This window comes from Pseudopipra pipra, chromosome 1, assembly GCF_036250125.1.
Source record: "Pseudopipra pipra isolate bDixPip1 chromosome 1, bDixPip1.hap1, whole genome shotgun sequence".
Taxonomy (NCBI): domain Eukaryota; kingdom Metazoa; phylum Chordata; class Aves; order Passeriformes; family Pipridae; genus Pseudopipra; species Pseudopipra pipra.
In genome coordinates this window covers 52,012,019-52,156,197 of record NC_087549.1, presented here as the reverse complement: position 1 = coordinate 52,156,197, position 144,179 = coordinate 52,012,019, and the positions used below count along the sequence as shown (strand labels likewise).

Here is a 144,179-nt window from a genome sequence, read left to right as displayed (position 1 = left end):
TATTATATCTATGGTATCTTATTTACATCTAATAAGTGTGTGTACATGAAAAAATGGTAATTTCATAATACATTCATTTAACTGCATTAAATGCAGAGTTGGTCTGAATTTATGTCAGAGATCAAAATCTCTTGTCCAGAAAGATACAATGAGAGTTATCCTGGAAAACCTGTAAGCAATTAAGAACATAGCAGAGGGACAGCTTAGGTGCAGATAGAACAGAGAAATAAGAGTCATCATCTATAAAAATGTGACCTAGTTGGCCGTATTCACTAGGTCAAAACCAGCCTTTTGGCCGAATGAGATTTTTAAAGGTAATGAATATGGCATGCTTATGTGTGGCACAGGAAAAGTGGAGACAAAAGCAGGATAATATTTACTTTCAGAAGTTAACACTATATTTCTTTTAGTTACTGAGGTCAAATTTCTCTTTTCTGAAACATGAATGGACTGGAGTTGGATACTAAAGTCCAACAGCTAACAACAACCTTACTCCATGGAGATCTTACAGCAGTGTTGCCAAGTTGCAGCTGTCTAGAATTATATGCAAAGCGTAACACACACACAGCCTGGATTAATGAAAAGGCAACTGTTTAAATCTGCTGACAGTGGCAAAGAAGCCACTACCAGTCCCTGTGTGCTGCCAGGAGGGAGGGATGGGTTGGAGCTAGGGTGGGGACAGATAGAGGGGAAAGGAAAGAGGAGGCAGCAAACTTGGGTACAGCATATAAGTGAGGTGAGCCCACAGCTGTGCATCTCAGAGAAGTAACAAAATGAGGATGTGGCAGGGAGAGGAGAGGAGAGAGGAGACTAACCAGAGCAGGGTTGCAGCAGCTCCTGCATGCTCTCCGGACCCCAGAAATTTCAGATGGGGGCTTTGTTTTCCATAGTTCAGGAATGCTAATCCAATGCACATTTCAAAGCGGCATTTCATATCTCACAATACAAGTGGAATTCCACATGAATACTCTAATCTTCATTTGTCATCTCAGAGATAAGTATATCCTGCTTCTCTAACCTCTAGCATGACAAGAAAAACGCAGACTAAGGATAGTCGAACTGCAGCTTTTATCCCTGTGACTGATTTCTCTTCTGCCTTTGTTTCAGATTTCAGGGAACCAAGGTAAATTTGTCCACATTTGAGCCATACTGGTTCTTGTTTCCCTGGCATGAAATGGATTCCCTGTTCATTTTCTCCTGGAGAGAAATGATTTTGCTCTAGGAGGCATGCTTGTTTTTTTGTCTCATTTGCAAAACATGTCTCTGTTTTACAGAACAAAAATAACTGATGTATGCAGGAATCAGACACACTAGATTTAGGGCTGGTCTACGGGTTCAGAGACAGCACCTTGATAGCCTGGACATCTTGAGCATCAGATGGGTTATTTTTGGTCTCATACCAGTGTTGCTTAGTGTGTAATTCCATCAAGTCTCACTCACAGTCTCAGCTATGAGCATGTTCAACAAACTGTTGCACCTCAGCCACTCATGCCATAAGATGTGGTGTTACCTCCTGTGTTAGAACAGGAACTACAAATGAAGGGCAAAGTCCAGCTTCCCATCATATCCCTTGGGAGTTGGGTTAAGTGCTGTCTGTCCTTGGAAAATGGAGCACAACAAGTTCTGTCTCTGTGAGAGGCTCTGCTTTAGATCAGGGGTGGTGTTCTTGCTGTGCTCCTGACACAACCCTTGCTGAGGGGAGGAACTGAAGTGAATCCCCCACCTCTCTTTAGGTTTGCAGAGAAACTTGGTTTGTGCCAAACATTTGAGGACTAAGTTAAAGAGTTGCTGAGTTAAGAGTTTTGGTTTGCAGACATACTGAGAGAATCCTACCTCTGGGTAATCAGAGAAGGTATGTTTAAAATTCATGGGCCATAGCTGGACTGTTTGGTGACACAAGGTTGTAACTAAATGATGGGAGGTTAGCATGCGCCAGACATCTGGCATGCAAAAGAAAAAAGGAAACAGCAGGTTAAATCCAAAGTTTGTTTTAAAATGCAGATGTAGTCAAATTCTCTTGAAATTCCAGTTTGTCTGTTTCTATTAAGGGAGTGATGCATAGCAATGTTTTCCATACATTACATACACTTATTTCCTTTGTAAAAAAAATTAAAAATTAGAAAAAAGAATGGTGTATACTAAAGGGAATTGTATATAACATAGCTGCCTAAATGGGTTTACCGGCTCCCATATAGCAAATAAAGTCACCTAGCACTCAGCCATTACAAAGCACTGGACAGAGAATGTGTCATGCTTGTGCATTCTATTTTAGAAATGAAACAACGGGCTTTTATGTTTAGAGTCATTTTTTCTTAAGGAATTCCAAGGACATAGTAAATGGGATAGAAAGGAGAAAGGAGATGTTCAGGAAGAACATTCTTTTGATCGCAGTTTGCTACAGGGTTTAAAATGATATCCAGGATTTCCAATATTCTGTCAGACCTTCCAGGAGAAAGAAACCTCATATTTTAGAATGAATTTCTGTTTTTGTATATAAATACATATTTCAGAAAAATACCCTTAGTTGTGGCCAATATGTAAGGTGCACAAAAGCAATTTCAGTATGAATTTAGAATGTTAATCTCCAATAAATTAACAATTATTATTTCTTGATTTATGGAGATATTAACTGACGTTAGTAGTACGTGCTAGACTTTTAGGTAAGACACATGATGGAAGTGTTAATTACTTCATAAAAACAGGTAAAGCTTAGTCAGGGGCAGGCAGATGAGGTGCTTCCCTTTACCCTGCTGAGGATCCTCAAGGGCGGTGTAACATCTTTATCGTAGTGTGATGGCCCCACATCTTTGTGCCAAACAGAACAAGGAATACTTTCAGTGAAATTGAAATTAATTTTATTTAATGTATTTTACCTCAGGTAGTACCAAGTAGAGGACCAATAAGAATGAGAAATTAAGCCATTCTTTGTCTATCACATTTTAGGAGGAAACAGAGCCTTGTGTATTCCCAACTGCCTATCTTGAGGACTATCAGCATTCAAATAGTTTAGATTCATGAACCTAATGATTCAACTTTGAAATCAACAATTGTAACTGCAACAGGAAAAGCTCCAGGAAACTTGTCTCTTTTTCTTTCTGCTGTATGTCATGCTTGATCCCATAAAAGGACATAAATAAATTTATACAGTTAGTTGTGCACACAAATATTGTGAGGGCAGAGAAACATCTATCCATCAAGATTTAATCACAACTTTTGCATGTTCTGTCTCTTCCATAAGGGGAATGGTTTGCTTCTGTGTTATTAACCTGACTCAGCTTATGATGAAACCTATGATGGAAGGCCATGTTCTGCTAGGATTCTACTTCTCCTGGTGTTCAACAGACGAGTCCATTCTCCTAACTGCTACAAAAGTCAATGGCATTTGGAAAAAAAAAGTGTTTGGTTTAAAATCCTGACGTTCTTCAGGTACAAGCTCATTCTTGTACTACTATGTTACTTTTCTGTAAATTGCATGCCAAGATGAATTTGCTATGTGAGTGTGAAAACTAAGAGGATGTGTCATTAGGCCTTGTGGAGAGCCTTGTACTGGAGATAACAGAGCCACGGGAACAGCCTAATATCAGCTGTCAGGCCCGAGGGTCATAGTCACATCCTCTTATCATCCACAATTTGCATGTCTTCCTAGCCTTTTCATCTTCTGAAGAGAGAACTGACAACATCTGGCAATTGCTGGGGAACACGGATTTTGTCACATCAGATAAGACGGTTTATCTGTTTGTGACCAGCCAGTCTCTCTGCAGCACATATGTCAGCTCTTGAACTGCATCCCAGACCTCACGCATCAGGGGTTGGAAGGCTCCTATAAGGCCTCTGTGGGATCTGATGAAATTGTGAGATCTTTACTGGCACTGCTGAGCAGTGACTGACTTGCACAAATCATCCCAGTGATTTCAGCTGTTGAATAGCTGCCCACTGTTTTCAGAAAAGGCTTTCCACTTTCACATTTTTTTGCTGGTTGCTGCTTGTTAAATCTTCCAGGTGAGTTTGGTATAGCGGTAGTGTTACAACAGCTCTCCATGGAACAAGACAGAAAGGAGAAAATGAACAATCCTGAGGTGTATGAGCATTTTTAGATTTTTTGATCAAGGGCTTACAGTGGCGGTTCCTTTTAATTCTGCCAAGTCACTCAAAAGATGGGAATGGTAAACTGAATGAGAGGTTATTTAGTCACAGTCTGCATCTGCAGAAGATGCTTTTAGGATGACTGCTCTTTTCAATGAGTAGGTGTGATGCTAGAGCCTGAAGGTACAGCAAGAATTTAAAACCACAACAATGAGTCCAAGAGGAGAAAAAAATCTAATTGGAAGAATAAGGCAGGAGGTTTCATTTCTGCCATGCCAAGGGCTTTCTTCTACACAGAGAGTGGGAAGCTAGAATGAGGCAAAGGATTGTCTAGTCTCAGTACCTCCGTGTGGACTGTCCCTACCTCTAGTCTTTTCCATACTTCTGTTCAGTGAAACAACAGTTCGATGAATTAATGAGGCAGCATTTACCTTTTGGTCCGCTTTTCATTCTGTCAGCAAAGTAGGAATGAATGTGAGGCCAGCTGAGACAAAAGCTGACATGAAAGTGAGACTTGGCTAAGAGAAGGATGCAGGGAAGTAAGGACATTTTATCAGCTCTTTTTCATTAAATAAACTTGATCATTGTCTTTTGCAGTTTAGAAGTTTTGCTAAAATGTCTGTCCTTGGTGAATACTTGGTGAAATGCAGCCTTAGATGGAGCTATTCCTGAAGACTGTGAATGTAGTTCTGCAACCTGCTAACCTACCAGAAAGAACTAAAAAAGGAGGAGCTATATGCTTTTATATGGAATTGGAGAGGAGTAACCCAGGAGAACCATGGCATAACCTATCTTTGCTGGTCACCATCTGATTTCCAGTTGATAGTTTTTAGGTATAATGATCTATTAATTATTTCTCCTTCTAGCTGACCCAGAGAACATTCTCTCCTTCCATAATTCCACCAAAGTACTTGGAGTGCTTCATCGTTCTAATGCAAGGCACATATTTCTTTTCAAAGTTTCCTATGTTCTTATCTTCAACTAAATTTGGTACTCGCCAGTCATGCCAATTACTTCTGTCATTTCCAAGGAAATTGGTTTAAAGACCAAAGTAGGTCAATTTGAGAGTAGTTTGCAAAACAGAGTTTTTAACAATAGCTTGAGAATATGATAGTCTCTTAAATTGCACATGTGCCCTTCAGCAAGAAACTAGATTTTTAAAGCACTGAAAGTAGACAAATCTGAAAACTTGAAAGCACCCAAGATGTGTACAGCTACAGTCTGATGACTTATTAACAAATAATTAATCATAGAATCAAATCAAGTAACTTTTTCTGCTAAAGAAATTTTTCTTTTCAGTGTATTTATATTGAAGATAGATTATCCATAAATTCTAGCTAGATGAAACAGAAATGGGATCTTTCAAATTAATAACTCTCAAACTGGAAATACATACTATATTTGTTCAGTTCAATTGCTCCTCTATTATTGTGGCTATCTCTTCACTACGTAAATACTATGCATCCATGAATCTTGGATTAAACATAGTTTAGAATTCATAATTATAATTAATTTCTTTAATGGCTACCATTTTAATTCCAGAGAGCAATCAGACACTGTTCAAGTATTTGTGTCAAGACTTACAAGATATCAAGACTCTTGTACAAGAGGAGACACTCAAAAAGTTAAGTAAAAAAAAATTGTATAGCTTTTCCCCTCCCACTTCTTTACCTCGATATACTAAAAAAAAAAAATAAAAATATATATATATATTCTGAATTTGAAAAAGATGTATTTGAGAATCATAGAATCATTTAGGTAGGAAAAAACCTTCAAGATCATCAACTGTTAACCCAGCACTGCCAAGTCTATGGGACTAAGCCATGTCCCCAGGTGCCACATCTACACGTCTTTTAAATACCTCCAGGATGGTGACTCCACCACTTCCTGGGCAGCCTGTTCCACTGCCTGATAAGTCTTTTGGTGAAGAAATTTTTCTAATGTCCAATATAAACCTCCACTGGAAGAAGAGCCTAAAATAAATGTGAAATTGGATTGGAACTACCCCTAAGAATTTCTCTTGGAAATAAATCTTTACAGGACAGTTGAATCTTCAAAGAAAGTTTGCTTGTCCCTCTGATCCCAACCACTTTTGCCCAAGAGATCATGAGAGTGAATGAAGGTAATCTTAGGTAACAGTACCCATCAGTTTAGTATAGCTTCTTTCTAAATAGTTAATGGGGAAGGCCAGGCTCTTCTGCAGCCCAGTCCAGAGCATGGTAAACACATCACCTGAAAAGAAAGGAGAAGAAATAGCACAGCTTAGCCTGAGTCATCCAGGCTGCAAACCACATAGAGTAAAAGGGAAAGAGAAAGATCCTCCCTTGTTTCTCACAGGGGAGAAGTGCACTGAGAAATCAGTGATGATTAATAAACATTATTCAGACATGAGGTAGGAAGACAAGCAGCTTTCCAAGTAACTCCCTTTACTGCAGTAGCCAAGTGGAAAGCAAGCCAAGTCCTTTAATTAGGACATGATATCTTTCTTGCTTGTTACCTCATCATCCAGCTGCAACTTATCACAACCTAGTTTATGAGGTCCCAAGGATGGAGAGCATATTTTACAGAAGTACTTACTGCCCCAGAACCTGCTCTATAACTGACATTGAAACACTATTACTGCCACTAAACCCAACAGAATAGTATGGGTTGGGGACAATATTACCTCCAGGAAAACACGGATACAAAAAGCTAACAAATTAGCCTGGTTATATATGAACTTAATAATAAATCCTAATAAAGACAGGATCAGAAAGAAAATTTCTTTTCTTTTAACTTGTGTATTAGATGTGAGAATTGTCCTACAATGTATGAAAAAGCCCCCAGGCTCATGCAAGGTCATGCTCACCCACAGAGTTAATGTTTAGAAAAAACTATTAAAACAAAAATAAAAATGACTTCTGGAATAGAAATGTTGTGTGCATTGCAGATTGCACTTCCCTAATCTTTGAGACACATTATATATTATTTATTGTCCATGAATAATTTGCTAGAGCATTCCCTACGCACCTTCTGTTACACAGGCAGCACTGCTGCCACAAACATTTCACCACATAATGTTCACCTCCTGGGATATTTCTAGAAATGAGCAGGTCCCCAATCTGTTAGAGAGCTGGCGATTTTTTTCTTCCTCTTTCAACAAAGTAAAATTGAAGGAACTCAAAATTATGTTTAATCGAAAATAAATATAGCCTGTGCACAAATTTGCTAGTCTTTTGAGGTGATCTCTTCGGTATGTGTGTCAAGTCTACAATTCTTGCCTCATCTTCCCTTCTCCCTGTTCCAGAGATTTTACTTTCAAGCTTGCAGGAGAGGACCTTGACACATTGAATCATTTGGGCATTCATGATCACTCATAAAGACCACCTGTCTTCATTCTGCAGGAAATAAGTAGATCAAGTAAACATTTTTTTAGCTCTTGACAACTCATCAAGGTACCTCTTTCTAGGGCTGAATCCATCCTTCCTCCGTTTCTTTCCTTCTTAAATTTTTCAAGTCAGGGACTTGAAATTCCCAGGGCTTCTGCATCATTCAGTTACCCATGCTTTTCTCAGATGAGTGCTATCTGGGTCTCTGGTGTGGTGGCTACAAGCTCTCCTAACCCCATTTTGAACAATTAATAATTTCTTATCCTCCTTGCAGATCCAGGAGATCAGAGCTTTCTAACCTGTATCCAAAACAGAAACAGCTTCATGAACTGTTTCCATGGGTAGAAAATGAATGGCTGACCCATCTGAGCATGGATTTTATCACTGCAACTATTACGGAGTGATTTTCACCACACAGGCTTTGAGACATTTTACAGGATCCATTTGTTTTTCAATAATGTCAGATATTCAGTACTGTTTTGATAAACAGCTAATAATGCAGATGGTAAGCTGAGATTATTTCCAAAAGACCAATTTGTCCTTTGTGGCTGTCACCAGATCTCAACATCTCTGCAAGTACCATTTAATTTGACTGATTTAACAAAATTTAGAGGCTCAACCGTGCCCCAAAACCACTCAGGAAAAAAGTGACCCAATATAGCACCTTTCGGAAACAAAACTCTGCTTAACATACAGGCTAAGGCTTGAAAAAAGCATGCCTGGACGTGCATGAAGTTCTCAGCAACACATAGGCAAAAAATTTAAGATGACCAGTAAGCACTTACTATATCAGAATCTTCGATAATTGCACCATAGGGAATCAATTGCACCATAGAGAATGCTGCATCTAAATCATTGTAGTGAATCTTGAGAAGACAATCAGAAGGGAGAGACTTGAAGTGAAAATCAGCCAGTGGCAGGTTTCCCTGTGCAGGTTCCTGGACCTGAAGAGAGCATGGCAGAGGGAGCACAATAAACGTTTTTAGAAGTAGGACTTACAAGCATACTATGTATTTATTTTCTACGTATATATGACATGCGTATCTTTTCTGGAAGTAGAGCATAATTTTATTTAGTTCTAGCTGCCTGTCTGTTGGAAAGATGACCTTAGGAAGGTCCTACTAAACTCCATTAAAAACACCGTCTTCTGTTCCAGCTGTAAAGAGGAAGCTATTAAAAAATATTCTGGGGATGACTGTGCATGAAAATCTTGGTGGATGGTGCAGGCATAATAAGTAATTAAAAAAAAAAAAGTGCTCTGAGTAACTCTGAAATCCTGAACTGCAAGGCAAAGGTCCAGACATTGTTAATTAACAGCTGCATAGTGTTGACGTCTGCCTGGTGAGCTGGGCCGTCTTTGCCTCTTATGCTTAACAAGCCTTGAACTGAGTAACTTGAAATGGATGTAGACCATATGAATATTGCTATTTCCACTTCAGCTCTTTGCTTTCAGGTCTTTGGTAAGTTAGGAATTCCCTGTATGGTATGGACACCAATGAAGATATCTCATGTTGGCACTATTAAGACATGCTTTTCCTAGAAAATGGTAGAAACAGTGCTAGATTTAAGTTGTCACAAGGCAAATCATCTCATCTCTACTGAAAGTGTTACCCTTCAATCAGAGTTGTTTGGGGTTTTTGTGGTTTGTTTATTTGTTTATTTTTTGAGTGTAGTTTTTTGTTTGTTTTTTGGGTTTTTTTGCAACTATTATGAAGATGTAAGTTCCAAGGGTCTACTTTCTTAGGAGGTTACTGAATAAAACATATTAGTCCAACAACTTACCACAAGCTAATATGTGGATCCTATACATTTAAAGCGAGATCAACTACAAACATGTTGTTTTGTCAGAGAAAGAACAAAATTATATTTAAGGTTGATACTGTAACAACATTTATACTTCAACCAAACACAAAAAGAAGTTTGTGATTCCTTATGAGAGTTGGGAGAAGGAACATAAGCTGTGCAGCCTCAGGCCGCTTGGAGTTTCTACGAAAAACACATTATGAGAAGGAGGAAGAGTGTCCTGGTGGAGTTGTGTACTTCATCATGGGTATCCAAAAATGCAGTACAGGAAAGAACAAACACGAATCTGTTATGCTCTGAAACTCATGAGTTCTGCTAAAGAAAGCAGCAGAAATATAGGCAAGCATTTGCTTCTTGAGATAATGTTCCCAAGAAGCCATCATTTTTAGTGAGCCTGGTGTTGTTTTTCTGGGAACTTCCTCAGTGATGTTGTAAACAAGAGAAGAAAAATATCAACAAACAGATTGCAGAGTGAGCAATCACACAAGAAGGCAAAATGTCTCTAAGGGATAAAAAAACCTCCTTTATTTGAAAAATATTTTTCCTTCACTTCTGAACCCTTATTGATCTTGGAGGAGAAACACAAGAGCAAGAGCAAGAGCAGTCATGAAGTCACGCAATACACGAAGTTCAGCATCACAACAGCAAAAATTGCCAAGCTAAAGGTACAACATATTGATACCAGGTGTTCAATCTGAGAAGTAAACTTGGCTGAGAGATTGGTTACAAGTCCTGCAAACAAAAGATTCTCCTCAAAGTATGGACACATCCCTGCACTGAACTCATGCAGAGGGACTTGTGAGATCTTGTCTTTGTTAATCACACTTAAGGCAGGAGGAGGTAGGGAAATTTCTTGCCCCCACCTATGGCTCTTGCTCATGCTTTACGTAAGCCATGTCTTAAACCTTGCAAGAAGCCCTCCTTAGGGTCCAGTGAGGGCTATCTTCACAGAGTACCAGCCCTCTTTGCACTAAGACAGCTTGGAGATGGCAGATGTCATACCCAGTAGTTTGGCATCTAACAGACAAATTTGCTTTTCATTTCCACCAGAGCCAATATTATGGATTCAGTGCCTTTGGGTTCCATCTTTATAGATTCCTTTTAGAAGTGCTTCAGGAGGGAAAGCTTTGCCATTGTGGGATTTTACGCATAGCTGTAAGGTATCTCTACCAGCTGTCACTTGCAAGAATGATTGGGGTCCCTGCTTGTTCACATGAATACCTCTTACCTGGCAGTCCAAACCCCCATTATTCTTTTCTGTCCAGGCTCTATCATCTTTGTCCATGTTCTGGGATGCCCATTCCTCATTTTTGCCTGGGCGTACTGCAGCACTAGGGTGGCTGCCTCAGGAAGACACTGAGTTTCTTTCTCATTCATCTCTCCCCTCACACCACACTTTCTGTGCAAATGAAAACTTCATTTAACAGGACCTGGAGAACAGGTTACAAGTGAAATTGGTGTTAGATGTCATCCAGACCTGCTCACAGCAGAAATTCTTCCTGGCTTCTTTGATGTTTCTCACTCGGAGGCCCTAAGGCATCTTTTAGCATTGTATAGTCAAAATGTCAAGGTCATTACAGTTGTTTTCTTGTATTGCTACACAGGCCAGCTGGAGCTACCAAGACATTCCTATTATTTTTTTAGATAACTGTTGAACATATATTCTGTACAGCTTTAATTCTCAGTTGGTTTTGCCAGCTTTCTATAGACCACAGAAGATGTTATTAACTAGAGAATGGGTTGTGCTACTTTTCTGTGTTACAAGTTTATTAATGATGGCTGAGATGAGGTCTCTTCTGGGATGGTACTTACCTTTTCCACAATAGTTGAGACAGCACAAATAGTTTTAGGATCAAAAGAGATAAGCTGAAACTGTTGAGGGACTGGAGCATGACTGTAATTACATAAAGCAGAGCAATCCACATGTAAACAAACATTCAGGCTGTCAAACCTCTCTTTCTAAAAATTTGGAATAAACTCATTTATTGTCTCGTATATGAGTCAAACATTTACAGATTTCATGTTGTATACTAAGGATTTGAAGCAAAGCCTAAAGAAAGCAGCTACACAATAAACAATTCATTTTATACATGGGGCTGGCACTTACTTTTGTGAGAGCATATGGTGAATATTTAGAAGACAAATCTGTGCAATTCAATTTCACCTCCAATATGCATATTTTCCAGTGACTGGCTTAAGGCCAAACAGGATAATACCCCTTGTGGGATCTCCCACACCACTCTCAATTGATTCAAGACAACAAATTTAGTGCTGGCTGCCAGTCATTTGTAGATTCTATAAGTTGAATGCTTTCCCAGACATTAACCTATGTGGGACTAAGCACTCTCCTCTCTCCGGTACACCGGGGAAAGCTCCTAGGATAGCTAGATGTATTATTTTTGATATAATGGTAATTTATGGGTTTCATATTCTCAGCTTGTGGACCCTCTGCGGCATCTTAATATTTGAAAAAATCCTTTCTTTTGCATCAGGAAACTGATAACATATTGACTTTTAGCAAGTGTTAACAAAAATCAAACCATTTTTATTTATAATGGCATTTCCCCCCTGTAATTCTGCCTATTTCTCTTGATTTGAATGCACAATGCTGTAACAGGATCAGTATGAGTGGGTGCCCATGAAAACCTTAACTTGGAAAAGCTGATTGCAAAACCAGGATTGATATTTACTGTGGCTTAAGAGGTTTAGAGTCGATACTGCTCTTCAAAGCATTTTCTCAATTTTCCTTGATGGCAAGAACAGTTTGAACCATTTTTTTTCCAGTGGAAGTTAAAATTCATCACTCTTTTAATATAAAGAAAAGGAAAATCAGGTGCCTTACAGAACACCTTCCACTCCCAAGGCAGCAAATATTTATTGGGCTCATAGCCCAACCATACAAAAACTGTTGCTGTCACAGTGTATTCTTGTGTATCCTCTTCATTATTTTTATTGTTAACTTTGGTATAACGTGGCTGAAATAATGCAAGGCTGCTAGGCACGGAGCAGCATAGGAGACAGAAACAAAAATCTTTACAAGTCAGAAAAGTTAATTCTGACTCTAAAATACCTCTCACCAAAATATAACATTTTAAATATGATGAAAATCAGGGGAAGAATTGTATCTCTGCGTACATTTTGAAATGGAGTGGAAGGAAAGAGGTCCTTAGACAACCTCTGCTCTCTGTAAGAGGGCTCCTGCAGATGTGGCTGGCAGTGCTCTGGTCTCTGCGCCTTCCTTTCCCCCTGTGCATGGAGCACAGAAGTGGTACAGAATCAAAGAATCTGGGCTGGACTCTGTGTCTGAGTCACTTTGTTGATTCTCAGTGCAACTAGTAGAGTAATTTATGCAAAGAAATTAATCTATAGGCTTTTTACATAGATGTGAATGGCTTCAGAAGTTGCCAGGAGGACCAAGCCCTGCAATATATCTTTTTGCCAAAGTTTTAAAATCAGTAAAAATGTCTGCCATGAGCCAGGGGCTTAGGCTGGATCTGAAACATTTGTGCTATGGTAAAGAACGAACTGGAGCAACAATGGAAACTTGGACTGGAAAAAAGAAACTGTTTGGGCCGAAAGTCGTGGATCTTTTGTCAGAATGCAAGAGATGTCCATGATGGATAGAGGATGGCATCTGGGAGGAAGAATGGGTGCAGGTGAAGGTAACAGCTGAGTTCTTAGCTTCATCAGCTGTCTGCACTGCCTGTGAAAGCAGAGATAATCCTCCACCACTGTAATACCTGTGAAGCTCATCTTTATCATTAATGTCAGTTAAGCTACAGGCTTCAGATGCACCCACACATAGGACAGTTCGGTTTCTGTTTTATCTGGACACTCAGTCGAGCTTATAAAGTCTTTCTTATTTTCAAATGTGATGCAAAACAGAGTGTGACACCTTTGATGAGTAGTTTGGATGTAAGTCTCAAAGGCATCGTGAAGGGCCATCCTTCAGGACCAAGCAGCTTTGTGTCCTGCCCTTGCACTGCAGCTCGACAGGAGCAGGGAGTGGGTTCTGTTTCTGGGCTCTGGCACAGAGATCAATTTGCTGCGAGAAGCCGGAGATCTGCCATAAATGCTGCCAGCTGGGGCCCAGCAGGAGCAAGTTTCTTTATACTTTGCAAACTGCCAGGGCCTGATCCCATATTCCCTTCCTTGTTAAATCCCTTGGGTGCTTTATGTACGTGAGGAATGGAGAATCAGGGCCCAAGACCAAGGAAGAAAGGGAAGCCAAATTCTGTGAAGAAATTACAGAATTACCAGTACTTTTAGGGCCCAAGCAGAGTAACTGGCCAAAGTTACTGAATCACGTGAGGAGAGAAAAAGGCAATCTTATAATACTCCATATGTGCCTTTGTTTGTATCTATAATTTGAATGTTTAAAGTTTCAGTGAAGAACTGTAAAGAAACAGGAGGGTGACATTTGATAGGACCAAGGAAAAATCAACTATTAATAAACTAAGCAAAATTATATATAATGATAAACAGTGCTCTAAAACTAGGATCTTTCTGTCCTCTTCAACTTCAAGGCAGAAAATAGGCTCCTTTTGCTGATGCTAAAGGTTACAATGGCATAGTTTTTCAGTCATAAATATATAAGGATTATTTAGAAAGCTTTGTCTTTTAAAGTTGTGCCCTGACTTTGAAATCTGACCTTATCGAGAATCTGTGAAGGAATCATTTGACACTTTGATTCTGCTACAGCAAACTTTCCTCATTTCCAAGAACAGCACTGGATTTCCAAGAATGGTTTTGCCACATTATCCCTGGAGGAATCCAGTGCCCAGACAGTCGATGCTGGAGCAGTTTCACAGTGTTCAGCAAACAAGAGGCACTACACAAATCCTCCATTTGTATGCCAGGCTCTAGTGTATTGAGTAAGGATGGGGCTGAGAACAAGGAGGGCTCTGCAGGTGCTGAGGTCTCTTTCAGCCTGTCCCAGCTGCTTTGCTATACTGGTTCTCATCACAAAAGAATATACCCAAAGCTTCTGGGCATAGACAGGCAGGCACAGACAAAAACTTGGTGCCGTCCACAGAGCTAAATGTGACACTGAACAAAACTGACATTTTATTTTGTTTCTCCTTTTTGTTTTAAACTCAGACCTAGTCCCACCCACAGAGAAGAAAGCATAAGGAAATGGCTTAAGGTGGTACTTGATTTCATTTTCCCAATCTGCAGCACCATATTTGCTGTACAAACAGCTCCACACAATGTCCCCTCTACTTGCCAAGTTGGCCTTTAGAAGTGCTGGGTGGTGGAAGGAGGCCAGCACCACCTTTGAGACTGATGTCATTGCCAGCCTGTGACATGCCTGCAAGCAACATATTTTCATAAGGATCCATGCTCCTCATTCACCACTGAGACCACTTCTTATTTGTGTTTAAATCCCTATATATGGCAGAGTGCCACCTGCAACTCCCAGGAAATCCTCAAAGATGCCAGCCTGAACTGAAAGGTATTTTCCATGGTAGCAGTTAAGGTACATGTGCATTTCACACTCCCAGTGCTTGGAAATCAGCTAAAATTTGGTTTTTATGATGCTATTGTTTTCTGCTGTCCTTCTTGAAAAAATCAGGAAATATAAATGGAGGTAGATCTGTGAGCACACGTATTCCAGCTGCCCTGCTCATCCCGCTCCACTCTCCCTTATGTGCTGACTATGCAGTGCAGCAGCCTGGTGGAAAGTAGGTTCTCTCCTCTGGATTCTGGGGAGCTATGAGTGAGGTAGCAGTAGAAAGCCCATGGCCAGGATCCTTGCAGACTGAGCTGCTCTCTTACAGCCCATGGCTGTAATATCTTGTCTGCTGTCACTAGTGAAACTTTAGGCAGCATAAGATGTGGCTCAGTAACTTCCTTAAGGAACTTATCAGCCTAAATGTTTGGCAATGCTAAGAGACCAGCTCCATATCACCAGAGGAATGCTCTCCTCCTGCAGGCTCACCTTCTCTAGCCTGATGGTACTTCTTTCTTTCATGGAAAAATGCACAGGATTTGGAAGCTTTTATCAAACCTTGCCATTGATCCACTGTAAGTGCAAATGCAGGCTAGTGTACGCAATGCAGACAAGTAAGGAGCAGGATGTTTTCCAAGCCCTGCTGTACCTCATTACATAAATTATTTAACTTTGAAACACCTCAGTTTCCCAGCTGGCAAAACAGCAACTGTCACAGGAGAGAAAGAAGATTTCCACATTTTCCCAAGAAGCAACTGTCTGTGTAAGCATTATCTGGGCTCATATAGGATCCAAGCAGGGAAACCAGTGTCAAAATTCAGATGGGCACTTAGAAAAGAAGCTGACAGTCAGACGCAGTCTTGCCGGGTTCCTCACCTTGGCCCCCGGAAATTGGATGAGTAGTTGTGGTTTCTTATGTTACCTGCCACTTATTTTTGCTGTGAAGCTGACTGACCCCTCCTGCTCAAACTTCCTGAACTCTCTGGATTAGTAACTTTTCCACTGCTGGATTTCCCATGCAGGTTAAAAAAATACAAACTCATCTTCACAGAGAGCACACACGGCTAGAAAAATGGACAAGAGCACTCCTGTCTTCAATCATGTGACACAGTCAACTAAAGGGCATCCAGCCTGCATTATGAAAATAACTAGAAGCTGATCATTTCTTGCATAGCACTGCTACTGCCTAATGTATTTCCTGAATGGCTATGGATTTTCCCTATTCAAAGAGGCGAAGTTCCAAAAAACTCCCTGTAAATATGTTTCTCTCACTGCCAAACCCAGAGAGACAAAGAAATTCCTTCCTCCTGCCTCTACTTGCTCAAATTTAATTAGTACCACAATTTCTTCCTGTACTAAGGAAATAGCTTCTTCTGCAGATCACTCCAGCACAACAGATGCTAATATAAAAACAAGTTCTGGGTAAAATGCTATAATATAGAGAAAACTCTTCAAATCTCTCTGAAGAAATCCTAGTATATCATTACTGGTCAAGTTCTTTGGCCCCACATTACCATTATGTAGCAGCTACATCTAAAACTCATGTAAGACTCCAAATTTTCTGTAACCACTCTGTCACTGGTCACCAGGAGTGTCCAGTCATTTGTGCTGCTAAAGACGATGAACGCCTTCCCAACACAGCCATGCTGTATCCAGGAGAAGAATGAGGTGTGTCTGGGCAGCACCTTTTGGGGGCTCATCTAAGCCCTGCCCTCCTCCTTCTTGCAGAGCAAACCTCAGCACTCCCTGCCCTAGGTACAAGGCACCTTTGCTTTCATTCTGCCCTCTCTGACTAACTCACATGGACATGTGTGTGCTTGTGTAATTAGGTATTTTTTGGTGTTTATACATAATAAGAACAGTCTGCACTGCACACAGGTCTTTCCCGAGGGAGACGACGAGCATATAAATTATGAGACAGATGTTAGTCATGCTGCTTATTAAACCAAGAGATGGTAGCATTCAAGTACTGAAGAGGTAAGTGTGGCAGGATGGAATAGAAGACGAAAAAATATTTTTAGGTGTCTGTTTCTTCTAACCGCATTTTCAGAGGGGGTGAGCACAAAAAGTCTGTTTGATTTCATTTGAGATATAATGTTCCATTTCCATTTCTCATTCGGAAAATACTGGATTAACTGAGAGCAGATCTACCTCAAGTGATGCCTCCCTGTACAATGCAGTTGCTCCAATCAGGCGGCCCTTGAACTTCCCAAAACTTCTCAATGAATACTAGTGCCTTTTTAATATCACTTTTATCTTGCTGCTAAAACCAATTACCAGCAAGTCCGTCAATGACCTAAACTCCAGTTAACTTTCTAATCCGGTGTAGAGCAGTGGGAGGACTAATTGCTGTTTCTTACAGCTTTTGAATATACAGCTGAGGGTATAGGTGCACCAGAGAAGGTTTTAGCAAACATATACTCTGTTAATGTAGTGCCTGGTTGTTTTTAACAGCCTGGTTGTTTTTAACGTGCTGTAGCTCTTCGAAATTTGTTAGATGTTTTACATTTTTACAATCCAGTGGCATACTATAAACCAGGTCTTTGGTGGGGAAGGATTTGCATGCTGTTTGATGTATGTGCCAGCTCGTGGCCTGCTGCTCCCTAGAGCAAAGGCTCATTTGCATAAAACATGCATCAAAAGGAGGTTTACTTGCGTGGTAGCACACTCAGATGCCTGCTGGATAAAGGAAACGCGCCGTGACGGAGGTTGAAAGCCTGTGTATGCATCTTTTGATAGTGTCTGTGTGCTTCATCTGATGACACCCATACAGAAAAGAAGTCAAAATTTATCAGAGTAAATGATTTAGAGAGAAAAGAGACAACAACAAAACCGGCCATGGCTTATATGCTATTCCCTAGACATTTCTTCAGTCACCATCTTGCCTAGTCCTTCATTAGCACAAGAAAATGTGAGACTTTAATCACAAAGGCTTCTTAAGTATATTATGGGCCAATTTTCACTGTCCATTTAACTTATCTTTAAAGGTCTGTATTGTATTTCTCTTCTTATTCTGAGCTGAGCTTTTACACAAAAATACTGTTTAAAAACAGCAGACAAAATAACTATGCAGTGACTCAGCACCTCTATTTCCAAAGGCCAGCTTTGCTGCAGTCTGAGATTAAAAGTTGTGTGATGCTGATAGGGGATAGAAAACAATATTAAGAGATGTGGAAAAGTCCATCTGGTCTGAAGGACAACTCCATCCTGTTATGGAAAAGGCCATTTTATAGACCAAGGTGTCTGTTATTAAGGTTCTGTTTTTACCCCTGTATACATACATATGCATAGCTAGATATAAAAAGATAAAATAGTCTTTCTGTTTTAAAGATGGAAAAACAGATATATATATATATATATATATATCTGAGAGACAGACAGACGGATAGATGCTTCTTTATCCATCTTTCTTTAGGACACGGTTTTCAATATATACATTTAATTTTGTTGTCTTCTGTGACTACATTAGCTGTTTATAAGTGGTTGCTCTTTAGCTGATGTATTTTAGAAAGATTTAGTGCCTAATGTGCTGCCTGATGAGTTTTATTTCTATATAGTAGCTATGGAGGTGCTGCCTCTAGGCAGCTGGCAATGAACTTCCTGCATGCAATACACTATTTTCTGTTTAAATGATTGTTTCTAGGCTGTAATTACTATGTCTGCACTGCAGTATGCACCAAGCCTAATCAGTTCATCTGTCAGCATTGTCTGCTATCCTGACAAGAGACAAAAACCTTTGCAGGCCTGACCTAATAGATGTCAAAGTTAAAAATGTCTCACTGCTTCTTCAGACTGGCTGTTCTCTGCTGTAAGACCGTGGAGACTTCAGAAAAGTGTGTGGATTTTTAAACTAGATTTTACTGAGTGACCTGACTTCTGCAGAGAGAAGCCTTTCCACATATCCAAAGCTTTCTGGTATGTAGGTCACAGTAAATTTAGTTAACTTGCTAAGTAGCTCAAATCATAATTTAATTTTGGTGTAGGGTGATGTGTTTTTTTTTTTTTTTTCCATTCAGGTCAGGAGTGGCCTCAGGTAACAGTGGGCTAGTTCTTTACTCCATTCTCCGTCCTGGCTCCATGTGAGTTTCAGAGGTGCTTCTGCCTAACCTGAAGAACCAGCACGAGAGGGATCTTCTGTTCTGGCATTGGTATGATTTCAGGGTAACTAACTCCAGTGGGAGAAACTAGAAAGCCTTGTAGTGGGACTGGCTAAGTAAACCAGTTCTGGTTTGGAAGCCAACAGTGGCTGAGCAGTGCTCATAGGACAGGGTCCACAGTGAGTGGAGGTTCCCTCAGTTCTTCAGGAAGGATTAATGTAGATCAGGAGTGCTGTTGGTCACCTAACCCAGACCTACTGGCCAGGAGTACAGACAGACTCTTCTAAGTGTGGCCATGTTTCTATTGAACTATTTAGCTCTGTGCTAGGAAGATGCAATAATTATTTTCTGAGTAAAAGTAATTCACATACATGAGGAGGTGTTATCCCACAGCAGCTTCTGAATAAATAATTTTGCGTCTGTTCTTAATGTGAAAAAGGTTGTGTAATTCAGGGAATAGCGTCCCACCATGTCTCCTCCACTTTGTGTCACAGTATTCTTCAGTACTCACGGCTTGGCAAGTCAGTATTTCCTGCTGAAGACTCAAAGGCTTGTTGGAAAAACACAGCACAAAACAGCTCCAACAGCTCGGGCTTTCTCTGTCAGTCAAACGTGGACTGATTTTGAGAGACGCTCTCAGAGTCACAGACAGGCAAGATCTGTCATTTCGTGTGGCCTCCCATCCAGTGGCACAACTCAGGGTTTACTACAACCAAGCCACAAATCCAGGGCTTCTCCCCTTGAAATCAAAATGAGACTTGTTGTTTACCAAACACAGCTCAGAGTGCTGGTTTCCAGGGTCTCTGTCTTTCCTGTCTTCTCATTGCTGTTTTCCTCCCAATTATTTCATGGTCCTATCCTTTATTTAAAAAAAAATTTAAAATAATATGGCTACACGTTAGTTCCTACTTGTAAAACATTTAGGATGCCTATACAACACATTTAACTTCCATTTTTATGTGTATGTAGTGAAGTGATGGTGTCAAGCATCACAGACTGAGGGGAACACAGATAATTTGTGAAGCCAGGGCTTTGATTTTTGTCTGAGATGTGATTTCCATGACAAACCACAGTGACATTTTAGTAAGAAAACACCCTCTCAAAAGTCTTTGGTTTTGTCATGGAAATAGCTGCGACAAAATCATGGTCTTTATTGTTCTTCCTCTCATTCATATATGCAAAGTGGATTGTTTTTTTTCTGTCCTGCCAATGCAGTGTGCAGAAAATCAAGCAAGGAACAACACATGTCCTCTTTTAGACAACATCAGCAGTCAAGGCCATATTTTAAAGACAAACATGCTGAAGCTGTAGTCTGAGATTTGTGATAAAAGTTCCCAAAATGTCCTAGTTACTTAAGTTTCCTCTCTGAGTAGAAAATCAATGAGATTTCTCTTCTTAACTGTTAAGCATTTAACATTGCAATTCTTAATAGATAAAATGTATGGACTGCTTCTCTCCTATGTAAAGTGGGAACTTTTTCCAGAAAACTTTTCCCCCAAATTGTGTCTCACTGCATGTTACTGCAGAGCTTAGTATTTTGGAGCCAAGTTGGTTTCAACCAACTGAGGGAGAAAGAGGTGCCTGCTGAGCAACTTCTATGGGATGAGCCTGTTAATTTGCATTCTCTCCTCTGCAGCCTAATCCAGAGGCATCACAGTGGGGAAGAGAGGCAGGAGGAGGATGGGTAAAGTACCTGGGTCCATGACATTTTTGTGTGTAAACCTGTTATAAAGTCTTACTGTAGGAATTAAAAAATCCAATTAAGGTATATAAAAAAACCCTAAAACCCAAGCAGCCCAGGGATTTAAAAGGACAAAACAAAATTTGCTATTGTTGGCATTTAATAGGATTCATATTGCATAGCCTACCAGCACTCTTCCCTTTTAGTACAGTGTCTGCTTACATTGCTCAGCCAGGCTTGTTGCCATCAAGAGACATAAAAATTCAATATCCAAACCACCTTCTTTCTTCTCCTCATTCAGATATCCTGCAGCTGCCAAGTATACTGATTTTTAACTTTTTTTTCTATGACCTTCTCTGCTCAGATCTCAGTCCATCACTCTGAGCAAGACTAACCCAGGCACATGGGTGTCCTGTCCCCAGCAGGGAAGTGTTTCTGCCACCCATCTTTTGACCTTCTGGAGCTCTAACCTGCAACTGATGGCTGCCAAACCAGGGGCTTCTGAGAAGCTGCTTTGGGCCTGTGTAGCACCACTCCCACTTTTGCCTTCAAAGAGTCGCTCCATAGGAAGCATCACTTTTTTTCAGGCCAGCTTCAGGATGAGAGGCTGCATCGGCCTTGCTGAAAAGCCCATTGACCCCTCCTTCACTGGCAAGACGCTGCTGAGATCACCAAGTGCTCCCAGGATTTCTCACTTTTTTTTTTTTTTTTTTTTCAGAGGATGCCAAGAGTGGCACCCAAAAATTGTTGGTACACCAAGAAAAAACTCAACAATGAAAGAAGTCCTAAATCTGCCCTGAGAGCAAAAAAAGAAAAAGGTGTTTTTTCAGAAACAAATGCTAGTGTTTTATTCTAGAGACATGTCTCACCCAAACCTGAGGGCAGAATGTCTTATATCCTGCAAGGTGGATAAGAAGATGATATGAAGGGAAGGGAAGCAGACTTTGCTTAAAGCCATTAAACCTCTCTGCAAAGCAGGCTGGGCTCTGTGGGGACTGAAAACATTACCTGTCATTTGTATGAAAATTATATGTACTCAGCAGCCAAATAATACTCTAGCATGTTGCAGTGATTTACATAAAGAGAAGTCAAAACAGGGGAAGAGGGAGTGAGCAAGAAATGGGGCACCTCCAAAGAAAGCGTAGGGGAGCTTGATGGTTCAGGTACTCAGGAAAGGAAGGGATTGGGAAAAGATGCATGTCTTGGGGTAGCCTATATTTACAGAGAATTCCTCTGTGCAGAGAGGAACATGAGGGGAACATATGGGAAAGGGTGGGGAAGGATGGTCCAAGCCTGGTCCTTGTCCAGGCACTGAAACACAACACAGACGTAGTGTTGCCATGTTGTCCTATTTTGGGTGTTCCCTTGTGGGCTTGGATAGGTGAGTTAAGAGGCTGTATACCATTACCAGTGGTATTTATCCATGTCCCTCTGTTGTGTAAAGGAGAGGACAGCGTGTTGGGGTCAAATGACTGTGGAGAGACATGAAGTAAAGTCAGAGAAAGGGCTGAAATGGGAAAAAGAGGTGACTTTTCCTCCTCATAGTGCCCTCAGTGTTGTGGCAAGAGGGGCACCCCAATACCCTGGGATGCTCCCTAAAAGCTATCTGGAGTGGGATGGACGCCACAGGTCACAGTTCTGCTCCTGATCCCCTCTGTGTTGCAGGAGCAGGTAATATCCCAAGGCTGTTGTCTCCAGCACCACAAACCTCCGGGTGAAATCCAGCTATCTATTTCAGTCTTATCAGATGAGGCTGTGACAGATGTATTCATATCCCCTTACACTAACTTGTGTGGTAATCTGTGAGGCTTCCCCTGCCCTGATTATTCATGAGGCAATAATTCAGATACCCCACAGACACTGAGTGAGCTGCAGATCTTCTAAAAAGGCTTTTCATTTTCTCTCAGAAGCTTTTAAAAGAACCTTAGATAGACCAGAGACTTGTAATTTATTTTATAATTTAGATAAGTAATTATGGAGCACGATGGAATAACGTGAGCGTCGGCAGGATTCTCCCAACCCCAACAGAAGCTATACCAGAAGAGAAAAGCCCTGTTGTTTCCAAGGAGCCAGTGATATTTCTTGATGTCACTATATTTACTAATTAGACTAGAAAGGAGATTATGTTTAATTAATGTGATTCTTTTTAAGGTCATCCACAGAATTTCTATTTGTGCTTAACCTTCTTCTTGCTATTGCTAGCTCTCTTGCTTTTATTTCAGTGATTCTTGCTGTTTCAGAAGCACTTTACCTGTCAAGTCGCACACAGCTGCTTATCCTCACAGAGCTTCATATTTCAGGATGACCAGCAGCTAAGTCTGCAAACTGACGTGTCCTTGACTTGAAAGGCAAATACCATTTCCTGGTATCAAAGCAACAGATTAGTCCCCTGAATTTTCTTCTGCATCATTAAAAAAAAAATTATAGCTGCCACAAGAAAGAGAATATAATTTTTACTTGCCTGTCTTCAATATTTCTCATTCCTTTGCGACTTTAAATTGTTTTATCTAGGAGAAAAAGCTTTTAAGGAAGCAGCAACCTCCTCCTATCCCTGAAAAGCTACTACTGGTAATTTTTGAAAACAAGGATTTTTCCGTTGTGGCCTAGTCTTTCTCAATAACCATTGTGACTCTTGTTTAACCTTCAAAATGCTTCTTGCATGTGCTACTCCTTCCACTTCCAAAATGAGATTAGTGCAACAATTCAGCAAAGTGTTGCAGAAGCAAGGTTTTCAAGTGTGCAGGGTGGGCACCATAGATAATTTTAAGCGTTCAGACTTTGGGATTATACTTAACTCTCATGTAAAACGCTATCAGTGAGGCTTTGAGGCAGCTGGGAAAGCAGTTATCACTAATATGACTGTTGCTGGTCAGGACTGGCACTGAACAGCCCTTGTTTTGGCTGAGGCACCAGAGAGCCATTACAGTGCTTTTCAGTCACTGCCTGTCTTGGTAAGTGCTCATTTTTGTAATGATGACCCACAGGTAGACATTTTGACACCAGGTCATAAACCACAGCCCTCACTGATACGGTAGAAATCAGATCTCAATTGGCTGCTATTTGGGAGCTAGGGAGTTTGTTCTTATCCAAGTGCTGAATTACACTTCCTAGAAAGCCAGCCTGATGCAGCAGGATGGGATATGAGGGGCTTATCCCTTGACAGAACTAACCAGGAAGGCTTCTAGGTATCCCAGATGGTGCTCTTCAACCAGTGAGCCTCAGGAAGCTTCAGTAAAGGAAATGGAACAGGAATGAGCCAGCTCAGCAATGGGATAACATGTCAGAGCAGTTCTGGGGCTCCAGAGAAAGCATGTGGCCAAACAGATGGTCCCAGGCAAAATAGCTTGAGAGGTTTCCACCTCTTGGAAGCAAAAATTTATGGTTGCATTTTTTTCTCAGTGATAGCCACCGGTTTTACAGAAGTCCTGGTTTTATTGGTCTCTGTGTGTAATGCAGATGATCCATAAGCTTGGATTAATACTGGACATGCAATATTTTTGGTATTATGTTTAGCCAGCTGGTTTTCACTCCCATAAGCGACTGAAAGCAACAAGCCATACGGCCTCAGAGAAACTCAGGAGATGGGTCTCACTATCTGCGCGAGCAGATATTTTGTGGAGTTCAGTGAGGGAATTTAGAAAACTTCTCATGGCCTTATCCAGTGTTCACAGATGTATGTAGAGCACAGCATAATATTTGGTTTGCCATGACTTATTTCATACAAGGAAGCATTCTGCTTCCCTTACGAGTAAGGGAGGGCTTTTTTTTCCTCCCAGTTAAATGAACCTGGGAAGTACCATCATAAAAAAACATCACAAAGCACTCAAGCAGCTTGTAAATACTGAGGGTTTTATTTTCACTTCACATGGTCTCCAGCAGACGCTTAAATAAGACCAGTTACAATTTAGTATGCCCATGGTTTTCCCAAAACAAAGGAAGTTCTCAGTAAACACTGTACATAGCCAGTTGAACTGCTAACAATAATTTAAAAACTCTTTTTGTATAGTCAATGCAAGAATACCAACAATAAAAGTACAGTACAGGTAAATTCACAACAATATTACAGTGAAACAGATTGACTCACATTTATGTGATGGTACAGTAGCAGTATGTACATGCACTAAAGTGCGAGGACCCAGAGGCATGCAAGTCAAGTATTGTAGGTGTATTTTACAGCTAACTCCGTAAGACTTTCTGAGGCATTCTTTTTTTTTTTTTTAACACATTTTTTTGTGTTTACCTGTATTCCGCTCCGTCTCAATTGATCACAAGTCTAGTGAACGAGCTTAATGGCTTTCTTCACTACTTAAAAGGTATCGCTTCAGACACTTGAAGCATCTTAAAGACCCTTACCTTTAAAAACTGATAACACTGACATTAAAATATAATAAAATTAACTTAAGACCCTAGTTTTACACGAAATTAAAAAAACCCCAACCCAAAAAAAACCCCAAACCAAAACTGAAAATATAACAGTGCAAATGTAACCAAAAGGCAGTCAGTATTTGGAGAGAGCGCGAGCATGTATTCAAATTCCCTTAAAACTTATTTTACATTTTATTTTAAATCTTACTTTATATCATTTTAACCTTTTTTTTTGTTTTTGTTAATATACTGTATGTAGAAAAGATGGAGACAAAAATAGTTTTCTCAGCTATGAAAAAATTAAGTTATTACAGGCACATTAACTGTTTCATTCTAGAAACACCTCTGTTTCCCGGGTCGGACATTCAGCAGCTGTTTCTGAGAACATTCTTTGACCTTTCCAAGCGGATCTCCCTCCTTCGTGGCAGAGACGGCTGGCGGGTGACCTGGTGGAGGCGAGTTGCGGCCCCCCGTTCCCACGCGGAGTTAGGCCGGCTCTCCTCCCTGGCTGGGGGTCTCTGCCAGAAGCTCCTTGCTTCCGCACTCCTCTGAGGAAGTCAGGTCTCCGGTGGACTGCGACTGTGAGGCAGTAGGGGAATGTGAAGCCCATCGTGATGGTGGGCGCCGGTTCGCTGGTCTTTCTGGCCGGGAGAAGCAGGGTTGGAGGGACGGGGCTAGTGCAGAACAAGGTAGTTCCTTGGCAGCCAAGAGAGCAAAATAGCGGTTAGTGACTTGCATTAGAGGCTGTCTGGACGCGCAAAGAATTAAGGAACAAAAACTTCAAACTAAAGCTAAGCATCTGTCATGTGGCAGGACAAAAGCAAGCAGCAAACATCTGGCTGTGTGTGGGCTCCAGGAATCTGCATGTGTGTTCATGATTTATGGAACAGGTAAAGGAGAGAATGAAAGAGGTCTGAGATGAGTTGAAGCAGCTGACAAACTTCCATTTGCTAATTCTCCTTGTGCTAGAAAGAGAAGAGCTGAAAAGTACATTTGCATGATAATTCAGGAAAATCCACTATTCATTCATTTTACTCTAAGTGCTGACCTGGCATAAAAGGGCTGGGTTCGGCATTTGCAAGAGGGGTGAAAATCAATGGCTGACTCCTTTTGTCTGCTTCAGAGTTCAGAGTGACATGCAGGAGACTTCTAAGCAGTGGAATAATGACTGTAGGAGTAGTTATGATCTCCAGCTGGGTTAAAGATGAGGCTTACCTACAGATTTTGTCTTCTGGAACATCACTTCTTACTGCCAGCTGCTGAAGCCTGAATTACAGGATTCAGAGGTACTGAATGTTGAAGAGAATATTCACAGAAATGGAAGAAAATGGAAATTTTATTACTCCACCAACTTTCTACTGTTCAGGCTTGGTTAGCTTGCATTTGCAATTAGAAACTACAGTTGTGATTTTTCACCCTAGCACTAAGTTGGTAATGCCTCTAATATTTATGGACTTTGCTCATAGCGCAGCTGGGCTTCCTGTCTCACTCTGAATGCTCCTTACACCAAGGTGAGTGACTGTGGGAGCAAGTCTCTCATAGTGCCAAAGCCAAACTTCTGAATTTCACTGCATACTTTGTGATTTATAAAAGCAAATCAGAGGAGTTTGTCAACCTATAGCAATGTGTACACTAAGCAGCAGTCACTGGAAGGGACAGAAGAGTTCAATAAAAAGAAGTCTCAAAGTCAGAATGCAAACTGGCAATAAATGAAGAGAGAGACCAAAAACAATACAGTGCAAAGGAAAAGCTCTGGTACAGTAAGGCACAGGGAAACAAAGGCAGCAGTAGAACAATGCAGTGGAGATACAAGGATTCAGCACACTGTTTCACATGGAGAAAGAGAAACACGACTAGGGATGGAGAATATTGGAGTAGGTAACATGATGTGATTGGCAGTGAACAAACAAGGTGATATGCCATTGAACCTCTCCATTGGAGTGGGAAGACCAAACACGAAGACAAAAACATGACAGAAAGATCAATTTTGAAGACACAGAGCTGAGGTATGAGAAACGGAGCTGGTGAGACGTTGTGGGGAGAGAGTGCATTTTCAGACTTGAGGAAGCCTCAGTGAAGGGTCAACCTTGGTGCCTTTGGGGCAATGCGCAGCCAACAGGGAACTGTGCACCAGTGCTTGAGCCAGACCTATGCCCACCTGCTCTCAGCACTCACAGAGAGCGAGGCCAGTGAACTATCGCAGGAGATGGTCAGGGGGCTGTGAGTCCTCAGCCTGAACCACTTCCTACCTCTCTGTGTCCTCACCCCCCACTCCATCCCTGCGCCATAAACTTCACGACCCTTGCTAAAACAAGAGTAAGGCTGAAATATAAATCGGTGCTAACAAAAAGATTGACTGTGTGTCCTTACTTCACCTTATCCCACTGTGCCTAGGGCGACATATGGTCTGTGAAAGCTACCAGTAGACTCAGATTTGTTAAGAGAAATCTATCTGCACAGCAACACTCATGGGCAGCAGAACACGGAGAATTGAGGCTATGAGATTTGCCTGGTTTTGTCTTAGCCTCTTTCTAAACAGAGGCTTAAAATGATATCTTTACAGCATTGCTTGCTTCTGGCTGCTTTATCCTAGTTTTAGAACAGTAAATCAGAGTTAGCATGGCGATAATGAAATTTATTTCCACTGCTGCCTCCCAGTTCAAAAGCCTCTCTCCAGCACACCCGCCGATGTTGGTCAGCTTTTACCGAACAGCAGGGTTAAGCTCATCTTATCTGTGATGTACACATGCCCAGCACCACACAAGGCTGTGCTGGTGGTGGCTCCAGGGCCAAAAGTGACTGGCAGCGTAATCTTATAATGTGCTGGCTGCTGAGTCAGTCACCCCCACCTGCTGTGTGGAAATCCAGCCATGACAAGGAAACTGCAGAATGGTTTGTGAAAACCCTTCCTCACCTTCCAAACGTAGCTGCCATAGCTGGAAATGTTTTAAAAAAAATTATCCCGTGGGTAATTTAGCTTGGTTGTTGCTTGGAGGTGTGGGTGGACAGGCAGCACTTCTTAGTCTGAACACTGAAAATGGGAAAGATTATTTCAGCTTGTTTCCAGCTATTTCCTAAGCCAAGCTGTCAGCTACTGTGGTTATGCCTATACTAATAAAAAAACCCAAACAACAGTTTTCTCTTTTCTCTGAGGCGGAGTGAATGGTCACAGCTCATGTCTGCACAGTGTCATCCCTTCACTGTGGCACCTGCAGCCACTGGCCAAAACTAGGCCTGGAATAACTTAATGAGCAAAAGTGACTATTAGCCACAGGATGCTGGAGCGCCCTTCCCAGCCCTCTCCACCTGCTGCTGTAGCCAGGGCTGGAGGGGAGGCACCCTGGGGCAGCCAGAAGCCCTGTGCAGTGCTGTGTATTTGTCAAAAAAAAAAAAAAAAAGTTTGATATAATTCTGAATCCCTTCCCAACCCCTTCGCGTACCCTTTTATTGGTTTTAAATTTTGCCTTAAGTGTGACCTCTTCATAGCCCGTGCTGCTGCAGGACACAGCAGATGAGCTCCTATCCTGAGCGCTTCCTGACTGTGACATACAAAGGACCCCACAGGGATATTGGGTGGGCACTGATACCTCTGGAGCTGTGATCATTTATTTCCCTTTGTTAACCCACATGTTCAAAGATGACCGCTTTCGGAAAGCTCTGGAAACAAGGTAGAAAGGACTTACAGCAGTGAGGCAGGCAGGGTTAGAGTCCCCAGGGGGCAGTTAATAAGACAGTTTGGTTCTGGACAGAACAGACAGAAAAGAAAAAGAAAGCAAGTAGTTGGAAAGAACTGTTTTAATCGATTATTTTTTTTAAAGTGAAGATTTCATGTCAGCAAGAAAGAAGTCTCCAGATGTTACTACTCATTCAGATCATGTTACCACTGTTATCACAGGGAAACTAATAATCAAAAATAAAAGATAAGCCACTAGCAGAAAAAGATTCAGAAAGGAAGGAAGCAAACAAACCAATCTTTTACAATCCCAGCACAGTCTCAGAAGAGGAATAGCAATAAACAAAACAAACATTTCAACTCAGCAGAAAGTTATCCTTTGCCAACCTTGATTAAGATAAGGGAAAACCACATTACTATGAAAGAGGAATAAAGCTGTATTTTTTCCCTTTGTTTAATTTCAAGAGAGAATTTCTGTTTATGAAATCTTTAACAATTGAAAAAGTGTCCAATATTTTGTGTTGCTCATGCTTGTGTTGCTCAGGTTTCATGACAGCCCATTGCCTAACCATTTTCCCTTGTTTCTCTTTAACAGTGATGCTGGATGGAAGACTCAAACTAAAGCAAAAGTCCTTTAATTCTGACAACACCTTCTGTAATTTTTCACATTTCTCCTTCCATGCTGAGCAGTTCAGTGGCAAACATGCAGCAACTTGGCAAGCAGAGGATGCAGCACCTGCCCTCTCCTCTGTGGGTTTGTGTGGATGGTCCTTTCACAGTGCTGTCTCCAGAAATGAGTCTGACCCTCAGTCCAGGACTGTTGTGTAACCTCCATGATCTACACCCCTGCTAGTCATGGAAGTAAAATGTTCATACAGCTCTTACGTTGTTACTTAGGCAATGTTAATCTGCATTTTTAATAATATAAATCCTATGATATGCAAGTAAGATAGTGGTTTAGTGAATTAGCAGGATAAGACACTAATAGGCCACACTAGGTGGAATAAATTTACTTGTAGGCAGCTCTGGGCGAGTTAGAAAATACAAAGTTATTGCTACTCTGTATGCATATACACTCCCATGCTCACATACTTATGTACGTAAATACATGAATATATATATGAACTAGTTTTCGTATTTGCAGCAGGAATATAAAAGGATATTATGTAACTAAACAACTCAGAAGCTCAAATTAAAGAAAAGTCACCAAGAGGTGCTGCATGCAAGTTTAAAAGTCATTTAATATACTGTGCCACGACTGCAGAAACCAGAAGGCCAGAAGGTGGTAAGAAGGTCACTTATCTTGGCCAGAAATCAACAGGTGAGGAGGAAGCAGAGCAGGGATCTACAGGAAGGTGGCAGCGTCTTGTCAATGCTTCCTCAAGAACAAACCTGCCTCCTTCATGATCATCATTCGCTGAACTGCTGCGTCTGGCTTTGTACAAAATGTACCAAATGGAATTTGTACAAAGTGTAGTTTATGTGGTAGGTGTAATCCACAAATAATCCAAGGCATCTGCAGAGTATAAACTTATTTGTGGTTTTGTTTTCAGCAGCAAACCCATGCTCCATTGAGTATATCTTTCACAGCACCACCCCACCTAGGAAAAGCTAAGCTTATCCTGTGAACACCCACCACCTTCCTTTTCAATGCACAGTCCTGAGAAATGACAGAATCACCTAAAGAACATAACGTGTTCATCTAGACAGCAGTCATAACAGCCAAGTAGGAGCTGCAAGGCAAAACAAGTCTTAGCTCTGAAGATCAGAACTCAAAAAAATTAGCAGAAGATACTGAGAATTCACAAAAAGGAGCAATTTTCTGCCAATTTGATAGTCAATGAGTTTTTGCTAAATAGCATTGACCCAAATCTCTCTGTGCATCAAACTCAGGTACTGACACTAGTTGCATTTTGCCAACAACAATTTATAATGATGCAGGATGACATCCGTTGATATATTCAAAATCTCCTGAGACATTTAGAAGATACAGGAGGGAATCAAGAGTTTCCAGGGATGCCTTGAAGGCAAAGCTGAGTTGAACCTGCTAGAGTTCAACACACTTTCTAAAAAGGACCAGTAATGTATTCTCAATATTTCAAACTAAGGAAAAAATACAGAGATAACTAGAAGAAGTCAAATAAATGAGGCTACTTTCCACTTTTATTCACTCTGACGTATGTGCAAAAAGACCAGTTTCACTCACTAATATTTATAATGTGCATGTGGTTTCTTTTTTTTTCTAATGTAAAAACTTCCCTACTTATATCTGTTTAAACTGCATATAGGGAATTTACCCTCAGCTTTGGATCCTCTGTTAAGCAAAAAAGATCACACCCTCAGAGCAGTACCTACAAAAGAGGAACTGACTGCATATTGACACTAGCACAAGGCAAACTGCAGACCAAAGTTTCCAGCACTCAGGTCCCCACAAATCCTTCAAGCCAAATGTTGAGTTAGGAAACAGGCTTTGAACCTTCCCTTCTGTGGCTATCTGAGACAGGAGGGCTAGGAGTCTGCCCAGTGAAGGCAAGGTGGGATGTCTGGGGTGTACAGGGATCAAGAAGGAGCTGCTGCCCTGCAGCCAGGGCTCACCAAAATCATCAGGATGTCAAAGGGGCAGCGGAGGGCAGAGAGGATGACAAGTGCCTGTTCCTGCTCTGGGCAATATAACCAACCAGCAGGGCACATGCCATTTCAGCGCTGCACCAGAAAGGCAACATATAGTGGTAAGAGCTGGGCATAATTCAGCTTTTCCAGGCCTTCTCAGAGTTACACTCTCAAGGGCATGTGGGTTCACCAGAAACAGGATGTTTATACACTCATAACTGAAAGCTTTCATCCATCATGACACACTCTTATTTGTTGATTGCTCTAGCGCATAACTGTACCTGAGACTGACCCCTAACATCTGGGTACACTTGCTGAGACAGATGATGACTGTTACACTATTGATGACAAAATATCAATAAGGAGTTCTTAAACACTAAGTAGGTACGTGCTTAGACTAGTTGATTATATGTATATATTTTTTTCTTTTTCTTATTTTTGTAAGGCAGCAACAGTTAGTAGCAAATTTCATGCCATTTAATCACATTCACAGACCTGAGTCAAACTTAATCAGATACATTCAGAAAACGTATGCTGAAGGCCCTGAAGCTTTGGTTCAGGGTATCGTAGAGACTGTTACTCACACAAACTTGTTAACACCTGTTCTTGTGTAGGAGAAAGCTACCTTTCCATCCAGCATAAAAGAGAAATTTACTCCAACCTGAAGTCCCTAGAGCATCTGTACCATGTGGTGTGTTTTGTGACAAAAAATCCTTACCCCAGTCATTCAGAGAAGAACCATTTTTATCCTAGAAAGATAAAACTCTTCTGATGCTTTCAGGCCAAATAAGCTGCCAGGGTAGAAACTCAATTCTTTAGTGAGTCCTTCAGTGACTAATCCAATAGTTTCATGACTGGAACTCACTGGTGGTACCATGACAGAACTAAGATATTTATTGTAAATACTCACTAGGACTGCAAGAGATCTCATAATGCATTTGTTCAAAGAAGAGTGCACTTAGCTATAGGAGGAAAAACAAGCAAACTCATTACCTCTATGGACCCTGGATCTACTTTGACAATTTCTCCTGTGCTGTTGTCATTGCTAAGATTTGGTGGGCTGTGTGAAGGTAGCCTTCTGTCTTCCTTTAAGGCATGCTCCAAAAGTTTCTTATTCAAGATCCTGGCAGCATTTTCTGCAAGCGTGTACCCTGGAGGAGCAGATAAGTCCTGCCTGATACTTGTCACCTCAGTCCCTTCTTCCTTTTGCATCTCTGTCCCCAACCGGAGAGGACTGGGTGATCTGCCACGGGCATTTGTACATGGCTCCTGCAATGGGCCCAGTTCTGGTCTGGGTTCTGCAGACCTGGACCGGCTGCTGGATCTGGGGCATTTTTGGAAGGTCTCATGAAATATGGGGCTGTGGTCAATAATGTTGAACAAACTGGAGAGTCCATCATTGATAGTGGTGTGGACAGGACTCTCCCGTGTAGTAGTTGATCTTGCCCAGGCGGACTCACTGAATCCTTTCTGAGGTGTGCCAGGTGTAGTCCGGTTATTTGGCTGGTCTGATTTGGGAAGGATTTTCCTTTGCAGCTTTGGAGAGCCATATTTGGGGGAACAGCACGTGCGTTCAAACTTAGCCTGGACCTTTTCAATGACGGGGGTCACTTGCCTGCTTCTTAGGCTCCTGGATGGTGAAGAAACAGGTGTGGACCCCCCCTTTGGTGTCAGACACTTGTGTGGGCTGCTGGTGATATTGCGCAGGGTTTCTGTTTGCAAGCCAACGCTGATGGTCTGGGTGGTCTGTGTCCCTGTCGTTCTCATACCATTGGTTTGACACGCAGTGTCCTTAAATTGAGGCTCCGTGGAGTTGGAGCGTATTGCGTTTCGGACAGAGAAAGCAACCTCCTTCATATCATCACTCATGTTTTTTGACATCTCCAAGCTGTGCAAGGGTGAGGCAAAGCCCACAGTAGTGCAAATAGGACGTTCAATGGGATGAAGGCCATTCTCCAGAAAATCTTTATGTTTGGCCAGGTCACAAGACCATCTTCCAAACATATCTGAGGAAGCACCTTTTGTCTCAGTGACGTTCCCCATAGCTTTGGTCACAGAAAACAGGAAGTCTGGCTCAACCTGGTTTTTCCCTTCGCTCCCAGCTATCACTGAGTTATCAAACCTACGGACAACCGGTGGGCTGTGAAACACCCGAACTCCCATTTTTTCGGTTACTCCGTGATTCCTAGTTGGCTGCTTTTGGCAGTGCTCTGGGCTGGTCATGGTGTTAGTTGTCATAGTGACACTGGTGGTGAGGTACCATGATGATGCCTGGAATGGATCTGAAGCAGGATCATTCCCAGCTTTCCCAATTTCTGTCCTTTCTGCCCAGCCTTCTGTAGGCTTCTCAGTGGCCCCGCCATGGTTCCTAGTGCTATTGTAATCCCAGTTTTTGTTGAACTCCTCGATGTATTTCAGATCATCGGGAGACAGGGGAGGGGTTATATCGTCTTTGCTGCTGGATGAAGGCAGGTTTTTTTCTGGTAGAAATGGAGAAATATCCATCAGGCGCTGAAATTCTGACATGGAAGAAACGGACATCGCCCTGGAGAGGGGAACACAAGAGAGTCACTCATAGGCTTGGAAATTGTCACAGACTGACTTATTTTCACCAGCAAATTAACTCTGGAAACCCAACTTTCACTATCTGCTTACATATAAAACCACTTCAATCATAGAATCATAGATTAACCTGACTTGGAAGGGACCCACAAGGAACCTCAAAGTCCAACTCCTGTCCTTGCACAGGATAACCTCAAAAATCACACCATGCATATAAGAACATTGACCAAACGCTTCTTGAAATCTAGCAGGCTTGGTACTATGACCACTTCCCTGGGGAGCCAGCTCCAGTGCCCAATCACCCCCCAGGTGAAAAAGCTTTTCCTAATTTTCCTTCCTTTGCCCTTTCTTTTATTAAAGTCCCCTTTTATTATCTTTAAAATAGCTGTGAATGCAAACATTGCTGATGTGTCAGTAAAGGTACCGAATGGTTTGTTAATGGTTCTTAATTTACTGCTTTCTCATGGATTACTGCTTGGCAAATGTCTGAAATACGGAACAGTAGGATGCATTTAAGAATTATACCATTCATAGAAAATGAGTGTTAGTGACAATGCAAGGCAGACTTTTCAAACAAGTGTGGAGTATTTCTGACTTGCTGGGAAATCAGCAAATCCACTCCCACTTCTGAGACTGCCCAGGCTGCACAGCTGGGGCGCAGTGATGTGGGACCTCCAGCTGAGATGCTGTTACATTGAACTGGCTTGGTGAGTTGAGCTCATGCTGAAATTCAACCCAAGGGAATCTCCAAGTGATAATGCTGAATTCTTGGCTTTCCCTCATTTCACTCACTCGTACAAATCACAGGCATTCAGCTGAGTTCCCCTACTGCTTTGTTTAAAAAAAAAAAAAAATCACACAAAAAACCCCCCTATCTGAACAGGACTACATAAAAATGCAAGTAAGTGTAGTTATCAGAATCATCTCAATGAGGTAACTCAAGCTATGTGAGAACTCAGCAAGTAGTAGTTTTCATGTATTAGTGATCTGGAGGACAGAGTAAAGTCACACTGTGAGTTTTTAATCAAGAGCTCCAGCTGCAGTTGGGGTGTTTCTGTTAGGCAGTCAGGTGAATAGTTTTTAAGTGGATCTCCAAGTCAGATCCTCTGGTTTGCATCGGTGGCAATCTCAGAGAGCAGGAGTTGGGTTTCAGTATCTACAGTTTTGCACTACTCACTAAGGTAGGCGTAGCCTTCCCTGTAAGCTGCAGCTTCATGTACTTTCCTACAGTGTGATCTTTGTGCCCAAGTTATTCAGAGTAGAACAGAAGCATATTGAGATAAATTAATCCCTGGGTAAATCCATTAATCTGGCTAGTAGGCCACTTAGGAGGCGGCACAGCTATGCCCCAGGTCTGCGTTTTGGGTGCAGAGAGCTATAGTTCTGGCACCTGAATATTTGCTGGGTTTTTCCCTGCAAGTTTTACTCACCTTTGAAGATTTCCTTTGTGTGTTTCTTCCTCCTGATTAAAAACAGAAACAAAATAGAATAAGTTATTTCTGAACCATTAACTTATTCGCTTCCCATTAGTTGCACCAGGTATGTTTATCTCTAAAAAGTATCTGATTTTCTCTCTCATAAATAATTTTAAATTGCCAGTGAAAATATTCTTCACTTTATACATAGGCAGTAGAATGGGCAATCCCATCGGGATAACACATTGCACAGGTAAAACCCATGTGGCAAATCTACAACAGCCTTGAACTTTTATATGCCCATGCAATCATAAATGGAGGTAGCCTCCAAATGGCTTTTTTCCACGATGTAGTGTTTTGGACCATATATTTGTGAGTGAAAGTGTTCTGTGGAGGTAATCTATATTATATGAGAGACCTAGCTGTGCTGCAGTAAGAGATAAACCGAGGTTCTTTGACATAATATTTCATTATATGTTTCTCTAGGAATCAACAACTGGCACCAGTCGATACTCATTAAACTCATCAAATCAAATGCTTAGGAAGACTGTAGCTTCTTTCACAGGGGGAATACCTGCAGCTTGCTAATGGCATTAAGATGTTTTTATGGCAGTTATTTCCCTGTGACAATTCCCATCATGAGTTGAGGTTTTAAATAGATGCTTCTGAAGCAATTGCTTTACAGTGATTTTAACTGTTTGCTTATATTTCTAATAATCTATAGGGATTACAAAATACGATCAGGATAAAAAGAGTATTAATACCTCTCACTTTTATTTGATCTCATGAAAGCAAGCACATTACCAGCACAGAAGTGCATTTCAAATTGGGACTATTCAGAAACAGCACTGCTTAACTCAGCAAATACCTTCTGGTATTTATCCAGAGTCAGGAAAAAAAACAGTAGTAAACTGATCCTCCTTGCATTCACTGTGGTATAATTCTGGAATAACACTGGTGTCTTCAGTGGAATTACTGCAGAGTAAATCTGATCTAAGTGAATGCATGATCAGGGTGAAGGCTGGATTGACTTCTGCAGTTAGTACCAAAGAGAAAATACAGTGGAGAGGTAGAGCCAGCTGCAGCTGTCTCTGTGCATCCTCAGTTAAGCTGTTCATTAAACTCCAATCAGTCTCACTTGAACAAACCCTCTGAGGGAAAATTACTTTGCCCAGGTTGCCCTAAAACATGCTTTGAAGGAAAGAAGTTATGCAAATATCACTAAAGACCAAATTTTGCTGCCCACATTTTTGTTAATGACAGTAATGTCTGAAAAACAGAAAAGGGAAGAGAGAGGTCCCTTGTCTAAATATCAGACTTAATCTGAAAGAAAGGAAACAGCAACGAAAATTAAACACAAAACTTAGTTCCCTGACACTAGTACTGACATTCTTCACTGAGCACTTGGACATGCATGAAATAAAAGCTAAGAAATAAATATGGGATCCCACACTGCCAGCCATACATTTATGGCACTGAGGGAAGAAAATTTGGAATACATAGGTACCTACAGCTACTTAAAATGTAAGAAGGGCAGTCACATTTCTTGCCTCTCTTAGTATTTTTTGCTTTGCTTCCTCTCAAAAGACTTGATTTTGCAATCCTTTAGCTTTGTACAGCATATGGGAATGGGAAACCTGGGTTTCATTCAGCAGCAATATAAACAGAGGACCTGGAAGTGGTGAAAATAAGCCTCCTGTGGTGCAGATTTTTGCAGGACACAGACTACATTCACTATGTACCAATGGCATCTTTTAGTGCTGTGTTATACATGTTTATAGCTTCCTGGTATGATTTCAGGGTAGATATTCTTCTGATGAATAACTTTATTTTTTTAACATCTCATCTCACTTACTTATGCTAATCTGGTTAAAAGGCAACCACAGAAGAACAACAAGAAAGTGCCTCTCTACAGCACTTACTGCTTTACTGACAAAATAAAAGCCTGTGTTTCTTCATAAATACATACCTACTTACAACTGGAAGTGATTTAATGTTGTGTCAAATATAGTTATCATACATAATATGATGACAAAGTAATCTTGGGACCTTTAGGCTGGCTCCCACTTTCTTAGGTGATTGACATTGGTGTAATTGGCTCATAACAAGGAATGAAAACTTGTTCCCACTAAATCCACTACTGGGTAACTATAAGCAGTGCCTGTGACACAATATCTCATTTCCTACAGCAGGGATGCTGTACCAATTTTGACACGAGAGATAACACGCCAGCATGATAAAATGTAGATGAGTGCATACTTCCGTTAATCCAGTCAAGAATTTCTCCCGCTCCAGCTGCCGAGGCCGATGCTCATCAGATTCGTCGGGGGAATCAAGAGACAGAGATTCCAGAAAGAGGTTTTCTGTGCCACTGCACCGATCACTCTCCTTCAGCTTCGACAGCGACCGATCGTCAAACTGAATGGTGTCTGAATCAGAGTAGGATCTGGATCCCATTGGACGAGGCATGTGAAGGTTCCCCTGGGTCGTAAATGGACGACGGCTACCCTCGTTCTGCTCACACAGCAAACCACCTCCTCTTCGTGGGCTCGCTTCTTTCTGAAGCTGGAGACAAGGCAAGTTAAAAGGAGCAGCAATTACTTCTGTAGTGTACGGCGTTTGGCAGAACTCATCCTTCCCCAGGAACAAGGCACCCACACCCTGGGGAGGCACCTGGAGGTTGCTGCCTGGCGCCAGGAGTGCACCTCTGAGGGACACAGGCCTTGCTTTACTGGTCCTTCCACAAAGGGAGATGTCTCTAGAACTTTGATGCTATTACTCATGGGATTTTGAGTGACTAGATGTGTGTATGTATAGTTTTGGTTGTTTACATGTATATGTATACATATATACACACTGTTTGTATATATACACAAAATAATGCATCTGTCTGTAATTTGATTTTAAAGGAAACAAATCAACACAGACTGTTATTTAAAAGCAATCCTGATAGCAATACAAGTAGAGGCTCAAGGAAGGGTGAGTGATTTGGAGTCTCATCAAAACAAACACTTTTTTTTTCCCTGGTCAGCAGTACAAAGGTTGGGCTTTTATGTACCTCATTCGTTTCCACAGGTGGATATTATGCTTAACAAAACCCAAAAATTTTGTTTTATAAATGGTCTAGCCTTAATGCATGGCTAGAGAGTTGACTATTTGTACAGAACAGCATCGTCAAAGGGATTAATTGTGCATGGAAAACATCTTCGAAGAAAATGTGTATTTGTAGAAGGATCATCAAGGCTATTAACCCTACACTTTGCAAAAGCTCGATGAAGAGAGGATGATCCATCAATGAAACTGCCAATATTAAAATTAGATTATCAACTTCTGATTTTTCTAAATTAGATGTTCAATTTTGCTTTTAATTGTAAACACAACAGGATGGCTAAAATAAGTGATATTTTCAATCATGATGAATGACAGCAGGAATCTGATAAGAACTCTGATGTTTTGCTAGAGCAGCATGCTAAGATTAGTGACAATAACCTAAAAATGCAAGTCATTCTCTAGAACTCTGGAGATTGATAACCTACAAAACATATTAATCTTGTTACACAGGTTTGGAAAAATAAACAGACATTATGCTGCCTAATTTACATCAAACCATTTGAGGTCCCAAACAATTAAATTTGCACTTGAGCTAAAAACAGTGAGATTTTTTTATTGATTCAGGTCTACAAAAACACGAATGCATCTTCAGTGTTTTGCTCATGATATATAAAATCTGAAACAGTTTTATTAAAAGGAACTAAATTAGGGTGTCCTATAAAGGCAGGGTCTGGAAGGTATATCTCAAGAGATCCTGGAGTCCATTCTCCAGTATATGGGCAAGACCCAAAACAAGGAGAAATGGTAATTACATGCTTTCTCTATAGATAGCTCTGATTGCGAGCCCTTCAGATTTTCAGAGATCCTGTAAGAATAATGATCTAGAAACCTTTGTGAGAAAACAGTATGGATGCTGGCTCACTCTCTGAATAATAGACAGCTGACAGAAGAATTAAAGAGAGAAATACTGCCCTAACTTTTCAAGAGAAACTAATGATTTTGAGTCCCCATGTGTTTACACATTCAAACACACTTTTCATGCAGGTAATCTTGTGGGTTTAAGTATTTGTCAATGTGCTCTGTGTGCAATTAACTTTAGGAGCACGGGGGAGAGATATTCTCTAAGGGAAAACAAAATGACAGAGTACTTAAAAGGAAAAAACAACAACTCTGAGCTCTGAAAAAAGTAGGTCATCATGGTTTTTATATGTGAGCAGTATTCCCATAACAATTCAGAGTAAAGTATTTTATATATTTTATACATTGGAGTGAGCTTTCCCCTTATCATACATGTATTATTCAGGAGCTGTGTGAAAGTGGACAGGCATAGAGCATTAGTATGAAATTTGACAAGCACGCTTCTGCTATCTCTTAGACTCTTGTTTTTCAAACATACACACTGGTGTAGTCTCCTCATCCTCTACATATTGCCATACATGGAATACACACAGAAAACCCCGTGGGAGAAGGACTTCAAAGATATACTAATTGTTTCCATATAAAGCAGGGCATGACTGCAATCTGAGAGGATATTCAACTAAACGCCTGCAAATATTTGGAAGCTTCCTGTCACAGAGGGAAATGTTTGATTATAAGCAAAGATGCAGTTATGAAGTTTTGTAGGCAGGTAGCCAAGATTTCAAATGTTATTTCTGATCATCTAGTCCTCTGAAATTAGCTTGATATAATATTTTTTATTTCCCTTATTCGTTGCTAATTCTGTGTACAACTCAGTTGCACAGTAAATATATAGTTAAAGCCTAGAGGTTTCAGAATAGTAACAAAGAAATCAGTTCCAGGACTAGTTAAGAGCTATTTTGTAGGCTATCCCAAGATGACACTGAGAGGTTATGTCAGGTTTTAAGAGAATAAAAGGCTAGGTAACATTAACGGGGATTTCTCTGTGAGTCTTTAACCAGGTTAAGTCCCTCAAACTACGGAGGATGCATCAAAGAGATAATATTGAAAAAATACAATTTATAAGGATGGGAACATAAACCAAAGAGGTACCAGTGACTGTCCAAAGAAAAGTTTCTGTCTACATCCCTAGTACATTGGAAAATTTTCTGAGGGTTACTTAATTCCCATTGTGCAAGAAGAATCTATAGCCATAGCTCAAAACCAAGGTTTAGTCTTGCACACATAATATTTGCGGCCTGTTTTCTTTAACTTCTTTTTGCAGCCCCAACACGGGAACATAAGACACAGACAATGAACCCTTTTCAAAAACTGATTATGAAGCTACACAGGGTTTTCATCAATTTAACCTGTGAAGCTACTCTCAAGTGTAGTGCTTCCCTCAAGTGTAATGCTCCCCAGACCGTGTGCAGGCATCTGGTGCGGTTCCATTTCTGATGTCCTAAGGACAGGAAGTATTCAGTTAATTGAGGACCCACAATTTCAGTTGTTTTTATTACTTTTCCTGGAATGTGTGACTCAGAGATGAACAATGTTCAGTCAAAAACTGTGTATTAACTCTCCCTCATTAAACTCTTTGTTTTTTGTGTGGCTTTCAGACAGGTAATAAATGAAGCATAATTTGTCTCTACTACTAAGTAGATGAAAGTATGGATAAGCATGAAAAACAAGGGGATAGGTATGCACTTCTCAGATTTGCAAATGACAGCAGAGTGTGCACAAAATTCATGTGACCGATACTCTTCTGAATATTTAGTATTGATAACTGTGCTATCAGTTAGGGCTCTTCATGTTAATTCCTGTGTTCTTTTGCTAGAGAAAAAAAATTGTGTTGAGACTGAATAGTTGCAGCAGCTGCATCTTTGGTGGCTAATTCACAGATGAACAGGTTCTTTGGCAGGAAGCTGTATACCAAATCTTGAACAACCCTGCATGTAGGCTGAGTGTTTTAGCACAAAGAGATGCACAAAAGCTTTCAAACAGAATGTGACCAAGACTGTTCAGGTTAATTGAAATGAGGCAGGAAATGGCCTTTAACCTGGAGTTGATTTCTCATAAGTGGTCTTTTATAGGGATTATGAGCATTTTCCTTTTACTCCCTTGTGTATGTAAATAGATTTGTAGCATGAGAAACACTGATGTAGCCAAGGAACTCTAACTGTTCCTGTGCTGCTTTTTAATGCAGCCTCTTGACCTTGGCCTGAGCGCAATAATGGTGCAATGTCTCATGCTTTCAAACAGCCACTGCTCACCAAAGATGACTCCTTACCTGCTCTATCCGCCTGAGCAGCTCCTTCTTTTGACGCTCCCATTCTCGCCGGTCTCTATCAAGCCTGTCCAAGAGCTCCACCTTTTCCCGATTCCAGTTCTTCTCACTGTGCTGGATTTGCCAGCGAAGGTCCATCACCACACTGTGACTGTCAGCCAAAAGCTTCTTGTGCTCCTCTCTTTCCCTTTTAAAAGCTCCCTTTGCATCAGAAGCGAGGCCTTTTTCTCCAGAGGTGTTCTCGCTCTTCCCTTCCAGCTGGCATTAAAGTCAAATGTTAGTAGGATGTTAAACTTTCTGATGGTAAAAGCCTGTGTCTGACAATGGATTTGAGTTAAAGACCTAACTCCACAAAGGAAATGGCAGAATTATGTCAATTCTTGGATCTTATGATCTCAGTAAATTATCAGATACGTTCAATGTGAGAAAAGTTTTAAAACCAAGACAGTGAAAACTACAGAGAATAATTTCCCAAGCTCTAAGAGTTCATGTTATTAAGGCATCATTTGTGGTCTTTCTGATGGGAATATGGGTACCACTGAAGAGACTTTTCCCAGAACGACCCTCAGCAATGGTCTTATTGTACAGCTCCTCCCACCTTCCAACAAGGGAGGGTGTTAGCAGCAGAAGGAGATGTACGAAGATCATCCCCCCGTCTCTGCAGGTTATGGTGCCTGAACTGATTTCAAGGGCCACCTGATGCCACCTTTCCCTCCCTTCTTCAACTTCATGCTCAAGGGTGAGTTCAATCAAAACAGAAGAGCTGGCCAAAGGTAATAGATCCATAGGAAAACATAGGCTCGTTCGGGTGTCAGAAGGTCTCTAGTCCAACCCCCTGCTTCCAGCAGGGTAAGTTCTGAGGTCAGACCAGGTTGTACAGGACTTTGTTCAGTTGGATCCTGACAAACCTCCAAGGACAGAGATTGCACAACCTCTCAGGTCAACCTGGGCCAGTGCTGGACTGTTGTTTGGGGGGAAAAAGTGCTCAAAGGTTTTGTGTAAGTTCAAGTAAGTGAAGAATTTATCTCTGGAGCCAGACCTCTTGTTGACAACTCACTAGATATGTGAGTGACTCAGAATGGGATGCATCTCCATTCCCTGGCTCTGCAAGTGAACTGGAGTGAAAAGAAGCGAAAATTCATTTCCTCCTCTGGAGTTAAAGTTGTCCTCAAAAAGGTGAGGCAGCAGGTTTGCTGGGAAACATATTCCTTTAGCAAGAGAGAAGGACAACACCTTCACCTTGCCCTATGTGAAAAATAAGCTCAAACTTTCTGAGCAAAGGGAAGTTCAGATTGGATTCAGGAGTGATACTAGTCTCTGGAACAGCCTCCCCAAATAAATGACCAAGAGGTCATTGCTTGAGTCATTTAAAATTGTATTGAGCTGCAGAGAACATCCTGTTATAGCCACTTGCAATGATAGGGAAATCTTAAAACAGCTGCATCCTCTACCACTAATATCCAAAGCCCAGTTGTTTTCAAATAACCGACCACAAAAAAAAAAAAAAAAATCAGTTCTAAAGGAGCAGCACCCTATTTTAACAAAATCGACATGACACTACTTTTCTCACACTTTCCTATTTCTTCAGTGCAAATCTGTGGCACCCACAGCAGTGTGTGACAGGCTGTCCTGCACACAACTTCTTGGCTTGATGGCAGACCGGAGGTGCTATGGGGCGAAAACACAGAACATTCCAGGAGAGGCAGCTCTGTGCTGAAGATCCATGATGGGAGACACCATCCTGGAATTGTAGCTCCTCAGGAAGCTAGAAAGCTTTGCTGCCTTTCTACACACTGCTCACATGTTAGTTCAGCAATATGTAAAAATATCACTGCTAGTTTCCAAACTCACCGCTATCTTGAGGTAATGGCCTCTTGCTCCTTGCTACATCTTTCCTCTGCCTGTTCACAAGTTCTCAACTCCATTTCATGGGGCTGCAGGAGCCAAAGTTGGCGCTGGAGCCAGGGTCAGCAACGTTGCCACCCACCCTTTTGTGTGCTTGTTTTAATTTTACTGTTCTGTGTGGCTCACCCCCTGTTGCTCTTGCAAGTTCCTGCTGGGTTTACGAAGTAACTGTGACAGTAAATAATCATGAATTTCAGGAGTGTCACTGCAGAGCTGAGATCAGCCAAAATAATAAGGGACTAATGAAGTAAACTCTACAGTTTCCTTACACCTAAGCCTGACAGAGGGCTGTTTAGGATTTGTTCTTTGTGATACATGTAAATCTTCTTTCAAGGACCTTTAATGCCCTTGCAGACTTCTCATCTTGCAAAAGGAGCTCTTAAGGGAGGTTGCTGGAGTGTCTGGGGTAAATACAAGCAGCCTGGAGTGCAGATGCAACCTTACCACTCTGCTACCCCCTGGAGAATGCTGACACGTGCAGTAGTAGCTCTGGCTAGCGTGCTAAGTAGTGAAGACACACCAATGCCTGTGATAAATTCTTTAGCTGGTATGAAACATGAAAATGCTAAAAGCAACCTATAAGGCAAACAAATGCTCAGTTGCAATAAATAGTGTGTATGATTATTCTATAAAACAAATTCCTTCCATTTTTTTTGAATCTCAAAAAAATAGCAAAATCTTTGACCTCAACAAGACTCATTCTCTCTCTCCCCTTACATCACTGAGTTCTTCACTACCACTGGGCAAATTCTTAGCCTTTCAGTCAGCAAACAAAACCAGTGGTGGTGCTGCAAAAGGCAGGAAAACTGAGAGATGCAGTGGGAAGCAAGAACAGAATAGTGATATCCCAAGAATGTATGGCTGCCCTTCGAGGGTCATGCCCAAGCTGCCAAAATATGCTAAGTCATCCTGTGCTGGACCACAGGCTCACCCACACCAGAGTGCTGGACTGGGCCCCATTTAAGAAGTCTGTAAGTATAAAGATGATTTCAAAACCAAGGCAAGTATACAATGATACAGAGTAATTTCCTGGTGTTCAGTGATTTGGGACCTAAAACCCTTTCCAGTCAGAGGTGGTGTCTTTATACTCAGGAGGCGGTTCCTGGTGTCTATGAAAAGAAGAACCACGCTTCTGCCTGTTTTGACAAAACAGTTCAAATCATGGAGGAAAGGTCATTTGATGGTTCCTTAGCATGAAAGTTTAGATGTGACTTTCTTAAACCCGATAATGGTGACCAGATGCCTTTCCATGTGTACCACAGCTTATATTCCCCCCAGACATCCTGAAGCTGGACAAGTCTTCCAAACTTTTCTCATCTTCCAATTCCCAGAATATGGGGATTTTTCACTTGTCCAGCTGGAGGCTGAGGATTACTGTGATTCTTTATTGCCTCAGCATTATCACAATTCCATATTTTGGGAGAAATCTAATTATTTCTTATCTTAAAAACAATGTCTATGGATCCTTCTGCCAAATAAGATGTACATGCATTTCTGACATACAAGATTTTATTTTTAATGATCTTTGCAGTGCCAAAACACCAAAGCAGCAGGCAACAGTACACTGTCACCTCCGATATGCAGTGCTTTCATATCAAAAGAGTTTTCTTTCCTTTTTTTCCCTTTTTTTCCTATACAGAGAGAGTTGAGTCATCAAAATGCAAAACCATTGCCAGTGATTATTAACAAGGAGTTGACTCTCTTGAAGAAAAGGCTCTTATTAATTGACCTCCTGCTTCATATAAGAGGTGGAAAACAGCAGCAGTGAAGACAACAGTGAAGACTAGACACACCTTGATCCTCTGTAGGCTTGTCAGGATGTTGGCAGCTCTACGCGAAACCTGTGGCAGGAGGTGGGTTCATCACCACCAATCAACACAACAAAATGGCATCATGAGAAGTCCTCCTACACACACAAACCTGACAGACTTGACTATTATTTGGTTAAAGGTGTGCTATCTTTTTGCTACTGCATTAGAGACCTGCTTTTACTGTGAAATAGAAATTGTGGGGAATTGGCTAAAGAAGACAGTTTCATGTCTGAAATATTGACCAGTTTCATTCTTTTCATTTGCTTGGAAAAATGTAAAAAGCAAAAGCTCAGTAGTTACCATATGTTATATTATTATGACTAGTGGAGCAGTAGAGGTAGCAAAGAGCCTGGTAAAATCCCCAGAAAGAAGAGTTCAAATCTTCCTTCTCCCTGAGTTGTCCTGGTGCCAAACACCAGCCAAAGCAGCAGCCTGGAAGTTTATTGCCCATACAAAGGCAAAGCACACTAGCTCTAAATCAGCAGTTCATGGTCAGACTTTCCCTAAGTTTTGTTCTTTGTTGCCATCTCGAGCTTAAGGTAAATCTATCATCGAGATATTTTGAAAGGAGTGAAAATGGGAACTGATTTTGTTTCCTTTCTCAAGTGATGCGTTGTTTGGAAACGTGTGTGCATTGAGAAGCAGCAGAACTGAGCATCTGAATCTGTTGAGAGGAGACTGCTAAAAATGAAAGCTTCTTCCTTCATTCCAGGAAAGCAGCCCACAGTACCTGAGCAGGAAAAGCAGCACTCACATCTCAATCCTGTGCGTCATAGTGAGCCTCTAACGTTCAGTAAATCCTTCTAAATGCTAAATGTACCACCCTCCCAACAGTGAATATTTTTATTATATTTTTCCTTCTGCTGAGAAGCTCTACAATTTTTCTCAAGATCTGAATGTACTAATTCTCCCACCCCTCCACTCTTCAATGTGGAAAATAAGAGCTTTTATGTCATCAGCTTTGGAAATTAATTCTTGTGGGTTTTTTGCTGATTTGCTTTCATGCTGCTTCAGAAACAGTACATCTTCTGTGAACTGCTGTACGTGACATTGAAGCACCTGGTACCAGGTTTTATAGAAACACTTCTAACAGTATCCCAATGGCAAGTAGCTAGAGTTCTCTCTTCAGTGGGGTACCATCCATCTCTAACCAGGAGCTTTGAATAGCTAGTTTAATATTAATATATTGATCTATCACTTCAATATTACTAAATCACTCTGTTCTTTCCTATGCGTTACATATCACAGCTGTTATGTGCCAAGGCACAGTGACAAGCTAATTGTTAGCATGCCAACATCAAGACATTTTTCTCTTCAATAGATACAGGCCTCTCTGCATGTCTCATTACCACAGCTGATACATTACCAGCCAACTCTTCTGAGAAAATACAGCAAAAGATTCAGTTCCTTTGTCCTCAGTGACATTACACAGTACCTACTACATGGGCACTTGTACTGGGACAACTGGAAATCCAAGAGGCAACTCAAGAGGCAAAGGTTTGCTCAGGCTTTGGGAGCAGGGAGCTTTCAGGCACCAGGGTAAAATGCAAAAATATAGTCTCTTTCCTGTCTGTCACAGATTTCCTTATTCATTAGGCACTTCAGGCATTCTTCACAGGTGTGGGGCATAGGGGGTGTTACCTGTTCGAGGCGACACTTCAGTTCGGTCATTTCCACCTCCCAGGCTGCCTTGTGCAGGGCATACTGCTGCTGGAGCCCCTGGCGCTCGCGCTCCTCATCCCGCAACTCCGAGCGGAAGTCATCCAGCAAACCTTTCAGAGCATTCAGGAGCTTCCGATTTTCGCTTGCCTGCCACAACAAAGCAAACAAAATGCTGTCATTGGATGGCTTTAATCTCTAGTTTCATTTTTAGGAGGAAAAATGAGTGTGTGTCCACTGCATAGAAGAGAAAGTGCCTGGGCTAATTTTGCATGAGAAAACTAAGAATAGCAACGCCCTCTCTGTCTACAGGCAGCTCAGGGAAGTGGTTGAGTCACCATCACTGGAGGTGTTTAAAAGATGTGTGGGTGTGACACTTTGGGACATGGTTTGGTGAGCAGTGTTGGGTTTAGGGTTGGACTCCATGATCTTAAGAGTCTTTTCCAACCTAAATGATTCTATGATTCTGCGATTCTGTGATTCTAGTTCTTGTTAGTCCTAGTCCTGATGCTTCATGAAAGTCAAAGATACTTAAGCCACCCTGAAAAAAGCACTAAGCATCTGTCTAGACCGAGGACATCTGTAATAATTTCTTTTTTAATACTGTAAATGAAAGCTAGAGTGTCATTCTTGAGGGTTTTTGGATAGCTAAATGTCTCATACATGCGGTCATTGCTCAGTATCAAATCCCAAATATTTGTAAACCACATATAAAGAAAAGGCATTAATTTTCAGTGCTTTTGCATTATAAGATAAAATCTTCTGGGAAATGAAGTGAGGTTTTGAGTATCTCTGCTAAGGTGTTTCATTAGTCTGTACTTCATACTTCTGCTCCACCCCAGGCAGTTGCACCCAGGTTAGCTTTGCAGCAGCACCCTTCTTGGTACCAAAGGCACAAATGCCAGGCAGGTCACTTTTCCTCTTGTAGATGGGATCAAAGAACAAACCCCTATCCATGTCTTGTTGAGAGTTTCATGGTCATACTGAAAATGTTGTCTGTGCTCTTGTACTAGCAAGAAGCCAAGAATGGAGTTAAATTAGAAGTCTAGCCCAGAGGTGACACTATGTATACTTATTCAAATCTCTAATTTCTTTTCTTAGTTTTGGCATTTACTTTCTGCACATTCTCTGAAGACTTGCAAAACCTGCCATTTTTATGTTAAATATAAAAAAATGTTTTCTGCATCTTCATTCTAGATGAGTAAAAGAAAAGGTTCTCCATCATTTTTTGCAGTCATTGAATCAGGAAACAGAACATATAACATGATTTATTTATCCAAAATTTAAATCAAATCTTCCCAAAGAGCCTCTGAAAGACCAGAGGAGTAGCCAGAGATTGTATTTGACAAGTTATTCTGAATAGAAAATACTTTAAAGAAAATTATATTTGATTAGCAGACACAGCATAAGCAGAAAAGTGGGAAAGTTTACTCAACAAATTCAGCATTTAATCACCTGATTCTCATAAATGTGTTAACTTCCCTGGGAAGGCCTAACTCAAATTAGCTGTCTTGATTCTTGGATGATAGTCTAATTGATTTTATTTTTTATTTGTTTTCCCAAGTAAGGGCTTCCTGCAATTCCTCTTATCTGGTGTTTCACAAAGTAACTACACAGGGAACTTCTTTGAAGACAAGTCAAGTAAGCAGATGTATGCAAAGATCTAATAATTTTCTTGTGCTTTTTCCAATGACAATAATTACAAAATTTTATGTAGGCAACTAAGATGGTTTCATATGTTCATCAGATTTTTGGCATCACTGAGCCCACCTCACCCACTTTTTGTAATTACTAATCATACATACCATGGTGCCTTTTTTCTTTAAAAAATAAAAAAATGTGGTCTACTATTTCCAAGCTATTTGATACATCAGCAAAAATATGCTAGGTGAAGGGAAATAACTGCAGGTGCTCATTGACCGATGTATAATCTGTTTGGGCTAATGAAATGTGATGGCGTACAACATAGGGTTTTGTAAGAAACACACCCACAGAAGCAGAATTAATTCCATTAACATTTAATGCCAATTAGCAGCTTCCTACTATACAGCAGCAGTATCCATCATGCATATAAGATCACCTACTATTCAATATGCAATGAGATTTTATGTTTCCATCATGAATTTTCATTCTAATACCTAATTAAAGCTAAATTCTCCAAACATCTCAAGCCCCTTGTGTAATAATCAGAATAAGAACTCCTTTGAAGATTTGCCCTTAGTGTCACAACAGGAGCTGCTGGGTATTGAACACATCAAAATCTGGTCTCATCCTCTTTGAAAACCCCGACCCCAAATATCTGTGAAGTACTTTCATTCAAGAGCCATGTTCTCGGTTTTCTGGTGTGCTGCATAAACCTTTCTCTGGCAAAACAGTCTAAAGGCTCTACGAGGGAAATGAGGCAGAAGAAAAATAAAACCAAATGACACTAAAGCAAGCTACATCTCTCATTCCTTTGCACACATTTGATAATTTTAGAGTCCTATAAAATTTGCTTTGCAAAGAAAGGAGTTCTGGGCTAGTACATAAAGGAACCAAACGAGCCTCATTGCAGGTTTATAGCCTACTGGGATGAGGGCATGTCTTATTTCTAGAGGCATTACATCAATGTCACTGTTATGAGACAAGTACACCAGGTGCTCCCAGGCTTGCTGGGATTTTAAGTACCTTGCCAATATAAATCCAATTTTGGTTACATACTTTTTATTCCTGTGGAGAAGTCTCTTTTGCACAACTTTGTATTTACAGTCTGAAGTCGGAGAGGCCTGTGAGATTAATTTTTTGCTGTTTTACCAAACTGGAGGGGTTTTGGAGAATAGACAAAGTACTTTTAAGAGAATATGCTCTGAAACACAAGATTAACATCTAGACGTGCTTTAGATTTCTGTTGGTAAAATGGACAAACAGCTTCTGCATAAGAATAAGTCCTGTAAATACACAACAAATATTGTTATAATCTTTCCCTTCCTTTCAGGTATGTTGTACAGCAGAAGAAATTTGGCATGTCTGTGATTCCCTGGACAGTCTCCCATGCAAGGAGATGGCTCTTTAGTACCTTAACAGTTTCTAAAATTTAAAGCTTGGAGAAATATGACTGATTCACAACTGATCCAAGACAAGAGAATTACAAAAGCTTCTCAAAAGTTTAAAGTCTTGTTGTATCCACAGCTCCGCAGCTGACAACAAGCCAAAACTTTGTGTAGTAAATCGCAATTAAATTCCAGGACTTTGGAGTATTTACTAAGTTGAGTTAATCACAGAAATGGGAGTCTCCAGCTCTAGAAAAGTTTTGGACCAGAGTAACTGCTTGCAGCTTGGTTATGCTTTTAATCACAATTGTTTTTTCTCTGAGAATTTCACTTGAGTATTTCACTTAAGAATTTAGCCACAGCCTGGTATTACAAGCAGTTTAATAGAGCAGTCAATTAAAAACACAAGGTCAGGAGCCTAAACAGCAAATGATACTGTGTATTTTCTCTGTCCAATCACAAATCTGGGCAAAAGGGAAGCTGGATCTTGGTGCAACTCATTGTAGTATATTTAGGGCTTAATGACTATTCCTTTGGGCTTTTCTCTTAGCTAAACTTTGAAAACAAACACTGTATGATCACAAAGAGGTCTAATTGGGGATTTTCTTGACAGTTCTCCCAGCAACTACACTACTGTATTGTTTTTTAATGCTTTTTCCACTGGACAACAGATGTGTAAACTCTTTTATTCTTACTCCCCTGATCTTACACCATGCAACAAGCATTTCATCCTTTCTATTCAACTGAACCAAAGCTCGTCCTTTTTCCACAGGCTGTTCTCTCTGATCTCTTACTGTACACATAGGAGAACTGACTTAACAGCAAGCCCTTCTCTGCTGTGCCACCAGCCCAATTTACCTGTTTATCTCCTGCCCATGACCAGACTTCCAGCTTGGCTCTTAACCTTACTAGTTCCTTGCCTGACCCTTTCTGCCATGTGCTCCAGCTACCAGCCAAGGGACAATGTCATGCAGAGAAAGATGAATTGACCCTTCTCAGAGACTCCATCTACTCTGCCTCTCATCAGCTAATCTTTTTTCTCACCTTTCCACTTTGCCATGACTTCATCCCTCCACACCCTGGCCACATAAAAATCCTAGACAAGTCAGATGTGTACTTTCCATCCAGTTGAGTATCTCAAATCATAATAATATAAAATTAAAGGTTGCTTGTTGAAATTAAGGCCTCTAGGCTTATAATTTTTCTCATAACAATTCCACTTTCCAGTCAGTGTAAGAAAGTCAGCAGCAAGAGTGCTGGCTGAAAATACAAACCATTAAATATTAAAAGTAAATGTTAAAAATAAATGTGGGTAACCTCAAGTTACCATAAGCCCTTTCTTTTTTCTGACCTAGTTATCCCAGCCACTCCTAGACTATCTCAAAATTTCATTCCTGGTGTGAAACAAGTGCTGATGCATTTCATCTTGGAGCTTATAAGACAGAACCAGTAACTTTGGGTTCTCCTGGGCAGGTGCAAACCTTGGAGACTTTCAGCTGCACCACTCACTCCAAATTCCCAGTATAAGTGGTTTTTTTCCAGCTGTGGGCTTAAGGAACCTGCAGAAGATCCCCAAAACTCTGTGTGTTTTTCAGCACAGCAGTGCTTGTTAGAAGATGTACTTGCATGAGCAGGCAAAACAAAAAATAGTGCTTAAAATGAGAAATATTTAGCAAACTCACTCATTCTTGCAGTGTTGAAATAACACTTTTTCCTGGTTGGAAAGCAAGACACGTATTTTACCTTCACAAGTTCATTTGTATATCATGCACTATTCACTGTGATGAGGTGTACTAAGATGTGGTCTGGTCCTATGGATCATTTCTTTAAGCAAGATTAGCTGGAACTGCTACAATGTATATCAAAATGAATTATAAGCAATCTATTGCCCATTTCTGCTACCTTAATTGAGATTAATGCCTAAGCACCGATTAATTCCAAGAGGACATAATTTTTCTGAATATTCTTGGTCATTTTAAGAGATCTATATGGAAAGTAAGTACACGACAGAGTTTGTAAAGAGATAGCATTTTGGTTTATACTTATTTTACTAATCCTGGATTAAATCAGTCTACAGATGGAATGCAAATAAATGATATGTTTTAAGAGTATCTCTTCCATGGCCTTCTACAGCCTTTACAAAAGAAGAGCTTCCTGAGAGGAAGACAGCGATGGGGTCTGTGTGACCAGCAAGACAGAACCTTTCCAAACGCCAAACTGATCAAATGAATACTAACTTGGTAGCACACTTCACAGAAACTAATAGCTAGAGAATGGAGTTGTCAGCTAGCACAATGAAAAATGAAAGCAAAAATGTATATATATTTAAAATAGAATATGAAGCAGCATAAAGACCACAGGTCTCTACTGTTTTTATTCAAACAAAAATTCTAACTGAAGCTACATCTTAAACTATAGAGGTGGGTTGCAAAACAGCCTGTGCATCTCCCAGCCTCACCTTATTATAGGACAGAGACTGTTGCCTGCTACAACATACAGAAAATAAACAAACAGATTGTACATAATCATGAGAGTCTGCGGAATTCAAGGTTAAGCACTGAAATGCAAAGACACACACAATCCCCAGGTCCTGCAGCAACTCCAGCAAAGTACTGGGGTCATGGAGAGTACATATTTGGCTGAGACCTGTCACTGTGGATCAGGCTCCCAAGCCAATGGCCCAAATAGAGATGGGACACAAGGCATAAAGATTCAAGACTTTTTTTCATTGAATTTGTGTTTTACATAGAATTCTCACTCCATTCTATTTATTGTTGCAAATAATTCCATGTAACAGAATAATTTCATATGAACAGTTTCCATTTCAAAAATATAAGAGGTCTTTCTCTGAATATTTGCTATTACTATTGGTAGGACTGCTAGTATATTAAATGCACAAAGGAAAAAGCTAGGATATATGGCAGTGCTCTGACACGCAGTCAGGGCACAGGAGATGCCAGGGAAAAGCTAGCGTGATTTTCTTTCAAGCTTTTAAAACCAAGCCCAGTGAGAGGAAGCAACTTTTACATTGTTTTCCCATCATCTCTAAGGGAAACATTAAATGCATGTGCTAGTTTCTTAAATTGTTTAAAGGAAATAAAACACATCTTCTTGCTAAAAGCTTGACAGTAGAATACAATAGATATGTTCAGACAAGATGAGCATGTAAATTCTGCAAACCATCACATACTGATAGATGTTTCTGGGCAAACAGCCACAAGAGGAAATAGGATTTTTCACTGATAGCATCTGCCAACAGAACAGTAACCACGTGGCTTTTGATTAAATTTAAATATCAATATAATGGATGAAATCCACTGTAATTGCTGTGTACCTAGAAGTATTTTTACAAGTATGATTTTAGGTGGTTTAACACAGAAGCACAGAAAAATGATCTCCCTTGGAAAATCTACAATATCCATTCCCAGGGCAAGATATATAAATGGTGTATTACCTGCTTCTGCTGCTGCAGTAATTCTGCAGTCTGCAGCTGTGGTCCACGATCAGTGCTCTCCATGGTGGGACGCTGGGAGAAATCTGTCAGTGGAAACACAACATCTTCTTCCTCCTCCTCTCGCTCTGCATCATTCACCTTCTGCTCAGACTGAATGCCAAAGTCTGGAAGGGCCTCAGGGTGCTCAACCTAAAATGCAAGAGAGGGGACACGTGAACATTCTTTTGCCATTTACCTTTGGGGACATAAATCTACTGAAGGACTAAGGGAAGGAACTCTCTTCCCGTGCATCTCCATGGTGGGATATATTGACTTCAACTCTATAAGCTACAGAATTAATCTTTGGGTGATATGATCAAAGAAATGATCTTTGGGTGATATATGACATGTTGCATATGTGAACACAATGCTATGCAGGCCTGCTAAATAGGAGATCTATGCAGCTGAGAAGATGGGTCTTATGTAGCATGATGGATATAATCCATCACACATTAATGAAAAACTATACAAGACGTTGGTGTATTTTCTGATGAAGATATGGAGATCAGGGGGTATCCAAATCTATCACTTTATTTTCTGTAGTAGTGTGTTAGCAAAACACAACTCCAATAATGACTAGAGCTGGACTGATTATAAATTTACCAGTCAAAAAATCCAAACAGCCAAAAAAGGAAAGCTCTTTTTGTATTAGAAGACAAGCTAGTTTACATAGAAACAAATTAGTACTGCAGAAGTAAAGTAGAAGCAAATTATTTCTAAATAGCTACTCATCTCTTGTTTCTGACTCATATTAACAACAGACAAATGCAAAGATATTCATCTACCCTTACCTAAGAATACAAAATATTGAGTATTCAACTTAAGCATACTCCTACCAGACCTGAAAGGTTACTTGTACTGCCAAATGCAGCAAACACTGAAAACCAGTAGATACAAAAGGATCAGAGATACTGAGTAAAACTACTTAGTTGCTTAGCAAATGGTTTCAGAATTGTATGAACCTGCAAAACAGATCTATTGTTCTCAAGAATTTGTATAAAATGTCAGAATGGGCAAACACTTCTAACATACTTTTTTTTCTTTGGGTAAGATTTCCAAATCAAATGGATTTGGAACTCAACACATTTGAGCAGCACCTTTCTTCACAGTGCAGGTTGGAGGGCAATCACACCTCTGCTAAGGTATGTCAGCCTGGGAATTCCAGGTTGTTAAGTACTTCTGAAATTCCTGATCTTGATTTAGTCTCTACTTGGAAAATCATCATGATGGCAACTGGTGTACTGCTGCTGACAGTGATAGACGTGTATGAAGAAGAGGAACAAATAAGAATGATTCATTCTAAGTTCCCACAAGAAGCTGCATAATTCTCCTGCCAACATGAAAACAGAGTTTCCCTCCATCTGTATTGCTGAATGCTTTGTAAGGAACACACTGTGCACATGATGAGAAAAACAACAGCACTCAACCCATCTAAACAGATTTGACTCCCTCAGCTTGCTAACGTTTTTCTTTTTTCCAAAAAATTATTCAGGATTCATATCTTTGAGATCCAATTGAATTTTCATTTACTATGAGAGAGTTTCAGGGCCACATGTTTGTACCAGTTAAGGGTTTCAATTTAAAGATGGGTGATCTGTAACATCTCATGCAGGATACACTTTAGCACAAGCCAGCTTAAGAAAAGCTTTGTGTTTAACTTGAATCCCCTTTCAATCTATGTGCAATTATGAAGTTGCTGATGCCACCTCATATTTAAAGTCTACACTTAAAGAAGGGTCATCCCAGTACTCCACCGGTTGTAATTCATTTGGGTTATTCAGGTGGGACAGTTACCTCTAATGTGTCCTCCCCTTCCTCCTCCATCCGCTTGCCTCGCCGCCAGTGTTTCAGCAGCCACTTCAGTTTGACATACAAGAGAAAGGTGTCCTGCTTGAAATGCCTGAGTTCTTGCTGCAGTAGACTTTTCTCCTGACTCCAGGTCTTCTCTTCCAGTTTGTTCTGCAAAGTCAAGCTCTGCACTTCCAAGTCTTTCCTCCGCAGGGTCTGCATGTGCTCCTCCTCCAGCTTTAATGGAATGACAGACACCACGTCAATGGGGTGGTGTCCCAGGGCAGTCTCCAGGACTTCATTGGGTGAGACTGAAATCTCTAATTTTATCAGTAGTGAGTAGCTATTGAGTTTGGCTCAATAAGTTCCTCAGCAGTTAGGACTGCTGAGGAAATTAAGACGATAACAGATGATAAAACTTTGCTTAGACAACCGTATGCAAATAACCTGCTGTGAAATTGGATATTTACTTTAAAGATGCACAATAGCTCTGATGCTGGTTAAAAAGTTTATACCACTCGTATTTTCCTCCCTCTCTTGACTGTATCTCTGTAGTAGGTTCCCAGCATAGCCACCACCCCACATTGCTGCACATACCACACCTACTAAATGCATTTGCAGACATTCATTGGAGGTGGGACCACAGCTGCCCTTCAGACAACCTGAAATATTAGTTTGCCTCTTCCCTCTCAGCCACAGACTGGTCCTCTCCTCTGTGGCTACATGTCCCTCTCCTTCTAGAAGAGCAAAACTTCTGAAATAATCATATCCAGTATCTCTCATACAACTATTGGCTCCTCACTTCTCACAATTCATGCTTGAAGGCATCTGAATGATACTATAGTAAACAGTTTCTCATTCTGATATTACTGTATCTTGGACACACACAGAACTGAAGAGACAGGAATAGGTTGCAGCTCAGCGTTCAACATGTCTCAGCTTCAGTACATCAAAACACCAAGAAAAGCTCTTTAGAGGACACATAACTACACCTGTTCCAACGCAAGGCCACCTGAAACATTATTCTTTAAATGTGACTTCTCCATTAATAGTTCAAAATCAAACCATGGCATGACCTGCACCCAACAACACTTGTACAAGTTAGTTGTACAACATCTCATGTTCTGCATGGATGAGATAATGTTTCCACTTCAATCAAGCTGTGGTTCACATTAATGAAGAAAAGGCAGATGGAAAATGAGTACAGAGTCACTGCTTACAGATGCCAGTTTCCACTATTTTCCATTCTGTACAACAACAGACTCTCCCTTTCCTGACCAGCTCCATAGATGAAATCTATGAAAGCCACAGTACACTAATGACCACAACAATTCAAACCATTGGAACACACCCTTGCAACAAACAATGTTCACACAGGAACAAAGAATACTTCAGGAACAAGGACTCCCTAGCAATAAATACTGCTAGGAAATACATGTTTGATTTTCATAGCAATATTCAGATGCTTCTGACACAGGCTATTAGTCCATACTAGATGGTTTACTGTGGACTTGCCTGCCATCTAAATGATGTGCTCCGGCATAATACAAATTTTTAGCATCTACGCTACTATGTCTTAAAAAGTTCCTGATTAAATTAAAATTATTTACAGTAGTTGCTGACTTAACCATGTTTTAAATGAAGCTTAAAAGTAGCCTGGAACAAGATTAGCTATAATGGCCTGAAAAGCATACATGCAACTCCTAATAACACTTGGAGACTGTACACTGCTATCACACATTAACTTCATATCATTAAACATTCCTAAAAATGAAATAGTAAAAAAGGAGCTAATTTTAAATTTAATTTTTACAGGAAGAAATAAATAGATTTGATGCTGATGCATGTTCTTCCTCCAAATGAAGTTATGGTTAAACACAGCAAAGATCTGATTCATTTCCATCAGAAATCCTGGTAGGTGATAAAAAACGAACACTATCAACCGGATGGATATAGTCTGGAAAAAAAATGAAGAATCCAGAGGACATTTTTATTCTTCTGTTTCTACTGGCTGTCAACATAAACAGCTAGCTTTGATTTTGCTGCATTTTTCATTGTTTTTTACAAGCTGTTAGGATCTAATTCCCTGTGGACACAAATTCTTGCAAAGACTCTAGTGGAGGCAAATTCATAGAGTATTATGCTTTTTCAAAGGATAGCAATTGCAAAAAAAAAAAAAAAAAAAAAGAACTTTAGGAGGCAGGCATAGCTTCCAAAAAGCTTTCATGGCCAAGGCAACTAGGAAGGAAATCAATTAACTGGTTGCCTTCAAACTGGTTGCTCCAGTGGACATCAACTGGAAATTAAAGCTAGTTATGAAAAAACAGAGAGATACCACTTGGGCCTAAAGAGATTAGTTGGCACAAGGAAGAATGTTTTACACTATGCAACAATTTTGCTGAGTTTAGTCTATGAAGTAAATTTAAAAAGAAAACTTCAGTTAAGAGCCAAACAGCCTGCAAAAGTTAGCAACAGATTTTTTCACTCTAGGAGCTAGAGACCACAAAACGATTGACTAATCTGTTCCAGCCTTCAAAAGAGCAGGGGGAGCCCATGTAAAAAATATGATTTATTCACCAGATATTAACAAGAAGGTTGGAAGAATGGGGTACAAGAAATACAAGAAAGTCCTGATCTGTGTCTCAGTTACGTGTGTGTGATGACTCCTCTGACTTTGGAGAAGTGTTCGATTTTCTTTGGGCTAGGAGGAGTCAGAATAGGGCATAGTGCCAAACTGCACACCTAGAGATCAAAAGCATCCTTCTCCCCAGCTCACGGCGAGCTGAAGGGGCTGATATAATTCTTCATGCGGTATTTCATGTCTCTACCATGACTTCCTCCACAGAGGGAAGAAAGCAGAGAAGCCAGATTCACAGTGGTAAAATAGGCTTGAGTTTGCATTTCCTCAAATTCCAGATTCTTCATTTACTGGAATGAGGTCAAACAGGCACAGCCATCAGGACACACATTCCCAAGTCCTGACAAACAAGGTCCACGTCACACGCCATGGTCATGCGTCTCTCCCAGCAGGTGGGTTTTGTATTTACCTGAATGATCCTTTCAGTAAACTTTTCTTGCTCCTCTCGGTGAAGTCTTGTCTCCTGCTCAAGCTGAGCCTGAAGCTCCTGTATCGATACATTCTGTACAGGTAAAACAGGGGAATCCCTGAGCTGATCAGCAGGACAAAGGAATAGGTTTAGCAGAAAATGTGTCTCCGTGGTTTAAGAAAAAGGAAAAAAGAAAAGAACTGCAGGACAGACATCTGCACAACTCACGGTTATCAATAGTTAAAACCAAAGCACAGTGTGCAAATAAATAGCAATGCCCTAAATATGCGTGGGAATTTCCTGTGTGGCTTCTTCTGAAAGCTAAGCTGGGATGCTGGTGTTACATACTGGATATTCCCTTCAGGCCTCTGCTCTGGGTTTACACTTGAATAGCTGAGAGAGTGCACTATGAATGATGTTTGCCAGATGAACTCCTATTTACAGGATTACCTATATTTGGTGGTGCATTTCTTTATGATAATTACAAGCTGTAAAATTTTAACACCTCTGCAAAAGATTAATCTAATGCACATAACTGAATCAAATTATTCATTTGCAACACTTCTGATTGGGCAGTTTGTGGGATAGCATTTATTAAACCAACTAAGCATAGAAGGTCCCTTTCTTCAGATACAAGAGAGCTCTCTGCACAAGTTGACTTCATTCTGTGATTTCTGCTCAAAATAATTATTATGAAAATCTCACTGTGATAAGCTATGTGAGCCTGAGGTCTGGTCAAGTATCCCCACTTTCAGGTCCAATACTGTTTTAATCTTAATACTTTCTATGTTTTGTTCTCATTAAGTTTGACAGGAAATGTTCTCATTAAGTTTCAGGAAACTTGGGAGCTAGGATTATGTGACAGTTGTTGGAATTACAAGATTAAATTTACCATAAAGAGAGATCGACTATTACATGCACACTAAGTGCAAATCATTTCACAGCTGCTTTGCCTCTTTAAGGACAATACATTTTTGTACGTGCTACAGCAAACATGTTGAAAAGTCACTATGAATGCAGAGCTGCACACTTCGTTCCTTCTAGGCCAACCTGAGGACTCTTCATAGTCTATAATTATATATAATGTCATTTCAACTAGAAGCATTGGGATTTGCACTGCTCATATGAGAGATAAGGTTGCTTAAGTGCCTAATACATTGCTGGATTGTGAATGAAGAATATATAGAAATGTATCATGTGATATTTGTGTATGCAGTACAAAATGTACCTGATGCTGCACTGATGGATGTTTGTATGTTTGTACGTGGAAATCAGTCCCCTATCATACAATCTGTAGGGTAGCACAACTGTGGTTTTGTTTTATTGTGGAAAGTAACACTGCTACAAAATGGACACAAAAGTTGATAACCTGTTAACTTCCATTCTTTGTTTCCTTTGTTCTAATTTAGGAATGCACTACACGATGAACGGAAAACACCCCGAATGCCACGGTCACCACATGAAGTACTGACACCACAGACACAAACTCACTACAACGAGACATACAAACACAGTATAATGTGAACTACAAGCTACTCTACCACAGGACCACAGAGACAGTTGCACTTCATCCAGAGCTCAACACCAACTAACATTTTCCCATCTATCTCAGTTATGGCATTACCAGATACACTTCCACTCCTGGCCTCTTGGACAGCCACTGCCAAATCCTTCTGCTCAGTACTTTTATCTCAGCTGTTATCACTCCAGAACAAGGTAATACATGTTGAAGTCTTTACCTCACGAGGATATGCAGAGAAAAATCATCCACACCTGGGGAACTTCACCATTGCTCTCTCACTGCACTGACCCCTTTCTGCCCCTCTCAGAATGCTGACAGCTTTTCAGATTACTTACCAGCTCACACAATCCCATATTTCTGCCATGACTTGTTTTTACATGATTCCCATCCACCAGGTATGACTGGGTTTTACTTGACTGTTTTCTCCATTTTACCATAGCTAATTACAATCTCAAGTTGCCTGCAAACTTAATCAATTTATACGCAACAACTGTGAACATCAAATTTCATGGAATCTTTCTTTTTAATATTTCTCTTTTGCTGTTTTGTTTTTTTTTTTTCAGGAGGGATCAAACAAAATAGGCCAGAGGAGGAAGGGTAAAATGATAGTCTCCAGCATTTGTGTGCAATTCCAAGGAAGTAAAAAGATTAATATTTTATGTTGCTCCTCTAATGCTATGTTATAATGCTTTGATATTTGGACCTTACATTTGACCACACAGTTTAGAAACTGATACTTTTTCTGATAATTGCACGCACCAACCAATCAGGTCAGAAAAAAACTTTCAGAGCCCTTTGTAATACTTTTTACATGCAATACACATCTAATTGAATTCTCAGAGGCTGCTTCTGAAGATGTACTCTTCTCCTCGCCCCTTGAAAACAGATGACACATATTCCATTTGCTAGTGTACAATAGGCAGCTGTGCAGTTATTTGTCTGTTGCTTATATGGAAAGTCTATGAGATTGGGAAAACACAGAACACTTTGCTCCAAGTCTTTAAAAATCCATCTAATTGTATGGATAGTATACAAAGTCTCACTGAGTTCAGTTAGGACTCAAATATCCAGATTTACATCATAAAGGGTCTTCTAAGCCATTATATTGTCAACCTTTACAGAATCTTACATAGCAAGAAAGAATACAATACATCAAAGTAAGTTATTCTTGCTGCTCCTAATCTTGGTGGGAACAGCATCAGTTTGTCTTCCTTCTTCCCACAATTTTGCACTGGAGGAATAGTGGATATAAGACACACTACTTTCTATGTAGTCCTCACTGGTTGTTGTTGGACTGTTGGGGTTTTTTTCCCAGAAGAAAGAAAAGTCACAATATGTAAAACATTCACTGTTTCCTTTCTAGGAAAACAAAATCTTCAACCAGAGAAATGGATGTGCAAATTTTCTGCACATGGCTAGAAGCTGCTGCAAAAGCCACCCAGCTGAAAAGCATGAAATTAGGAAAACTGAACAGAAGCATCAGTTAAAAAATAGAACATTCAAAATATAGATCAAAATTCTCCAACTATGTCCAAAATGGATCCATACAGAGGTTTTGATTCAAAGCAGGTGGTAAAGTGAGTTGGGTTGGTGCACACAACTCAGGTATTAACTTAATGGAGATGTTTTACATTTCTTATTGGCATAATAAGAAAGGAAAATTGATAAATAGGTAAAAAATGGCCTAGAAAAAACTATTCTTCAGTGTGAGCTATTCCTATTTTATTACTGGACCTTATGGAAAACTTGTTTTTTAAGATGTGCTCTCACTTTCTCTAGCTTATCTGCTTTTGATTTCGTTCTCTTCTGGTGACATGTCATTCCTTTTAAGTAAATTCACTTCGGTGGGTTTTTTGCCATAACCTGGGAGTGTCAAAGATTTTGTGGCATTTTTCTGTAGAAAAATAAATGTGTAAGTCTTTAAAAGCCAGGTATGAAAATAACACAAATCCGAAATGCAAAGATGAGTGCTTTTGCCTTTGGTGCTACACACTTACTAACGTGAAGGCAGAATTATCTTTTGAAGGAATGGAGCTAGGAGATACAGCTCCAATTTAGAGCATCAGGGATCAAATACTGTAACAAACCATATTTGGTCATTTGAAAGAATGAAATTTTTCTTCTTCAGAATGTCTTTTTGTTTCTGAATAAATAGGAGCAGACTACTTAAGGAAGCTGCTTTTCGTTTATGGATATTCCATTGGTAAAATTCACCAGAATTGGATATTCCATTGGTAAAATTCACCAGAATTATTTACCATTTTCCCCAGTGGTTTCATAGTATGTTTGCTCCATGAAACATTACCTTTTTTAGTTCTTCTGTTTGCTTTAGTCAAGGCAATTCTTATTAGTTCACCTGCTTTTTCTTTGGATGGTAAAGAATTATTTCCCCTTCCCACCATAATGCAGCTCTGCTAAAATCATGAATAATGGATTGAATATCCACCCCAATGGGCTTGAGCCTCCCACAACAGCAGCTGAATGGCTTGTTTCAGCAAGAAAACAAAGCCCTGCTCTTAAGGCAATTTCAAGATGTAATTTCCCTTGGTCAGGGACTCTAACCAATCTCCTTAACATGCAAATACATTCTAATAATGCTGTTGCATTAACAACTGCAGTGCAAAGCCCAGACAAAGGCAGATGTTTACAGTTAGGCTACAGGGTAGTTTCAAGCACGTCTGTCTGCATTTATTATATTTAATCAAACAATTAGGCTCCCACAATGCTCATTTTTAAAAATAGAAGAAATGGCTAAATGGAAACTGCCCAGCATTGCTTGTGAAAAGTTTAGTTTAAAATTCGAACTTAGAAAAAACTAAATTTAAAAAAATGGGTTTGCTTGAATAAAGAGAAAACACTTGCCTCAGTGAAACGAAATGTGTTGTTTTCATGCTGAAAGTCCATACACATTTACAAGATCATCAATCAGTGTTATCCATTGGCCAGTGTGTATATTTTCACTTCATAAGTTAAAGCAGATAAAGACTCATGCGTAACTATACCTGCTGTGGGCATATATAAGGTTTGAGTCTCCATTTGAAATTTCTGTGGTAATTAAAAAAAACCCCTTTGGTATTTGAATAGTATTTTATTCCTGCTCATTCATCTGGCACAAAAAATTAGTAGCTTTTGCTAGTGCAGTGTATTAAAAAAAATTTTAAAAAATTATGTTAAATCATGAAATTAAATTGAATAATGAAATTAAAAATGATACATTATAAAATTGTTTTGAGAATTTTTCTGCTTCACTTGTGTTTGACTACTACGGATTTTAAGATTTCAACAGGCTGACTATCCACTGAAAAGTTTCAGCATAAAGCACTGTAATATTCTTTGTTGCTCAAGTAATAGTGACTGAAAAACACCTTAGTCCTCAACATTGTCTCAAGTTAGGCCATTTCAGGCCTAGCCTTACCCATATTTTGAGCACATCTGGTCTTAAACTGGCTATTCTCTACCTTTGATTATAATTACTGACTTGTTCCTTGTCAGGCTATGGTGTAAAAACGGTCCATCCTCTATTTAAGCACAGTTTGCTGTACATAGTTTGCACATCATCCCATCCTGGGAGAGGAAAAAAAGATGTGCCAAAGTTAGCCAAATCCCTAATCTTAATAGAGGGCTTACATATATAGGCTTTAATGTAATAACAAGGCTGTTCTAGGATAAGGGGGAGCCGATAAATGACAGACTTTAAACAGAAATACTGTAAACATTTGCTGGGGTCAGAAAATCTGCCATAACTATCCACCAATATCGATTTCTTATTGCAAAGGGATCCATGCTGAATCTACCCATTTCACCACTGAGGAAGAATGACTTTACCTTTCACTGAGAGACTGGGTTTATCAAATATCCTTCCTGAGGTCATTATTACCGTGAAAAGTGAAAACTTAGAAGAGAAGCTGCTGAGCAAATTCATGATACTAATACTACCAAAACTCTGTGCTGTCAAGATACTTTAGACCAAACCAAACAAAACCAGCAAAAAATTACCTGTGTTAAGATGAAGGGTCACTCTCCATTTGATATTCAATACAGCATTGTTCTGCTTGGCTACCAGCTGCCCTGGTAGCTACCCCTTCTAGTTCTTGCTTTTGCTTACTCACATAACCCAGCTATCCCAGGCAGCAGTCCCCTTTTCCCATACTCATTTAGGAGTTTCAGATATATTAAGTCTTCTGCACGTCTCTAGAATTAAAAATATATTAAAACTCATCCTTCAGTAGAAGCTACTCTAACTATCACAGTTTCAAGGTGGTTTTGGCTTCCCAGTGGCCAGCAGAAAAGTTTTTCAATGCTCAAAGCCTGGCTTTACGGAGATAGATTAGAACTTGTTTTCTTCATGACCAATTGCAGTGTCTGGACAACCTATGTTCATGAGAAAGCAGCTAAGGAGATGTTTACTGAGGCACACATGGCCTCTGCATGATGAAGGTTCAAATAAAAACTGACAGATGTTTTTGACAAATGGAAAAGAACTCAACAACCCAAACAATGGAGAATATGCTTTAAATAAGCTTTTTTGGAAGCTGCAGGGTGCTGTGTTCCCTGTTGAGAATCACCACGCACACCAGCATCAAACCCGCTCTTGTGCAGACTACTGCCAGGCAAAATGCAAAGTAGTCTCTATCTGTAGACTTTCCAGATTTAAAATATTCACCAAGGTGAAACCTGGAAGCATGATCTAACATCAGGGATTACAACTTCTGGAGATCTTTCATTTCTATACTCAACTGGAGCTGGTCCCTGAGCTGTACTTTTACCCTTAGCAAAGCTACTGGGAACAGGGTGATTAATTCAAAGTCAGGACCAATTTGCTTCTCTGCAACTGCAAGGGGCAAACAAGATCAACCACAAATTTCACAACAGGGGTGCTGATTTTGGTCCAATTTACTCCCCCAACCCCTGGCTTCTGTTACTCATCTCCTGGCTAAGGCGGCAGGAGGCAGTGAGTAAGACGGGCTGCTTTGCTGACCTCTAGACTGAAACAGCCCTTGTCTCCTGGCCTGTAGAGTTTAATGTCTCCATCAGCTCTGCGGTGTGGGTCGGTGGTGGCTCGCTGGTGGTGAATCTCTTGCTCCTCTCCACGATCTTGTTTGAGCTGCCACTCCATCTGATCCCTCAGTTTGGACTGTTAGGTGCATGGGCGGTTTATAACAAAAAAAACAAAAGGACAGGAGGGAATAAAGAAAACAAAAATGGGTAAGGTAGACGACTGGAAAACTACAAGACAAAGAAAAGCGTGAACAGAAAAAACAACTTAAATACAGTGGCATAAGAAAGTGAAGAGAACAAAACCAAAATGAGGATGAGCAAAATGATGGGCTGAAACATCTGAAAAGCAAAAAAGAGAAAGAGAGGAAAAAAGAATGCAAACACTGGTTATGAGGCGCATGCAATGAGGATGCATGAGTCAAACCAACAGCAAGCATACAAGTCATGAAGGATATGGGACACAAGGCTCTTCCTTCCTTACTTGTGCTGTGCAGAAAAGCCATATCCAGTGTGGCAGTTGTGGCAGTTTAGACATGCGCCCATGGGCAACGCTTTAGGCAAGGCAGTCCTTCGCTGGCTACAGAGCTTCTCACCCGCTGCTCGGTTAGGGGAGTGAGCTGTAAGCAGGCTTTTTAAAACACATCACTTAGAAAACTGCATTTGGATGGGTTCTTTTGGCAAGGCTTTTGAGAACATGCCTGACCCTTTTACAAGAAAGCATAATAAAGACCTCCTCACATTTCTTAGCAAGGCTTCTAATTTACATTCTTCAGAATTTTTTTTTTAATTAATCTCCTCTTTCATGGGGGCAACACTGTTGTTACAGACAAAAACAAGACAGATCTCTCTAACACCAGTGGATTAGCTTTTTTGCCATGAGGAACCGCCTCTGAATCAAAGGAGTTGTGCAAATAAATAAAAGAAAAAAAACCTATAAAGTGTTTGTTTAACATTACACACTTCAATACATTGCGGATCTGAAATCATAACAAAGCAGCTGCGAGGAAAATTAGCTCTGAGGTAGCAATGCCAGAAAGAAAGAGAACGATAAAACAGAAAGAGGGCAAATAAGAGGCTGACCTACCTGGAAGTCAGTGATTAATTCCTTCCCCAGGTTACCAATGGGAGAGTCTCGGGACATGGATGTCATTGTAGATAGAAAACTGGAAGACTCTGTGAGATGGGGAAGAGGGGAGAGGTCCTCCATCTGCTCCTTAAGGCCCTCTCCAATGTGATCAACCTTCTCCAGGAAGGTCTGCAGCTCCTTCCGGAAAGCTTTCATCCTGGTGTTGACGGTGTCTAGAAGCTCTGGCTCATGCTTATCTTCTCCCCTTTCCTCACCACTTCTGAAATCCTGCTCGGTGGATGGGCTGCTGGTTATGTGCACTTTTGCATCATAAATCAAGCTGTCTGTGTCAGTGATAAGGCGGTCCACCGTCCTTTCAAGCCGCTCAGCCTCACGTTTGATGTTAATTAAAGACTCGGTGTCCTCTTTCACTCTCATGAGCTCAGTGGAGCACAGGTCACTAATTTCTGATGGCTTCCCACTCCCAAAACCTGATGTCTTCTCATAAACTTCTTCAGAATCACTCTCACCCCCAATGGGCCCCTCTCTCTTTGGCTGCGGTGGACGACCATCTTCGCTGTCACTCTCTTTTTTCCCAGCATCGCTGTCAGCATCACTATCCCTGGGGCTGGAAGTGCGCAGGCCCAGGTGAGAGGCAAGATCATAGCGCTGGACATTGGACATCAGGACCCTGTTCTCATACTGGAGCTTCATCACTTTCCCGCTCAGCTCATTGATTTGTGACCTGGCTGACTTCAGCTCCTCTTGCAAGGTCCCACCGCACTTGGATGCTGCGTCATCCAACCAGCCTGGCTCCTGGCCTGGCTCAAACTTGAATTTATTCAGCTCATTCGTTAGCTGCTTGTTGTGATCCTCGATTTCGGAGATCGACCGCCTCAGCAGCTCTGCTTCCTCTTCCACAAACTGCAGGTGCCTGCGCAGCTCCGTGGCTGACTCCACGGAGTCGCCGTAGGGCGAGGTAGGAATGCTTGAAATGTGGTCCCTGCTGAGACACTCTTTTTCATATTGGCACCTCATATCCTCCATCTCAGCTTTAATCCCCCTGTTCTCCACCTCCAGTTCCACTATTTTTCTGCCCAGTATGTTGGCTTCCTCCTCCACCAGCTTCAGACGAAGTTTCAGCTCAGCCTCCCTGGTGCTGGGTGGGCCCCCTGCCTCCCCGGTAGGCAGGGGACTGTCCACATCTCCATAGATGGACTTGTACTTCTGGAGCTCCTGCTCCAGTTCGTCCTTCTCCCTCCCCAGTCTAGCCATCTTCTTACGCATCAGTGCAGCCTCCTCTTTGGCAAACTGGAGCTGGCACTTCAAATCAGCACTGTCCTCCTGCCAAGAATAATCACCCCCCACCCCAAGATTATATTATAATAGAAGCAAAATCAGCAGCTTATTTTCCAAAATCTCCACCTCCCCATCCTCTGCACTGTATCTGTTAGGTATACAAACAATACACAGACAGAGCTGAGCACACCACACAGTAGACACATTTCATGGCTTCGTCTTGGTTAAATTGGCAAAGCAACTTGACCAGAGTTAAAGAGGGGGGAAAAAAAAAGTGTGCCTGTGCAGGTGTTCAGTGATGCAAGAGTGCCAGAGCAATGTTTTTTCTCAAATACTGATCACATTTTGTGGAAAATAATGACTCAAATGAAAAGGCTCCATGATTTGTTGGCACTTTTTGTTACATTTATGCTTGATGGCACACTTATTCCCCTTTAGCATCATGAAACAAACACTACACAGATGAATTTGCTCATCATAATCCAAAATTTTGGATTCCTTCAGACAGAAAGCACAAAAAAGGGTGTGCTAAACTGCATGGTTGCCTTGTAAAGTGAAGACTTTAATTACTATGATCTCACAATGCTGTGAAATAGATGGAGTTCCTAACTAATTTTCCAAATAGGAAGCAACTGTTGTCTCTGCTGCTGTTATTATTAGGATGGAGAAGATTGTGATCTCTGTTTCTGGTATGGACAACTGTTCACAAGGGAGATTGGTGAAAACGTGAGGAAGGAAAGATAAATTCATTAAACTGTGTTTACATCCAAATACATCCCATGTGAAAACCTGCATTTTTCAGGAAGTACCAGGGTATAAAAAGGTTTTGTTTTATTTGTGTGTGTTGGGCATTTTAAAGCGCTGCATCTCAACTCAAATGAAAACTCTAGTGTGTATTGTGCTGAAATAAGAGACAAGGTTAAGTAATTTCTAAGCCGATGAACAATTTCTTTGCATGAATCACTTTCATGAATTGTCATGGAGATACAGGCACTTGGCCTCGAAAGAGACACATTTATCAGCATTAGCAGTATAATGGAAGGCAGGCCTTGAAAGATGATCTCTTGAGACGGTAGATTTTATCATTGTTGGTAGGCCATGTGGACATATGTGCAATTTTCTATGGAAACTTCATTTCAATCCCTGGAGCACTGTTATCTTTCACAAGCACCATTTTGTTATAATTCCTAATAATGGAAACCAAATCCAGAAGAAAACATCACTGACTTTAATTGTTCACCCAGATCAGGCTAATGAAAAAAACTAAAGATTACAAAACTAATTATGGCTCAGCAATCTGAGGAAATTATTTAATTTCTATAGCACACATCCTAGCACATTGGTGACAGTGTTTTCTATGTTACCTAGATCAATTTCATCCCTTTCTATTTAGATATATACTAATTATGTCTTAATTTCAGCTATTAATAACTGATAAGAAAAGTAATTGGTTGTATACTTCTGAACTCAGTCAGCTTTCTTATTGATGCTGCTTGCTGCAGGTTGGGACTTAAAAAAACCTGAATAGTAAAAAAGTAACTTACATGTTAAAATAACATTTAAAGGTAAAAAATAGTAAAAGTTTCTGTTAACACTTGGTTTTCAGTGATAACCAAGAATCAAACATAACTGCAATCAGCTTAAGGGTTGACTGACTAAAACTCTAGTTATCATGTTTCTGGCACCAGAAGTAAGAGTTTTGTACGAATTCAATCAAGGTGCATATGATCGGTTAGAAGCAGAGCCTCTAAAAGATGGGCTTTCTATCTTCTCTATTGTCTCCCTGCATACACATTCCTCTTTTTCACACATATACTTGCAAATTGCTTTTCTCTTTATAACTCAAAAGTGCAAATTAAGTATCAGATTAAAACCTGGCAAAATTCCTTGCAGCCTCCGCTGGAGTCACTCTGAATTTTGGTTGCTCTGGCTGAATAAGACTGTATGATTAAAGCACCATCTTTGGTCAGGGCTGTACAACACATTACCTCTGTCTCTTCTACCATGGAGAATTAGTTTTTCCCCACAGCTGTAGGTTTTGCTTTTAGGGAAATACAAAAATCACAAGGAAAGTTACAGCCAGACCAGTGCTGCACATCAGAGCTCACAGATGGGGTTATTACTCCTGGTTATTTATTTATGCTTATAGCTAATTGGACATTTTTCTTATTCTGTCTTTGTAATCCAGCATTCTTTCCCCCCCTGCTTCTTGTCTGCCTTTGGGTTCAATGCCCAGCCTTGAGTGGCACTAGCTGGTGCCTTGCACCTCCCCAGCTGCAGGCAGCTGAAGCCATGTCTGAGGGAAAGGCAGCCTGCTCACACCCCTCTGCCCTGCCCGGGAACACCAGGGGCCAGCTCCCACCCAGGGGTCAGAGGGAGCTCCAGCCAGACACCCACTGCCTTTCAAACAGTATAAATAACAGTCACTGTGTCACACTTGTGACAACACACTCAGCATTTTGAAGCTTTTGGAGAAAAGGAAAAGGCTTCAATGAGTTTAGGGTCAGGGCCCCAATGTTTTTGCTCAGCATCACTGCATGACTCAATGCATTTGTGGAGTTAGCATGTTATTATAGCAGGACAAAGCTACTGTTAACTTCTTTAACAGCATTACTTTATTGCAAGGTTTTGTCTTAGCAAATTTTTTTTCTTTCGGGGGAAAAAAGGGATCAAATTTGTAAGTTTTGTTTTTTGCAAGTGCTGAAAGAAACAAGTTTTTTCTTTAAGCAAATACAAGCCTCACACAAAACAACAGAGCTGACGGATGTTAATCTTGCCTACTAAATATGGATCCCATCTGGAAAGGTGAGAAAGCTCTAGATCTTCCCCGCTTCCCTGCCAGGGAACATGACTATTGAAAATCCCATTCCCCGGACAGCTTTTTTCCAAAGGAAAAGAATGGTTAGGAGAGATTTATCAGCCAGATCTAAGCATGCCAGAAGGGTAGGACTCCAACCTTCATGCATCTGTCCCTCAGAAACTTTGTGCACAGAAATATCAGTGATTTCTTGATCAGTTGAAACCAAGTAGAAACAGTGAGAGGGTGAGACACCCACACAGACAAGAAGAGTTTTGACATATAAGGCAAACTAAGGAGAGGCCAAATCACCAAAATTAAGAACAGTTCATGATACAAGTTCATAATAGTTCATAAGATGTTATATCATGGATGAAAAGAAAGGGAAAAAAAATTAAAAAAAAAAAAAATAGCCTTTCCATCTTTTTGGAGAAACTAGAGGTTTAAATCCCAGAGGCTGAATCTGGACTGTGGCCTCCTGACTGTATTAAACTTCCAGTATGCGGATGCTTTCCTAAAAGGTGTACATAGGACAAATCATATAAAAAGAAAAGAAGGAACAGTAGTGTAAAAACGTTCCATCAGTCATGGTGCTCAGCACAGGCTTTAAGAGATCATTAAGGATAAATGGGAGTTAATGATTACTGATAGTGATTATTTGCATGCAAATGCACCATGGCTCTGCATGGTCCTTCAGAAGAATGTTAATGGGGAAAAAAGCAGAAAGAAAAAAACAAGATCCCTCCCTACAGAGTCTGCAGTCTAATTTAGACAAATGGAGAACGTGGAGATAAAGAAATGAAATGTACAGGAAATAAATTAACTTCATTATGCAATGTAAATGATGGCATGAGAATGAAGAGCTGATCAAAAATTCCTCTATATGATATTTCTTTTCTGCCAAGAAGACACAAAGCTAGAAAGAGGCCAATGCCATCACCTCTACCACCACCACCAGCTCAAGGGAACTGCCAGGCAGAAGATGGGAAAGCAGTTTTGGGGTTGCAAATCTGACGACAGGGCAGTATGACCAGCACCCAAGCATCTGGCTGAGTGCCAGCACTCCTACCTTGCGCTGGAGAACCACTTTTCTTTGTGTTTTGCCTGGTGCCTGGTATTTTCCAAGAGGCTCCGTTTTGCAATTCTGCTGAATAAAAACTTTTTTCTTCAATACTGCTAGAGGTGAGTAAGTGCTACCATGAATTCTGTTTTTACACGACTTCAAGACAATCAGTCTCGTGTATTATTTACTTGATGTGCCCTGCAGTGCGTGCAATGTTCCAGCTAATTTTCATGACAAGTTCTCAGTAAGTAAAAACACCGGTCTTGCCATATTCTATACATATCTGTAAGCATGTGGGTGCACAGAATCTAAGTTTGTGGTTGCTTCTCACTCACAAAACATATAATGGGTATTTGAAATAACTCTGTGTATTTAGGATGGTTGTCCCTCAAGAGCAGCATTTTGATCCTACTGGGCTATATCTGTACCAACCCTTTTGGGCCATGCCACAGCACCCAGCGGTTGTTTGACCAGGTTGGGCACTTGCTGTGGTGCACTCTGATCTCCACCAGAATACATCTCTGAATGGATACCTGGGTTTGAAGGAGGCTCTAGGTAACACCCTAGAGCTGGGAGATAGCTAGGACATGTACCTGTAGGCTGGGCCATGTCAGTATATAAGATTGTTTCTCAGTCTTTCCTACCCTAAAGAATTGGTGAAGATAACTGAGTGGCCACCTTGCAGAGTGCTGATGCAACTGTTTTCATTTCCAAGCCCAAATCCTTTCCTTGCATGAGTTACTATGTGTGTGTGTACAGCATAAAAGTTTTTCTCCCCGTGTGGCTTCTGGGATCACTTCCCCACATTGCAAGTGGTGCTGAGCTCACCCTTGGTTACTCAGTTAATTTTGTGAAGTCCTTTTTAAGGCTTCCCAAGGCAAACTACAACTACTCTTAATGCCTGGGCTCGGGCAGAGGAAACAAGCACAAGAATCCATTCCCTTTGCACAACAATGTATTTCCAGGAATGAGGAAAGGAAAGACAGTGCTGCCCACAAACCCCAGTGGACACAATTGTGCCTTCACATAGCTTCATCTGTAATTTGTACGTGTGCAGACACGTGTATATATTTCATCCATGTATTTTACAGACTTGAAGAAAAAATAAACTCTCTGACCTGACTGATGACTTAAATAATTCCCCATAGCAGGCACTGCAGGAAGAAAGCCCAGTGCCCCATTTTAAGGTCTGATTAAGCCATGTTTTTATCACCTTGGCAGGGACACTCAGTCTGCCATGTCCCAAGAAAGCAGGCTGAAGCCTCTCGGCCACCACAATCCCCTGCTCTGTTCACTCAGTTTCCTGTCCTACGCCTTCAAGTTCAATGTATTGTAGTTACTAATTATGGTTATTATTATAAATCAATGGATTTTAAGGCTAGACAACCCATAGGTCTTGGCTGCATATACTAATCCTGCCAAGGGGGCAGCAGGGGAAGTGCATCCTTTCTCTAATGAAGGTACGATGTCACTCTTGGCTCCTTTCCCAGGGAGGTGAAATACTATCCCCATCTCTCTGGCTATAAACAGTAACTGTACGGGTGCTGGGAAAAGCTTTAACTCCTATGGTCAGCATAAAAAGCAGAGGAAACCGGGCAGACCGCTTTCCTGAGAAGGATCAACCTACGTGATTCCAATAAAACCAGTGTCCAAAGGGAGACTGAGTGGGTAGCTTAGGCTTTGTGTTGTACCTCAGATCAGGGAGCACAAGTTCATGTTCTGCTCCCCTGACACCAGAGAGATCAGACTCTGGGCTGCGACACGAGAGCTTGCGTGGTGTCATTGCAGTGTGCGAACTGCATTCCCTGCCAAGACACTCATTAGCACAAAATCTTTGGCACTGTGTATAAATTTAGTTAGTCCCTAAGCTGTGATCCAATTACTTTGTGAGGAAAGGTGATTTTCTCTTCTTGTAGAAAACCTGCAGCCTGAATCTATGGATACAAGCACAATGAGCCCAGGAAACTGCACAGTTTAGAGACCACGCTTGTGTCCTAAATTGCTTCTATGTTATCTCTGGGAGGTCTCAGTAGATTAAGGCCTAATTGCACTCTAGTTAATATGCCTGATGGCCCTGTCAAAACTCATAAAAAGAAATTTTGAGTTTTAGCATGTGATTTTGCTCAAAGGTGCATGTTCATGAAAACCATACCTGGGTAAATGTCTTTTTTTCTTTGTGGATTTCTCTGCTGCCTCTTCTCTTCAGGGAACTCTGCAACAGAAGCAATGCTGAGTTATTGACAAGCTAAACACAAAGCCTGCAAGTTTGGCAGGACTCACCACTATACAATTAATTTAGGAGAAAGAAATAATATTCTCCTGAGCAGCTGGGGATTTCATTTTTCATAGTAATTGTTTAAAAAACCAAGATGATCAGGTCCTTGTCAGTGAGTTTTTCAATGTACAAAATTTCCCACCAAAACAAGGAATAAAATTAGTTAAAACTTCACAGAGCGAGGACACTCCCTACCTCTCGCTTTTCTTCTATGGACCACCTCAGTTTTTTGGCAAAGCTTCCTTTTTGCATGGGGCAATGATTCATGTTTGATTAATTCGGGGCAGAAGTCCAAGAATCTTATTCACAGTGGATGTGAAACACATTGTGGAAACCTCAGAGGAAAGCAACCCCCTCCCAAAAAATAGGCAAGGACATTCATGTTTAAGCTATGTGGTGTAACATAATTGGTTAATCTGTGCTAGCAAATATACTGAGGAGCCCAGATAAAGACCAGGTAACTCTCTGGGTATTTCTGAATTTACTTTATAAATCAGATTTGATTGGCTTTGCAAATCTTTATATCCCTTTGTAAGCAAGTTTTTTAAGACATGGAAATGATGTCATCACTACTGCTTCGTTTTCAGAAACTTCTCAGCACCCAAATGGAAAAGCATGGTTTTCCTGAGAAGTGAGAGGTGGAGCACCATCAGCACATTGCCAGTGTTTGCACTGACTTGTGTCTCAGAACCCACGTTCAAACCAGTGTGAGGTGGGTCTGTTTAGAAAAGGCATAAATTTGACACTTTCCAGGTTGAGGTATCAGAAGGGATCAACAGGTATTTGGTAAAAATTTAGCCCAGTGGGCTATATCCCAGTCTCTGTTACCCACACTAACCCAATACTGCAAAACATGAGCCCAGTGAATAGGAAGGGAAAGGAGGGAGAGGCATCCTGTTAATTAGCTAAGCCCAGTCTCGTGCCCAATCATCAAATGACAGAAAACACGATGTGAGCTCGGGGACCAACACACCCCCCCCATGCAAATCCTAACCAAAAGCTTTCCCTGGCTTTGTGGTTTCTGGCTGTTAAGATATGCAGCTACTGCGCATTATAATTATTGCACACAAAGACAAATCTCTCCTTCTGCTCTTTGTTATACATAGTTAAGTTTTTAAAATCCATTCATACACAGCACCATATGCCCAAGACATACTACAGTTTATTTTTGTTAATCTGCTCTCTGCTTTAATCCAGTGATTTCCTATAACTAATGAAGCTGAGTAAGAGAAATGTCTTATTCTGGATACTGAAAAAGTTTAATAAAAAAAGACTTTGAACACTAAAATCATCATATGAGAACCTGTTACATAAGTTTAGTCAGGATAAACAGTTACTGTTTTCTCTTTTTTTTTCTTGATTTTTCTTTTTTTTTTTAACGTGGTGTTATTCTGAAAGCAGATGTGTAACTGAAAGCAATTACTAGTCAGCAGCATCATGCCCTGGCATGCAAGATGCATGGCTATGGCTGAAGAGATATGGGGCATAGCCCTGGTCCTCACACTCACTTCTTTTTCATGTGACTTCAAACAAGAGCAGCTTGAGAGAAATGAGGTTGTTTGGATACTGCATTTAATTTGTAAGCTAACTCCATGCACAGTTGTAGCAAACAGCTACTAATTCTGCTAGAAGTGAAAAACCTTGTGCAAAATGCTAAAAACCTCTTGCTGTTAGGTATAGGCAAAAGACTACACTTAGACACATCCAGCTGTAGAAGCTAGGGGATATAAAGACATGGGCTATGGTATGCAAGAGAAAGTAATAAAGCCTTTACTGTGTTATACAGGATAAATAAGGGGAAGGGAATTAAAATTTAGGTAGATGACATGGCTGAGAAATAGGTAGGTAGTGATCTGGCTTTGGAAACTGTAAGCTCTGCTCCTCACTGAAATAATGCATTTCACAGATCCAGACTAACAAGTCCGTAACATAGTGCACTAGATGAGGCCTTGCTTTAAGCATTTTCACACTGTCCCATTTGGATTTCTGTAAGAACAACCTTGTGATCAGTGCTCAAGTGGGAGACTGGTTTATATTTCCACAAGGCAGAGACTCAACCTTAGGCTGAGTCTGTTCTCAGTGTAAGAAAAAGAATGCTATAAGAAAAAGAATGGACTATTTACCTCTGGGAGTTACAGTGGATTACAGGGAGAAACTGTAATGTAGCAACTACAGTATTAACAACAGGAAAACTGCAATTATTTTCACTTTCCCTAGGAGCCTAGCATGGACAGGAAGAGGTGTTTTGTGACTTTTCATGAATTCCATTTTTAACTGTTCAAAGAAGAGTCCTGTAAACTGAGCAGTGAAAGCAAGACTACCCACTCCAGCAAGCAGAAGTCAATGCACTGGAATTAGAGGTTGAGCAAAACATGGAAATAAAGTTTAAGAGCAATCCTACGTGTAAACACATGATAGGCCCCAAGTTTTCATGTTGAAGCAAGCGCTGAGTAGGATGAGAACTGAGCTGTGAACAGGTGTCACTAGGGAAGGACTTTGAAAATGAGGGAACCAAGAGGCCCTAAGAACTGCCGACCTGTCACTTTATTCACTGCTGCTGAGAGGAGCAAGTAATTTCGGGCACAGTCTGGCACCTGCAGGCAAGCGTGGGCTTGCTGTCAGATGCGCATCAAAGTGAATCTGCAAAATCAAGTAGTCAGTCACTGAAGTGACAACGTCTGCAACTTAAAAACAGAGAGGCTGGCTTGGAAAGTCCAGCCCTGAAGGCAATTTCTATCACTGTGATGTGTGAGGAATCATGCACAAGCATCACTGGGGCTTATGAGCTGTATAAATAATGTTCCGTGCCAATGATGGCTTGCTACCGATTGCTCTGAAATGGATAACCACAATTTTCATTTGCATTCATTAGAAAATACGGCCTGTGAGGGATCTGACATATTTAAAAAAAAAATATGCACAAGTGACCAAATCCAGCAGCAGGTAAAGCAGACTGCTTGCAGATTACCAATAACTGCAAGGCTAACAGCTTCAGAACTGCCCATTGGCTTTTCATAATAAGAGCCAAATTCTTGCTAGCTGTTGAGCCCTCTCATGTTCAAGAATGAACAAAACATCCAGAGAGACATAATCTCTGTCCCACAGAATGTGACTCATTGGGAGATCTTGCCAATGGACCAATTCTTTCATAGTGGTTACTCTCCAAGAAACACCAGTGATTTAAATGAAGGTAATTCTGCTTGGCATCTGTGTGAATCGGAAGAAAACCAGATCCTCTTGTTAACAGATGGTTAGAAGGTGGATTTATCCCCAAGTGATGTAAACCAGTGTTTGTTAACTGCACCACTAATCACTGCTCAGGAACGCTTCACTGGAAGCATTTTCCAGGCACTGTGCAGGACTGCCTAAGAAGATTATAGCAGGGGATGCAAAAAGCTAGGAATCTCCGTGTTCCTTCTCCAATAAACTCCCTCCACACAAATGCAGCTCTGCTGGTCACCACAGGCAGTTTCCCTCTCAATTTCTTGCAGCTTTGGACTTGCCAGACCCTAATATTGAGGGGGTGCATGATTCCCCTTCATCTTACTGCTTCAGACTATACTTGCTTGTCCAGTCCAGTAGATAAAGAAAAAACACTTTGTGCACAGCTCTGGCACTCTTAAATCACTGATGAATAAACCTTCTAAGAAAAGAACCCTGAAAGAACTTGACCAGTACCTATTTTTTAGGAGAGGCAGATTTCAGCTATCACACTGCAGCTGTTCGGTACTGTTACCTGCCCACTTGGTGAAAAGGAAGTATTTCCCATTTCTGTAGCAACATCCCTTTTTTAGGTAGGACAGGGTGGCTTCCCATTCTTTCTTAAGGCCTGAAGTGCTTCTAAATCCCAGGTATTCAAACGAAGTTTTGCTTTGCTGCCATCCCATGCATCTCTATTACAATGGCTGTGCAGTGAAAGTACGGTGCCAGCTTTTTTTTTGTGAGCTCTTGTATGTATCTATGGGATGGTTAATGGAACTGGAAAATACAATGACATTCTAATTGCTTTTCAATTGCTGTAGGCCGTTGAAAAGATATCTCACCAAGCCCTGATAAAGCTGGGCTTGACGCAAGTGATCTATATCTCCATTCATTCCCACGTGTGTTTCATTTACCTGAAACCCCTAAATACTGTGATATTCATCATTCACATGACCTAGCAAAGCAAGCTATGTTTGAAATATCATAAGCATTACAGTTCAGGATAAAAGCTATCCCTTGAGTAAAAAAGCAGCAAAGCACACTAGCTTTCAGCACCAGCTTAAATTTCCCTAACACTGCATTACTCTATTGTGCTAAGCTTATGAATAGGGGCTTTGGAGGAGCCTCTTTCTTTTGCCTCTAACTACGAATACACCGCACTGTTTGTTTCCCGTGGCTTCCTGATGCCCTTCGCATGTGGACTGATATCACTGTCGTGATATTAGCTGGCTTGTTGTTTACAAATAATGTGGTGTGACAGGTCTGCGACTGTGCTGCAGGGAGGGAAACAGCAGGGTTGCACCTGCTGTCTGAAGCCCTGGAAGGTTAGACAGCAGCTCTCAGGAGGATAGGAGACAGTTGGGCTGGCTCTGTGTTCAGCTCAGTGCACACCATTTCACTCAATATTTGGTCAGTGGAGTCTGACGTGGTGACCTGAAACCAATATAATAATTCTTATTAATATAATAATTACTTAGTAACAATTGGGAAAGGATATAGCCCAGTGATGTAATAATTGTTATCAATATAATAAATTAAATACTGCAACAGAGAGCTGACATCGTAACCACTAATACGTTTTATAGAATTCTGCCCACTTTTCTTAATGACTTCTTAAGTTCATTAAAATATATTTTAAAAGTCCCTGCCCCATTTTGTTAAGACATAAAATACCCAAATTACATCACATTTGTCACAATACATAAAGAAAATGATAATACCCTGAGACTAGACTTTCCTTTTTTGGGGGGGGTCCTATTTGAGGTGAAGAAAACCAGAAAAAAACAAGGTAGATCATTGCAGACAACACTGCTTCTTCCCCTCCTGCTACACTAGTGCTGAGACGCTGATGTGCCAGGAGCAAACACATCCCTCCAAGCTCATCACTTGTCCATTTGTGCAGGTATTAAATGTGAGTTTCACACACTGTGCCCGTTCCTTAACCCCACACCACAGGCACATGTGCTAACCCTCTGCCCAGGCACCACCTTGCTTCCAGCCACTGCCACCACATCCCTCACAATCCTGCCAGGGAGGAGATGTAGCCACGCTGAACACAGCAAGGGAGTGCTGCCAGGCCTCTGCTGCTCCATCTCCCACCCTATTACGCCTGTAATGCCCATGGTAACTGTGGCTGGGACCAGCCGCCCCCTCCTCCCTACCAGTGCAGGAGGCAGGAGCAGCACCCCAAATTCCCCTACATCAGCTAGCCACAGTCATCAAGCACCAGGCCCCTCCTGCTCCCTGCAAACGGGCTGGGAGCCATGTCAGCCTCCATCCCTTTGGGAAAGAGCCTGTTGAAGAGCAGGGCTTAATCCGAGTGGTATGTGCTGCGCTGACACCACCAGAGCCCTCTAATTACCTCGTTAGTGTCATATCGTAGCAGACAGCCTGTGAAAAATGTACTGTGTACACACAGAAGCAGACCTGCCCTGAAACAGTTTGCCAACCGGAATAGTCCTCATCCTGGGCCACAAAACCTTATGGAATGAGCACCATGCCTGGTGCTCATACCACAGGCAACACTTCAGCACACTGAGAGAGAAACAGTATTCTTCTCCGAGAGGGCAAGCATCCAGCACTGCAGCCAGCAGTGCTGGCTGAGGCTCTCTTTGTCACCTCTCTGGGCAAAACATGGGTTGCAAAACTCCCTGAGAAGACGAAACAACTCATACAACCTTTTTAAATCTGTATTTTTTCTATTGTTATGACTCTTACTGCAGCACCCTGGGCAAACCAGACAACTGCTAGAAAAAGCAGCCCCCAACATACTTGTCCTGCCATCCACCATCTACCTTGCACTGCTTGGTATCATCTGCATCACCCAATGCTAAAACTGGCTTAAAATAGAGGTCAACTGCCCTTCCCTTCTCTTCTCCATGAAAATACTCTCTAAAACCCAGCCTTTTCTGAGAGACTGCAGCAAACACACTGCTGTCATGTCATAGGCCTCTCAGTTGGGGAGCAGCCAGCTAAGGTTGGCTTTATGGAATGGGACTGCAGGCCAGGCAGTGCTCAGAGAGGGGACTGGGAGTTTGCATTCCCAAAGGAAGACAATATGAGAGTATTTATTGCTGATCACTGCACACCCAGCCTGGCATTTCCTGTAGCACAATCTATTACAGGCATAAATATTGGTTTTTTTCCAGAAGAAGGTTAAGAAGGGAGTATATGCACGGGGAATAGACACCTGCTGTCCAATTGCAGAGGCAGAGTCTGCTAATTCTCTGCCACCAAGACCTTTTAGAAAGCAATACTACATAGCTGGCAGTCCCATTATCAGGATAGCCTTCAGATCACTCGAGGAACAAACTGGAGAGTTTGACAGTGATGGGACAAAGCAGAGTTAGACGATTTCGACAGTGCTGGTAAAGGCGAAGAAGGGAGCTGAGCAAAGTTCCAAGCCCATATTAGGTCAGGAGGTTACTGTAACCGTTTACAGAACTGGGAGAGGGAGAAAACACAGCTCTGCAATCTCTGCAGTGTTTCATGTATAGATGTAAAGGGGTAATCTCACAGTATCTGGAAAGAAGAATATTTTTTGAAGTCGTTTTGCAGAGAAGGATATTCAGAGAACTGCAACATCTGTGCTTTCCGCACTAATAGATCAACAGCCACAGGATTGTTCCTCACATTGGGGATGGAAAGAAAAATTTTCCTTGAGCAGACAGTTACGAGTACAAGCATATTCAATCTCCTCTGGATTAGAGCAACTTGCTGTTTCTATAAAGTATTAAATGAAATTCTAAAGAAGCAGAGAGATTAAAGGCCAACTGCAATGATCCCCAATGAACATGTCCCAGATAGTCCATAATCCTCGGTTGCCTATCTATTATTTCACAATTTTAAGGATGCTGCACTCTGAAAAAGTGGTTTATAAAAATAGAGCAAGAAGACAGCAAATTCACAGTTTGGTAGCTGGTGACATGTTTGAACCTCAGATAGTTTCTACATGTGACACACTTTCCTATACATCATTCAACGCACACAACCATTTACTGTCAAGCAATGGGTCACTCCCAAGACATCCATATTCAGCAGGCCATAGGAGTCACAGTTCAAGCACAAATGAAGTTAGTTCTGCTACAAGGCCATCAATTATAGGAATGAAATTCAAGCCAGAGTGTAGCAACTGTAATTAAGAAACGGTGAAGCCAGGGCAGGCACAGGTGATGAGAAGGGAATAGAACTCCTGTAAATATGCCAGTGCAATGTCCACCCACTCTGCAAACACATTCTGTGAAGCAAGAATTCCCCTCATGGAAGAAAAGTGCTCGGCTACCTATGAGCCAAACTGCAGCTGGAAATGACCAGAAGGCAAAGAAACCTTTAGGAGAGAATACGATTTCAAAATCCGCATTTCCTTAGCAAAGGAACCAGTCTACAAAGACATTTCAGCACCAACGCTGTATATATCAAATGAAAAACTCTACATGATGGATATAGCTTCACAAAGATGTGCTTAGAAAGCAGTATGACAAGCCCAAGTGGTAACACAGTGCTTTAAACACTAAAACATAAAAAATGCACAGAAAAACTATAAAGGTTCCACAGATGCTAACAGCAAAATATTCCAGTGCGAGGCATGTTTCTGAGGAGACCTCAGTCTGAGTAGATATTTGGGATATCCTTAACTATTTTGCCTGCTCCTGGGTCTGGACTGTGATTATCTAGGAATCCCTTCTGATTGTTTGTGGCGAGCTGAGGTGACTCTGTAAGTGTGCAGCAGTTGCACTCTCTCACGCTACTGCTGCTTTGAAGCCTAAAACGAGCTGCCTCAGCTCCTTGCTGGGAGTCGTGGTCACTGCCTCTGGATACAGAGGAATGCTCTGACTCGGAGGGCAAAAGCACAAAAGGGAAGGTACTATGTGCATTATCGGATTTTATGTGGAGAAGGGAGACCCGGGAGAGAGTCTCAAAGGCCTCAAAAGTCTCTGACCTCTGAGAGAAGCTCCTAGAGAAATGGGTGAAAGCATGGGGTGAGAAAATGCCTCTTGGTCTGCTCTGTAGCTCCCAAGAAGGACAGACAGCTGTTCCACCCCTTGACCAAGGAGCTGACTGCCCCAAGCTTCCCCATTGCACTGCCTCACTGCTTCAGAGAGCTGGTTTCTGAGGAGGCAAAGATGCTCAGCACTTGCCCAAAGGAGGATTTTGTGGATTCCACTTTGTTGTACTCATCTTTTTCTAGATGCATCCTGTTTGGGGCCTAACTCCTATACTTTGCTTTGGTACAGATTTGTTATGAAGCACAATGTTTGTCTGTTTATTTTTTCAATATAGAAGGGAAAAAAGGATGAGCCATTTATATTCCCTTAAATCAGAAAAAGGATTAGTTTCCACACTTATTCAGGAATTTATCCCACTGTTCTCTCTGCCTCTCTTGCTAATATCAAAACAAGCACGAGAAGCCTAATATAGTAACATGGATGCACTAAAGAAAAACCCAAACAAAACAATAATCACTATGCCAAATAACATACTCCATTGGCATATCCTTGTGTTGGGAGAGCTGCAGTCAAACAACTAGGACTGGTTTCAGGAGCTGCTTGTGCGTAAGAAGCCTTGTACCCTCCAGAAAGTGAAGGACCTACCAGAGCAGTGCAAGAAGGTCACCACAGCCATGACCAACACTGAGTCAAGGCAGCAAGCAGAAAGGGACCCTGTCTGCACTGTGTTAGGGGGCTTGGGAAACTTCTACCATTCCTCTCCTTTTGAGGGAATGAATCTGTAAACCTAGTCACATTGTACACAGTATTTTTATTATGATGATTATTAAGATAACAAATGAAGACTGACAGCTATTGGGTTTGATGGCTTTCTCTCAAAGGCTATAAAATTATATAGCCTTTATAATGTAATATAGCCTTTATAATATAATGTAGCCTTTATAAAATAACCTTTGTTATTTTATATACCTGGTGTAAAATGTGTATTACAGTTCATTGATGAAGAGTTAAAATCTCATTCCAGATATCTGAATTGCGTTGCTGAACGTCCAATCCCAAATATAGAATAAAATATGAGCAGCACTGTCGACTTTCCAAGTTCCTGAAAGATAATGCCAGTCGGTGTGTCCTCAACTATGCACCAAAACACACGGGAAGAGATTACGGATCCCTTTGCAGAGCTTGTTGTTGTTGCTGCCCTAGGTAAAGAGCTTTCTGAAGATGATTTGAGAATCAGCTTCTGAAAAGTCATTTTTAGACAGTAACTCCAAAGTCCCTCTAATCTCTATGTATTTCTCATGCTGAAGTACATCAGAGCAGGAACACACTCTTGTGCTTTGTATTTGATTTGCCTACTCCTAAGAACTTCTTCATGTGTGGAAAGCTTTGCAAAGTATTTAGGAAGAGCAAAGCAGCAATGGCTTGCTTCTGCCAGGAGCAGGACTGCAGGGTGAGAAAATAATCAGGGGAAGTACCCTTTTATTATACTTCTTGACCAAAATGTAAAGCAGACACTTATTTTTTTAACTATAAATCAGCATATGAAGTAAAGGGATTTAACCATATACAAATAGCTAAATACCAGATAGCAGAGTAGAATATATTTCTGTGCCAAAATCATACCAATCTCCACTTTTTTAATGCTTTTTCAAAAAAATAAAATCTCACATTTGCATTAACTTTAGTGCTTGGACTAAGGCATCAGGCAATGTAAGACTCTCACTGCCTCCACTGAAATGGGAGTTTTTAGGAGAGTGGACATCATTAATCCACAATTACTGTTCTGCTGTGATTAACAGTAAAGCAGCAGGGATGCCTGATGACAGGATGTGATCAGGTCACATCCTGAAGCCATACCGAGTTTGACACGGAACATCTTTTTCTCCCCATTTTTTCTTGCTTTTTTTTCCTTTATTTTCCCCCTTTCCCCCTCCTCCTCCTTTCCCAATTTTTTTCTCTTTTTCCCTTTTAGTTTCCACTCTTTTTTTCTTTCTCCCTCCCCCTACCCAAGCCTGACAGAGATTAAGAAGCATTTGGGTGATACTCTCATGCACATGGTGTGACTATTGGGGATGGTCCTGTGCAGGCTAAGGTTGGACTCAAGGATCCTTGTGGGTCCCTTCCAACTCAGAATATTTTGCGATTCTATGAATACAAATTCAGGATTATTCTGCAAAGCCTGAAGAAAAAGCAAGTGGATATTTGGCAAGGAACTTTATAAACTTTCACCTCTTTTCCCTGACTAGCAAAGCAAAACAAAAGGGGAAAGAAAAAGGAAAAAAACTCAAGCCAGCAACCTAAATATTCTTTCTCTACCACTGGTCAATGCAGCGATTCACAAAGAGCTGTTACTCTCCCAGGAATAACAAAATGGAAATGTCTGGGCTACATCAATGGAAGAGCTTTTGAACTGAAACATGGCAACAAATAGCAAAATAGGCTTTATCCCAGCCTGGGTGCAGAAGATTAATGACTACCAATAATATGTATGCATTAGAGTGAATAATGACAGCCCTGAGGAAGGACTGACAGAGACTGACAATTTTTTTAGATCATTATTTCTCAGATGACTAAAACTATTACAATGAAGAAATTCATGCGCTTTTCATTTTTCTAATTAAAACACAAAAACTGTTTCTCTCTACCTCTTAATTCTCTGCTCTTTCTTTCTTTCTGTGTCCTCAACCACCTGGAAAAGGCAGCTCCTCACAGGTAAGCTTTTTCTTAGCTGAGGGCCCACCCCATCTCAAAGAGTGCTGCAGTGTCAGTGCTTAAAGTAAGGGTACAAATAGCTGCCTTAAAGATTTCCACAGCAAAAGAAACACATAATTTGAATTTCTGGTGGCCCTAAAGCAGACATCCTGAGGTCACTACCTGGGTATGTGCTCTGCTCACTGACCAAAAAATAAAGGGAGTAAAACTGCTTGTGGATGGATCTTCCAATGTGCCTGCTCATTAGCAGTGTAGATTTCATGTGATCATAGTTTTTATGGAGGATCTCGATAAAATATGCATTTCTATTCCGCTCTTAGAAATCTCAGTGTGATGATTTTCTGCTTTGTTAAGAAATCTGAAGTCCTCAGATCTCTTTGCTAGCTGTTTTCTAAGATCCTGGCAGTCTTGACACGTAAAACATTGGGACAGGGAGAGCAAATAAAACCACAGGCAATTACCAGCTCATCTCAACCAAGCATCACTTTCAAAACTACTTTCCCTTCCTTCACTACCCTACCTTGTCAGGCTCCCAGGAGCCCTAAAAGGAGCTCTGAGATAAACAGAAATGGAGAAGCACCCACTTTTTCTCTCAGTAATTCTATAAGGCATGGAAAGGCCCAGCTCTCCCTCTCCAGACTTTGATTCTCTCCCACTTTTTGCAGTGTTTTGCCTCTAAACGCAAAGCAGGAGGTGCAGTGATCTTGTTCTTATAACCAAAGGAGCTTTGAATGGGTATATTGAGACTTTTTTTAGAGCCCATTGTGGTTACCACACAGTGTAGGATGAGGGCATCAGACTCCACTTACTGGGATGAGCGAGTGAGGGGTGAAAGCCCTCAGAGACCCACAGCATTGCTTTAAAAAAAAAAATAAATAGAAAAAGGTAGGAAATAAATCAGGATAAAGTTTGCAATGTATATAAATAGTCTGAAAAATATTGACTGTTCAGCACTTGCACATCTGCAAATTCACTAAAGAGACATGAAGTTATAAAAAAAAAAAAGGATCTAAGTGAAGCTTAGAAAACTTCACCCCACATGCTCATTGCTCTCTCACACAGATGTGCACACATGTGCACACATGAACACACACCTTTTAGTAGTGCTTCACCACCATTTCAGCATCATTGCAGCCAGGCACACAGCGCTTTTCCTCTCCCTCTCCCTTACTCACACATGACTTCATGCTACTTGGCTTACTGATGTCAATGCAGGAAAAGCTTTTCCTGGTCACCCCAAATGCCTTGAATGACACCCCATTTCCTAATCTGTCTTAATTGTTTTCTCCTTATTTTGCGTATAACTGAAGTATGAATTTGTAAGGTGTTTTCATTTACATGGGAAAACTGGAGAAAGCAGTTTGTGCCCCAGAAGGAGACAAAGAAACTTGAAGCAAAAGCAGATCTAGAATTAAGCAAAATAAAACTCTAACTGAGATTATTACTGTTAATGACTCGGAACTGAAACTTATTTGGATGAATCCCCTTCAAATTTTGCATATTCATTTCCCTAACTGTCAACATAAAAATGGCAGGTTTAAGTCAAATAGTCTATTCCTATAACAAAAACAAAAATGAAAGCTTGTTGTAACCTTAAATTCTAAGGTTATAACCTTAAATTACCAATCTTATTAGAAGGCCTATAGTTACCTGAAATCTCCTTTTGCTTTTCAGATAACAAAACTACTCACACTTTAGGAATAGCAGATGATTGATTCTGACTGGTGCTTAAGGAAAATACTTCTGTTTTTTTAACCTCATTTACTGCCACTTGACTCTGTACAACATCATGCACACTCAGTATCACTTGTTGCTATGATTCCACCAGTGCCTTGCAGACACTGCAAGATGAACTAAGTAGGCTCTACCTTCCTTCCATATTATTCAGCAGGGATTCTCTTTAAAAATAAAACTTTTGGAACACCATTCAGCTACTACTGAGACATAAAATTAAAAGATTTCTACCCCAAAAAATAAGAGAAAAATAGTATCTAAATAAAACTCAAAAACTCCAAACCGCCACAACCAAAATTCAATAACCATTTTTATTTCTGCAAAGTGAATCTGTAGTGTTCACAGCTATTCATGCTCCAAAGTTGTGCTGCACATATTGATGTGAGCGGATCATTATTCATCGTGCAAGGCATCCCACTGTCCTCACTTCAGTAGGAATTGCAGAATCACAGTCCTATTATGGGCAGACCCAATATTTATGCACACTTGTCAGATTTCACACAGCTCCTGAATGACATGCTCTCCTCTGGCCCTGCTTTTCTTCTCTTTAGGCGCTTCTTTCTTTCCTCTGCCCTCTAACTTCTATGTGGCTTTTCATAAAAAGTGTGAATTTAACCAGCAAGCCTCTCCACAAACTCACTTGTAAGACTGTTCAGTTCTCACAAGGAATGCTGGATGTATTCATCGAGACTTTAGACTGAAATATTCGGTCACACAATAAACCTGTGAGGGAAGGATGCTCGCTAACCAACACTATAGAGCTAAGATCAGAGTAAGAGCTGAGGGAATGGAAGAGACTTTTAAAACTTTGCAATTTCTGTCTGCAAATAGTCTGCTGAAAATACTCCGGGCTACCAGCTGATTGTAGTGCCACTAAGTATTTTAAAAAGCAGCATTGACAAGCTTTCCTCTGAACTGCTCCTCCAGCTGCTCTTCCTCCTAATTTTTTTCAGTAAATATATTCCCTATAGATGCCAGGGGACTCTGATTTTCCTAAGAATAATAAGGCTTTAATACCAAAAGCATTGCAGATTAGCAGCAATGGCAGGTGTTCCTGCATGCTGCGTGGAGGGAGCAATGTCCCCACCACTGCTGTTGCATTAACACATTCCCAGCACCAAACGGCACTTCTGGATATATTTCACAGCAAGAAACTACACAGGGTCTAATGCGGGAATAATCTTCAGAAGCAGTATTTTCCTTTTGGCTGGATTTTAACAAAGAATGCAAATGCATATAGGTTTTTGTAGTCTGAATGTTTCTATTCAAACCTTTTGACTCAAAAGCCTTTTTTTGTCAAATACTGATCATGAAAACAGAACCTAAAACCCAACCAGTCCTTTTCAGAATCAATATTCTGGGTACAACAGTGCAGTAATATTACCTAAGGGGTTACAGTTTTTAACATCATTGCCAGCTCTTACATTTTTCCTTGGCTATTTCAGTCTTCTGAAAATGAAAAGAGAATAACCTTAATGCAGAAAACTGCAGTTTTGAGGGGTTTCTTAGGATACTAGCTTGGTAGCATACAGTCAGATGCCTGCTCCCAGATTAGAGACAGGGTGGTAATTTCAGCTCTTCTGGCGATTTTTTAATTTTACCATTTTGTTTCCTTATGTTGTCACTGTTGATTTCCTATCTGTCAGTGTGTCACCGCAGAGAGATTAACTGAAGTTTCAGACTCCACTGAAGTCTCTTTGTCCTCTCCCACATGACACATTAGCTACGCATTGACATACTCCAAACAAAAAAGGGTAACTGGCAACAAAGTGCCCCATAGCCCACACTGCTGATGCAAATTTCTCAAAAATCATAAGTTTTAAACTCATTATGCTTGGATGTTTGTGCAAATGTGCCTGGATCTTTGCACTAGGTTGTCAAAAGCTGCTAAACGAAGAAAAGTGATATTGATTTTTCTCTCTTTTCCCACAATTCAATATTTATGATGCAAACAACACCTAAACTATGTAGACTTCCTCATACAGCCTTGAAGGGCTGCACAGTCAGCAGAATCCCAAAGTTCAACTGCAGAGGTCAGGCAGACAGACACATAGAGAAAGGAAGAAAAATGTCATGGGACTACACCCACTTTGGAGAGGAACAAGCAGATTATTCTGCAAGAGAGGTCAAAATTTTGATTTTTCTACAGCTCCCCAAGGCAGCAGATGCAAGCACAGATATGGTAAATAAGAAAGCTGAGTTCTAGTTTAACACCAATTTCTGTATCGCTTAACTTCTAGACTGCAGTTTGTTCATGTATGTGCCTCCCAGGATTGTTGCAAGGATTAGATCTGGCAAGGATTAATCTTTAAATCTGGTTTTTGAAAAGGCCTGCATATTAAATGCAGAATAAGAGCAACAGTTAAGGTCACTTGATTACTCAACAGGCAATGGAAATTAAAAGATGAGCTGTCACGTCATTATCTTACATTGTGTTTAGAAAAATTTTCTCTTTATTATCCTGGGATAAAATCTGTGTATAATTTGACATGAATTAAAAAGCACACAGGTATTGGAAATAGATATACCTTAGACAATTTAACAGTTACACAAATGGCAGTCCTAATTTATTCCTCGATTCCATTTGATGTTCCACCACACTGCAAGCACGTATGTCATTTCATGTTATGGCAGCTGTCCTGGAAATGTGCCAAATTCAGCACTGATGTTAACAGGTGCAACCTGGCATAAGCCAGGTACGGTACATGTAGCTGCTGCCAACAGAGATAAAGTTTGTTCAAAGCTCTGTTAAACTGGGAATGTGCCAGGTTTGCACCTTTATTATCAGTGTGTCCAGTTCTGCTCCTCTATCTAATTTGTTGCTGCTGTCTTCTTGAATGTAAAGCATTAAATCAAAGAGAAGAGAAAAAGTAAAAAAAAAGCAGTATAGATAAGAAGTTCATCACAAAACACAACAGACAGCTTTGTAACTCTGAGGAGCTACTTCTCAGCTGTGGTGCTGCAGAGCTGTTCACCTCTCCTTGTTTTAAGCACTGACAAAAGACAAGGACCTTCAAAAAAAGTGTGTTGAGTTCAGTAAAAGAAGCTGCCACTGGTATGAAGGCTCAAGCAGAGAAACAGGCATGCTACAGGGGGACAGCAGTGTGTTCTTACTGGGAACCCTGTGCATCCCTGTTGACCTCCACTTCTGGACATGAGACCATAAAGGCTGCTTTGGGTGGAGGATTTTACAGATCACTTCCATTAGTTGCTAGCAGTGGCTTCCCCAATAACTTGTAGAGTCTAAATTCCAGTGGGACAGGCTGCAAATGCTAGGACACCCCTTCCCCCCCCAAAAAAAAGGTTCTTTCCTTCATCTGGAAATGGGTACACAGTGAAGGTCTAGCCCAGGAAACAAAAGTTGTGTGGTTTGGAAACCCACAGTAGGGAAGACTCCACGAAGAGTTGTAAGGCCAACATAGTGATAAAAGCAAGAGCAACTGGGGAATTGTGTAAGTGGAGAGAGTGGCATGACAGCAGTGAGAACTATTTGGCAGTAAGACAATAAACACTTAAACCAGATTTATATTTGGAAGTAACACGACAACCAACAGTGGAATCACGCTGCATCAGGGGAAGTTCATATTGGACCTTAGGAAAAGGTTCTTCACTGAGATGGAGGTTAGTCACTGGAACAGACTTCCCAGGGAAGTAATCATGGTACCAAGCCTGTCAGAGTTCAAGGAGCATCTGCATGACACTCTCAGTCATATGGTTTAGATTTAGGTAGTTCTGTTAGGACCTGGGAGTTGGACTTGATGATCCTTATGGGTCCTTTACAACTCAAGATATCCTATGATTTAACAACTAACAAGGCTAAAGTTTGCCCCAGCTGCTGTTGATCCAGTCCATAACTAAATTCACTGTTCCATGTCCTACCAGTTCTTCCAAGCCACTTCTGGAAAAGCAAGAGACTGTGTTAGTCAATCACATCATTTGGTAGGGAAATGCACAATCCTGGGGCTCTCTGTCTGTAATCTCCACATCACAAGAATAGCAAAACACTCTTCCATCTCATCTGCAGACCAAAGTCTGACATTAGTCCTATGCTGGCCTGAGCCCTCAAAGCTCTCGCTGGATTCCCAGGGGTTTTCTGCCTGAGAGATGATTGATTAATCCCCAACCATCTAACAGAAGGTCACCAGAGCACTCCATGCTCTCCTGAATACTGTGCAATCACAGGATTCAATTTAAAGTTTCTAAGGACAAGCAATTGGCTCCTCAGACACTGATCTACGAAACAGTGGGGTGCTCAGCTACAGAATAAAGGAAAGCAGGAGAGGGCATTTCAGGAGCCTATTGCTAATGAGCAAACCATCTGTCTGTCTTCTTTGTGAAAATTAGCTATTTATTCTGACATTTCCTTTTTCCCAAAGAGTTTTTCTGCTGATGACCTTATTATTTTAAAATAATGTAATCTAATTTTAATGTTAGTACTGTCAGAATTTTTTTAAAAAGCAATAATGATAACTATAGTTATCTTAGCAAACAGAAAAATAAAAATGTACCACGCCCAGAGAGAAAAGGTGCAACTTATCCAAGCTGTGAAGTCCCACCACAACCAAGCCCCACCGGTGATAATTATACTCATTATTGAAAAAAAAACCCCCATGGCTAGCTGTGAAATGAATGACCAATACTGAATTCTTCATATGGGATCATTCTTCCATAACAAATGAAAAAGATGCTGAATACAAATTACAGAAAAAAAAAAAGGTCTCACTGTTGGTAAAAGCTTAACACAAATGCATAAACTGGGATGGTCTGCCTTACCAAATTTATTTCTCTCAAAGGAATGCATCCCTTTCAGGACAGCAGACTGTCCTTGAATGCCTCTAAATGAGAACACCATTTAGCAGAAATGTAAGAAGAGGATACAGAGACTAATCGAGCTGTCCATCCATCTTCCTGTATCATGTCTCTACTGCAGACATTACCAGCTGCTTCCCAGAAGAGGGTAAAAAGCCTGATGATAAGTTAATAGGGATAGTCTTCCCAGCTAGGAAGTCTCCTCCTTACTCTTACCAGCTGTAGACTAATTTCAAATATGAAATTTTGTGGCCCTTTCAGGACTTTCCTTCAGATTTTTTTTTCTGCCTTTTCAAGCAGTGTCATTACAATCTTAAATCTGAGCAGCTAGGTAATACTAAGGCACTTTTAGCAAAAAAGAATATACTATAATGTAAAAAACCCGAGTATACAAAATTTTAAAATGACATCTGATTATACATGATTGGATATTTCTGTATCCGCACTCCTTTTGATTGTTGTCTCAAATCAGCAAGCACGGACCAACTCAGACCTCACAGGTGAAATCACAGGGAAGGCTGTTTCTTTGGATGGGCAGGTAGAACTTGATAGTATCTCTCCAACCACGTTTTGATATGAATTTTAATCTCAGCTGAGTCTGTATTTCTTTATGCCAGGTAGTAAATGAAGAAAGCTGCATTTGGACTCACATTTGGACTCATATGTTGACTTTGGTGAGACAAGCATTTACCCCAAATGAGCACTTTGCTAAGGAGCTTTGTCAGTAGCGGCATTTTCTGATATTTAAACTGAAGTTCAGTTTGCCAGGCTTAGGGAGTGAGAGACTTACTGAAAAAGGACTGACACATCCTGCTGCCATGAAGGTCTTGCAAGAACATACTTCTCGTAACTACCTATGGCTACTCTTTCTTTATCCTGATGCCATTCCCATCAGCCTTTCAGCTATCTGTGACATATAATGAAAAGAGGCATAACGAGCCTTGAGCTAATACTAACCCAGCATCTTTGGGATGTAAACCAGCAACACTAAATAATATCAAAATGTACAAATAAAGATGGTAAAAGAGCTACATTTCTTTTAATATTTTATGTTTAATAAGTGCAGTCCCACATAGCAGGATCAGACCTTTGAATTAAGAGGGAGCAGCTGGTCATCTCTGGTTTGTACAGTGTGCTACCTATGCTAAAGCTGCATAAAGTTAACAGTAGGTAAAATTTTTCTTTAATCAAGCAACAGACGACATACAAACTGCAAATGCTGAGGGCAACCAAACTGGCACAAACTTCTCTTCTGATGGTAAAGCTTGAGCGATTCTTGTTAAGCATCTTGAGTATGTCCACTGGTCTCTAAAGGCACTGTGGACAATAGCTCCAAGCAAGGCTGCTTCACTGAAAGGAGACTACAAACCCTCTGTTGTTAGCATTCATCTGTTTCTCATTATTCCAGCAGAATACAAAGTCTGAACAGATCTGGAAAATTGTCCTTCCTACACAGACATTTTTTCCTCCTTATTGTCTCTCCAAGTACTGAAAATGCAGCTGAAGGCGTGAACAGCTGCGATACTGGAAGCTTCAAACATGCTACTTATGCAGTAGCGGTGCTGGAATGGCCAGAGCATGATGCTATGCTTTTATCAAAAGGATGGTTTTTGGGAGTGAACTGATAAAGCAGATTTTCCTGCTCTTCTAAGAAAAGTAAGTGCTCCAGGGCCATGTGTTCGTCAAACAGGACATATATTTCTGGTTTTACAATCTAGTAGAGGACGATAAAGGCCTAAAATCTCCACAGTAGCTCAGAGTATGTGTCAACAGCTCTATACTTTCCTTCTGAGAACATTAAAAGTGTGATAATTTGTTTGTTTGTTTTTTTCTTCATTGAATGATGAACCTACTACTTGGGTGTAATTGATGACAATGTGACACGGTGGGAGGACTCTAGGCAGCCCAGTTACCTACTGGTATCCACTACCAGATGGCTGATTTTATTTGGTCCAAGACTGACTGACCCAGGAATACCAAGGTTATTGTTATAAAAAAGCTACACTTCAAAAAACGAGAAAAAATTAAAGAACAAAAAATAAGGGTGTTCTGACTAAAGGCTTTATCAAAATGAGCTTAAGGACCTGGAAAGGATCAAAGCAACACTGGGGGGAGGAACCCAAGCAACCTAATCACTGAAATCAGAGCATGACAAAAGAGCTATTGTCCCTGGAGGGAAACCCAGGAAGAGCTGAGGGGAAGAAACTTTCCTTCTGGACTTCCATGGGAAAGATGGAGGTTACTGCCTAAAGGGCTATAGGGCTTGTTATGGGATGCAGGGGGAAGCAAATAGTGTAAAACCTATCCAATTGGCAGTTTGACACTTTTGGAAGATGAAATGCCATATTTTCTAGATCCACTTTCTTAAAGTGGACAAAAAATAATTTCAGGGAGAAAGACAGTGCAACTAGGCAGTCCTTACACTTATTTTCTTTTTCTACTTGTAATTTCTTATATATATCTCCATGCATGTGTCCACAAGGTCGTAAAGTACACAATGGCTGTATGTTCTACACATCATATATCTGCATATTTTATTTATAAGGCTGAATAAGACAGCATAGATGCTTTTACTTATTGATTACAGTCTTTATTAGTCGTGTTTAATTTCACTTAAGCATCTCTTTTTAACTTTAATGGGCTACAGTCAGGTTCACCTATTCTGTGCTCACACTGAGCACAGAATGAATTCCAAGAATGAAAATTCACTCAGAGAAAAAGGATTGAGGCCACTATTGCATAAAATGAATGGGAATCATATACCTGTTTCCAAAACTGGAAATCCCATTCTGAAGTTCCTGACGTTCTAAGCAGGAATCCAACACAATCTCCTAAGGTTACTTCAAGTCATGAATGTCAGCTTACAGAGGGACTGCGAATCAAGAATTGTTCCAATGGGTTAAGAAAATACACAACTTCGAAAGACTAACTGAATCCCTCTTCATGTAATTCACCACTACAGTCAGATCATGAGGAATCACAAGGACATTCTGGCCTGAAATTAAGCTTTCAATACAGAGCACCAAGTGTGAATGGAGATATAACTAAAGGAATTTTCTCTACCTCTGTGTGCAGTGACTACATAATGGTGACTTATCTCTGATTGCTCCTCAGAGGCAACTCTGCTACCAAAAGACTGCCCCAAGACTGGCCATTAGCAGCACATACACCCCTCGACATCACCATGGCAGGAGTACACTTTAGCAGCCGTATGCAGAATCACAGTTAAAACTTCATTCCACCCACATTTTTAAACACTGTATCCACATAAAAAGTACAAAACACCAAGAATGAAGAGAAGCAAACTTAAAATAACAGAGTTGCCATACCAAGGTATAAGCACACTTTGGTAAACCCCTGTCTCAGGTAGATGGGAGAATTCAGGAGGCAAGCGACAGTTGGGAGCATATAGTGCGTCATTCCACATCCAAGTGAGTGTGGTGTCTCATGGCACATAAGGAAGGGCAGCACCATGACATTCATGCCGTGTTATTCAGCTGGCTGAAGCAAAATGCTCCTTCTGCTTTCACAAGTGCTGTAGGTGTTACTAACTTGGATTTGCTTGTTTTTGCTCTTTTGGGACAAGGTCGTCCTTGAATTAGCCATATATTTGGGAAACAGCATAACAAGTTATTTGAACCACAGCTGCTGATCTTAGTTCATTTGTTATATACACAGCTTTCTGGAAAATGGCTGCAACAACCTCTACCAGAATGTAAAAAGCAACTGAATAAAGGACAAAAGCCAGGGAGTTTTTTTAGATCTCATTACCACTGTGCCGGTGGTCAGCAAACTTCTTGGTTTACAGAGGTTCTTTATCATCACCAAATTAAGAAAGAGAGTTTTTAGGGAGAACAGTGCTGCAGCCATGTTACAGGAGAAAACTGGAAGCGAAGAGATTAAAACATTGTTTGCCTTCTCACAGTTGGCAACATGTTCCCCTGACTCACGCATATGTAGGAGACCTGCCCACAGTCTAAATCTATGCAGGAGCTTTGAGTAAGACCTTATTACAATCTCTTTCAGTGCATGCCCATAAACAAGGTTGTCTTCCCAGCATAAATCTTCTACATTATATTTATGCTTCACTGCATGTCTCAGGAAAACATTAGAGGGTTTATCATTGCTAAAATTTCAGATATACTACAGCAAATGGTTCAGAAAATTATTCATTAGCTGTTAAAACTGTTAATGTAAAACTCATTTTTAAACTGTAGAGTCTTTTTGACAGAGAAGCTGTCTTCTGCCTTTTCTGTGAAGGATTTGGGATATTTTGGGCCCACATAAAATTATAGTAATATGCTCACGAGCGAGGTAATGAAACCTAACATTTTATAATGGTGTCTCTTATAGAAAAAGTGTTCCAGAAAAATTTGGACATACATGTCTCTAACTGGAAGTTTTATTTATAATAAAAAAATATTCCTAGTTTGACAGATCTTGATTTCACCCCTTTCTATTTTTAAACAGGTTTTCACTTTAAATCAGACTTTCAGAAGAACAAATGGCTTCAAGTTGAAATATTTAGTCTTTGCTTTCAACCCTCCCTTACGAAAAAGAATACCATGGAAATAATGCAAATATCGGCCTCCTTGCCATAGGTCAGAACCAGAAAAATGTGAAAGCCTTAACTTTTTATATAATACTCCTTCTGTCTGCTACATACATTAACATTTACGATGGAAAATGTTGAAGACCTCCCACCTCCAGTTGTTCAAGAATTTCTTGTTTAGCATCCACTGCAGACGATAACAGATTTGCTGGAATACATATCTCTGCATCCTCAGATGAATACTCTGTCTGTTTGCAAAGGTCTACGGGATGAGCATGCCAGAAAGTGAAGTTTGTTACAGCTCCAGACAGTTCTAACTGGAGTTTCTGTGTACATCTAATACATATCTCAGTATTCACCTAGAGAAGACCATATGCAATTTCTCTACACAGAGCTGGAATCTGTGCGGTGGATCAAAAGATCCTTGGCGTTGATATCAGTAATTCCCTGCTATTTTCTATATCCTTGAATATTGGCTCCAAGGAATAGCCTTCAAGAAAGTTCAAACCTTTAGTTTTTCTGCCTTTCTCAAGTTTTTGGTAAAGAACTCCCCATATCACCTTTTCCATCTACCAGTTGAATTCCCACTGAACAGAAAGAACATGAGTCAGAAGTACACATATGAAGCATACCAAAATCCTGAAGAACAATGGAATTGCATCTCACCACTAACCTGACAAACAAGGTTCTTTGAAAATCAGTGATCAAACCCCCTTTGTCTGACTTGATTCAGCCATATTCATGCAATAAGAGGCACACACTTCCTTCTTGGGCAGACTTTGACTTCCAGATCATTCATGCCATCACCTACCCTATGAAACATTCAAGGACCCACAAAGATGGCCTGTGAAAAGGGGACCACTAGATTTTATATAATTCCTGTCCAAAGGATATGAAAACTTGGAGGACATTTTTTAACATGTTACAGTGAACAAAAAAAAGAACTACACGTATCTCTGCATGGAGCTTGATCCCTCACTAGATTTCCAGTCTTCTCCAACCCCAGCACAAAAAGTGATGCCAAACAATCTGTGCTGAGCTCTGCCACACCATATCCCTCCCTACATGTCCTGGAGAAGGAGGCGGGCCTAAGTCTGGCACTGAACAGCAGCTCTTCCCTTGCACAAACCCAGAGCCCAAATCCCCTCAGTGATGCTGCAGTCCACTAGTGACTGCAGGTGATGCATCTATTCCTCTCACATACCTACCCACACAAATCCTGTTTGCTTCAACTTTGCTGGGAAGGTACAGAGCAGCACTAAATCCTATTTTACTACAGTCAGGATAAGGCTTATACATCCATGATGTAGAGTAAACCTTGCTAAAAAGGCTTATTAAAACCATGCACCATCTAAAAACTGGACTCTCAGATTTCCTAGAAACTCTGTAACATTTTCCTTCCTTCATTTGCCATTGGAAAAAAACATTAAAAGTAAAGACCTTTCAGTTGAATTACTGACTAGATGTTCATCTAGCAGTTTCCATTAAAAAAAACTTCCGTAAGTAAGCAGCAAGATGATATATCCCACTGTAATTTATTTTGCCAAAGAAAATTCACACAAACCACTGCATTATTAGGATGGACTATTTTTAATTAAAGTTCCTGAGGAAAAGATAAACATCAACTAGGAAAAGCCAGCCATGCCTGGAAGCTATATTGAGAATAAGAAAATAAAATGCCAAAACACATTACAGAAATGGACATTTGACATTTGAATGAGGATTTCTAATAGCTCAGATGAAGGAAGAACATGAAGCTGGAGGTTCAATCTAGGGCTGATTCAGATGCAATCCCTTCTGTTAGGGATTTATAGCTGTGAAGCTTCTCAATATCAATAAGTATGTTTTTAGCAAGGTTATGCATATCAGACTGAGAGACACCTGCATGTTCCCTTTGGGAAGCAAGTTGGGGATGATCATTGACAGTGTCTGACAGAAGAAGCTTCTGCAGGAAATCCCTTCAAGCTAATGGGACCCCACGTAAATCTCCAAATTTGATGTGTATTTAAACCCTGAATCCAGTGTTGCCTTCATTCCTAAAACTTGTGGTAATATTTGCACTTGTATGACAGGTCTGGTTGCTCACTTCATACAGATGCACGCCTAGTCTCCTTTGAGTCTCCCTAAATCCTTGCCCTTCAGTGACAATCATGTAGCAGCGAGATTCACAGACTGGTGACTTGTTTATGCTGTCTACCCAACAAGTTTTTCTGTAATAGCTTCTGCCTCCGGCAACCCTCTGTGCCAGTATAAAAGTCACTTTGTCTTAGACTAGGGGAGCAAAGTCAGCAGCAGAAACAATTTTTCTACAGTAAACACCGAGAAGAAATGATGAGGGTTTAAAGATTGCTGTTAAAAGCTGTGATTTGGAGGGCAGCCAATGAAAGGATACTCAGTTCAGGCAGAAGCTCTTTAGGCACACACATGTACTACAATCCTAATCTGAGAAACAAAATAAATATCAAGTTGCTTTCAAACATATGCCTGAACAAACTACTCTAGTTGCAGTTAAAGAATAAGAATTCATTGCATAGTAGTTGGGCCTTGAAGACCACTGGCTATCCTTCCTCAAGAGATCAGGAATAAACAAACAAACAAAAAGTAGTGTATGTTTTAAATAATCCTGTGCCTTGCTTTCTCCCATCAATAAACCTGTAGTAAATCACACAGAGAATTCCATGATGGAATTTATTAACTTTTGTGAAATACAATAAGGGTCTTTGACTGAAAACATTTTGATAGTCCTAAACACATTAATAAATGTCAGCAAACACTCTGAAGTATCTTCTTTCATTTTTGTGAGTATGAAAGAGCTACTTGTACTTTAAGCAGTTATATTGGCTAAAAATTTGTGTAAGACTACTCAGAATTCTTACATACACAACAGCACTGCACATTCATGAATTTTTTTCTCAAGGACCGTTTTCTTTCCTGCATCTGTAATACTAACCAATGGTACTTCAAATTTATTTTTAGCATGCGGTTTCTTCTTTCTTAATTTATCTTTTCTCACTACTGGAACTCGGTGGAGACAGTCCTTAAGCTCGACAGCATTAGCAGTGAATCTACCTTGAGCCTGAAACGAGTCTCAAGCTGATATTAGATAGGGCTTATTGGATGTGGCTCACCAGCAGTTTACATGTGGCTATTCCTTGCCACACCCAAATATGAAAACAAGGCATCAGTATCTGTTTACACCATTGCAAGAAATGCTATAAACATCATGAGATCATCACAGGAAATTCACATATTAAAAATGTAAGGGAATTAATAATACAAACAGAGGAATGTTTCCAGGCAAATAAATTTCATAAAAAAAGAGAGGGGCAGCGTCTTCCAACCTCTGTTGCCTTAAAGAAGAAATGCCAATTACAAATTAAAACCAGAGTGCTTGTATTTCATTAAGATGAGGAAGGAAATTTTGTCTGCCTTCTGATAGCTGTTTGTGCCAGCCAAAAATGAATTTATGGTGTAATTGAAATTACATTCATTATGCTGACACAACTTATCATGTTTTATATCTGAAAGAGCTGTTCTGTTTCCACAATCCCACCCTTTGTAACATTACTTTCTAAAAATCTGGGCATTAAAATCTCCTTTCCTCTCCTGGTTCCCTTTCATGAAAACTCTGCTGACAATTGTGAGACAAAATACAGAGGATGCACACAATCATCTCAAAACACTATTAAATCTTCCGACAATTAAGACATACTTTCACTGTCACAGGTGAATTTTCATTTTGAGCTCCTGGGTCCAGTGTCTCTCATCTAGCAAATGCTCCAAAGAAGAGTAGAAGAGGGACAGTAACATGCAGCTGATATATCTGTAAGTAGGGAAGCACCATGCATCTGCCCCAGGCACCAGCCACACGGAGGATCAGGCAACTGCAAGAGGAATATTTGTACATGTAGTTCCCCCTGATGCTCAGGAAAGAAAGGAAATGAGACATCTCTTCCATTCCTCCTGGTAAACGAAAGAATTATCTGCTACCGAAGGCAGAAGGTGGTGGATTGGCTGGTGCCCTCAGATGTGTAATTGTAAGGTGCTACCTCCACTGATTACAGCAGAGAACAGTCGATCTGTGCCAAGGAATACAGTCTGTTCAGCAGAACCTTTTCTTACTCTTGTTTACGAACAAGCCTTACTCCATGCTGAGATTTCAGGACTGGTAATCAAAAAGTACACTAAACAGATTTACCTTGAAGGTCTGCTTGATCAAAGAGGAAGCCCCAGACTCTGCTTTAAGTACCATTTTCAAGAACAGAAATACCCTTTAAAAGTCGAATGCTCAACCTCATCTAGTCCAGATTTTAGTTTGTTACCTGTTGCCACATTGCTGAGCTGACAGTCTGGAGTTGACAAAATCGTACCACATATGGAGAAAAGGGACTGTGTGGTTGCTGGATGCCACACTGTATGGGCAGGAGCAGGCACGAGACTCTAATCAGGGGGTTTTAAAGCCAGCTGTTGGGAGTATCTACAATTACAAGATACAAGATATTGATATTTTATCTGGCTACAACCAAAATACTTTATTAAACCTCAGGCACTTGTTTGGTGTTGAATATCAAACCAAAATAGTGAGAGCTTTGATGCAGACATCTTAGTCTGAAGGATTCATTAGGTCTTTAAGAATAATAAACAATTTGAGACAGAAAAAAATCTCTTAATTCAGCAGTCTGCTTCTGGAGATTGTCACTGTTACCTGTGAAGGCTTGATTTGCCTTCACCACAGAGCCATCTTCTCTTTAAAAACTGCAGACAGACAACAATCAGACCTTTGACTCCTCCAAGGATCCAATTCCCCTACCTCCAATCCCTTGTAAATATCTAAGTGTTGTCATCGGTTTCTCCCATATTTCAGAATTTCCATGAACTGAATGCTAAACTCCTCTAAAGCTTAACACGGACATATTTTTCCCTACTTGGCCAGTAATTTGATATTTTACTTTGCATTTCTTCTTCATCTCACTCCCCAAGGCTGCTTTTGTAACACACACTCAGTCATTAAAAAAAAAATAATTTTGCAATTAAAGAAAGAAAACAAAGTAAAAAGCCAAAGAGTTAATACCCCATGAGCTTAAAAAAAAAAAAAGAAGAACCATAGGTAGCTACAATCATTCTGACATCTGCTCACTTCTCATCAAATTCTCCATCTCCTATCAAACTACCAAAGAGGAAAAGATAGCTTGTCACTGCTATGCATGTTATACAGGCAGAGTCTGACTGCCTGGCTATGATAGCTAGGAGTGCTGTCAAAAAAAAACACAACTAAATGCACAGTCACTAATGATTTCATTACGGTAAATCTTTCATTTGAAAATAATAGTCGGTACTTTAATGGAGAAAATGGAAACTTAATAAATCCTTAATGATTCCTAGTCTTTTTTATGCTAGCAGTTTTACATGGTAAAAACAATTCTTGGAAATGTCAACCTGCCAATCTGGTTTAAGATTTTAAACCTTTATGAAGAAATTCATAGGGAGACTAGAAATATTTCTGTTAATGGCTTTGTTTGAAATGTCTTGATTATGGATAATCAGCTATGAGTAGTTGCAACACAAGAAGCCCCTGAATAAAAAATTAAAGCCAAATCAGCAGTATCTCCAGGCTTTCTATTCCTCATACCTCATCACAAAGCTCCAAGTGGTTACTGCCACATCCTCCTCACCCAGCAGTTCTCCTTCTGAGACAGGAGTAAAATGAGCCTTTGGTGGTGGGCGATTTATCTGAACTATTTCCTCTCACGACTGTCCAAGAGGAAATCTCATATTCTCCCCCTTCTCCTCTCTGAGCTGCCAAGTAAAACTCAACTCCAGGACCTCAAAGCAAGAGCTAGAGCAGCCAAGGGAGGAGCCAAATCAGTTGCAGACCAGGAAAGGGATGAAAAGACGGCTTCAATTTTAAAGACCAGATTGTAATGTAACAAGAACGACAATCTTTGCATCCTAATTAGTGCTCCTGTTCCCTTCAATTATGTCACTGATGACCTGGAGTAAAGGTGCCAGGATCCAAACAACATTCACATTTAAAACCAGTTAACAGACTGTCAGGTTCAGTTGTGAAAATGCCTTTATTAGTAACTGGTCTCAGTGAATCCTAGAACACACTTGCAGTTTTTATATACTGATAATTACATGCTGGTTGGTTTAGGAAACTGAAGATAATGTGCAGAAAAGCTTTCTTTTTCCCTCTCTCTTGATTTGTGTTCACTATGAAAAATCATGTAGTAACGTTGCAAAGGCCTTTCTGTAAATACCAGACTCTTTGAAGAGGTATTGTAGTTCTTGTGCAGCATTTCATTGTGGATACCTGTGGGGTATTCTATCCATAGTCTTTCTCTTGCTGTTACTTCTAAGGAAAGCATCTGTGAATACATGAAGTGTGTGTGAAATGTCGATGCAAGCATTGCTTGTCCTCCAAAGGCTCCCTCTTCCTTCCCTTTGACTAAGAAAATTACTGCCAAATTTTCTCCTGATCGTCTTGTAGCAAGGAAACAATACCAAAGTTCTCTACAGTGTTTATTCATACCCACTCAGAAAGACAGCAGTTCTTGTGATGTACCTCTTTCTTCCAGAAGCCCAATAACACAAAACTATGTTCAATGACAGGCAGCTGCAGGAGTGGCGATGGTTCATCTTCCTGTGAAGAACCACAGGAACGCTTTCCATTTTTTAGATTTTACCCCCAAAGAATACACAATTTGGTACCTATGTTTATTCTTGCAACAGCTGTGGCCAAGAGAAGCAAGAGATCTCTCCTAATTTGTGTTACTTGAATTACAGTCTCCTCTATGGTTGTGTGAACTGCTGGACTATCCACTCAAACAAAACAGAACAGGCACAAAACTTTACCCAAGAGAGAAATCAACACTGTACAATCAAAACCACCCTGACTTTAATATTCACTGACATATTGTTTTCCATTTTGTTTGGTTTTTGCACCTATTGCAGTCAAGACCAGAATGGAAGTAACCAATATTCCCACCAAGGGAATGTTCTTGCAGTATTTTCAAGGAAATTGAGAGCAGGTGGAACCATAAATAGAAGAAAATACTTCCTGTTTGAAGATTTTTGCGCTTGCCTGAAGCCCTGACCTAAGGGAGCAAAAAATTCTGGCAGCAGCTGTAAAATAACTTTCCAAATGGTGAAGCTCAGCTCCCCGTGCCAAGGTGTGTCTGAAGTCCTGCCCATCCCAGCTGCCCCTAATCTCAAGGGCTGTTTGCATATACTAGATAATTGTGTGTTCAATTTAGCATGCACATCTGCAATATGCAGAGGAAAAGCCTAAGGTGAAGAAGGAAAGGCACGAGCAGAAAATGTGAGAATCCCACCAAAGAGGGACCTGTAGAAGGGGAGGGAGGAAAGCTGATCTCTTTGGCCGTCTGAGGAGATGCAGGACACCAAAAGGGAGGAGTGGGGTATGCTGGGCTTTTCAAAGATACATTCTAACTCAGCTTTTTTTTTTTTTCTTTTTTTTAAGGAAACTAAAACCTTAATGTCTTTTTCCTTTCCCTTGTGAAGGTAATCCAGAAACTACAGTCACATACCCTGACAGCTGACCAGAACAGTGGAGAACATGAGAGCTGTCCTTATACAACTATGAAACATAATGGTCAGCTTACAACAGTGAGCTCCTTCCCACAAGGGATTTCCACCATTTCACACCCTTATAAGTAATGTAGAACCTGCATTTCAGTTTGTCCTCAAACTGTTGTGGGAACCTTTCCCTATAATTGCCCACAGTTTATGATACCTGTGGCAACAAGCACTACATCTTCTAGTTTGGGAATAATCAGCAAATTAATAAAGTCATCATAAGCATGGCAATGAAAAAGCAGAAGTATTCCTTTAGAAAGGAGGGCCCTGGGAACTGCCAACCTGTCAGCCTCACCTCTGTGTCCAGGAAGATCATGGAACAGATCGACCTAGAAGCTGTGCTAAGTCACACGAAGTACAGGGAGGTAATTTGAGACAGCCAGCATGGCTTCACCAAGGGTGAGTCCTGCCTCACCAACCTGGTGGCTGGATGAAGTGACTACATCAGAACACAAAGGAAGAACTTCTTATGTTTTCTATCTACACTTCTGTCAGGACTTGACACGGTCCTCCACAACATCCTTCTCTCTGAATTGGAGAGATATTTATTTGATGGGTGGACTGTTTGGTGGATGAGGAATTGGTTGGATGGTCACATCCAAAGGGTAGCGGTCAATGGCTCAATGTCCAAATGGACATCAGTGACAAGTGATATCGCTCAGGGGTCTGCACTGGGACCAGTACTGTTTAATGTCTTTATCAATGACATAGGTGGAGGGATTGAGTGCACCCTCAGTAAGTTTGCAGACAACAGGAGGCTGAGCAGCGCAGTTGACATACCTGAAGGATAGGATGCTATCCAGAGGGACCTGGACAAGCTTGAGAAGTGGGCCCATGTGAACCTCTCAAGGTTCCACATGACCAAGTGCAAGATGCTGCACTTGGGTCGGGGCAACCCCTGGTATCAACACAGGCTGGGGGATGAACAGATCGAGAGCAGCCCTGTTGAGAAGGACTTGGGGGTGCTGGTGAATGAGAGGCTGGACATGAGTTGGCAATGTGCACTTGTGGTCCAGAAAGACAACCATATTCCAAAAAAAACATGACCAGCAGGCTGAGGGAAGTGATTCTGCCTCTACTCCAGTCTGGTGAGACCCCACTCTGTGGTCCTCAGCACAGAAAAGACATGGATCAGTTAGAGAGAGTCCAGAGGAGGGCTCCGAAGATGATGAGAGGGCCGGAGAACCTATCCTATAAAGACAGGCTGAGAAAATTGGAGTTGTTCATCCTGGAGAAGAAAAGACTCTGGGGAGACCTTATGGCAGTCTTTCAAAATTAAAGAGGTCTTAGAAGAACAACAGGGACACACTTTTTAGTAAGGTCTGTTGCAATAGGACAAGGTGTAAATGTTTTAATCTAATAGAGGGTAGACTTAGATTGGACATAAGGAAGAATTTTTTTATGATGAGGGTGGTGAAACACCGGAACAGGTTTCCCAGAGAGGTGGTAGATGTCCCATCGCTGGAAACATTCAAGGTCAGACTGGGGCTCTGAACAACCTGATCCAGTTGAAGATGTCCCTGTTCATTGCAAGTGGGTTGGACTAGGTGACCTTCAAAGGTCCCTCACAACTCAAGCTATTCTATGATTCTAGGAAGGACCAGACTCCTGAAAACTGAAAGGAGAAATGAACAAAAAAAAAATCCTCAACTACTTTTTATAGAAAAATATATTCTACGTGATTAAAAACATTAAAGACAAAAGCAACTTAAAGGTTTCCAGATTTGCATCTGCCTTAGAACTGTTTTATCTTATAATTTAATTACTTTATTCCCTCCGTCATCCCTTCGAAGTCTGCTGGTTTTGATACCACTGAACTCAGGGATGGGAATTTATCCTGAACTCTGCACACAGCAAGAATGAGGAGAGCTGCCTTCACCAATGTCTGCACAAGACCCACTTTCTCTCTGTACAGCTGACTGTAGAGAGCACGCTGTAGAGATTGGACTGTAACTATTTTGGAGTGATCCCTGAGAAAGAGGCCTTAAATAGACTAATACGTACATCTGGCAGTCTCAGATGGATCCTTGTACTTCTTCTGCCCACATAGACATCATGTTGATGTCTCTAAATATCAGCACCATTTACCCTCCCCAGCTCTGGCTACTATAACTGGAGCAAGATCTAAAATTTTCATACTCAGATAAGAAAGAATATCTTGTAATGTTTATAATAATTTGTGCTTGAGCTTCCATCTGACAAAATATACAGTAAAAAGAAAAATAAACACAGAAATCAGAAATAATGTACCCATTGGGGCAGATTGTGTCATTTTTCTAGAATGAATGAACCACCATTATGGGTACTAAAAGGAACTTCAGGCTTTCTCACATCAAGGCACATCAAACCTAAACTTAAATCAAGCAAAGGTTTTGCCATGCTTCCTCCCACAGAACATATACTGTCTCCTTCCCAGGCATTTTTCAGCAGGTTGAGTGTAGGAATGGGGTGGAAAAGCATGCTGACCTTGCAGTGAGCTCCCCGCTGATATAACTGCTGAGAATACCAATGGGAGTGTTGGGATCACTCCTATGGGGATGAGAAAGGGGCTGAAGTACTGCACATGCCACTGGTTTGGCATGGATTTGGTTTTTGAAAAGAGCAGGATTGGTGAAAGTATCTTCATCTGTGGCACAAGGAAACAGATTATTTACAGGGAGCAACAAAATGTGCTGATTTGCTTGAAGACTAACAACTGCTTAATTCCACCTCTTTGCTACTTAAACCCTTTTCCTGACCTGCTTGCACCAACTGACTCAATTTTTCCCTTCCAGGGGAACAGAGAACTTCTTGACAGATCCAGGCAACGCGTGGCGCGCTGCCAAGTTGGGCTGTCTTTCAGCCATTAAGGCTTTGGACAGTGGAGCCAGGCTTACCTGCAAAGTGCCAGGCGTAGGGAAGGGGGAAAGTCCAGTGCCATAGCATGTGGCAAAGCAAAACTTGCCAAGAGGGTCAGATCTTTCCCCCTCATTCATCCTCTGACAGCTTGAGTAGTGCGATGTTAATAATTCATAAGTTATCTGTGCAATAAGTTACATTCTCCTTTTAAAAATAGAGCTAGAGAAGCAAGTGTAAATAATTAATTTCAGAAGAGATATAATCAATTAACCCTTTCAAAGAAGGACAAAAATCTATAGCTCTGGATTTTTTTCACCTTCCTAAGCATTTCCGGACAGTGCCGTCCCCATGGCTGCCAATGCGCCAGTGCAACACATATTCCTACGTGCAGCGTCATCATAACAAAAACCACAGGCAATCTGGAGAATTTTTTAAGAAACTATGCATCTCACAAAGCTCCTCTTCTCACCCTGACAGACTGTCTCTTCCTCTTTTCCGTCCCGCTACCCAGAGCTCCAGATGCTGGGATGAAATTACCGGCGATGTGAGATGAAAACAGTTGGTGCCTGCTCACCGTGAGCCAGCCAAGGGGTGGCAGTGAAGCTGTGCCTCCCAGCAGTGGTGGCACTGGGTTTGATGGTGATGTCAGTTTGCACTGAGTGCCAAACAAAGGGAGCTTTTTCACAGGTTTATATACCCTTTCTCCTTCAGCTGGAGCTCCCTCATATGCTCAAGGCTATATTCACTTAGGATCTGTGCTGGCTCCTCTGAGCCCTGGATGGAAAGCAGGAAGGGCAGGGATGAGATGTCTCCGAAACTGCAGTGCACTGGTACCCACCTCCACCCCAAACACTGCATACAGCATGATGCTTCCCCCATGAATCGTTACCAGATGGTGGCTGATCTGAATTTCACCAGAGTGGAATGATATGGGATATTCCTAATCAGCTTCAGAGTACATTTAGCTGTGGATATTCTAGCTTTAAATCACAGCTTCTGTTCGCAGAACAGCAGTATGCGGCAAAAGTTTGCTTGTCCTGAAACAGTCTTGCCCACACCTTGCCAAGAAAAGCAAAGAGTACTGTCTTCACGTGGGACTTATGCCCCAGCTGAAACATGATTTAGAATATGGAGAGCATACAATAATTTTTTAGCCCCAGAACAACGCTTGAAGGATTTGCTACCAATATTTTGCAAGGGTTTGCTGAAGAAAACCTTTAATTATGTTACGGATAAATGAAGGGAAGGACTGAAAAATAAATTCATATTTTTCAAATGAAAATGTCACAGAGGCTACAGTTTGTTTGCACTGTCACTGCTGAAAGCCCATGTGACAGACAGCAGGATTATTTTTGGTAACTGGGTGGAGGATGGGGAGACTGATACACAGTTGGAGCTTCGTAGAGGTTATCTCCACACCAGTCTCTGCTATTGAAAAAGTAGCAGTCTTTTAGCTACCAAAAGACTTCTGCTATGTAGTAAGAAAAATGCATGATCAATGGAGCATAAAGGAATTTCAGTTACCAGAAAAAGAAGGTATCCTTATAATTAGCCAGTACCTGGACAATCACGCAGCTATGGTAGGTCATTTTTCCTGCTGTAGCTGCCATCACTTAAACATAATTTCTCCATATGCTAAAGCTAGGTGTGGTCTTTAAAAATATTTGGGAGTAATGAAAGGGGTGAGTTAGCTGAAGCCTGTGTCTGGGTTGAGGTGATCTGCTCAGGCAGAGTAACAGAAGAACAGAGGGGTTTGAATGTGACAAAATTCTGGATGTGACCAGCAGAATCGCTATTGCTTTATCTCAAAATCACTCACTTCAAAAATTATAATTGGATTTGAAAGTAGTGTTAGTAGATTGCTGGCAAGTGTGGAAAAATAGCAAATACCTAGAAAATAAAACACTAGCCAAAGCTTGGTGGCAATTTATTTGGTAAATCATTAATTCAGAGGCAGATACTGTTTGGGGAGGGGCATTTATAAGCGTAAGAGACCTTTATAAGCATAACAAATTTTCAAAACATTTTGAAAATTTCAGGTGTTCTTTTGTTCAAAGATATTTTTATATTTCTAAAAAACAAAGTAGGCAGTGTATTAGAAGTGTATAATATAATTACTTTGAAAAAGAAAAAAATCATGTTACTGAGTTTGCTTCCTAATTATTATGTTTTTCTAGTCCAGCCAGATCCATTCCCATGTGTTCCCTCCACCCTGTTTGTTGGTACCGATAAGGGACAGGCCATTTCACTATCTGTGCAGCTCCTGAAATGCCATAACAAGTATAAATCATTCACTGTGGTTTAGGTACCAACTCATTATTTATCACAGTAAAAAAAAGATACTGGAGACAAAATGGTGCTGCGGTAAAACTTTCATGCAGTTAATGGGGTAAGTTATGATTATTGCACAAGACTTCATTGCTTATAACTGTCACAAGCACTAAGTTCTAAGAAGGGTTATTGAGTCAACATGGTGTTCTTGCATAGTCCTTTTAATGTTGCTTGAATCTTGCCCTGTTTCTCATAAACTTTCCATCACGTAAACTCATTGATAGCTAAAAAAAGTCATACCTTACAAAAATCAAAGATTTCTCACAGTATAGCCCTACTTCAGTGAGTAAACTTCATTTGACAAATGATTGAAAAACATTATGGGATAGATTAATAAACATGTATGAAGTCCTAGCTAATGAAAATATGGGTAATGTTTTATACAAACAAGTGTGTTTTCACTAAAAATAATTTCTTCACCATTTGTGTATCACTTCACACCATATCTGTATATTTATATAAGAGAAAAAAAGAGAAAACGTGATTTCAGATTGGAATAATCACACTTTACACTCATGTGGCATATATTATGCCCTACTTATAAGGTTCATAGCAATGAAAATCAGAGTGTCACACTCAGCTCCAAGGAGTAGCCTCCAGATTTCATTTTGCTATATTATTTTTATAGAGCTGAATTCTTCCCTCGGCAAAATACTCTCCACCTCTAGTGATGTTAAACAGAGTAGTGCACATGCACTGAGAAGCAAAATTTTTCTCTAAATAATATGCCTGAAAGACATTTCATCTTATCTTCTATAACTATCAGTTTTATAAGCTTCTGAATACACCTTTTCACTCTGTTAAAACGAACAGATATTTTAACAAAAAATTTTCTTTGACTCTTAAAAGCAGCAGTTCTTGAACTGTGCCTTGAAAATCAGGTGCTGCAGGGGAGGAGGAGAGAGTAAGCTTGGGCATCACAGCATCCCCATTAGCAAGTAAGCCTTGGATGAAAGAGCCTTTAGGGATGCCACTGCCCTAAAAAGCCCACAGGTAACCTGGGAAAGCCCATTTATAGTATGTACTGGTTTTCATCTCAGTCTGTGTCCTGGAGACATGTGTTGGAGACATTACTAATGGACAGTGGATTTGTACTTCTCTCCTCTCATGCAGAAATGAACGGGAACAGTATTACTTGACTTCCCATTTTGCGTCTATCCTTCTTTGTAAAAACACCAGTGAATGTGAGCTGCAGCCATAATTCTCCATCAACTAGAAGTGATTTCCTGAGTGAACATGCCCAGAGAACAGCACTTGTGTCTCTAGTGGTCCCAACAATCCGGAGGCCTCAAAGCACAAATGATGTCAACTGAAGTTAGGAGCTGACCAAGAAAATCTCAGTGTCACATGGGAGGTGGCTGCTACGCCAGAGGTCCTTGCAAGACAGAAAACAACACCTCTGGTTGCTCCCCCTCCAGTTCTTTTGCTGGCAATAAGAGAGGCTGTCACCTGCTCGGTACAACGAACACACAAGAAATAAATGCCCCTTTCTTCCCAGTTACACAGTTCTCACTCTTTTCTTGCTAAACCATTTCACAGTACTTACATCAAACTTTCAGCAGCTGCTACTCCTGACCTTATTCCTCCCCTCTCTTTGTCTGGTCTGGCAGGGCTATGCTTCCCCAGCAGTGTCAGTGCTGCCACAGCTCTGCCTCTTCTCTCTACGCTGGCTAATGCCAAACCCAGACAAAGGACATGAGAAAACACACAATTAGCAGCTGCAAATAAGCAGCTGACTCATTCTCCCCATGGGGAACAGGAGCAGGTCCTGCTGCTGTCTCATGTGCCATCTCAGTGCATTTTCTACAATAAGTAGCAAAAATGGTCTGTTCTTCCCAAGGTACAGAGTTTTTAGAGAAAGGATTACTCTGAGAGGTATTGCTTACAGGGCAATTAATGACCATTGTACATAAGGGCACTCAACACTTGCCAAGCATGACTTCATAGCTGTTTACACTTACACTAAAAATAGATCATCTATTTGGGAAATATCTTTCCAGAGAAAATATAAGGAAGAAGTTCCCTAAAGATGCCCTGGTGGCTCCAAGGAAATGATGTTTTGGATGAGTCAGATGTTGAGTGGAGATGTTCAGTTCTCAAAGAAAATCCACTTGCTACTGTCAAGCCTTTGAGAAAAGTTCTGGTTTGTAGATGCTCAGAAGAGAGTTGCTAAGGATTTTGCATTGGTGCAAAGGAAAAGAAATTTTGGAAAAAAGTGTTCTGAATGCTTGGCAGTTGGTTGACAGAGAGAAATTCTTAACATACACCAGTATTTCTCAGGAGATGCATTAGGATATTAGGAAGGGGGAAATGACAGTTGCAGAGATGTTGCTGAGGTAATTTGTTAGTGATGGAGTAATTTTTTTTTCTCTCCTGGCAGCGTATTGACTCAAATGGCAATGTTAATAACCCAGACAACAAGAGAAAAAAAGCAAGCAAGCCTTGGCAGGGATATGTGTACTTACTGAATCTGTGAGGGCACACTGCCTTTGCTTCTAAAGTTGTAAGGAGGAAGCAGCTTTCGTAAGTCACAGAAAATCCTAGCAAATTCCTAGAAGAGATCATTCTCAGAGACATCCCAGGATATGCTACAAAGAAGTGTTCACAGCAGTAGGAAAACTCTGAAGCTCTGAAGGAGAATACTGCAAAAAAAGTATCAGACGGCAGCCCCAAACCAGTTGAAAAGTTCATAGGAAAAAAAAAAAGAAAAAGAAAGGGAAGATATGAAAAAGGAAAAGTGAAAAAGTAGGTGAATGTAATCATGGAAAAAATTCAATGAACCACAGTGCTGCAGCAGTTTGACTGAAACAGAAAAACCTAGGACAGTCAGTAAAGTTAAAAAATATTCAGTGAGAAAACATTATTACCCAGTGAAAGAAGCAGCTTCAAAAGAATCAGTGGAAGTATTTCAGGAAAGAGTAGCAGATGATGAACCTACACCGTGATAAACAAATAATATCTTAAAAAAATCCATATGAAGTATTATGGAAAAGAAAGCACCATATAATCTTTTGGCTAACAGGACTGAAAAAAAAGGAAGTAGAGTGGCATGAGTAAGCAAAGTGAATGCCAGGATACTGATGAAGACGTTCAGAGAAGAATGATGTCTAGCTGGAAGACATCAGAATTGGATAAAATCCACAAGCATTCATTAAACATCCTTAGCAATTCATATCTTAGCTCAAAACACAGGAAATGCAGCAAAAGGCTGAAGGGATAGAGCACTCTTATAAAAAAAAAAAAAGTAAAAACCAAAGGGAAACAGGTGGCATTACCCTAAAAAACCTGTAAGTGATTCACTGATTATGTGACAGCTCCTTACAGAAACATTCAGTGAAAATCAGAATATTTTGATGATGGGGAGTATTTGCAGATACCAGAACAAAACAAGAGTTTAGATGTGGTTTCGATAGATTTTGATAAACTTCTGCAAGTATGTCATGAAATGGGAATCCAGAAGCATCTGGGACTGGGGAGGGAAGTGCTTTAGCAGCAGGAGAGAGAGGGGAGGGGAGACTGTGAAGGATTATTTGCAAAGGTAAGACCCACTGAGAAATATTATTTAGTGACAAAGAGGAAAGTCTATCTTATACCTATTTATTACAACAACTTGAAATTACATGGTCAGTAGGAGGCAAAAAAATAATTTCCCAGTTAAACCTGTAAGGCTTCTTTCTTAAGGAAATAAGAATTTTATTTAGATAGAATGAGTCTGTATGCATTTTACACCAAAGAAATCCTGTTAAAAGTATCACAGGAGATGAAAACAGGTACTGGGATAAAAAATATGCAACAGCACTAAACATGATAAACGTTTGAAATTCTTCAAGACTAAAGGTGGTTTTAAAAAAGAGTGGTTTTCAGAGATGTGTACAATTACTAAAGACATTTCAGCATGCAAAACACGTTAAAGGTAATTAACATACATGCCATCTACTGCAGTGAGAAACTGAACCCGAGGGAATTGTACAGCAGACCAAAGCAGAAACTAGCACTGAATTAAGTAATAAACATGAACACGGATGTGAGAAAACCTTTTTGTTGATCAGAGGATGATAAAGGAAAAGGGCTGAGAATAGTCAAGGATATTACAGGAAATAAGCATATGTTTGCAGTGAGCTATATCAGAGAGTGAATACTGTCTAACTGGGCCTCAGGCAATGCTCTAGGACTGGTTAGGAAAAATGCTCCTCCTAACTGTCAGCTTTTAGATAGACAAGATGCATAGTCAGCATGGATTGGGAAGAAGCTACATGGCCTTTGGGTCACTTTTCTCCTGATATATAAAGCACTAGCTTTCCCTCTGGCATGTCTGTAATACGCTCCTTTAGAGCTTTGTACATATTAAATGTTTCTAAGAAGGCATTGCTTCTGGTAGTTATTTGAACACATCTTGAGTCAAGACTAGTTTCTTTTTTTTTAGCAATGTCGACAACATTGCCAACACATCTGACACACATTGCTGTGTTTCTCCAGCTTTTGGCTCATCTGTCCCAGTATGACCTGTCAAGGACTCAAACCTCCATCTTCTCACCTACTGTGACCTTGTGAAATTCTGACTGCCGGAGAAACCACAACTCATGGCATGAGAAACCAAATTATCTCTACTGCTACTACTACTACATCTTATGATCCATTTTATGCCCTGCTGTATCTCCAGATCAGAAGAATGCATCCCATCATTCTACCTGCTATCTTTCCCTTTCCCTAGCTCCCCTCCAGCTGTTGCCTCTTAGGGTGCAAAGCCCGCTTCGAAAGTAAGGGTGCATTCACTTTGCTTCTCAATGCAGCAGAGAAGCAGCAGAGTCAATGGAGCTTCCCAGCATGGCTAGACTGTAGCAATCTAAGCAGCAAGGCAAATTCAGCCTGGTTAGAGCTACCTTGAGACTTCAACACTGATGGAGCTCTTTTTTCCCCCACTGGTCACCCACAGTTTAATTTCTCAAACTGCTTAATCTCAAAGATGACCAAGCAGTACTTAGTGGACCTGCATGTTAATCAACAACAAGCAATATGTTCAGGACTGTCAATGAGATGGTATTTTTGTACAGAGTACAGATTGCAGACCCTGTAACATAGTATTGTCCATTAAGCACAGCATTCACAAATAATATTGAGAAAGAAGAATAGCTAAAACATCATGCAGACTTTATCCTTTGTGTCAGGTTCATAAGTAATCTAAGCAACCCTGATATTTACACCAGCTGATGATCTGTTCTGTTAGGTACAAAATACTCCTAAACTCTTGCACTGGACCACTGATAACTCAAACGCAAGAGAATTAAATAGGTGTTGTCCTTATAAAACTGAGCCAGGCTTTGTGCCAGTTGACTCGCAAGCAATGTTTGAAAGATTAAAATAACACATAATTGCACCAGCTCTCTAAATCTGACCAGGGCTCAGAGGATAAATGCCTTACCTCATTACGTTTAAATGCTCTATCTCAATCTGGTTTAAAACAGAGCAGAGGCTGTGAGATGTCAATCTGCTGTACTGTTAAGAGAACAGAAATACTGCTACACATTGGGATGTGGGCTCCAGTAAAGAGCCATGTTTAGTATTTGGCTTTCCTTTACTGTCCCCTGCTCCTCAGCTCACTTGCTTCCAAGGATCATCACTTCACCCAGTATGACTGTGTGTCAGCTCCAGTTGAAATGATCCCTTTTCTCAAGAGGCAGCATTTCTGTGCCTGAAGTGCAATGTTATTTATACATAACAGACCACATTCCTGCTGCCTAGCTCATGCTGGTGGCTCCCACTGTCACCACTGAAGAGTACCAGCCAAAACGGCGGCTTGCCTATCTGAACCACCCTCTCAGAGACAAGTCATGCACACCTCATTTGACTTTCAAGTAGGTGGAAGTCCCAGTCTGTGCAAAGGAGAGCCAGAGCTAGCTGGAGTCAAATCAAAGGGTTTTGCTCTAGTAGGAAGAGAGGTTTTAAGAAGGCAATTTAAAATGGGACAGAAGCCCTGTGAGAAGGCACAGACAAAAGCCACATCATCCACATCTCTATTGCTTCTAAACTATCACTGTATTTGGGACATGTAACAAAGGAGATCTTTTGAGCAATTGTACAAGCAATATTGGAAAGCATTTCATGTAAGATCTAGTCTAAGACACCTGTGCATCAAATTTCCCATCTAACCCACCAACATTGCTCTGCATGCCTTTCCTGACAATTGCTTACCTCTTTTAACTTGTCCAGCTCATTTTGCAGCGTCTGCTTGGATACTTCCACCTCAATGATTTGCTGCCGAAGGACTTCATTTTCATCTTCTGCTTTCACACGCTTCTCCTCCACACTCTCCAGCTCGTGGTGCAGTCTGACAGAAACATCTTTGGCTACCTGATCAGAAGAGCACAAATGCATGAAGATCATCCATGGGGAGCAACAGCTACAGTATGTAGCATATTACAGCCCTAGAAAGCCAAGAGATTTTTAATTCAATTATGACACTGTTGATGAAAGCCTCCGAGTCTTCCAAGTTCCAAAATGAATACTCATTTCTAATAAAGAAATCCAGAATGAAAATACGTTTGATTACCCATCTCCACATTATGCTAAGGCAATGTCAGAACAGTGGGAGGAAACAAGCAGATACCAAACCTGCCCATCAAAGTTCCAGCATATCACGTAGACAAAGCAAAAGATAGGAATTGTGCTGCAAAGCTGACAGGTCATCGATCAAAGCAACATCCATGCAACAGTCATCCACCCAAATTTTTTGCTCTAACAGCAATCACAACTAGGCAAGAGTGATATGAAAGCACAGAAATATATGATAGCTTAGGTTTTCTGAGTCCAGCCTAACAAGGATAGACATATACTCCAAAAACATTTGGAAAGGTGATACATCATGCAAAACGATGAATTATGGAATCACAACATATATACAATTATATAAGGTTATAATTTGGTTTTTTATCATAAAAGACAAAATTAGGTCTGATATTTTAAAAGGTTTGATGACTTGATGTGTTACTTTCATTTCCACTGCTGACAACAAATCGTTCCAATTTCTGAAGATTTTATGTTTTGCATTTTTAAGTACAAAATGCTTAATAATTCCAGTGGCAAGCAATCCCTCTCTACAGAATGTATTTTAAAAACAGCTACAAGATAGCAATATTAAGAAAGATGAAACTAGACAAACATGATGACTATACAAAGCCTAATTTGGTCTTGAAGGAAACACTTCTGAAAAACATAAAAGCTGTTTATGAATATTATTTTTACAGGGATTTGTGCTTTTATGGAAAGAGCATTTTGATTCTCTCTCTGTCTTACTAAAATACTATAAGTCTGTTAATGTTACAAGTAACTCATAAGACACTAAGAAATGCAGCTTTGACTAGTTTTTTTTAAGTTACTTGGCATAAGCAAGAAGTGAAAAGGAAGGAAACAGCATGGATTGGAAAAAGGTATCAGGTTTTGTTTATACAGTATTGAAAAGCTAAGGTTTTCAATAAAAAAAGATCCTTTAAATTTTTCAAAGGCTTAAATGTAACTTGACTTTCTTTTATTTTGAATCTAAACACATGTTTTTTTACTCAGTGACACATCTTTTTATGATGATAAGTTTAATATTTGTTCTCCACCACAGCAGAAGGAAATTGGTCCTGGCACTTGGAGAACTACTGCTTGTTTCATGTGTCACCCTCACTTCCATTGCAAAGAGCCACATCACAGTCTGCTCTCTTTTGCTGTGTATATGAATCGCTCAACCCACCTTTAAATCTTGTTCCAGGCTCCTAATGAGCTCTCCATCCACATGGCCTGTTTGTGCAACTTTCAAGCTTTTCTGTTCTGCTTTCCTGAGACGATATTGCAGAATGCGGCAATTCTTGTTTGCCCGGTCCAGCTCTCGCCGGAGCTCCTGCAGCTGGTAAACATCTTCCTCTAAATAGCTGTCACGCATTTCTTCCATTTCAGCCCGAAGTTCATCCAGCTCATCCTGTGAGAAGTCAAAACAGTGCTCCATCATACCTCTAAATCTCACCCATGGGAGCAAAATAGGAAACATGCTCGCTAGGATACCATATTAATGGAGTGATACAGATTGCAACATGCAGCTCCAGAAGTCACAGGAACAGAAGTTTTAACCCAACATTGACTAATTAAACTGAACTAAATCAATGAATACTTGCCATATCTCTTACAATTGCTTTAATAATAAAAAGCAGACCTTATCTGTCTCCTGATACAGGTAACATCTTCATTTTACCCTCTCCACTTAAAATTAAAAGTGCATAATACTTTATCACTATTTGAACTGTTTCCTTGCTTTATTGAGACTACAGTAAACCTACTTAACCAAGTACCTCAGCATTTCTGTGAGATGTGCCTTTTTAACAACCAGCATTTCTCAAAAATGAAATTGTCTCTTGAAAAATTTAATAAATCTTTATACTATGTACTGAATTGCTCCATATGAAAATGCTGTCCCACCTGAGCCTAGCACTATGCACAGGCTTCATGACACAGGCTGTGTGCAGGAGAAACTGGGTTTTTGTTGTGTGCACACACATTTCAATAACAGGACCACGGGGACAGAACAAAATCTGTGCCCACGGGAATAACTTGGTCATTCTTTTCTGGGCATCATGAACTGCCCCAATTCCACATTATACCATGAGTGGCACATGCACGCTAAAGTCAGATTTAAAGATTTGCGGCTGAACAGGATAAGCTCCATCATTCCCATTTGTTTAATCTGTGCGTGACTGAAGCTCCAGAGCTTGAACTGCTATAAAGTCTTCCAAACACAGGGGTACAAGGTATTAAACTACTGGATGAGAGAAAAAATATGACTCTACAATCTTTGAACAAAGTCGGAGGGAAAAATCAAGAAAAAGAGCCGGGACAAGAATATTTGAAATGAACTATTAATTTTTGTATTTGATGACTTGTATTTATACTGATTTCTTTAAAATTGCATTTGCTATAAAGACCAAACTTTCTGTGGAAAAAATAGCTTAAAGAAAATTCCAGGAGAACTGGCACTGGGGTTAGCTGCATTGTCACCTCACTTCAGATACGTAAATGACACTTGAAATACCAAGGTTGTCTGGAGAGCATTTCACACTTGAAATACCAAAGGTGGCAAGAGAATATTTCACACTTGTCTCAGGTGGAGAGGGCACTGCTATGAAGTTAGTACCCTTGAAAAAGCCCCTCTCCCCCTGACTGAACCATCCCTGGCCAGTCCCTCCATGAACAAATCTGCTACACTCTCCTGGCAGTTCTCTCAACCATTCCCCCTTACCACGCCCTAACCAGACTGATGTATTAATCTTGCTTCACTGGAGCTTTGGTAACAAATGCAGGGCAGATATTGTCTCTCAGGAGTCCTGACCAAAGAAAGATAGGTAGAATTTCTTTAGCCTTGTTAGCATAGTTAAGTTAGAATTACAGAACCATTCTTACCAAAATCCCACGCATATATAAAATCTCCAGTATTTATACAGCTTTGGTTTAATTTCAGTAAGTTGAGACAGCATAAGCCAAATTTTGGGTACGCACAAGGACAGTTATTTCCAAAATTAAAACTCTGGGCTCACCAGCGAGGCTTTACTCCACCAGTACAGCCCACCTGGGACTCTACACAGTTCTGCCTAGATGCTCTGAAAGGACAGAGAGGTTTTCTCATAGGCCCACTATATCACTGTACATTCTCAATATATTCAGATTTCTGCTGCAGGGGCATCCTGTCCCACAGTCTCCCTAGGTCAGGTGCAGGAGCAGGATATTTGTGTGGATGGATAAGCTGAAGGGTTCTGGATCATGCTCACACCATACACTGTCTGAGAAGGAATAGTGTAAACATAGTCACCACGGTTACCCTTGCAGCCATGACATCCTTAGAAGTTTCAAATATATTAATTAAGCACAAACAGCAGACAGCAAGGAAGCAAATGAGCTCTGCAGACCCAACCCAGCAGGATTCTTTCAAAGCAATTTAAGGTCAAGGCCCTATATATATACTCCTCCTCAGGACACAGCCAAATACTCTAGCCAGTTTACAGACAACACACTGGTGAAGTTTTGCTAAGTGATGCATATTTTAAAAAAGAAATATCTAGCAATGCATACTTGAGTGAACTGGGGACAAGATCTACTTTTCTTTTCTATGAACACACATCACTACACTTCACATATATAGATACTTTCAAGAGTTAAAGTTTACCCAGTGAAGATAGAGACACAGAAGAAAATGTCGAGGTTTTAGAAACTGATTAGAGAGTAGCAGTGGCTTTTGAACATAAGAAAAGGAGTACACTTTTGCATTGCCAGTTTATAAAGTAGGTATTTTGGCTTAGGTACTTATATCAGTACAGCCCTCTGGGATGAACAGGATCAGAGTTATTTCTTAGGGATGTCTGCAGACTCAGGCGTTGAATTTACCTCCACTAGATTTGGGCTCAATTAACTTTTTAATATCATCTTCAGAATGTTAATGCTAGATTAGTAATTTGGTTGTAAATTAAAATTCTGGAACACAAATCCATAATAAAGAAAAACAACTGTCACCACCAAATTAATGGGATCTGGTTTACAATCTGATGCTTATGTTTAAGAACTAAGCAATGACTTTCATGTATAAAGTGGCCTGCAATTATAATGTTATTGCTTATCTCAAACTTCCTTCTTATCTTTATCAGGTTTTGTAATTAGTAAATCTGGTTGGTTCTTAGAGACAAATAATAAACAATATTTGATTTCAAAGCATTTATTGCAACCAAATTTGGAAAGTAAAACTCACATAATTTTAAACAACCCAATCCCTGAAACAATCATCCCATTGAAACTGAATATTCCCAAATTCCCTCTGTGGGCATGAGAGTTCTCCCAGCCTTAAAAGTCACTGTGTCTGTTGGTTAGAGACTTGAATCCAGTGTCTTTCCTCCCACCAAAGAAGTTCCCCAAAGAGTTGTGAGCAATGTTTCAGGAGATAGGACAGTCTTTAACCTCCTGGAAAATCAAAGTTTTCTCAATCTCCCTTATCAGCACAACTCTGATAAGTTAGTAATTTTTATTTTTTTTTTTGCTATGCTTGCCTCTGGTTTTGGTTATAAATACCAGTTTGCTTTTCTCTAGTGTAATTTTGCAGATAGACTAAAATTTATGATACAATGAAGGAACTGTACTTTAAAACCTCACACAGTTCTCCTCTCAGATATTTTTTGACCAAACTGAACTTCTTTTCCACACTTAATTTTTTTTCTGCTCTGAAACCTTTCACATAGAACTCAGACTGTGTTCCAGCCCCTTGTATTTAGACATACAGCACCGTTTGGAGGAGCTTTAAAACAAGGCACCATACACACAAACACAAGGGCACAAACAATTTTGACTGAATAAGGAGCAGAAACCTCACTGTACAGGCTGCACGCAGCGTCAGCCCATTTTCTGCTATATTACGGCAGTGATTGGGGCTTGAAAGTATATAGTCTGTCCAGCCCAGTGAGAAAAACACCTAGATTAAATCAGACAGATTAAATCTTTTTGAGTAGCAGCATGAAGTCCTATTTTTATATCTTTATATATATATACATATATATATATATATATGAACATGTCACTTCTGGAAAATCAGGTTCAGATTTTGTATGTCAATCAGCACACAATTATGGCTACTGGAATAACCTTTTACTCAGTTTAACATTTAGTTACAATGAAGACATAATCTTGTTTTCAATACAGGCCACAAAAGCAGTGAAAAGGGTTCGTAACAGCTTATTCTCCTTGGAAAGTACTTGTGATTCTGCCTTAGACACCGAAACCTTATGTTACCATCTCTGGAGTCAGAACTGTTACAATTGGACCTAGAAAGCCAGAACAGTTTAAGCTTCTCTTCTACAGCGATCCGTGCACAGAAAATGAAGGAACCTAAATTAAAGATCCGTGGAGGGGAAAATTATAACTGAAACTATGATGGTCCTAGTTACTAAACTGGCAGATCTGCTACTTTGAAGGAAAACATGTCAATCATTTGCGAAATCAAAGGTAAATGCAGCAAAGCCAAAACCTTAAAAACACCAAATGTAATAGTTTGCAAAAGAGGATGTTCTGGCTGCAAGGCAGATGGAAATACCAGATAACCCAAATCCTTGACTTCATTAAAATGTATTGTTCTTATTACTATTATTATCATGAGTGAGAATTAAAGCTCTCTCTCAGGAAGCATTGAGCTTCATATTGTGGATTTTAATATTGTAAAACTGAAGAAAGAGATCAGAACAGGCACTTAAAAGTAATTACAACAAACAGGTAAGAAAGCAGCCATCCCTCTTTGTTCATCTAAAAATGGAGAGCCTGCTCCCTTCCTTAAACAGGGAGGACCTGCTCCAGCACCCCAAAGTGGCAATTGAAATTGGAAGGTTAAGTGCTGGCACCAAAAGCTTCACTCTGCTGTAGATTCCTGTAAGGGCTGAGAGCCTCCTCTTCATCCCTTTTAATTTAGTGGTAATTATGCGATTACTTTCAATAAGAACAGCACCAGGCAGAGAGTCCTGGAAGAAAGAATAGATTTTTTTCTAAAAAAATAAACTGCTTTTCTTTCCTTATGTCACCCTGATCATCAGAAAAAAACAAAAGGAAGTGTGGGAAAGAATATAATTTTCTAACTGGCAGCTCTTCTCAAACTTGCAATAGAAACCCAAGTTGTACCAGCTCCTGAGTCTAACTGCTTATGATTTCAGGTGCTTGGCCCAAATGACTTCCTAATCTCCAGCTGTTTGGAGTGTGATAGGAATAACCCACCTGAGATTCATGGCCCTGAACACAGGGCCATGCTTAAGCAGCTGATTTTTGCAAGATTCCTCCAGACTTCATTGCAAAAGCAACAAAATTAGGATTCCCTATTTCCTTGTCAGTCTACCAAGCCTAGGGTCACCTACCAAGGTGAACTGACTGAAAGAGGAAAGCCTGTGTGCAGTTTCCATCACTGTGTAGCCCAAATACATACTTATGGGTCATTTCTCATCTGAACTGTGCAAATTGAAGACTTGCCTGTCAGAAGAGAAGCCATTATCTCATTAATACCTTTACTGATGACATGCTTGTTTATTATTGATTTAATTTATAATGAAGTATAATTATGGATAAATTATAGGAATATGTCTTGTTTATGATTCTTGGGAAGGAAAAAAAAAGAGAGAGAGAAAGAAAAAGAGGCAGGTCATGTAGCTATTACTCTAAGTAACCCATTGTCATCTGAGTCATTCCCACTGAAATGACCAGGAATACTTGCACAACTAATGGGCTGTGTTTACCGGCCAGTCTGGTTATGATCCAGGTTTGAAAGTAAATTTTCCAATCATCTCCACCAACTGCACACTCATTCTGCCCGCAGAGCATGCAAGAAACAGATTCCTTCCAAAATGAAATAAAGGCAGACATACACTCCAAGGGTGCACCAAATTTGCTCCATTATTTGAGTCCTCTGGACAACTGTAAAATATATGCACAATGGGGATGTTTTGTTCAAGCAGCTAGACTAAATGCACTCCAAAGTAAGTCCCCTAAACTGCATATAAAGACAGAGGTAGGGGCATCAGCACCAGTTGCATTTAGGTCAGCCTGCTGATCTACCCTCACTGAGCTGAACTACTCACTAAAATAGAAAAAGCTCTTAGCTCAAGAGCATGAATAGAAACTAAATAGTGGAACCTAACAATTAGTTGAAAAAAAATTAAATTATTATTAGGGAGAAAAGATGTGCAAAAAAATAGCATAAAAAATACACATGGATATTGGATTCATTACTATGTGTTTACAGTTACACATATTAGCAAAGTATTTAGGCTCCAGTGAATTAGAACACATCAGTGTCCAGAAGTTTTATAGTAACTCAGAAATATCTGCAAACTAGGAAGATGAAAACACACAAAATCAATAAACTGTATAGTATTCAAGAAAATGCAAATGAAGGATGAAATTCAATTGTCTATGTAATGAATGTCTTTATTAATTTAGCCAAAAGTCATAGGTATAGATTATGTCAGGACTATTTTCTAAATAGAATATTATTTAGTATACATTTAATGAAATGAGGGGAGAGTGAAGAAGGGAGGAAGAGTGGAAATTATGTGGGTAGCTGCTGTTGCACTGGTGAATCCAGAGCTTCTAGAAAGTCCTTGATAAATCCAAGATTCATGAACTGTGATTTTACATAATCTCTGTTTTTGTATTTTAAATATCTCAAACTGTCTGTACGTAGGAGATGCTGCTGCTAAGGAATAAACACATCCCCCATATCACTTTACAGCAGAACTGCAGTAGGAATGAATATGCTCTAAAAGGCTTTGATTGGGAAGAAAGCAACAACCATAATTTTTGCCTCTTGCAAAATATGTTAATGAACCTGAAGTCCCTAGGCCCCTGATGTTATTATATAGCTCTCAAATCAAGCTGCTTTACAAGTCACACACCAATCTGACGTTGTTTGAAGCTTGTGCACAAAACAAGATGAGAACTAAAAAATTGTAGGACCGTGAGCACCTGTTGACTTCAGGGCTGGTTTAAGTCTGTGGGATCGGAGAGTGAGAGGAGCATCTGGCAGCTTTTCTGCTTCATTCGAGCATCAGCTACCGTATTGTTTCAACACACTTCCTCGGCTGGGGCTGATGAAGCCGTTTGAGCACTCATCTGGCTGGTGCAACACTGACAGCATCTATAGAGGGCCACCAAGGCAAACTATTGCCTGGTGCATCACACAGCTAATCCCCTCCAGGCAGAGTAGGGGCTGACAGGGACACAGCTGGGGCTAACAAGGCACATGGCCTCGCTGTTCTTCCCCAAAGTGACATCTCCCTCCGACAGCTGCCCATCCCTCTGGCCGAGCCCAGCCATGCAGGTTTTGTGCCCCAGGCAGGATTATCACCTTCTCTTTGAGACTGCCAGTCACCAGGTGGGAAAGGCAGCATGTCAAGTGGAGATGGGAGATAAAAGCTTTATTTTTCTAGCCCCAGTAATCGTCACTAAACACAAAAAAATTGGTCCCATCACTTTGCATCACTTTTGCTCTGCAAAACCCTTTGACATCCACAAGTCCCTGCAGGTTAATAAAAGAAATCATGGGATTATTTATGAGTTCAGCTCAAGCCTACGCTCAAAGAATTACAGTTTCAAGGGAGTCAAGAAATACAATGTAACCTCCTAAGACATACCTTGTGATTTTAAACAAACATGAATGTCGTTGAGTGTATCACAGTGGAAAAAGGGGTCTGGGGTGGTCCCTTATTCAACTTATATCCAGAATATGTCATAGATACAAATGAATACAGAAAGAAGAAAGACAAAACAAGATAAACAGACTGTTATCTAAAAAATCCAAGATAGCTGAGAATGGATTTTTGTGGCATGCATTTTGTGGCAGCATTTCTGGCATATTGAACTTACTCCAACACAAGCACAAAGAGAAGGCCAGGTAAAGCAAAGCATGGCAAGCACCAGTTTCATTGTAAGGGCTGTAGGGAGTGTCATGCCTCACGTAGGAGGCTGCTGTAAAGAGAAAAGGGGCATGTGTTATGACTAAAACACCAGTTTCTGCTGGTATGTTTATTTAATTAAAACAGCCTAAATTAAAGTTTGGCTGAGACAAAGCAAGAACATGTTTAATTGCTAAAATTTGGGCCCTCTTCCTCAAGATCCCTCATCCTTTAGAGGGCTCTATACGACGAAGACCTTCTTTTCAAGTTTCCCAAGGATTTGCATACTGCATGACACTTCTCCATGTGCTGGACACTTCAAAGTAATCTTGAAAAGCAATCACTTGTGTGGGCAGTATTTTGCTCCTAAGAGGACTGACTAGCAATAACTAAAACTTTACCTACCACACTAGCAGTTATCAATGACCTCCTGGCTCTACAGAGTGAGGCACCACAACAAAATTTCTCTCTTCAACATCAGCAGATAAGTGATACCTTTTAAATGCTGCTATAGTATTATAGTCTTCCCCCATAGGTAGCAGAAATAAAGTTACACAAAAAATACTTGAAACTGAAATCACTGATGAAATTTCAAAGAGGTAGTAGAAGAGAGACTTCTCAATGTAAACACTTCTCCTCAGTCACTTTACCTACAAATTTAGCTTTACAGCTAGTTAGCAATTGCTGGAAACAAAGTGTCATCTAGAATAATTACAGCCCTGGAAATACATAAGATGGAAAATTGATATCAGGTTGAAATCTGGCTCATGGTATATGAAGTCCAAGAGGTTTGCAGCAACAAGAGTTTGCTCTGCAAAGGCTTCCGTGGAGCATCTTGGGAGACTTTCTAGGACTTAGTGAGTAGAAATAAAAACAAATGATTGTGTTCGCTTTGTTTTTTTTTTCATTCTGGGAACCCTTTATTCTCCAGTAATCTTTAGCAGTAGGTCTATGTGTGTGTATATATATATAAATTTTTCTACAACCTGTGTTACACATAAAAGATATAGGAAAGACCTTATCATGTGAAAATTAAATTTCCCTGAAACAGACTTTATTCTGTGCACTTACTACTGCACTCTAGCTGCAGGGAGGGATAAGGAGGAGTGAACACTACAAAATTTGGCATATGGCCATGCTCAGAAAATTAACAGTTTCTTATGGGATTTATCTAATCATTTGTCTATTTACATAGACAGCATCCCGGTTATCCCTTAGCCCCCTCTGGAGAAACTGCAGCTCACTCCAATGTGAAAAACACACGGAATAAACTCACAAGTAAACAACTCAGGCGGTGCTGTGGTTTTAATTTGCAAAAGTTTTTTATAGGTTTTCCTAGGAAAGGAAAATGAGGTTTGAGAATTCTCCTGATAATTTTTACACCTCTCCAACCATTTTGAGAGAAGCAAAACTACTAAGACCTCCTACACCCAAGGGGCCAAGGAGAGCAGACAGTGTACTGATTTCCCTCAGAAGAGGCAATAGTCTGAGTTCATAGCTTTCCAGGTACTGCCCACTGGAAGAAAGCAGTCTGTATTATCCTACTGGCCTCAGAAAAAACTGTAGCCTGAAAAAGCCATAGCACAAATCAAAAAAGGGTTGGGACACAGTTGCTATAGATGGTGAAGACATCAAGGTGAAAGACCTGAAGATACTGTTGCACAGGGTGAAAAATTTGGAATGACACAGAATAAAGTTCTTTACCTAGGATTTGCCAATGTCAACCAGGTCTCATGATCACAGAGTCCCCCAGGCGGGACACTTTAACAGTGCTCAGTCCTAGAGAATTCAGAAAGACTCTTTTTTCAGTTTCCTGTAGTTAAAAATCACTTTCAGTATAAAGTAAGAAGGCTTAACACATACTTTGTAATGTGTTAAAGTTTAAGTATTACACTTTTGCAAATCCCGTAATTCAAAGAGATGTTCCCGGACTCCATGACTTCTAATGGCAGTGTAATTCCAGTTTCATTACATCTCTTACTTCTGGGCTAACAAGCAAAACAGAAGCTTATGATAAAGGTTCTCTGTGCTGCTCATCTTTTTATAGACTATTACATTTCCCTACCACACTCCACAGTTTCTCATCCAATGATTGCTATAAAAGCTTTGCTATGAGCCAATAATTTTTATTGGTCTAGTTCTCTACTACCCTTCTCTAGATGACCAGCAGTGTCCACAGTATTTCAGGTACACTCACTGACCTGTGTAACAGCTACAGATCTATAAAACATTATCAGATTTTCTTCATTATTCTCTCTTCAGTTCCCACTGAAATCTAACATAATTTTTGCCTGCAGGTTCTCATTGCTCCTTTTTTCGTGACGCTCATGAGTTAATGCAACACACTTAAACAGAAAAATGCATACTCAGTCCTTCTTCCCTCCAAGTGCATCAGATTTTGAACATTAAGATTTATTTCCCATTCTCTGTCTTCATTTTTTCATTCCACAGAAGTTAAGTTTATGATTAAGTTCTGTCTGGTCTTTGCTGAGCTTGACTTAAGCTAGAAAAACTTAATGTCATCTGAAGATTTTGCTGTATCATTGCTCGTTCCTTTTTCCAGTTCACTAAGCAGCACCAGACCCAGCAAAAAACCTTGCAGCACCCCTGCTGTTACCCTTTTGCTATGCTGAACATCATTTCTTGTCCCTTAGCCAAAACCCCTTAACAAGCCTAGTTTGCATCTTTACCACTCTTCTCTCCCAAGGTTATACACCAAACTCCAGTCCTTCAAGTAAAACTCATGTGGATTTTCACGGTTATTTTGCTTGACAACAGGGTGTTTCCAAAATCAGGGAACAAAGATTGTTCTCACCAGAGGCAGTCAAATGGTACAGTGGCTGTGGTTACGTGATTATCTCAGTTTATCTTATTTATAGATCTTTATGGATGTAGCTTCTTTGCTGTGCCAAAAGATCAGATTATAAATACAGTCCCAGTAAAGGTTCCCACAGGTCAATCCAGCTCAGAGCATGCCTGAATTGAACTTTTCTGTTTCTCCAAGCATGGATGCATACAGATGTATTTTTCTACCTGTACGAGGATGCAGTGACACTTTTTTATTGCTGCTCTTGTAATTCTATTAGTACTTCACGGCGAATGGGTTCACTTTCCAGTGATAAAGTAATACAATAAACAAAGCGCACAATGCTGTCATCCTTTCCACATCAAGTGAGGGAACTGGTTGTTTTGGTTTTTCTTAAAGGGTCATACTGAGGAAAACAGTTCCTGGAAAGCAAAGTCCTGCTAACCAGTAGAGTGTTTGCGGTGCTTTAGAAACAGTCAGGGTTTGCTGAGCTACCACCACGTCAACCAAACGTAACATTACCATGGTACATGTTGCACCGGACTGACGTTCATCCAGTCCCCACAAATCGGGCTATGCAGGGAGCCGCGATCATACGTTTAAGTCTCTTATTTGCCCTTAAGCCGTGCCGCGGTCCCGCTTCGCGGGGGGAGGGGGAGGTGAGGAGCCCAGCTGGCTCTCCCTGCCCCTGTCTCTCTCCCGCGGGTGAAATTAGGCATTTGGCCTGGCGGGGGCGGGGGGTCCCACAGAAGGTGACTCCAGGAAGCGTTAATCCACCTGCTACCCCCAGCGCGGTCCCGGCGTTACCGGGCAGGAGGGGGTCGCGCCTCTACCGCCCCCTTCCCTTCCCCACCGCGGGTCCGCGGGCGATGCTCACCTTGAGGTACTCGTTCTCCGAGCGCAGCTCCTCCACCTCCCGCTGCAGCTCCTCCGGGCCCGCCGGCGGCGGCTCCGCGCGGCTGGGGGTTCGCCCCCCGCCCAGGGCCGCAGGCAGCGCATCTCCACGGGAGCCAGGGGCCGGCGGAGCTCCGCGCCCGGGGCCGGGGCCGGCGCGGGGCGGCTCGGCGGCGGGATGCGCGGCGGGATGAGCGGCGGGATGCGCGGCGGGCGGCTCCCGCTCGCGGTCGCTGGAGCCGGTGCCGGACTCGGCGTCGCTGCTGGCGGCCGGGGCCAGGCGCTGCTCGTCGGAGAGGGGCTCGGAGGGGCAGTCGGAGAGGTCGGAGCTGCTGTCCGTGTGGCCGACGCGGGCCAGCGCCGCTGCCACCGCATGGCCGCTGCCCGCCGCGGCGCCCCGCTTCGCCTTCCTGCCCTTGCCGGGCGGCGGGGCCGCATCGCCGCCGGGCTGCCGCCCCGCGCCTCGGCCGCCAGGGCCCGGCTCCGGACCGCGGGCCGCCCGCTTGGCGCAGGGGGCGGCCTTGGCGCCCGCCCTGCCGACGGCGGTGCCGGCGGCGGCCGCTTTGCTCCCCGGGGCGGTGGGGCGGCGGGAGAGGCGGCCCGGCGCTGCCAGCAGCCCCGCGGCCGGAGGGTGGGCGCCCGGGTGCGGCGAAGGGGGCGCCCGGGCCGGGAGGCCGGGGGACTTGGGGGGCGCGGGCGGCGGCTTGGCGGCAGCGCGGGCGTGCAGGTCCTTGAGGAAGGGTCTGGCGGGCGACGGGGCGCGGTGCGGCCGCTTCTTCTCGGCGTGCGGGTGGTGGTGGCCGGGAGAAGGCGGCGGTGGCCGCAGCGCGTCGCCGGGCCCTGGTCCGGGGCCATTCAGCGCCTCCATGTCGCGGGCCGGGGGCGGCGGGGCGGCAGCGGCGGCCGCGGGGGCGCCCGGCGGCGGCAGGAGCGGCGGTCCCTGCGGGGCACAGCGGCAGGACGGGCAGCCTCCTCCAGCCTCCCCGCTCGCTCTCTCATCACTTCTGTTTCTCCCAGCCACAGCCCTCACACTTTTCTTTCTCGATCTCCCTCTTCCTGCCCCCCCACCCCCACCACCTCCTCCTCCTCCTTCTTCTCCTCCTCCTTTTCGCCGCTCGCTCCCGAGCACTGATTTGTTTCAATAAATCGAGCCCCAATCCCCCGGTGGCAGCCGTCTCCTCCTCCCTCTCCTTCCCCTCCCGCTCCCCTCTCTGCCCGGCTCAGCTTGATGCTGCTCAAGTTGTGATGCAGCCCAAAAAATAGATCCTTTTCCCTTCGATCCGAGGCAAAGGCGTGTTTTCCCGGCTGCCTCCGCCTCCACTTGCAAGCCCCCCGCTCAGCCCACCGGCGCCGCTAACCCCATCGCTGCCCCCAGCCCTGGCTCCAGCTCCAGCCACCGCCTCCGCCCGGCTCCTGAAATAGCCCCGCGGCTGCTGGGGCCGCTCCGGCGCGGCTCTGCCCGCCTGTGCGCAGGATCCGCCCCCTCTGTCAGCCAGCCAGGCTGCTCTCCTCCCGCCCGGCAAACTACTTTCCTCGCACGCTTTATTATAGGGGCGCCTCTGCCCGCCGTTTCCTATCAGAGAGCCTCATCTGGGGAGAAATTTTAATTTCCCAGCCATGAACTGTATAGTGTTGCCCGTTTATTATTTCTTTTCCCCGAGCTAAGACTTCATGAAAACGCTCTCTCCAGGGACTGGCAGCAACAAAACAACACCCACTGCATTATCTCTCTACTCAAGGCAGACACAGGTTCACCGAGAGGCAGAGCTGTGTAGCCGACGGAATCAGCAAGTTCCTGGCTGTGGCTAAACTACAAAAGGCGTGGACCTGTCCTTTTGGAGCAGGGGGACATGAAATTACAGCCCTTACATTTGCAAAGCACCTGGAGAGTAAATGAAAGGGAGGAGAGGCTCAGGCGTGGGAAAGAAGCACAGCCTAATGGGGAGAGCAGAGCAGCTCTAGTCGGGATGTTTCCGATTCCTCCGCTCGGGCACAGCGGGACCTTGGAGAAGCCGCGGTGGCTGCCTTATCTGTCAGACGAAGGCGGTGAATGCGTGCTTAGCTCCTGAAGTCCTTGGGAGGCTCAGATCACCCACGTCTGAATGGTAGAGACTGCAGCGTGCCCTGGGGAGGACAGTCCCGGGCATTTTGGGAGGGCAGCAACCTGAAGCGCTCTGTCCCCCGCTCCGCTCAGCTAGGATCAAGGCATTTCGCCGAAAGGCAAAAGCCCCAGGGACTTCTGGAGCCTGAGGGCACCGCGCACCACGGGGCGGGTGGCCAGGGCGAGACCACGCGGCTGGCGCTGGCAGTGCCAGTCCGGGGCCGGTGCCAGGCCACGTTGCCCGGGGAAGGGACGGGACCGCTCGGATATCCCTGGCCTCCTTCTCCCAGTAAACGATTCCTACTGAATAGGCAGCACCGGCGCTGCCGCATGAGTATGCAACAGGTAGTCCTTACTTTGTAAAGGCTGCAGAGGTGAAAAAAATAACATTCAAATCAGAGCTGTATTTACAGGTCTCCAGGAAGTGGGAGCAGCTCGACGGCACCGCCCCGGGCAGCCGGCGTGTGCAGCGCCAGTCGGGAGAGCGTCCTGATGAGCGGCCTGCCAGGGGGGCGGGAGTCCAGGGCGGCTCCAGCCCCCGGGAGAAAGCAGGGGCTTAGGGCGGCAGCAGAGAGGGGGCGGTGGCCAGAGTCCCTCCCTGTCCCCGGCGGAGGGACAGATCTCCTCGGCAGGGCGGTGTGGTCCTTCCGCGAGTGGGCAGGCGATGAAAGCCCTGCTCCGGGGCAGCCAGCGGGCGATGTGATGCTGTTGTTGGGTGGGTTTTTTTTAATCTATTGACAAATTCAGCTTCTGTTAGTGCTCACATTTTCCACCCGTTGGCACTGCTGCCGGACAGTTCGGTTCCCGCATCCAGATGTGCCTTCCAGGTCACACGGCAAAGTACCTTTTGTGGTAAAGATTGCACTTGCTGCCGCCGATAGGTACATCTACTAGAGCTACCGGGAGGACTTAGTTGGGCCAAGCCCTTTAAAAATTATAGAAAATACTCTGAGAGGAAAACACAACAAACCCGCTGACAGATGTAAGCCCCCTCATTCTCTCTCCGTGGGCAGCATTAGTAATTTACTTGATTGGGTGAGATAACCAGAAGCAATGTGAAGTGGCTGAGTTGATTTAGAAGAATGGCTTATGAAATATATACTACTGTTACATTTTAATGATATAGCATTTGTGTCAGGCCATCACACATTATCAGTGTTTCCTACCAAGCTGTGGTGCTCCTAGTCGGTTTGCTCTGGGTTTGTTTGGTTTGGTTTTGGTTTTGTTTGTTTGGTTGTTGTTGTTGTTGTTTTTTAGTTTTGTTTTTTAGTGGGTTTTTTGTTTGGTTTTGTTTTGTGTTTTTTTTTGGCAATACACTGCTGGTCAGTTCAAGTAATTCTTCACAAGAATGCTAGAGAGTGAAAGAGATGACAAGTGCTGTATTTCATAGTGAGAAATAGTAATTATTATGGAAACACTATTATGGATGTTGTCCTACATGAGAGATGTCAGAAAGGTTGTTTTGTGCTACTATACCCACATTCTCACTTAGTTTTGGCTATAAATTCCAAGAATATATGGGAATTCCAGCTTCACCTACTAGATTTTCAATGTGTTTATGTCTATGATGAAAGGGGAACCGCTCTGTGATAATTTATGAGTACCCTGTTTTGACTTTGCCCCATGAACAGAACGGTTCAATTCAAAAGGAAAATGAAAGGAAAAGTATGGCTCAAGATAAGCCACTTTTCTACAAACAATAGCTGAGGGACAGTGCCAGGCTTCTTTGCACTGGAGGGAAAAAGAATTAGGAAAGTGAAAAAAGGAGCACATTCACAAAAGGCTGGGAATTGTCTGGGAGAATTAATCTGAGACACTTGAGTGCCTGATGGAGCCCAGTTTCCTGTGGTTGCCTTGTAAATTTTACTTTACAAATACATGAATGAATATATTTAAAAAAAAATCTTATTTATCTTTTTTCCCCACTAAATACTTTGTTTCAACTGCTAAATGCTTTATGTTTAAGATGTCTTGTTATATCACTGTGCATCACTGACCAAAACCTCCTGCAGGCAAAGAGGACTAAAACTCATCCTGACTTCTGAGGAGGTGCCCTTGATAAATAGAGACTCAGAATAATTAAAGGCCCATGACACGGCAGGGTGACCTCAGATCAGAAAGGAGACTGGAGAGTAGATACCTCTCTAAACATGTACCTTTGTGTTCTGTTCATCTTCCTCTCGTTGAAACATACAGTACTGTTTGCTGTCCCAGGCAGCTCCAGTTCAACTATGCATCTTAATAAAGTGATTTATTTACATTAATGCTCAAACAAAATTGGGCTGTGGCACTGAAAACATGCTGCAGCAGAACATGTTAGATGGAGGCAAATGTGCAGTCACACCAAGATCCCTTTACATTGTGTTGGCAGTACAAAGCATCTAATAACAAAGAAATGCAGCCCCTGTAACCCTCCCTGGGCACGTGCATGGCTGGGTGCAGATGGCAGATTTGTGTGGTATGAGGCCAGCTGTAGTATTTTGGCTGTGTTCCTCCGTCCTCTGCTGTCTGAGCAATGCCATTTGGAGATCCTTACAAGAACGGTGTAAACAGACATGGCGTGAATGAGAATAAGACCCTCATATGAAAGCTAAGTACATGCCACAGAAATCTCCACTGGGTTAGGCAAATGCCCACTAAGGATTACTGTTATCATATTACTTATTTATTTATATCAAACCATTTTTTCCTTTACTTAAAACTTGCTAATGATTCTCATAGGAACATGCAGTCACAGACTATCATGACCACCCTAATTCTCCTCTCTCTTTCTTTTTATTTGCTTGTAATGTCCAATTGTTTTCTCTTATCGTAAGTTAGTCATACACTCCCTCGTGGTGGAACAGTTTCTTATATGCTTGTGTAGCTCTTAACATAATAGGACGTCTGGGTGTTGGTTGAATAATACAAATAATCAGACATAACACTTTTACGACACATTTATTTTGGCAATGCTGATATCCTTTGTCTGATTAATGCTGACATTTGATAATTGAGTTGTATTTGCACAAATAATTATGAAAAGTAAATGCTAAGCCCGACTACTTAGATTAGCTATCGTACATCTTACAAAGCATAAGACACCGTTTTTGGCAGTGCAGGACTGTTTAAATTCTTTTCTAGGGCTGAGGCACGAGAGAGTTTACAATTGCTTAGAGAAGATGTGAAGAGGCTCAATCTAAATGCAAATCTGTGCCTCAGCCAGCCCAGTTTACAGTAGCCTAAGCTGTTATTTTCTCCTATTTCAAATCCCTATTTGAGATTTTCTTCAATGACACCATAAAAGCAACCAACTTATAATGGCCAGGCTTGGAGTTAGAAGGGAGCACTGATGTTTACAGAGCTAAACCAAAATAGTAAATGAAGACACAAATGCATCCATGCAGGCCATATGTATGGATAAACCAGCATCAATCAGGTTGAGTCTATCATTATTGCCCCTTTATATGTTGCGGATCATAAGCTGTAATTTCTTTGTGGCCACATTGTGCTCTGTGATTATACCATCCCAGAGGAATCCTAATCAGGGCCAGCAGGTGTTACAGTGACACGTTAACAACAGCAACGAGGCATAGCTTCAACAGAAAAAATGTGTGACATCTTCAAGCTCACAAATCCCTTTTTTTTTGTTGCAATCTCTCTGTCAACTGCTATCTCTCCCTGGGGAATTCAAAGCCCCAAAGACCTTTTTTAAAGCTTTATTCCTGGTCCCAGGAGTTATATCTAGATTGTCACTGCTTGCTCCTTATTTGTACAAAACCTGATTATTAAAGGTCTCAGTTCTTTACTGGAGCTTCCGTCCTACAGTAACAATATTACTAATTGCCATAATTCAATCAGGGAATGGAAATAATTACGTGACTAGGTCATATAAGGGACTTTAGCAGTAGAAGAAGAGTATCGGCAGACTTAAGGCACATTCATCCAAAACTGTCATCCCCCCAAATCCCATCACGCAAACCCACAGACTCCTAACTTTATTGATAATCTTAATTTTGGCCATAAAGCTTCCTGGATGAGCAGAGCTTTTTCCTTGTATGTGTCCACACCTGCTCACTCAGAGCCAGCAATGGAGCCCCTAGGTATCATGTAGTCACCACTAAGGCTTTCTACAGGGATTTCTGGTAGGGATTGGAGTCCACACAAAACACAGCTCTGATGAGGGAACAGCAGCACCTTACCTCTTGCAGAGGGCATGGCAGCCATGTGTCAGGGCAGTAAGTGAGAAGTCTGGCTTTGAAGCCTTCCTCAGACTGCAGGAATTAAAGACCAAACTCCCAAATACCAAGGGGCTGTTGGGGCTTGCTGACCGCTACCAGTAATTCCTGCTGGTGCTAAGACTTTGTGTCTGCGTGGGATCAGGCTCAGGCTGGGAAGCAAACATGGCTCTTGCACCCTTGCTGGGGGGAGAGCTTGGGTCTCTCTGTGCAGGCAGGAGGTGGTTCCCATAGGTGAGGCCATCCTTCCCTTCCCCAGCACAGAGCTACCCCTACGGTGAATTGGGGAGAATGGGGGAGACCTCCAGGCCTTATGCTGCTTGCCCCATTACCTGAGAGGTGAATGCTCTTCCCCCCACCCCTGCACGTGGCCCGGTGACCCCGCAAGGAGCACACACAGACCACCAGGGAGGGACGGACGAAAGAGGAAGTTTATTGTGGGGTTGGGGTTTATAAGGCTTTTAGGAGGGTCAAAGGGGGCCAATCACAAGTTCAGGGTCACACAGAAAAAACCATCAGGTAAGGGGTCAACAGCCAATAGGAAGGGGTTAACAAAGGACCAATGAGAAACACCTCAGGACACCTTCCCAGGACACTCTGTATGGAAGACAATAGCCCTTCACAGGGGGTGTCTGGAAGAGGGAGACAGTGACACTGCAGAAAATACACAAACATGTTGAAACATGTTTAAACTACAGTAAAAACTTCTGTTTCCATAAGGTTAGAGCTGTTTTCCTCACCAGTCCATCTCTGACAGGACTTTTTCCATCCTGCATATGGCAAATCCATTGCCACATACCCCCTCTCCCAATTCCTCCAGCCCTGCCCAGGCTGAAATCTACAACCCCATTACAGGTGAGTGTTCCCAAGTGTGCACAATTCCTCTTTCAATGTTCAAGGAAACGTCAAACAGCCAGAATGCAAAGTCCTACATGCTCAGCACCACAAGGCAGGGTTTTTTCAGTCTGGTGTTTGCTTGTGAATCACAAAAGTTCATGCTGAACACTGACTTGGTCTGTTACACATTGTCCCATCTTTGCATAGGACAGCAAACTGTCATGTCCAATGGGAAAAAAACCCTCAAAAATTAATATATCATGCTATCATACTAAGGGGCATCTGTGAACCTCAAACACTCAGGAGCACATGCCATTCTATTAGAGTTACTGCCTATTTTAGAACTAAACAAAGCATATGTGGTTTCCAGTATTAATAAATTTGTACTTTTCCTTCTCACAAACCACCTACCATGTAAAAAAACAGCCACATGCACACTTTAAAATTTATCATCTGCTCCACACTGTAGGCACAAGTACTTAGGATCTGCTAGCAGAGAACTGTGTGTCACTCATTTTCCAGGGATCATTTATTGCCTTTCCACAAGTCTCTCTTTTAAAGTAGAATTGATACAGTTTCTTTTGTCCCTGGTTAACTCCTAAATGCAACAGGTACAGTTCAATCCAGGTGTCTTTTTTGGGGGAATGGGGAGCTGGTAACTATGCTCAGTCAAGACTTTGAAAGTCATAAAACATTTCACTGTTTTGAACCCCTGGATGCCTGATGACATGCAAAAGGAAGAGACTAAATAAGTCAAGAATCATAGAATCATAGAATATTGGAAAAGACCTCCGAGATCATCAAATTGAACCCTTGATCCAACACCACCGTGGTTACTAGACCATGGCACTAAATGCCACATCCAGTCTCATCTTAAAAACCTCCAGGGATGGTGAATCCACCACCTCCCTGGGCAGCCCATTCCAATGTCTGATTACTCACTCTATAAAAAATTTCTTCCTAGGCACTTGGCCTTGTTGAACCTCATCCTGTTGGAATCAGACCATCTCTCCAGCTTGTCCAGGTCCCTCTGAAGAGCCTTCCTGCCTTCCAGAAGATCAACACTCCCCCCCAACTTGGTGTCATCTGCAAATTTGCTAATGGGACACTCAATCCCCTCATCCAGACTACCAATAAAGATATTAAACAGAACTGTGCCCAACACTGATCCCCAGGGGACACAATAGTGACCGGCCACCAACTGGATGCAGCACCATTCACCACCACTCTCTGGGCTCTGCCCTCTAGCCAGTTCTTAATCCAGCACAGAGTGCCCCTGTCCAAGCCGTGGGCTGCCAGCTTTCCCCGGAGTATGCTGTGAGAGACGGTGTCAAGGGCTCTGCTGAAGTCCAGATAGGCCACATCCACAGCCTTCCCCTCATCCATCAGGCGGGTCACCTGGTCATAAAAGGAGATCAGGTCGGTCAGACAGGACCTGCCCTTCCTAAACCCATGCTGGCTGGGTCTGATCCCTTGTCCATCCTGTAGGTGTCATGTGATTGCACTTAGGATGATCTGCTCCATCACCTTGCCAGGCACTGAGGTCAGGCTGATGGGCCTGTAGTTTCCCAGGTCCTCCTTGCAGCCCTTTTTGTGGATCGGTGTGACATTCGCCAACTTCCAATCATCTGGGACCTCCCCTGTAAGCCAGGACTGTTGGTAGATGATGGAGAGGGGCTTGGCGAGCTCTTCTGCCAGCTCCCTCATCACCCTAGGATGGATCCCATCTGGTCCCATAGACTTGTGAGGATCCAAGTGGCTCAGCAGGTCGCAAACTGTTTCCTCCTGGATTACAGGGGGGCTATTTGGATTCCTGTCTCTGTCTACCAGCTCCGGAGGCCAGTTGTCCTGAGGACAGTGTGTCTTACTGTTGGAAACTGAGGTAAAGAAGGTGTTAAATACCTCAGCCTTTTCCTCATCTTTGAGAACTATGTTCCCGCCCATGCCCAATAAACAATGGAGGTTTTCCTTGTCCCTCCCTTTGCTACTGATGTATCTGTAGAAAGACTTTTTGTTATACTTAACAGAAGTGACTAGATTGAGTTCAAATTGTGCCTTTGTCTCTCTAGTTTTCTTTCTACATGACCTAACTATGTTCTTAAACTCTTCATGAGTAGCCAGCCCTTTTTTCCATAGTCAGTAAATTCTCTTTTTTCCCCTAATTTCCTTCACAATCTCCCTGTTCAGCCAGGCTGGCTGTCTTCCCCACCGGCTCGCTTTTCGGCACACTGGGACAGCCTGCTCCTGTGCATTCAAGACTTGCTTCTCGAAGCATGTACATCCCTCCTGGACCCCTTTGTTTTCAAGGGCTGTTTCCCAAGGTACCCTCTGAACCAGTCTTCTGAGTAGGCCGAAATCTGCCCTGCGGAAGTCCAGGGTAGAAGTTTTATTGCTGGCCTTCTTTGCGTCCCTGAGTATGAGAATCATTGAGAATCAAAGGCTGGCTCTAATCACAGGCACCAAGACAGGAACAGCTCATTTTGGGTCTTTCTTCATAGGCAGTGGGGAGCTGGCACAGAAAGATAGCATTAATTTATCAGGTATTCAATGAAGAAAAAGAAAGATGGGTCGCATAATTGTTATTTACTGAAGACGGATGCTTTTCACAGTTCCTGATTATTGAAATTGATATGTATTACTGGATATATTGTTTGTAAAATATAGTTTGATAAAATATCAACACCAGAAATGCTTCACGGAATTATGAAACATCTTAAAAGCTGAAGAGACAGACTAATAAAATGACTGTTTGTTGGCAGTGTGATTAGTTTGGATATTCTGCAAGGGAAGTGTCACCTTACACTGAGCAAAACATCAGTTGGAATATTATAAATGATCTATTTCTAATAGTACAGTTGGCTGAAGAAAGCTGCAGAAAATATCATATTCTGCACACACACACATAGCTCTGATAACTAACCAATATCCCAATATAGCGAACATTCAGTAGGATTAACTTCCTAGATATATCTGTGCCAAATTTAGCAATTAGAGTCAGTATTTTTCCACAGTGTTTCATTCCCACTGTATTATTTCCTCCTACCCTTAGCACCTCTTCAACTACTTCTTTTCTGATCGTGACTAAGCAGGCTGTTCCCAGCAGAAACTAAATCCCAAATTTTTTTCATTCCCACTTCAATTCCTCCTAAGATGCCATGAGCAGACATGCCACATTCTTTATTTTATCTCTTTATAGTCATTTCAATTAATCTACCTCCAATTGATCCTAAACCTTTAGGACCTCTGACTTAAGTGCCAGTTCCCTTCAAAGCTGTTTTTGATTTAAGTCTGGTTTTTGAGACAGCTGCTCCCTAGTTTTCTTCTTGCCTCTGAAAATCTCGAACAATTGCTTCTTACAAATACTCTGACTGTGATGGTTTAGGAGTTGCTTTGTCCTCAATGCATCTGCTGTTCTATTAGGGTTCAGGAAAGCTGATTATTGAAGTCTGCTTCACAATTCCTATGTTTCCACACGGAATTTCCTCTCCAACTCTCCCATCCCCATAGGGCACATCATTGCATCCCCATATGACAATCAAGCTCTTGATTATGCAGCACCTTTGAGGCAAGTGCATAGTTACTTCCTGCAGTTTGGACTCATCCGAGAAGGCTCCACAATAAGTTGAGAAATCAATGATTTTTAAGGAACATGCAAACTCTCACTCATCAGTGCTTAAGTACCAAAAAATAAAGGCCCAGAAGAAGAAGAATCAATGAGCAGGAATGCCATATCCTGACATAAAGAGAAGTATAAGCAAGTAAGATTGATTTTCATACATCAGAGGGATGTTTGGAAAACAGACCACTGATTGTAGGGAAAGACCTACAATCTCAGCACAACCTAAGTCATCAAAAACACTACTAGTGGTATATTCAGGGTTCTATGCTCTTTCAGTAAATAAGGCATCAACTTTAATTTTTGAATTTAAATAAATATGCTAGCACTTTCTATTCAGAAGTTGAAGAGGAAGCTTTGCTTACTTCCTTAACTTATCTTGTAGTGTATTACAGTTTCTTTCTCATCAGAAGCAGAACGGATAGTGTTGTTGCCATGCACTTGTAATAAGAGATTCAACAATAAAGATTTTAACTAAAACAGGGAATTAGTATTCACTGAAAAATATTTTCGGATCAGCGGACACCTGTAGCATATGTAAAAGGTGTCCTTAGCACTGAATTAGTAGTATTTCAAAAAATTCTCAAAAATTTGACATCTATTGTATCTTTACAGCACTTGGGTACTTTTCTTTTTTGAAGCTAGATTGAAGCAGTTCTTTATATTTATTACATTTATTACCAGAAATGCTGGTGTTTTAGAAAGAATAAGATACCATATGATAACTAATTGATTTAGTGCATTTCAGGTTGCAGAGTCGAGCTCAGAATTGTGTTGAAGTGTCTTGCCAAGGCAGGCAAAATAAGGAGGAAGAAAAGTTTTCTAGTAACCTTAACTTGTAAGAGAGCTTGGAGTCTGTTCTCCAGCTTCTGAAGGACGAAATACCTCTTTGTCAATTTCTTGCCTGGCAGTGGAATTAAAGCTCTAATAGTCTTTATTTAAAATTGTGAGAGGACAGCACAGTGCTAGCACTGACTAGACTTGTGATGTTAAATGTATATGCCTTACCTGTGCAATAACTAGTCCAATATTCACACAAAGATCTTTTTACATTAAAAACAAGATAAACCAAACTCTCAGTTTATTGCATATGTATCTTGATCTGGGAGTGATTACAAGTTCACACTGCTGTCTTTCTTACACTGGCACTGCGACTTCCTAAATTAGTTTATCCTAATCCTTGGTAAGAACAGGCACTTGTTGCAGGGATGCCATGGAGTAGGTGTTCCAGGAGTGTTATTGTTGCGGCAGGAGTACGAACCAGCCCCCTTCACAGCAGGATGCAGGCAATGTTGTTCACATTTGCTGGCAGAGGTTCTCACCCTGACCATAGCCCCTCAGCCCTGAGCTGGGAGAAGACAGAGCTGGGGTTCAGTTTTCCACCCTTTCTCCTATCTGAGCTGCCATGGGCTTGGCTGCCTTGCAAGGGTTTTTGTCCTCCATCCCCAAGAAGGGACTGGTGAGCTGGGTGGTTTGCTTATCTCTACCTAGCTGGGCCGTATGAATGATCTGGGAGTGCAGGTTGGAGTGTGAGCTGGAGTCCTGCATGTGCTGGCTCTGCTGCTTATTTCCCTGCAGAAGGTTAAATCCATTAACTATGGTGGCACAGCTTGTGACTGCTTGGGAAAAAAAGAGTAGGAAGATTTCCGCTTCCAAGAGGGGGTGTCAGCACAGAAGTGAAATCACAAACCAGCTACCACTCTCAGTACAGAAGACGATTCAGCATTGGATGTAGCATAGACATTAATTTGAAATAATAAAATGAAGCCATTGAGACTTCCATAGAACAACTAACTTCCTTTCAAATACCAAGAGCTTATGAAATGCACAATGAACAATTTATTTCAAATTTTCTGAAGAGTTTTGATAAAATCTGACTTTGGAGGTTCTCGACAATTCATCCTGTCATGAGCCAAAAATTTACGGCAAGGTGGCAAGTATATAGGGATAACTGGCAATAATGGAAAGCTGTTAATTGTTGAACTTGTCAAGGAATATCACAATACAATTGGTAATTTCAACCTGTTAGAAGATAAAGTGAACATCCTCATTCACCAAAGCTGCTCACAGTAAAATACCATTCTGGTGGCTCAAAACTATGACAGACTCTAGGAAAACCTTAACGAAATTATGTAATAGACAAGCTTGTGGTAAATTAAATTTAGACCCATGCAACACTGGGGACTAGAGATGAGCAAATAATTATTTCAAAAATGTATTCAGCATATTTGGGTTTTGCATATGCTTGCAAAATGATGAAGAGACACACCCTTTCCAAGTGGATGAAGAACAGCCAGGTGATGGAGGGCAGAGAGGAGGAAGGGGCTGGCAGAGGCTCCGTGAGACACTGGGGCTGTGTACAACACCTGCTGGAAGTGCCACTAACAAATCCACCCCACATATCACAGACCTCTGTCATACTAGCATGTCCCTCTGCTTTCTGTGTTCAGTGGTGCAGAAGCCATTCACCCCTCTAAGGGTGAGCAGCTTTGCTCTGAGGACCGCTAGCATAATGTGGCAATTCATGAGAAACACGGCAGTGCAGTTCCATTTCAACAACAGTGAGTTTACATTTATGCCACCTCTCATTTTTAATTCATGGATACATTAATTTTGTATCATTTGCATCATAACTAGAGCCTTTTCTGCAAAGGGAGGAACACTAAGGATCCATTATTTTTATTTTTTTCCCCCCCGTATTCTGCTTTGCTGTTAGTCACCTTCTCTACATGAATCAATGTTATTTTTCCCAAGAAACAGGCATGTGGGATTTATTCAGGCATAGCACTGATATTAAAATTGAGACACTTCCCTTTAGCAATAAAGGGAACAGTGAACAATAGTATAAAGCACCATAGCATGACAGACATCACTTATCACCAGACTCATACTTTTTGCTGTCCATTAAGAGCAATGGATTCAGATGTGGCAGTGTCTCTGCATGCCACACAACAGGTTGCCTCCTCATTTCTTTTGGACTTTTGTACTAAAAATCTTGGTTGCCACATTTCAGAGATGTCTATCTATTTTTATAACACTCCTGTTCTCCACTGAAGACCAAGAAAGGTCCAAGTACCAAATTGGTATTTGTTGCTAATTATTTTTAAGTTTATCACAGTTTGTAAGCTCTCTTTAGTTCCTTTAATTTTGGACTCTGTACACCATCCTTTTTCCATTCAAGACAAGAGTTCACTATCTCAGGAGGCAAAGCCATGTACTATTTTAACAGACTCCACAGAAGATGAAAAAGTTATTAATGAATCCTGTGGTCTAGATGAACAGCTATTGTGCACATGTGACTGCATGAAATACAAAAAGAGGATAAAAAGGCAGGTTCATTTTCAGCATTTAGATTCTCTTCTTTTACGATGCTTTCCCTTAAGCATGTCCCTGCATTTGTTTCCCTCTCCCCTTCCCTCCTCTCCCCTCCCCTCCCCTCCTCTCCAGCTCCTGCTCATTTGAAGTATTAAAATCTCCTTTGTCCTTTGGGCCACATTAGTCCTCTCTTCAAATCCTTCTTGCCTGCAGCATAATTTTTAAGGTCTTATCCTCCCAGCTTTGTGGAGCTACCCATGCTTCCTGCTTCTTTCCAAGCATAAAATATAATCAGGGTAAGAAAGATGCTGTAGGCCCACAGAGTTTGAAAGCATTATATTTAAGTCTGGCAGTAGGTCAAGGCAGAGATGCAGATGCAAAGCTGCATTTTGGTATATATTTTATGCCTGATCTGTAGTAGAGGTGAGCTGGGTAAACTACCTGTTGAAACCTCATGTGACGGAAAATCTCGTTGCAGGGAAATATACCATCAAAAAGAGAACAGGGAAGGAGGGGGAAAAGGTAACAGGTGCTCAGTGAACTCATTACCTCACTGTGGGATGAAACAAGGTGACCAGGAAAACCTAATCATGGGTATTTGGCAGTGTTTTCTTACCTTACCTCCTTAAGAGCAAGTAACACCCATTCACATTCACAGCCCTTCAAATAAAGTTACTTTTCATGATGGATACAAAAATATGGCTTCAATCTCTTTTTTTTTTTTTTTTTTTTTTCAAAAATGGCACATTAACGGTGTTTGGCTTTGAAGAATTTTCAAGACTATGTACTGACTAGTTTGATGCAAAATTAGGAATAGACTAGGAATTCCCTCATTTCATATAATATTTGTACCATCACAACAGTCCTGCATCAGCCCCAAAGTTAGAGGTCAGATTCTCAGTCTTTGTCTCAATGGCTTGGTAATGTTCCTCTGAACAGAGGAAAACATAAACTATTTGGGAAAATTCATAGGAAAATATAAGATGTAAACTCAGTATTCCCAGATGATATGCGTTACTTTTTGTTCTTTGGTATCTTGGTGAATTTGCCAATAAATATGTGTTGCTACTGCATGTTTTATCTGATATGGGATATTAAATAATGTTAATATTTTTGCTGGGTATCATTTGTCTCAATCAGTATGCATATTTGAAATTTTACATTGTATTAAATGAAGAATATAATCCAATAAAAACTATCAAATGTAAGGTTAAGAACTGAAACCTATATTGTTAACTGAAGGCTACCCCACACTACAGAGCAAAGCGTTTTAAAGAATACTACACAATACATTATGGATCTAAGCTTTTCAAAGAGGATATGCAGGATTAGGGCTACATTTAAATCCAGACACGATAAAAGGAAAAAAATAAATAGGCAAACCAGGACCACTTTACAGTGATGTTACGCAAGAACTTACATAGGAAAATAATTCAACCCCTGGTTCTATCTTGTGATGGTATCAGGAGCTAAAAAGGTATTTAAAAACATAATTCTTTTTTTTTTTTTAATTTGTCCTCATCTGATCTGATACCATAAATATCAAAATACTTTAATCCAAACTGTATGGCTATTGCTATCACAGTGCAGAGCTCATTTTGTTTGTAAGCCTCAGTACTGCATTTTCTGTTTCAGCACATTTCAGCTTCTCTTCAGTACCAGCTCAGCTCTGACATTTTGGGAGTTTGTGACTACTGAAATGCTGAGCTTCGTGACGCTTTTCAAATAACTGCAGCATTATCTATACTACATTCTATTTTCAAGTTTGTGACAGATATTCTCAGTACTGACTCAGTCTTGAAGTCCCTTGCATTTTCAGGGAAAACTGCTAAGATTACGCTATCCTTTGGGACTATGCATACTGCCTACATAATATATATCTATTTTGTAAGCAGCTTATGGTAGGAACCATGTATTACATAAAGTTGAGTGTATAACCAATGCCCTTATTTAGTAATAACCCATGTTCTCACTCCTTCTGATTCCAGTGCCTGGTGGCAGACTGCGATTTGTTTGTGAGCAGATGAGTGGTAGCATAATAACATCTACTAAAATACACTTGTTATTCCTGCCTTTCCCATTCAAAGATGAAGGCAGCAAGCAGCCAGCGGCATAAGCTCTTTGGTAATCAAAATGCATAAGAGGCTTCTAGATCCTACCCGTGTCATTCCATCTTCTACCTCTCCAGGAAGAAATGCTGTAATGGAGACAGCAGCATTATCCTCAGGAGGGTACCACTGCTCCCTTCCTTCCCTCTCTCCCTCTCTCTCTCCCCAGTACTCCCAGAGAAATATGTTGCCTTTGGAAACTCACATGCCAGAATATTATTCAAAGATTCATGGTTCCTGATTCTCACTACAGTTCGCTCTTGCGGCTTTGTTTACTTGGCAGAGTGAAGGAGGGAGGAGGGAACTGGATTAGCCTCAAAACCCCACAACAAAAGGCAGAAAAGCGCTGCCTTAGGCATTTAATAATCTGCCTTTCTAGAGAATTACTGAATATGCCAGAATTATCTCCTGAAAATCTGGTGTATTTTAAAATAGTTATTCATAGCACTTAAGAAGCACTTCATATCAGAATAGATTTGAAATCAACAGGAGTTTTGTTCTTATCTGGTAACCACTGTTACATACCATAAGAGAAGAGCAAAATGTTCTGAGTATATCCACTTTACCTTTAGAAGCATAAACATTACACTGATAAAAATAATCAGAACCACTGGGATGGGAGCACTTGGAAAAATAAAGGGAAACAATTCAAGTTTTTGGTCAAGTGAATAATTACCTTCCCATTTGTTTACAGATGACAGGGGACTGCACTATTTCCCTGAACATAATGTGGAGAGAGGACTGGAGTCTTGGTTTTGTTGTTTGTTTTCTTTTTTTTTTTTAAGAAAGGAAGAAAACTAGCTACTCTTTGCTCATGGCATTGGACAGATACCATGCAGTGGCTCAAAACGCTAATTTGTTTAATTGCATTAGTCCACTCCCCTCCTGTTAGGGGAATTCAAGCTTCAATGGCAAATTCAATGTCCTAATGAGATTATGGTGATGTTCTCAACATGAGGCTGTGGGGTGGCTGTAAGATGGGCAAAGGAGCTATGTGTTTCCTTGGTGACTGGTTGAGTGGTTAACCCAGGTA

At 41.2% G+C, this 144,179-nt stretch overlaps 1 protein-coding gene and 3 long non-coding RNA genes across 18 annotated transcripts; 3 read left to right on the top strand and 1 right to left on the bottom strand.

Annotated features, from left to right (window-relative positions):
• Positions 1-24,316: 24,316 nt before the first annotated feature.
• Positions 24,317-127,378, bottom strand: MTCL1 (microtubule crosslinking factor 1). Of its 15 annotated transcripts, none has more exons than XM_064656677.1 (17): positions 126,936-127,377; positions 115,551-115,775; positions 114,008-114,166; positions 72,974-73,033; positions 70,828-70,905; positions 65,681-67,006; positions 64,577-64,732; positions 58,077-58,199; positions 55,036-55,266; positions 53,203-53,391; positions 46,702-46,869; positions 41,348-41,602; positions 37,369-37,674; positions 35,125-35,156; positions 32,126-33,677; positions 28,533-28,590; positions 24,317-25,545 (listed from the first exon to the last, which is right to left on the bottom strand). In XM_064656677.1, exons 2-16 carry the CDS (start codon positions 115,746-115,748, stop codon positions 28,552-28,554), a joined length of 4,872 nt encoding a protein of 1,623 aa, XP_064512747.1. In that variant the 5' UTR covers positions 115,749-115,775; positions 126,936-127,377; the 3' UTR covers positions 24,317-25,545; positions 28,533-28,551. The 15 variants fall into 15 exon arrangements, 14 of the variants coding, with proteins under 14 accessions (XP_064512747.1, XP_064512706.1, XP_064512721.1 ...); XR_010430970.1 differs by lacking the exon at positions 28,533-28,590 and adding an exon at positions 26,065-26,138 and having other exon boundaries at positions 25,417-25,545; positions 126,936-127,378; XM_064656636.1 differs by lacking the exon at positions 28,533-28,590 and having other exon boundaries at positions 126,936-127,378.
• Positions 106,854-109,056, top strand: LOC135415159 (uncharacterized). The gene is made up of 3 exons (XR_010430974.1): positions 106,854-107,067; positions 108,671-108,811; positions 108,932-109,056. It is a non-coding gene; the product is annotated as an uncharacterized LOC135415159 (long non-coding RNA).
• On the top strand, positions 114,141-115,957 carry LOC135415161 (uncharacterized). Its single transcript, XR_010430976.1, has 2 exons — positions 114,141-114,220; positions 115,754-115,957. It is a non-coding gene; the product is annotated as an uncharacterized LOC135415161 (long non-coding RNA).
• LOC135415165 (uncharacterized) lies at positions 126,640-138,802 on the top strand. The gene is made up of 2 exons (XR_010430982.1): positions 126,640-126,941; positions 135,072-138,802. It is a non-coding gene; the product is annotated as an uncharacterized LOC135415165 (long non-coding RNA).
• The last annotated feature ends 5,377 nt before the right edge of the window (positions 138,803-144,179 follow it).

Excerpts from the sequence above, each read along its gene's own strand:
- MTCL1 (XM_064656636.1), bottom strand. The coding sequence starts at position 115,748 with ATGGAAGAAATGCGTGACAGCTATTTAGAGGAAGATGTTTACCAGCTG. Across the intron at positions 73,034-114,007 it reads AGCTGGACAAGTTAAAAGAG|AGTTCCCTGAAGAGAAGAGG; the intron begins GTAAGCAATTGT and ends CTTCTGTTGCAG. Across the intron at positions 46,870-53,202 it reads TACTGCAGCAGCAGAAGCAG|GCAAGCGAAAATCGGAAGCT; the intron begins GTAATACACCAT and ends TTGTTGTGGCAG.